Source organism: Mesoplodon densirostris, chromosome 4, assembly GCF_025265405.1.
Source record: "Mesoplodon densirostris isolate mMesDen1 chromosome 4, mMesDen1 primary haplotype, whole genome shotgun sequence".
NCBI lineage: Eukaryota > Metazoa > Chordata > Mammalia > Artiodactyla > Ziphiidae > Mesoplodon > Mesoplodon densirostris.
In genome coordinates, this window is record NC_082664.1 from 42,781,433 (window position 1) to 42,890,130 (window position 108,698).

Consider the following 108,698-nt stretch of genomic DNA (forward strand, 5'->3'; position numbering starts at 1 on the left):
TGAGGCTGCTTATTTTTTTAATTTAATTTTTAAGCTCAAAACTATTAACTTACATTACCATTCTCCCCAGGGCCAGCATCAGGAGTGTGAGACCAGGTACAGGAAGTGTACCCCCACCTGAAAATACAACTCCTCAGTGATGTGTCAGTGCTGGAGATTCATTTCTTTAAGCTCTGGTGACTTTCTCAGCCTTTCAGAGTCTCTGTGGAATTCAAAGTCTCCTCTAGAAGAAGCTTATCCAGGCACCTTAAAACATTACCAGTTGTGATCCGCTAACACCCTGGTAGGAACCTTGAAAGGGGGCTAAAGATGAACATGGAAAAAGGAAGAAGGGATTGAAAGAAGGAATTGTGGGTAGGAAAGACAAAAAGCTTACTTCTGAATTTTTCCCCTAGGGCGTTGTTTGATTGCAATAATGGGACCAAAGCCTCATGTTGTTTTATCTATTTTATAATTTTGTTTAACAAATACTTTCATAGCACTCGCTAGATGTTAGACACTATTCTATGCACTTTACAAATATTAGCTCATTTGTATCTCATAACCATCTTAAGAAGCAGGCATTTTTATTATCTCAGTTGGATAGATAAGGAAACACAGAGACTGAGGTGAGGGTACCAAGGGTCCTCACAAGCCAGTAAGTGGCAGATCTAGCTCCAAACTCCCCACTTTTAATTGTTCCACTCTGCTCATATACAAACTATGCATGTTTTCAGCTCTCTTTGAGAGCTTTGGTGGTAGGGGATGCGGACGAGGAGAGGTCAGGTTAATGGTAACAGCTAGCTCCCAGGATTCAGCTCCCAAGTGGAGAATATATAATAATGTCTACAGAGGACTCAGGAGACATAAATCTTGGAATTTGATTCTTTCCTTTGCTTTGTGTAACCTTCTGAGAGCTACAGCAACTCACTGCCTCTGTATTCATCTTTGAATGGAGATTTTGATGTTGATCAGATAAGAATTCTAATTTTCATATAAAAGAGAGGCTGAACTCCCCCAGGGGGCGGTTGGGCATTAGCATGATGGCCTGTGAAGGAAACTTTACTTTTTGCTCCTTTGAAAGCAGAGAATAGTCGGATGGTAGAAAAAAGTAGGGAACTCAAAGTATTTTGTGGAATCTGAAACTCTTCTCTGTGGCTGAGTATCATGGGAATTTTCTTGGCCTGTGCTATGAAGGTAGCATGACCCTCTCTCTATGAGGGATGTGAGTTATTCACTATTTCCAACCATACAATTGCTTCATTATGTCCACACCCACATTTTTCTGTTTACAGCCAAAGAAAAGGCCCATTGTTGTGCCAAATCAGCACCTGAAAACAAATGTATCATAATTCACCTAAAACGTCTTAGACTGTTCTGAGGAACAGTATATTTTATTTGAAACTGGAAAGCAATTTTCAATCATCCCTTATTTAAGAAAATGGTGTTAAATCTTTCTAGCGTATTAAAATACCTAGATCTTTAAAGGTATTCAATCTTTAAAGGTATTGCAAATAATCTTTCATTACCCTCAAAACTGTGTTTTCCTTTAAAATGTTATGTTTTTGTGTCTTCATAGTTTATCCACAGAAGCCTGGGTTTCTGGCCTTTGAGAGCTGCAGAGGCCTGAAGTGGCTGTAAGCCATTGTTCAGAGACCATTGCATTCCAAAGCCTCAGTGGAGAGCGATTTTGGTCCCTCAGGGGACATTTCCTTGGCTATAAACAGAAAACTGGCGGTGGGATGTTGTTACTGGCATCTAGCAGGTTGAAGCCAGAGATGCTGCTAAATATCCTACAATGCCCTGGACAGTTCCCTACAACAAAGAATTATCTGGTCTAAAATGTTGATAGTGCTGGGATGGAGAAACCCTGCAATAGAGATGTTCAAAACCTTATTTGTAGGACTTTTTACTTAGGCCCTTCATTTTATGCTGCTTGCCTTACAAACCTCCTTTATACATAACTAGTCAGTCCATCTTGGAGCTTACCAGCTCGCAAGGGTGCCCGGCAGGACTCCTTGATCACAGAGGATCAGAGAAGCTCTATTTCAGGGCTTAAGGTTCCAAGTCACACTAAAAGCAGTTCTGTAAGCTAGTCCAAGAACCTAACCCTCATTTATAATTTAGAACAAGTATTTGCTAAGTCCTAGTCTTAGAATAAACTTTTAAAATGTACCTGTTTGAAAACTGGGTGCTGCCTTGATGGTATTTCTTGGTTCAGGTCACTGGGAAAACAGTGGTGTATGCATTGTTCAACTTCATGCTCTTTAGCTCCTGGAGTTACTAAAGAATAAGTCACTACTAGTAAGATCTCTGTCTGAAGAGGACGAAGTATCACGGGGTGGGGTAAGATGATGGGCTTTGGAGCCAGTGTCATTGCTTTCGGATGTGTGGTCTTCGCGGCTCTAATCCTCAGTATACTCATCTGAAGATACCAATTTTTACAGACTTGTTTGAATGATATGAAATGATTTAACCAAATCATGTGCTCCAGTACCTGGCACATAATAGATGTTCACTTAATGCTAATTTTCTTCTCCCCACCTATTTTTCTTAAGGAGAACTCTTCCTTTCCTCTCCTGGCTCATAAAAAATGAAACATCCACCATTTTGCAAGCAAGGGGAAGGGAGTTTCCATCCTTTCTTCCATCTGTTGAATTCTTCTCCAGGGAAGGGGGAAAGACTCATCTGATTGGCGAGATTTGAGGAAAGCATATATAGTAGAGCCCCATGAGTTCACATGGAGCTTTTGTACAAATGAGACAAAGGTCCCTCTCTGGATGGACACAGCCCTTTAAACACAGGGCTTGACAAGCAAATGGTATTTTTATTCAACACAGACTCAAACTGGTGTGCCCAGCTTGGCTAGCAGAGTGTGAGCTGGATTTCAGCCCCCTCTTGCCCCTCAGCTGGCACCACATGCAGAGAACAACTTACACTAAAACATGCATTCTCAGGACTTCCCTGGTGGCGCAGTGGTTAAGAACCCGCCTGCCAATGCAGAGGACACAGTTTCGAGCCCTGGTCTGGAGAGATCCCACATGCCGCGGAGCAACTAAGCCCGTGTGCCACAACTACTGAGCCTGCGAGCCACAACTACTAAGCCCGTGCACCTAGAGTCCATGCTCAGCAACAAGAGAAGCCACCACAACGAGAAGCCCACACACCACAAAGAAGAGTAGCCCTCACTTGCTCCAACTAGAGAAAGCCCACATGAAGCAACAAAGACCCAACACAGCCAAAAATAAAAACTTAAAAAAGAGCATTCTCATTTTTATAACCGGCTTCCCTGCAAAAAGCACACATTTCCCTCTGCCCTTGATTCTGTGGGTAAGCACACCTGGGTCAAGGCCCATGGACGAGCTTCCAGAGGCAGGCCTCTCTCTACTCTACATGTGATAGGCACAAGGCAGGTGGCCACTTCCCCTGTGGGATAATGGCTGCTCAGCAGACCTTGTCTGACTTCCAGGGCCTAGAAATCTAAACTTCAGGGGAGAAATAGGAAGCCTGATCCTGGCTTGTGGGTTCCGATGTCATACTTCATCTGATTCCTAACTCTGTTGCTCCATAAAGGAAAGAGGTGAGAGTACCATTATGGAAACTCCAAGAACATATTTATTAATCCTTACCTCTATTCATTTATTCCACAAGTGTTTTTCAGTATCCTCATGTGGCAAGCACGATGTTAGAACTTGCAGATAAAATTCTGAACAAGACAATCTCTGCTCTAAAAGTACAGCCCAGTGGGAAAGAGAAACAAGTCACAACAGGGTATAACCAGTTCTCTAATAGACATATCTGCAGGGTGCCTTGGGAACATGGGACCAGATTGAGAACTTAACTCAGCCTGAGAGGACCAGGGAAATCTAGGTTCTTCCCAGGAGAGGAACATCTACTGAGTTGTGAAGGCAGAGGAGTTTTTCTTGTTTTGTTTTGTTCTGTTTTTTGCGGTACGTGGGCCTCTCACTGTTGTGGCCTCTCCCATTGCGGAGCACAGGCTCCAGACGCACAGGCTCAGCGGCCATGGCTTACGGGGCCAGCCGCTCCGCGGCACGTGGGATCCTCCCGGACCGGGCCACAAACCCGCGTCCCCTGCATCGGCAGGCAGACTCTCAACCACTGCGCCACCAGGGAAGCCCGGCAGAGGAGTTTTTTAGACACATGGAGGTAAGCAGGAGGATGGCATCTAGGGTGATGTTGAGGTGTCTGGCTGGGACAACTAGGTGAATAATGGTGGCAGTAATTAGGAAAGAGGATGTAAAGGGAGAAGAATCTTAGACATGTTGCTTAGAATTGATGACCTGTGTGTCACCTGGAGTTGTCTACTAACCAGGTAACTATAAGAATTTGGAGGAAAGGGAAAAGAGAACACCAGTTTTGTTGAAAACCTAATATATGCCAGATACTAAGTGATTTACATGCTTTATTTCATTGAACTTTCCTCAGACTCTGTGATTTATGTCTTATTATCTCCACCTTGCAGATAAGGAAAACAAGGTCTTTCTCAAAGCCCCACAATGGCAGAGCTGGAATTTGAATCCAGGTTGTTTATGCTAAAGCCCCTGATTCTTCCAGGATCCGGAAGAGATGATGGAGGTCAGGGTTGGAGAGTCTGGTTTGGGATTTTTAACCCAGAAATGATGGTTTATTCTGAATTTGCATTTATCTTATTATGGCTGCATCCAGGTGTTCTTGTCAGGACAATTTATGGCACATAGTGTAATTTACATTAGGTTTTCCTTTTTTTTTTCCTTGCAAGAACTATTCATGTAGTAGTGTCTTTTAATTACTATTTTTTTTCTTGTAAGTCTGAATTTGGGCTAGATATCAGTTGGTTTTCATGCTGTTACTATGTTGGATACAGCAGTTTGCTGGCTGACTCTCAACCAACAACAATTCTATCAAAGCATAACTTTTTCACAGCAGGAGAACCAGTCATTATAGTTGACCAAGCTTACAGCTTAAATTTTGTCTCAAGAAGATAAAAAGTTTATCTCATGAGCTAGAATTAGCATACACATTGTAAGAACTGCAGCTGGTGATGTCACAAAGAAAGCATTTACTTGAGTTTATTTTTGAGGTTGCCAAAGTAGGAAACCAGTACCCGTTTACTCTGATGAGAACTGGCCCTCCTTCTCTGCCTATCTGTCTCTGTCTCCCTGTCTCTCCCTGTTTCTTTCCCTCATCTCTACCTCTGTCTTTCTGCCTCTCTGACTCTTTCTCTTTGTTGTTAATACATTGGAATTCATTTTTTAAACTTGCAATTCTCAAAATTAGAAAAAGAAGCCTCCTCTTTTTTTTTAAATATCTTTATTGGAGTATAATTGTTTTACAATGGTGTGTTAGTTTCTGCTGTATAACAAAGTGAATCAGCTATACATATACATACATCCCCATATCTCCTCCCTCTTGCGTCTCCCTCCCACCCTCCCTGTCCCACCCCTCTAGGTGGACACAAAGCACCGACCTGATCTCCCTGTGCTAATATGGCTATTACTAGCTATCTATTTTACATTTGGTAGTGTATATATGTCCATGTTACTCTCTCACTTCGTCCCAGGGAAGCCTCCTTTTTGAGGAACATATTATTTGACCATACTAATAGGCATGGAGGAATATCCAGACAGCTCGAATGTCTTAGTTTCCATGCAGCTTTCACTGAAATTCAGGAAAAAAAAAATCAAAGATTCTATTTAGGGCTTCCCTGTTGGCGCAGTGGTTGAGAGTCCGCCTGCCGATGCAGGGGACACGGGTTCGTGCCCCGGTCTGGGAAGATCCCACATGCCGCGGAGCGGCTGGGCCTGTGAGCCATGGCCACTGAGCCTGCGCGTCTGGAGCCTGCGCTCTGCAACAGGAGAGGCCACAGCAGTGAGAGGCCACAGCAGTGAAAGGCCGCTTACCACACACACACAAAAAAGATTCTATTTAAATCACCTTGGACACAATTGAGTAGTGAACACAGATTATCCAGTAGAGGGCGGTGCTGATTTATTCATGGATGCCTTCCATAGAAGATGCAAAATTTAGTAATGAAAGCCCCTTACCCACTTCTGTTTACTTTAAAGGAACCCCCTGATAGACAATAAGTAGTTTTACCTGAGATCCTTTGAATTCAGCAAAAGTGCCTTTGTTAGAAAGAAGAAGTGTGGTCATCAGCTTTGGTCTCTGAACACCTAGGTTCTGGTGCTACCTCAGCCCAAGTACCGATGAAAAGGTACATTTCTGACTGCTAAGCCTAGACTAAGGTAATGTAGACTCCACGTTCCCCCACGACTCAAGTCCCGGCCCCCATCAGTGTCCCTTCATAGGCTCTGCTTGGGGACTTGTGCTGGGGAAATGATTCAGCATATCCGTGGTGCCTGCTGTCCTTAACTGGTCCACAGGCTGGTTTACAGCTCCCATGGAGAGAAGGGTTTGATGCTGATAGGATCTGGTAGACTTACACTAGCTTTGTGAGACTGAGCACAGAGAATAGTACATAAGGCATGGGGGAGGAAGGAGATGCTTTCCTTCCTTCTTCAGAAAAACGGGGACAGTCTTGCAACCTACAGATAGAAACCTTGGAAACAGAAGCTTGGACACCAAACTTGATGTTCTTGCAATGGTGGGTGGAAGCAGTGAGGTTTCCACAATTCATTCTGCAAAATCATTTAAGGACAAGTGGGAGCAGAGGCAAAAGATTAGTGCAGATGAGTTGTGGTTGTTGCTGACACTCTGCTTTGCAGGTCCATGTGAATCTCTTTTTTGGGGACACCCGACTATGGGTGAGAGACATCTTTTTTTTTGAATTAGTACTTCATCATATTTTTACAAATTGAGATATAATTGGCATATAACATTATATTAGTTTCAGGTGAATAACTTAATGATTTGACATTTGTATATATTGCAAAATGATCACCACAAAAGTCTAGTTAACATCCATCACTACAGTTACAGTATTTCTTCTTGTGATAAGAGCTTTAAAGATCTACTCTATAGCAACTTACAAATATACAATGCAGTACTACTAACTATAGTCACCATACTGTACATTGCATCTACATGACTTATTTATTTTATAAGTACTTTTGACTATCTTCACTCATTTCGTCCACCCCTACCCCCTGCCTCTGGCAACCTCCAATCTGTTCTCTATATCTATGAGTTTGTTTTTTGTTTCTTTTTATTTTACGTTGCACATGTAAGTGAGATCATGCACTATTTGTCTTTCTCTATCTGACTAATTTCACTTAGCATAATGTCGTTAATTTTCTTTCATCCATGTGGTTGCGAATGGCAGGATTTCCCTTTTTTCTATAGATGAATAATGATCCATTGTATTCCACTATATATATATTTCACATTTTCTTTACCTACTCATCCATTAGTGGACACTTAGATTGCTTCCATGTCTTGGCAATGCTTCAGTGAAAATGGTGGTGCCATTTCCACTAACTTATTCGAGTTAATGTGGTTATTTTTAACATCTTTATTGGAGTATAACTGCTTTACAATGTTGTGTTAGTTTCTGCTGTATAACAAAGTGAGTCAGCTATATATATATATACATATATCCTAATATCGCCTCCCTCTTGTGTCTCCCTCCTACCCTCCCTATCCCACCCCTCTAGGTGGTCACAAAGCACCAAGCTGATCTCCCTGTGCTATGTAGCTGCTTCCCACTATCTATTTTACATTTGGTAGTGTATATATGTCAATGCTACTCTCTCACTTTGTCCCAGCTTACCCTTCCCCCACCCAATGTCCTCAAGTCCATTCTCTACGTCTGTGTCTTAATTCCTGTCCTGCCGCTAGGTTCATCAGAACCAATTTTTTTTTTTAGATTCCACATACATGCATTAGCATACTGTATTTGTTTTTCACTTTCTGACTTACTTCACTCTGTATGACAGACTCTAGGTCCATCCACCTCACGGCAAATAGCTCAATTTCATTTCTTTTTATGACTGAGTAATATTCCATTGTATATATGTGCCACATCTTCTTTACCCATTCATCTGTCAATGGACACCTAGGTTGCTTCCATGTCCTGGCTATTGTAAATAGTGCTGCAATGAACATTGTGGTACGTGACTTTTTGAATTTTGGTTTTCTCAGGGTATAGGCCCAGCAGTGGGATTGCTGGGTCATATGGTAGTTCTATTTATAGTTTTTTAAGGAGCCTCCAGATTGTTCTCCATAGTGGCTGTATCAATTTACATTCCCACCAACAGTGCGAGAGAGTTCTCTATCTCCACACCCTCTCCAGCATTTATTGTTTGTAGATTTTTTAATGATGGCCATTCTGACTGGTGTGAGGTGATACCTCATTGTAGTTTTGATTTGCATTTCTCTAATGATTAGTGATGTTGAGTATCCTTTCATGTCTTTCTTGGCAACCTGTATATCTTCTTTGGAGAAATGTCTATTTAGGTCTTCCACCCATTTTTGGATTGGGTTGGGGTTTTTTTTGATATTGAGCTGCATGAGCTGCTTGTATATTTTGGAGATTAATCCTTTGTCTGTTGCTTTGTTTGCAAATATTTTCTCCCGCTCTGAGGGTTGTCTTTTCATCTTGTTTATGGTTTCCTTTGCTGTGCAAAAGCTTTTAATTTTCATTAGGTCCCAGTTGTTTATTTTTGTTTTTGTTTCCATTACTCTAGGAAGTGGGTCAAAAAGGATCTTGCTGTGATTTACGTCAAAGAGTGTTCTGCCTATGTTCTCCTCTAAGACTTTTATAGTGTCTGGCTTTACATATAGGTCTTTAATCCATTTTGAGTTTATTTTTGTGTATGGTGTTAGGGTGTGTTCTAATTTTATTCTTTTACATGTAGCTGTCCAGTTTTCCCAGCACCACTTATTGAAGAGGTTGTCTTTTCTCCATTGAATATTCTTGCCTCCTTTATCAAAGATAAGGTGACCATATGTGCTGGGTTTATCTCTGGGCTTTCTATCCTGTACCATTGATCTATCTTTCTGTTTTTGTGCCAGTACCATGCTGTCTTGATTATTATTGCTTTGTAGTATAGTCTGAAGTCAGGGAGCCTGATTCCTCCTGCTCTGTTTTTCTTTCTCAAGATTTGGCTTTGGCTGTTTGGGGTCTTTGTGTTTCCATACAAATTGTGAAATTATTTGTTCTGGTTGTGTGAAAAGTGCCATTGGTAGTTTGACAGGGATTGCATTGAATCTGCAGATTGTTTGGGTAGCATAGTCATTTTCACAATGTTGATTCTTCCAATCCAAGATTATAGTATATCTCTCCATCTGTTTGTATCATCTTTAATTCCTTTCATCAGTGTTTTATATTGTTCTGCATACAAGTCTTTTGTCTCCTTAGGTGGGTTTATTCCTACCTATTTTATTCTGTTTGTTGCAGTGGTAAATGGGAGTGTTTCCTCAATTTCTCTTTGAGATTTTTCATTATTACTGTATAAGAATTCAAGTGATTTCTGTGCATTAACTTTCTATCCTGCTACTTTACCAAATTCATTGATTAGCTCTGGTAGTTTTCTGGTAGCAGCTTTAGGATCCTCTATGTATAGTATCATGTCATCTGCAAACAGTGACAGCTCTACTTCTTCTTTTCTGATTTGGATTTCTTTTATTTCTTTTGCTTCTCTGATTGCTGTGGCTAAACCTTCCAAAACTATGTTGACTAATAGTGGTGAGAGTGGGATCCTTGTCTTGTTCCTGATTTTAGAGGAAATGGTTTCAGTTTTTCATCATTGAGAACCATGTTGGCTGTGGGTTTGTCATACATGGCCTTTATTATGTTGAGGTAAGTTCCCTCTCTGCCTTTTTTTTCTGGAGAGTTTTTATCATAAATAGGTGTTGAATTTTGTCGAAAGCTTTTTCTGCATCTATTGAGATGATCATATGGTTTTTCTCCTTCAATTTGTTAATATGGTTTATCACGTTGATTGATTTGTGTATACTGAAGAATCCTTGTATTCCAGAGATAAACCTCACTTGATCATGGTATGTGATCCTTTTAATGTGCTGTTGGATTCTGTTTGCTAGTATTTTGTTGAGGATTTTTGCATCTGTGTTCATCAGTGATATTAGCCTGTAGTTTTCTTTTTTTGTGACATCTTTGTCTGGTTTTGGTATCAGGGTGATGGTGGCCTTGTAGAATGAGTTTGGGAGTGTTCCTCCCTCTGTTTTTTTTTTTTTGAAGAGTTTGAGAAGGATAGGCGTTGGCTCTTTAAATGTTTGATAGAATTTGCCTGTGAAGCCATCTGGTCCTGGGCTTTTGTTTGTTGGAAGAGTTTTAATCACAGTTTCAATTTCAGTGCTTGTGATTGGTCTGTTTAAATTTTCTATTTATTTCTGGTTCAGTCTCAGAAAGTTATGCTCTTCTAAAAATTTGTCCATTTCTTCCAGGTTGTCCGTTTTATTGGCATAGAGTTTCTTGTAGTAATCTCTGATGATCCTTTGTATTTCTGTAGTGTCAGTGTTACTTCTCCTTTTTCATGTCTAATTCTGTTGATTTGAGTCTTCTCCCTTTTTTTCTTGATGAGTATGGCTAGTAGTTTATCAATCTTGTTTATTTTCTCAAAGAACCAGATTTCAGTTTTATTGATCTTTGCTATTGTTTCCTTCATTTCTTTTTCATTTATTTCTGATCTGATCTTTATGATTTCTTTCCTTCTGCTAACTGGGATTTTTTGTTCTTCTTTCTCTAATTGCTTTAGGTGTAAGGTTAGGTTGTTTATTTGAGATGTTTCTTGTTTCTTGAGGTAGGATTGTATTGTTATAAACTTCCCTCCTAGAACTGCTTTCACTGCATCCCATAGGTTTTGGGTCATCATGTTTTCATTGTCATTTGTTTCTAGGTATTTTTTTGATTTCCTCTTTGATTTCTTCAGTGATCTCTTTGTTATTTAGTAGTGTATTGTTTAGCCTCCATTTGTTCGTATTTTTTACAGTTTTTTTTCCTGTAATTGATATCTAGTCTCATAGCGTTGTGGTTGGAAAAGATATTTGTTATATTTCAATTTTCTTAAATTTACCAAGGCTTGACTTGTGACCCAAGATATGATCTATCATGGAGAATGTTCATGAGCACTTGAGAAGAGAGTGTATTCTGTCATTTTTGGATGGAATGTCGTATAAATATCAATTAAGTCCATCTTGTCTAATGTGTCATTAAAGCTTGTGTTTCCTTATTTATTTTCATTTTGGGTGATCTGTCCAATGGTGAAAGGGGGGTGTTAAAGTCCCCTACTATGATTGTGTTACTGTCGATTTCTTTTATGTTGGTTAGCATTTGCCTTATGTATTGAGGTGCTCCTATGTTGGGTGAATAAATATTTATAATTGTTATATCTTCTTCTTGGATTGATTCCCTTGATCATTATGTAGTGTTCTTCTTTGTTTCTTGTAATAGTCTTTATTTTAAAGTCTATTTTGTGTGATATAAGAATTGCTACTCCAGCTTTCTTCTGATTTCCATTTGATTGGAATATCTTTTTCCATTGCCTCACTTTCAGTCTGTATGTGTCCCTAGGTCTGAAGTGGGTCTCTTGTAGACAGCATATGTGCAGATCTTGTTTTTGTATCCGTTCAGCCAGTCCATGTCTTTTGGTTGGAACATTTAATCCATTTACATTTAAGGTAATTATCAATATGTATGTTCCTATTACCATTTTCTTAATTGTTTTGCGTTTGTTACTGTAGGGCTTTTCCTTCACTTGTGTTTCCTGCTTAGAGAAGTTCCTTTAGCATTTGTTGTAAAGCTGGTTTGGTGGTGCTGAATTCTCTTAACGTTTGCTTGTCTGTAAAAGTTTTAATTTCTCCGTTGAATCTGAATGAGATCCTTGCTGGGTAGAGTAATCTTGGTTGTAGGTTTTTCCCTTTCATCACTATAACTATGTCCTGCCACTCCCTTCTGGCTTGCAGAGTTTCTGCTGAAAGATCAGCTGTTAACCTTATGGGGATTCCCTTGTATGCTATTTGTTGCTTTTCCCTTGATGCTTTTAATATTTTTTTTCTTTGTATTTAATTTTTGATCATTTGATTAATATGTGTCTTGGTGTGTTTCTCCTTGGATGTATCCTGTATGGGACTTGACTGACTATTTCCTTTCCCATGTTAGGGAAGTTCTCAACTATAATCTCTTCAAATATTTTCTCAGACCCTTTATTTTCTCTTCTTCTTCTGGGACTCCTATAATTCGAATGTTGGTGCATTTAATGTTGCCCCTGAGATCTCTGAGACTGTCCTCAATTCTTTTCGTTCTTTTTTGTTTATTCTGCTCTGCAGTATTTATTCCACTATTTTATCTTCCAGGTCACTTATCCATTCTTTTGCATCAGTTATTCTGCTATTGATTCCTTCTAGAGAATTTTTAATTTCATTTATTGTGTTGTTTATCATTGTTTGTTTGCTCTTTATTTCTTCTAGTTCCTTTTTAAACATTTCTTGTATTTTCTCCATGCTATTTCCAAGATTCTGGATCATCTTTACTATCATTACTCTGAATTATTTTTCAGGTAGACTGCCTATTTCCTCTTCATTTGTTTGGTTTTGTGGGTTTTCACCTTGCTCCTTCATCTGCTGCATATTTCTCTGTCTTCTCCTTTTCTTTAACTAGTTTGTTTGTGGGTCTTCCTCTGTAGGCTGCAGATTTGTAGCTCCCATTGTTTTTGGTGTCTGCCCCCAGTGGGTAAGGTTGGCTCAGTGGCTTGTGTAGGCTTCCTGGTGGAGGGGACTGGTGCCTGTGTTCTGGTGGGTGGTGCTGGATCTTGTGTTTCTGGTGGGCAGTGTTGCACCAGTGCTGTGTTTTGGGGTGTCTGTGAACTTAGTATGATTTTAGGCAGCCTCTCTTGTAATGGGTGGGATTGTGTTCCTGTCTTGCTAGTTGTTTGGCATGGGGCGTCCAGCACTGGAGCTTGCTGGCCGTTGGGTGGATCTGCTCTTAGCACTGAGACAGTGATCTCTGGGAGAGCTCTTTTCTATTGATATTACGTGGGGCCGGGAGGTGTCTGGTGGTCCAATGTCCTGAACTCGGCTCTCCCGCCTCAGAAGCTCAGGCCTGACACCAGGCTGGAGCATCAAGGCCCTATCAGCCACATGGATACAGCATATTTCTGAAGCTGGAAAAATTCTGAGGGGCTGTGGTGGGTTCATTTTTCCTGGTTTGTCGTGGTGGTGGCAAGGAGATCACACACCAGGTGAGAAATTCTTTATTCAGGTGTTTGGCAGAATTTATGATTCAAATTTTCCACATGGCATGTTTCATTATAAAATACCTCAGGCTTTCAAAATATGCAATCTGTCAACATGAGACCACTGTGGATATGGGTTTGTAGTTTCAATAAAGTATTAAAGCATGCAGTGTGATACAGGCGAAGGCTGGGCACATCTCTGAAGTCAGAGCAACTGCTTTTCTGGAGAGGCACTGGGACTAGCCAGCTATCAGGATCCTTTCCAATTCACATGCTCCACTCAGTCAGAAGGCCCCTGCACAGCTTGCCTTCTCCAGAGGAGTGGAGCTTCAAGAACTCTGCTCACAGCACCTCCTCCTCCCTACTTCTACCCCCTTCCACACAGTCCATTCTAACTAGTGTCTTCGAGTTAATGTTTTCATTTCTTCAGATAAATACCTAGAAGTGGAACTGCTGGATCATATGGCAATTCGTTTTTGTTTTGTTTTTGTTTCTCCTTTTTAACTGAAGTATAGGTGATTTACAATGTTTCAGGTGTACGGCAAATTGATTCAGTTATACATATACACACATATATATATATATATTCTTTTTCAGATTCTTTTCCATTATAGGTTATTACAAGATATTGAATACAGCTCCCTGTGCTATACAGTAGGTCCTTGTTGTTTACCTATTTTATATATAGTAGTGTGTATCTGTTAATCTTAAATCCTTAACTTATGGCACCCCCTCTTTCCCCTTTGGTAACCATAAGTTAGTTTTCTACGTCTGTGAATCTATTTTTGTTTTATAAATAAGTTCATTTGTATCTTTTTTTTTTAGATTCCACATATAAGTGATATCATATGGTATTTGTCTTTCTCTTTCTGACTTACTTCACTTAGTATGATAATCTCTAGGTCCATCTATGTTGCTGTAAATGGCATCATGTCATTCTTTTTAATGGCTGAGTAATATTCCATTGTATATATATTGTATATACCACATTTTCTTTGTCCATTCATCTGTTGATAGACATTTAGCTTGCTTCCATGTCTTGGCTATTGTAAATAGTGCTTCTATGATCATAGGAATGCATGCATCTTTTCAAATTATAGTTTTGTCTGGGTATATGCCCAGGAGTGGAATTGCTGGATCACATGGCAACTCTATTTTTAGTTTTTTGAGGAAACTCCAAACTGTTCTCCATAATGGCTGCACCAATTTACATTTCTACCAACAGTGTAGGAAAAAACATCTCTCCACACTCTCTCTGGCATTTATTAGTTATAGACTTTTTAATGATGGCCATTTTGACTAGTGTAGAATTATTGTAGTTTTGATTTACATTTCTCTAATTAGCGATGATGAGCATCTTTTCATGTACCTATCGGCCATCTGTATGTCTTCTTTGGAGAAATATCTATTTAGGTCTCTGCCTATTTTTCAATTGTGTTTTTTTGTTTGTTTGTTATTGAATTGTATGAGCTGTTTTTATATTTTGGAAATTAAGCCCTTATTGGTCAGTAATTTAAAAACTCCCTACAAACAAAAGTCCAGGACCAGATGGCGTCACAGGTCAATTCAGCCAAACATACAAAGAACTTATACTGATCCTTCTCAACTCTTCCAAAAGACTGAAGAGGAAGGAACACTCCCAAAGAGATTCTATGAAGCCACCATCACCCTGATGCCAGAATCAGACAGAGACACTATCAAAAAAGAAAATTATAGGCCAATATCTTTGATGAATATAGATGCAAAAATTCCCAGTAAAATATTAGCAAACCAAATCCAACAACACATAAAAAAGATCATACACCACGACCAAGTTGGATTCATTCCAGGGTCACAAGGATGGTTCAACATACGCAAATCAATGTGATACACCACATCAGCAAAAGAAAAGACAAAAACCACATGATCATCCCAACAGATGCAGAAAAAACATTTGACAAAATCAATATCCATTCATGATAAAAACTTTTACCAAAGTGGTTATAGAGGGAACATATCTCAACATAATAAAAGCCACCTATGACAAACCCAGAGCCAATATAATACTCAGTGGTGAAGAGCTGAAAGCCTTTCAGCTAAAATCTGGAATAAGACAAGGATGCAGACTCTCACCACTTCTCTTCAACATAGTATTGAAAGTCCTAGCCACAGGAATCAGACAAGAAAAAGAAATAAAATGTATTCAAATTGGAAGGAAAGAGGTAAAATTGTCATTATATGCAGATGACATCATACTATATATAGAAAACCCTAAAGATTCCATACAAAAACTACTAGAACTGATAAATGAATTCAGCAAGGTAGCAGGATACAAGATTAACATACAGAAATTGGTTGCATTTCTTTACGCTAACCATGAAATATCAGAAAGGCAATGTAAACAAAAAAGTCCCTTTTAAAATCACAGCAAAAAAAATACTTAGGAATAAACCTCTCTTATAAGCTGAGAACTACAAAACATTGATAAGCAAATTGAAGATGATTCAAAGAAATGGAAAGATATCCCATGTTCTTTGATTGGAGGAATTAATATTGTTTAAATGGCCACACTACCCAAAGCAATCTACAGATTTAATGTGATCCCTATGAAATTGCCCATGACATTTTTTTACAGAACTTGAACAAATAATCCTAATATTTATATGGAACCATAAAGGACCCAGAATTGCCAAAGCAATCCTGAGGAAAAAGAACAAAGCGGGAGGCATAACCCTCCCAGATCACAGACAATACTACAAAGCTAAAGTAATTACAACAGCATGGTATTGGCACAAAAACAGACATACAGATCAATGGAACAGAATAGAGAGCCCAGAAATAAACCCACACACCTATGGACAATTAATCTTAAAGGAGGCAAGAATATACAATGGGGAAAAGACAGTCTCTTCAGTAAGTGGCATTGGGAAAGTTGGACAGCTGCATGTAAATCAATGAAGTTAGAACACACCTTCACACCACACACAAAAATAAACTCAAAATGGCTTAAAGTCAGGCTTCTGTGGTGGTGCAGTGGTTAAGAATCTGCCTGCCAATGCAGGGAACATGGGTTCAATCCCTGGTCCAGGAAGATCCCACATGCCGCGGAGCAACTAAGCCCATGCGCCACAACTACTGAGCCCACGTGCCACAACTACTGAAGCCCGCGTGCCTAGAGCCCCTGCTCCACAACAAGAGAAGCCACCACAATGAGAAGCCCACGCACCACAAGGAAGAGTAGCCCCTGCTTGCCGCAACTAGAGAAAGCCTGTGCATAGCAACGAAGACCCAACGCAGCCAAAAATTACAGCCACAACTGCTGAAGCCCGCGGGCTCTAGGCCCGCGGGCTTCAGCAGTTGTGGCTCACGGGCTCTAGAGCACAGGCTCAATAGTTGTGGCGCACGGGCTTAGTTGCTCCATGGCATGTGGGATCTTCCCGGACCAGGGCTCAAACCTGTGTCTCCTGCATTGGCAGGCGGATTCTTAAACACTGTGCCACCAGGGAAGCCCTAAAGTGAGTTTCTTATAGATAATATTTAATTGGGTCTTGTTTTTTGATCTACTCTGACAATCTGTGACTTTTAATTTTTGTTTTTAGACCACTGACATGCAAAGTGCTTATTGCTGTAATTGGACTAATATCCACCATATTTGTTATTGTTGCTCTATTTATTGCCTTTGTTCTTTGTTCCTAATTTTGTCTTCCACACTTTTTCTGCCTTTTGTGGTTTTTAACTGAGTATTTTATGAGTCTATTTTCTCTCTGTGATGGTTAATTTTATGTGGTAATTCGACTGGGCTAATGGGATGCCCAGATAGCTGACAAAACATTATTTCTGAGTGTGTCTGTAAGGGTGTTTCTGGGAGACTGCATTTGAATAAGTAGACTGAGTAAAGAAGATCACCCTCACCAATACAGGTGGGCATCATCCAATCTGTTGAAGGCCTGAATGGAACAAAAAAGCAGAGGAAGGGTGTATTTGCTCTCTGCTTGAGCTGGAAAAACCATCTTCTCCAGATCTCAGATATCAGCGCTTTTGGGCATTTGGACTTGGATGGGGACTTACACCACCGGCTCTTCTGGTTTTCAGGCCTCTGGCTAAGACTGAATTACACCACTGGCTTTCATGGTTCTCCAGCTGGCAGGTGGCAGATCCTGGGACTTCTCGGTCTCCATGATTGCATGAACCAATTCCCATAATAAATGTCCTCTTATACACACACACACACACACACACACACACACACACACACACATCTTATTGGCTCTGTTTCTCTGAAGAACTGCCTAATACGCTCTCCTGTATTAGTATATAAATTATATTTCTTTTTTGTTAACTTTTTAAAGTAGTTGCCCTAGAATTTGCAATATACATTTATAATTAATCCAAGTCTACTTTCAAATAACACTACTTTAGAGCAAGCACGTTATAACAAAATATTCCTACTTTAAAATGATGATAGATTCATAGGAAGTTGAAAAAATGAAACAGAGAGAGGTTATGTTTACCCTTTACCCCGTTTTCCCCATTATTGTTATGGGGAAATTTTGGGGGAATTTGGGGAATTTATGGGGAAATTATTATATGTTAAAATGGTAACATTCTATATAATTTCAGAACAATGATAGAGCCAGCAAATTGATACTGGCACAATCCACAGAACTTATTCAGATTTTGCCAGCTTTACGTGGGTGCACGTGCGTGCTCAGGCATGCATGTTTAATTCTACACAAGTTTACCACAAGTGTAGATTTGAGTAACCAGCACCACTGACTAAATGATTTACTGAGATATGTAAAAGGAAGTTTGAAATGAGGCATTCAATGAGAGAGACAGATGGAAACAGAGAGAGGGAACCATATGGTGAACTTTTCATGTTTAAGAGACTCAAGATAATCTTGAAATCAGCTAATCTAAAGAAATGCAATGATATGCAGAACAACATGTGGCCAGCAGTGCAGTGAGATGTTCCTACTGAGGAATCCCATGAGATTATCAAAGAGAAGGAAGCAACTTCTATAAGAGATGCAAGACCCTTCAGGTAAGACATTGTCTGCCTGCAGAATATCAGGATACTAAACAGTAACCCGAATGCTTGTACATGCAGTACGGCGCAGCAGATGCACAGGGTGTGGAGGAATCCTTCCCTTAAGCAGGGGATAGACCACGAAGCCTCTCTCCACCATGGCCAGGCTGCAGTATTTCTGGACAGGCACTGTGGGCATTTTGGGCCAGACAATTCTTTATTGGGTATGTCTTTACATGCTGCATAGATATTTAGCACACCTGGCCCTTGGCCACCAGGCACTATGAAAACAAAGCACATCCAACAGATTTCCAAAAGTATCCAGGGGTTGTAATCATGTCTGCAAGCAAAAGCCACAAACCCCTTCTTATTCTTGAGGGAGAATATTCTCTCTCCAGACTTCCTCAGTCTCTATTTCCACTCACAGGGTCTTTCTTTTTTCTTCTCCCAGACACTGACAATCTTGGAGGATCTGGATTTTCTAAGTTATTTTTAATATATGCTTTTATTATGGAAGGTGACAATTTTCTTATACACCACTGCTTACATCTTGGCTGATCTACTTTGATTGGTCCTGAGCCCATATATCAAAAGTGACCATTACTAAAAGGAGGGAAGGTGGGGTATCATTCTATCACAGCTGGAATTAAAAACTAACGTTACAGATTATACAAAAGGCCTTGCTTGGGACTTTATTCAAAGCATTTTAATGACACTAGGAGAAGTCTGAATTATTAAATTCTAGGAACTCTCATTCTAATATCAACTTGAGCTGAGAACTTCATGGAGGTTTAACTTTCAAAGAAAGGAGAATTTAATTCAATTTGGGGCTTACCATTTGTTATACTTACACTAAGTTAAATATTGTAGACTCTTCAAAAGAAACATTAGCTTTGCTACTTTATCTCAAGGAGCTTAAAGTTTCATTGAAGCAATAATATATTAACCTTAAACATAATTAGAGATATCAGACATAGTTCCAATCAGAAGTAATTGTAAAAAGAGGTAAGACTAGGGAGGAGGTGATATCGCTCCAGATAGCCAGAAAAAACTTTCTAGAGAAGGATGGGAGTGGGCAGGGGTTGGTGGAGGTTTGCAATGGGATTGGAAAGAGACAAAGAAGAGCCGTTTAAAGAAATTTAATTATTGCAAGCAACATTCTTCAAAACCTTTTGAAGATGAAAGAAAAGGAAGTTTCATAACTGGAAAATAAAACATTGAGGAAGGAAGCCGCTATCTCACTTTCATGATTGTTATAAAGTTATATTTGGCTTCTGCCAAAGAACAGCCTTCGATGTCAGAGCATACAAGGTATTGCAGGAGTTAGAATGGAAGCTCTGTTGCATCAATGCCTAGAACGTTATCCATCTGACTATATATTGTCATCAACTATGACCTCGTTTCTCTGCATGCTACCTGGGCCCCCATGAGGCTTGTGGATTGAAACACCTTTGCTTTTAAATGCTTATGAATAAGAAAGTTGCTGCTGTTGATGCTTGTCTAACATATGTAGGTGTTTAGGAGGAAGCAATTAAATGCTTTGAAGCATATTTCTAGTGGAAATTAATCAAGAATAGTATCTTAATGTTTTGTGAACTAGAGTGGTGTTTTGATTACTTTCTGTTTTCACTGTATTGTGAAATTTAGGATGTGAATCATGGCTTAGGTACGGGATGATTTAGCACCAAACTAGGATTTATTTGCCAAAATGGACACTTTTGATGAGAGTAAGTTTGTGTGTTTGTAGAATCATGTTGTAAGGTGCTGAAATATATTGGGTTGGCCAAAAAGTTCCTTCAGTTTTTAAGTAAAAATAAAAGACACATTTTTCATTTTCACCAGGAACTTTACTGAAAGACGTATTCACTCTTTTGTTCCACTACCTTCTGCCATTTACCAGGCAACTTCATAATTCCATCTTCCCAAAACTTTTTATCCCTCTGAGCAAAGAACTGTTCCAGGTGCCTTTTACAGTATTCCAGGGAATTGAAATTTTTTCCATTAGGAGAATTTCGTAAAGACTGAAATAAATGGAAATCCGAAGGTGTAATGTCTGGTGAATATGTTGGATGAATCAGAACTTCCTAGCCAAGCTCTAACAGTTTTTGTCTGGTCATCAAAGAAACATGCGGTCTTGCGTTATCCTGATGGAAGATTATGAGTTTTCTGTTGACTAATTCTGGACGCTTTTCATTGAATGCTGCTTTCAGTTGGTCTAACTGGGAGCAGTACTTGGTTGAATTAATCATTCGGTTTTCTGGAAGGCGCTCATAATAGTGGACTCCCTTCCAATCCCACCATATACACATCACTTTCTTTGGATAAAGACTGGCCTTTGGTGTGGTTGGTGGTGGTTAATTCAGCCTGCCCCATGATCTCTTCCATTCCACATTATTGTACAGTATCCACTTTTCATTGCCCATCACATTTTTTTTTAAAACGAACGTTGACATAACGTTTAAATAGAGAATTCCATGCAGAAATACGGACAAGAAGGTTTTTTTTACTTAACTTATGTGGAACCCAAATATCAAAGCGATGAATATAACCAAGCTGGTGCAAATGGTTTTCAATGCTTGATTTGGATATTTTGAGTATGTCGGCTACCTCCCACGTGCTATAATGTTGACTGTTCTCAATTAATGTCTTGATTTGATCGCTATCAACTTCAACTGCTCTACCCGACTGTGGAGCATCAACCAGCGAGAAATCTCCAGCACGAAACTTCGCAAACCACCTTTGACATGTTTGATCAGTCACAGCACCTTCTCCATACACTGCACAAATCTTTTTTTGCATTTCAGTTGCGTTTTTACCTTTCTTGAAATAATAAAGCATAATATGCTGAAAATGTTGTTTTCCTTCTGTCTTCAATATTAAAATGGCTACACAAAAATTCACCAATTTTGATAAGTTTTCTAAAAAATGCACACTGATATGACAGCTGTCACAATACAATCTAACAAAATTGTTTTGAATGAAGTTAAAGACAACTGAGCGCTGCTAGAGCCATCTTACAGAAAAAAACCAAACAAACCTTTTGGCCAACCCAATAGAATATGGTTTCAGTCTTTTTTCTCTAATTGTGAAAGGCCCCTGTCCTAATTGAGGGACCACTGCCTTGGCTCGTGGGGACTTAAGTGATGGCCACACTCATCAGTGCTGTCCTGACCTCATAAAAATATACTGAGACTTGAGGAAAGGAGAAGCCACTGCTCTTTCCAAATGGGAATGGCATAGGGTCTGAAGTGACAACGATTCTCTCCTGGTCTCTTGGCAATTGTTTAAGTTGCTCTGTTCACAGAGGAAATAATGTAGCTTATGTTTGAATACGTTTTTTTAAAAATTAGTGGAATGTTATATTTCAGTGGTTAAAATGTGGTCAGCTCATGAATGGACTGATTCAGGAGAGGCCAGATTTCCACTGCTCTGCCTCTTAGGCCCCACTGGCCTCAGAAGAGTCCCTTCATTTGTTCATCTGTCTTTCATTTGCTTTGAGCACTTTGGCTCCAAGTTTTAAGGTAAATTCTGTGCAAAATGGGAAGAGGCAACCCTAATGGACACTATTTATGAAAAGAATTTGCTGAGTATCTTCACCAGAGGCAGCAGATCTGAAGTTGGATTTTTCTCACTGGTAAATAGAACAAGTGAGGACATTTTCTATTGCAAAGATGTTAGTTATAATAGTTATTTTTTCTGATGATAGTAACTAAATCTTTAGACATATACTTGAATTCCAAAATGAATTATGCCTCTATTCAGGTAAAATAAAATTTCTGATGTGGAAATGTATACATTAATTTGTTGTTTTCATTTTCCAATGCAAGAACTGCTGGTGAGGTGAAATGACTGTGTGGTTTTATTATAGCTTGTGTACTAGTTAGGGTTCTCCAGAGAAACAGAACCAATAGGAGATACACACACACACACATATACCTATACCTATACATATACAGAGAGAGAGAGAGAGAGAGAAAGAGAGAGAGATGTATTTTAAGGAGCTGACTCACACAATTGTGGCGGCCAGCAAGTCTGAAATATGCAGAGCAGGCCTGCAGGCTGGAGACTCAGGGAAAAGCTGACATTGCAACCCAAGTTCAAAGGCAGTCTGGAGTCAGAATTCCCTCTTCTCTGGACCTCTGTCTTTTTTTAATCTAAGGCCTTTAACTGATTGGATGAGACCCACCCACATTATGGAGGCTAGTCTGCTTTACTCAAAGTCTACCGACTTAAATATTAATCATATCTAAAAAAAATACCTTCACAGCAACATCTAGACTAGTGTTTAACCAAAAACTGGGCACCATGGCCTAGCCAAGTCAACACATAAAATTAAGCATTATAGCTTGTTAATTAATAAATGTCCATAAGTTTACAACAAGTACATACCCTGGAATGAATGAGACATTCATACTGCACCAAATAATCAGATTAAAAGACAAAAACACAGGGATAGATTGGGAGTTTGGGACTGACATGTACACACTGCTATATTTAAAATAAAATGCTTTTCCGTTAAAAAAAAAAAAGAAAAGACATATTTTTGAGACTTAGATGTTCAGAGCTCACACAGACTCTTACTCACCAGCGATGGGCAGACCAAAGATCATAGTCTTTGGGCCAGTTTTTCCCAGCCCTGGGCCTGCTGTCCCAGCTCCCACTCCCATAATTGCCATCTGCAGACCTGTCCCCTTTCACACACACACCCCACCACCCCCCCAGCTGGAGTTTGTGATGGAGAATAGAGTGTGCCCATCCATGGGTATGGTCTGGCTTGGGACATTAAGTCTAACTCAACCATTTCATTTTACAGAAGGAGAAAAAGGCTCAGAGGAAACTCTTGAAAAGAATTTGTTCACTGTAGTAGTATTGAAACCGAGCAGGACCCTGCGGGGCCCTCCCAGGTACAAAAGCGCTTCCATGTACAAAAGCACTTCCATATTATCCCCTGTTTCTTGTTTGTAGAAAAGCTATAGTCTCTCAGGCCTCCCCTGAGTCACAAAAGAGCAGGCTCAAGCAGTTCATGATTAGGACAATGGAGTCACAGAATCTTTAGTTCCTCCCTGAAGAACATAGATAACAGTGTCTGATGTACATTCCTGAGTTGTTTTCCAAAATACTAAAACCACTACCATATGGAAAAAGCTAACTGCATGATGACTAGACTATAGCCATGACATAAGCTGCTCCATCTTACACAATTTCCAAGAACTGGCCTCAAGGAAATGGAGACAAATCGACCTGGAATTGAAGATTAACTGCACTTAAAACAATCAAGATGACACTGACCAGACCACCACATGACCAGTTTCAAGATGATTGTCGGAGCTGACTGTGCTGTTCTGCACACTCCTGAAACTTCCCCGTTTTTCCCTGTAAAACCCTTTCCCTCAACTGACAAGTGGGAAATGGTTTTGGGGTTGCTAGTCCACCATCTCCCTAGGTTGCTCGCTTCCTGAATAAAGCATCTTTCTATTTTCACCAACCCTTGTCTCTTGGAACACTGAGCAAGAGCAGCTGAACCTGAGATTGGTTCCAGCTCCAGCTGGTAACTATTTTTAAGCACCTTATTTGAAAAGTCATTTGTCATAAGGAAAATAAAACCCATATTGTAAAGGTGACAAGGCAATAAGGGTAACTCTTGAGCAATATTATTCCAAGTTGTGATCAGGATAAACTATCAGTCAGGGTCAAGGTTTAGCTAGGTAGGGCACATCTTCCTCCAGGAACCCAGAACAATATCACAACAATTTCTGATTCAACACAGTGTAAACATTCTTATGGCTTTCAGGTGTAAGGGAACTCTATAGGTGCAGAATATAGAGTTTATAAATAAAGCCCTCACCTTTCAGGTTGGAGTCTAAGAAATGATAATTATAATAGAAACGATAAAGAATAATAATAATTAATTCTAATAACTACAAAAGAAAGAATGAATATAATTACTGTGTATGAGCCACTGTGCTCCTCTTACGGGCATTTTTCTCATTTAAATTACATATTCTTGGGCTTCCCTGGTGGCGCAGTGGTTAAGAATCTGCCTGCCAATGCAGGGGACATGGGTTTGAGCCCTGGTCCGGGAAGATCCCACATGCGCGGAGCAACTAAGCCCGTGTGCCACAACTACTGAGCCTGCGCTCTAGAGCCCGCAAGCCACAACTACTGAGCCCACGTGCCACAACTACTGAAGCCTGCGCACCTAGAGCCCGTGGTCCTCAATAAGAGAAACCACCACAATGAGAAGCCGGCGCACCACAACGAAGAATAGACCCCGCTCACCGCAACTAGAGAAAAGCCCGCGCGCAGCAAAGAAGGCCCAACGCAGCCAAAGATAAATAAATTTGTTTTAAAAAAATTACATATTCTTTGTGGGTACAGATAAGGAAAAATTTTACTCAGGGTCACTGAGGGCTCAGTTACCCGGGCTCCAACTGAGTTGGCTCAAGTCCCCAGTCTGTGCTCCCAGCACTAGACTCAAGCTGCCCAACCTGCACTTTCTCATTCAGCAATGGGGCCAGGGTCATTTTTCAAGGTGCTTTCCAAATTTAGGTGGACACGGGGCCAGTCCTACTCAGCCACTGGGTTAATTCGGAGAGGGGGTGGGGGTGGCGTGGGGTGGAAACAAATTTACGGTTTGTTGGGTTCATCTAGTTAAAGAAAGAAGGGGGAGGAGGAGGTCGAATTCATAGGTTGGAATACTTGTGCTCTTTCTGAGCTTCGAAAACTATTTGCCCTCAAAACAACTGTAAAAGAATCGTTCTTGAGATTATAAATGCTGTGACTACCGTACCAACAGGAGTTTCGCCAAGTCCTTAAGTCATCCATGCCGTCTGTTCCTACTGCAACCCCTTATTAGGAGCACAAGCAGGCAAAACCTGCGCAGCGATCGTCGGGCGGGGCGCTGGGCGGGCATCGCCCACGCCCAGCGCGCGCAGCCGAGGGGCGGCTCCCGGCCGCCGGGGGGCCGGTCTGGGCGCACCTGGCCACTCCTCCCTTCTGCCGGCTCTCTGGGCGGGCCCGGGCCGAGGGCGGGCGCGGCGGCGGCGGAGGCGGTGCTGAGGCACGAGCGCTGCCGCGCGGCTTAGACTCGGGCGGTGGCTCTGTTGGTCGGTTGGTTTTCGTCCTGCGTAGCAGGGCGCGCGCGGCCGCGATGAGCTGGGACCTGCTGCTCTGGCTGCTGGCGCTGTGCGCGCTGCTCGCGCTCGTGGTGCAGCTGGTACGCTTCCTGCGGGCCGACGGCGACCTGACCCTGCTGTGGGCCGAGTGGCAGGGGCGACGCCCAGGTGAGGACCCGCAGCCGCCTTTCCGGAGTGGGAGGCCGGGCTCCGTGCGGTCCGATTTCCGCTGCCTTCGCGTCCCTCGCGAAGGGTGGCGTGGAGCTTCCGGGAAGCGAGGCTGCCTCTTTCCCCGGGGCTGCGGTTCGGGGAGGAAGGGGCCGGGGCCTTTTGTCTTCTGTCCTGGTCCATATAGACTTGCCTGGTTGCCAGCGTAAGAGAGCATTGTGGGGCGCCCACAAATCTCAGAATTCTCAACCCCGCTCCCAGGGATTCTGATGCAGCGTTGGAGGACAATACTTTGAGAAACAGTGCGTTCGTAAAGGAGACTCCTTTTGAGGCTACTTTGTGCAGTTGTTTATCTGCCATTTCTCACTCTACTCAGAGTAGCGAAATAAAATTTGAGGTAATCCAGAGTCACCCACATACCTGCTTACTCAATGGGATAAAAGTATAACCATAGAAAGAACTGGATTGGCGTTTTGCCTGGAGGAAGATCATTACTGGCATACTAAAAGGCGTTCTGCCTGTCTCACTTTTATCTTTGCACTGCTTAATATTTGATGGTCGTTTACTAAACGCATTCTATGTGCTAAGCACTGGGCTAGGCCCTTTTCACACATGACAGGTCACCTTTACAGTGACTCTTAAGCTTATTTTCCAGATAGGGAAACTAATGCTCAGAGAAATTCAATAGACTGCCCAGAGCTAGGCTTTGGATCTGTAAGGGCCAGGGGGGAAGTGGGATTTCCCTGGACCTAGTTTCCTGTATGAAACTATCCAAATCATGTGAGGAGGTTTGCTTGGAAGTGATAACTAGTATGCTTTAAAAGTGGAGCCAGGCATATACCCTGAGAAAACCATAATTCAAAAAGAGACATGTACCCCAGTGTTCGTTGCAGCACTATTTACAATAGCCAGGAGGACATGGAAGCAACCTAAATGTCCATTGACAGATGAATGGATAAAGAAGATGTGGCACATATATACAATGGAATGTTACTCAGCCATAAAAAGGAACGAAACTGAGTTATTTGTAATGAGGTGGATGGACCTAGAGTCTGTCATACAGAGTGAAGTAAGTCAGAAAGAGAAAAACAAATACTGTATGCTAACGCACATATATGGAATCTAAATAAAAGGTACTGATGAACTTAGTGGCAGGGCAGGAATAGAGATGCAGATATAGAGACGGGACTGGAGGACACGGGGTGGGGGGGGGGTTGGGAAGCTGGGACGAAGTGAGAGAGTAGCACTGACATATATCCCCTACCGAATGTAAAATAGGTAGCTAGTGGGAAGCTGCTGCATAGCACAGGGAGATCAGCTCAATGCTTTGTGACGACCTAGAGGGGTGGGATAAGTAGGGTGGGAGGGAGGCTCAAGAGGGAGAGGATATGGGGATATATGTATACCTATAGCTGATTCACTTTGTTGTACAGCAGAAACTAACACAACAGTGTAAAGCAATTATACTCCATTAAAACTGTTAAAAAAAAACACCAAAAACTGGAACCAGGGAGGGAAGAGGAGCCATATCACTTACACAGGGGTGAGAACTGGTTCTTGGGGACAGAAAAAAATCTTAGACGGTACAATGTTTTATGCCCCTCCAAAGCTCATCTCTACCCAACAAAATATTATTCCTTAGTATTTCATTTTTCTTCTTGGGTTTTTGGGGGTATAGCGTGTGTAGGGCTGACATTGAGTTCATGGAAAATACATAACACATGTGCAAGATCAGGGCTACAGAACTATGGTAAATAGATGGCTGTGATTGGTAGACTTTCTCTTATTCATTTGCTCCATCTCAACAGATGGAATGCATGTGCCTATTGGCTGCTTTGTGGATGTTTGTGCTTGATCCTCAGTGCTTTTGTTAAATTGGACTTTGAGAATTTCATAAAAATACCTTATATTTTATTATTCTATAAAAGTTATTCAACTGATAATGTCAAGTGCTGAAAAGGAAAAATGTTGACAATATCTAGCAGCTAGTTAAATGAAAAGTTATTTTAACATATCAAGTAAAAGTTAAAAGTTAAGGTGGCTAAAGGTAACTTTTAAGAAATTCATTTAGTTTTTTCAGTGTCTTACTTTTGCTGGAAAAGTATCAGTTTTGAAGGGTTTTTTAATACATTTAATTACTTTGCTATTATTATGTAGCTGTATAATTTGCCAATTTACATATGTAATATAATACATTACAATTGAAGTAAATACAAGTTATTTAGCAAAATAACTTCTGTAAGTTTACAGTTGTAAAGTTAAATGTTAATAGCTTTTAAATTTTAACTTAACTTTTAACTTAATTTTTAAATTTCACCATTCTTAAACCTGCATTGACTGAAGAGTAAACTTTATAGAACTCCTTTTATGTATAAAGCACAGATAGATATATGTAAATACATAAACAGATATACAGTATATCTGTGAAATTAAAATGTCTTGGAGGACTTATTAGGAAAAAATGACTAAAAAGACGTTTAGGGGCTGGGGGTGGGGGTGAGGTGATAATGAAAAAAAGTTAAAGGAACATGAAGATAGACTCAAGTTCCCCAAACAGCTCAGCCTGCAAAGATGGGCAGACTCTTTTAAGGTTAAAAAAAAATTATCCTCTTTTTCTTCTCTATAGGTTTATTACTTTTTATCACTTTAAAAAATAGACAATATACTCACATAAGGCAAATTTTAAAAATACAAAGGGATGTATGGTGACAAGTAAAGCTCTCTTCCACCCTTGTCTCCCAGCCACCCAGTATGCCTCTTTGGAGGCAACCACCATTTCCTGCCTTTTATGTATCCTTCTGGAGATAGTCTCTGCATTTCCAAGCATGTATCTCACATGGTGAAATTTAAGAGTGACTAATTTTAGGTATTGCATGTAGATCCAGAAAAATCCATGGCACCAGTCCAGAGTAGGAAAAGTCTCAACAGCAGCACATGTGAGGAAGACTCAGATTTTAGTTGGCAGTAACCTCGATGTGAGTCAACTGAAGTGCCAGAAAAGATTAGGCAATCCTGGGAGATGTTTAGTGTCTGATGGAACAAACTGCAAACAACAACAGATGTTTTCTGAATACCTGCTTGTGTTGGCCTCTGTGCTGGGCACTGGGGACACAGCAGTGACTGAGCCAGCCACTGCCTGGGCTCTCACGGAGCCTCCCTTCTGAGGGACAAGGGAAGCGATTTAGTCATGTCACCTTGCTCTGAACTGTCCAGACCCCATGGGAATCCTGTGTCCTTCTCTGGCCAGCTCCTTTCAGTAGGAACACTGACCAGCTGGAGCTTGTGCAGAGGGTGTGAGCAGAAGAGAGGAAATCGGATGCCATGTCATCTGAGGAAAGGTAGCAGAAATTGGAGGTGTTTAGCCTTAGAGAAGCAAGAGATGAAAGGACGTAGGGAGGACATAACAGCTGTCTTCAAATAAATGAGACACTGTCATGTGCAAAACAGGCTTGATTTATTCTTCCTGACACCACAAGGCAGAACTGCTGCCAACGGCTGGTGGAAGTTAAAGTTATCAGTATATGGAAGAATCCCTGAACCCCTTGAATGATTAGACTTGCCTTAAAAAGGAACCAGTGCCTCAGAGATAACTAGCTTACTCTTCCTGTGAGGAAATTAAATAGAGACTAGTCAACAGCCTGAGGGGAGAATTCTGAAACTGGGTTGGGGGTTGAACTCTAAGTGTCCTTCCAACTCCAAGAATCTGCTTTCAGAAGCTCTTTAGGAGAGGCCAGTTATGGATGCCAGATTCTGTTGAATTGTTAAACAAAAGTTGGTGCTGAATAAAAAAGTTTTCTTCTCCAGAGTGGGAGGAAGGGTGCCAGAACTGCAGGTGTACTAAGGTAAATGTGAGCCTGCGGGTTTTCATTGTTGCATTTAAATCATGTTTGCATATTGGTATACAAATGAAGAAATCTTTGTTAGTTCTGTGCTAGTTAGTAAATAGTTACAAACAAATTATATTCACCTTGGAGTCTTGTGTATTGCAGAACTTTGGAACAATGAGTAGTCAATGAATGACTATCTGAATATACATTCTGCTATTCCTGATAAAGTCCTTCAGGAAGGTTGCTCAGTTGAGCCTTGCCACAAAAGTACATCAGATGTGGGAGTTCCCTGGTGGTCTAGTGGTTAGGACTTGGAGCTTTCATTGCCGTGGCCCAGGTTAGGGAACTGAGATCCTTCAAGCTGCAGCCAAAAAAAGAAAAAAGAAAAAAGCACATCAGATGATAGGAAAGCATTGTAGCCCAGACACAGTATTTGGGATGTTTCTGTCCTTAGCTCAGATATTCACATGACACCTCTTTCCTGAGGACATTTTCTTGAATGGCTGAGACAGTTGGGTTCTAAGATATTGATCTTATTAAAACGTGGTCAGTGTAGGCTAGTGATCAGAGTGTGGGCTTTGGAGCTAGATATACCTGGACTCCTATCCTAGCTCTGCCAGGGTTCTTGGGTGTTTATTCAACAGCGATTAATGGAGTGCTTTCTCTATGCGAGTCTCTGTGCGATGCACTGAGGACACAGCAATGGATAAGGGAGTTAGGGTCCTATAGCCTTAAGGAAATTTACAGTCTAGTGCTGTAAACCTCAGTTTCCTTTTCTATAAAATTGAGAGAATTCTTGTTTCATAAGGTCCTTGTGAGGGTTTTAATAAGGTAATATTGTTTAAGCACATAGGAAGCAATGAAAAAATGTTAAGCCATTAAAGTTAGTAACCCCATTGCCCCTGGCTGGAGATATTATAACATGCAATGTGTTTTGCTGCCAAAAAGTCCATTTGTTAAACAATTCTAGCAACAATTACAGTTGACATTTTATTAAGCACTGAGTATGTGTCACACACTGCTCTGAGTGCTTTACATGTTTTAACTCATTTCTCTCAACAGTCCTATGAAGGAGGTTTTATTATTAATTCAGTTTTCCAGGTTTGGAAAATTAAGGCACCGAATTCTCACATGGGAGCATTTCATTGCTGTGTGTGACACAACTGGAATTTGAGCCCTGATAGTCTCCAGAGCTCGTACTGATTACCTGCCAGTTAGGTTTTAGAATTGTTTGACTAAAACAGTAAACTAGTTTCCTGATTTTAACTTTTCTGATCTAAAATCAGCAATGTGTATCTTAAATAAAACCTTGTTTGCTATTTTTGATAAATAACACATTTTAATAAACAAGGCACACAGGAACACTGCACTACAGGGACTCTCTACGAATTCAGATGGACGGTGGCTATTGTGTGCTTTAGGGCAAATAAGTTTTTCACTGGAGAGTAAACCACTCGTCATTGCTTTATTTTACATTTCTACAGTCTTTAACAAGATGATACTTGGGCAAGCAGAGTACATTTCATTGCTCATATGTATTTCTTCTTGGATGAACTACTAGATTCTTCTAAGATGAAAGCTCAGGCATTTGGGGGGCACTAGAAACCTTTAGTTGATAGGCATCAGATATGATTGACAAATGGGGAAAACATGACTTTAAAAATCCAGGGTGATTCTACCATACCCTAGAGTAGAACTTGGTATATTTAGATTTGCAAGAAATTAGAATAACAGAATTGAAAACTGGATGGGACTTTTAGTGATCATCTTATCTGAATCCCTCATTTATAAATAAGGAAAGTGAGAATGTGAGTCCAGATACTTTCTATTTACTTACCCTTACTTTTCTTGATCAAATATACAGATAAATAGAGCCTTAGAGTCAGACCATGGAGTTATACCTTGAAGTAAAGTCTGGAAAACTCACCAAGAGTCTAGAATACACAAAATAACATGTTAATAACTGTTACTAATACGATTTGTAGCACTAGGTAGGAAGTGTTTTCTTAGGATATTTAATTAAAAAAATTTTAAACCACTTTATTTAGGTATGATTATTATATAAGAAATTGTCCATATTTAATGTATATAACTGGGTGAGTTTGGGGATAAGTATACACCTGTGAGACCATCACCACAATCAAGGCTGTAAACATAGGATATTTAAATTTTTAAGCGCCACACATTATGTCTTCATATTCAGTGATATTGTTTAAAACTACTTTTTTCCTTTGGTTAATCTTTGATTTACGGATGTAACCCATAGCTTATTTTCTCCCCTCAATCCCCACTCCTTTTTCAATAGAATGGGAGCTGACTGATATGGTGGTGTGGGTGACTGGAGCATCAAGTGGGATTGGTGAAGAGCTGGCTTACCAGCTGTCCAAACTAGGAGTTTCTCTTGTGCTGTCATCCAGAAGAGTGCATGAGCTGGAAAGGGTGAAAAGAAGATGCCTTGGTAAGTAAATCTAAAATAGCAGCAGTGCTTCCTAGAAGTAAATCAGAACCCAAAGTCAAAATTTGGGAATTTTAGAGGGAAGAGGGGAATTCTCCTGGGCAGTAGACTCTGTTTCCAAATGCTCTACGTGCTTTGATCCAAGTCCTCTTTCTTTTGTCATCTCTTAGTCTGCTGGCCTGGCCTTTTTCTTCTCTTTTTCTGCCACATTTCTACTTTTTTTTTGACACTGGTTCTTAGCATTAGGGAGTGACCATCAATTCTCTCAAATGCTAGTGGATTTTTAGTGACCAAATAAATGTCTTATATTTTTGTCTTAGAGAAAGAACAGTTTGGTTCTTATGTATGATATACATGTATGTAACCAGAGAAATTTAATTGACATTTTGGTAAAACATCAGATATTAAAATCATATGAAATGGTATAAGATTTTTGTTACCAGGAAAAAACAGGAATAGAGTTAAATTTTTTTTTTTCGGGCACGCCACACATGTGGGATCTTAGTTCCCAGACCAGGGATCGTACCCATGCCCCTTTGCAGTGGAAGCATGGAGTCTTAACCACTGGACTACTAGGGAAGTCTCAGAATAGAATTAAGTTTGAAAAATGCAACTTGAGGTTGCATTTTTCATAATTTTTATTTTATTTTTATATTTATTAAATATATTTTATATATTTAAATATATTTCATATATTTTTCATATATATAGGACAACAATGTTTTTGTCTGTTTGGGTTTTGGTGTAGTTATGTTCACAGTGAAAGCAGCCTCAAGTAATAAAATTATTATTTCTCATGGGACATTTAGTATCTACACTGAAATAATTTTGAATTTTCCGGTAGACCATTTTTTTGGTCATTTACCTGTCATTCTTTAAAAATCTTTCTTTCACTTTGCTGATTGCTGATGGAACTAACCACCCAGAAACAGAGTTAGTTGCCAAGGCCACAAGCCCTCTTTCATGATATTGCTTTCAAAGGCTTCTTGTGTTTTTGAACTGGGCCACTTCTTATGGCAGTTGCTCCTCCTCTGTTGAGACTTGCACTGGCAGAAATGAACCATAACAGCATTTCTTAGCTGGAATAAGGCTGTTTCCTTTTATTTGTCAGATCATTAGTGCAAACTATTTCTTTTAAAAAACAGTTACTGTTTCACAATTTACTCCTTTGCCCATAAAGCCTTTACACCTCTTGTTTTCTCTACTTACTTGTTTTTCTTATTGAAACACAACCTTGTTGTATTTCAAGGTTAGAATTCAGGAAATTAGTTTCAGTTGCTCTTTTGATGAACAGAAATAGAAAGGGCCATTACAGCACAACTTGTTTCTTGGTTGTGAATTTCAGGACTGTATCCTTTTCCTAGTTTGCCTCCTGGAATCCTTAGCCTCTGGAAGGAAGCTTCTGTGTGTCATGTGACTGGAGGACTCAACTTCTTATTGATTTTCAGCATAAAATTTTTAAAAATATGTTTAAAAATCAAGTAGTGAACCTATCATATAACAGCTGTACAGATGTACCTCTGTACTTATAAAGAAATTGCTCTAAAATTTTTGCTTTTTTTAGTTTGTAGTATAATCTTGATTTCTTCTGGAGTCTGTTCCAATATTAGGCTGTATATATTCAAGCTGAAGAGAGGAATTCTACTTCCTGTGTACCCAGCTTTTTGTCCGATATGTTGCCATATCACCACCAGCCCTCTTCTTGGTCACTGAAGAGAACCTCATCCACAGGGCCACCCAGAAATGAGTTCATTGCCAAATGTGGTTGTAGGGTGGGTGTTAAATGTTAATGTAAATAGCACATGACTTCCACATTAATTTTTAAGTGTCTTTATTTAGAGAATGGCAATTTGAAAGGAAAAGATATACTCATTTTGCCCCTTGACCTGACTAACAGAAGTTCCCATGAAATGGCTACCAAAGCAGTTCTCCAGGAGTTTGGCAAAGTAAGTAGCATTTTGAGTGCATGAATCTTGCTTTGAAGTAGCTGCAAAAGAGATTCCCATCTATGGTGCTGTCATTCAAAGGGCTTTAGGCAAATGGGTTCATGCAGTGTGATGAAGGCCCATGAGTTGGGCCTCTTAATCTCTGAGTCTGTGGCTTTATGTAATTAGAACTTTTCCTCCCTTCACAAATACTAACTCCTCCATGTAGAACAAAAGAAGCTAAAAATCCACTGTGCCTATTATTTTTGTGACATATTATTTTCCATAAAAAGTCACTTAAGTTGAGAATTTAGATCCATAGGTGAATTCTGATTTTCCTTTTATCTTTTTTATTGTTGACTTCTGGAAATATACCATCCTGTTCCATTGATTCATCAAGTTAACAATATAACCAGCCATCCCTGGGAATTGCAACAATACATTTACAGGTCATCTCTAAAGTGCCCCTTTTCTGATTTTCTTTAATTAGATTGACATTCTGGTCAACAATGGTGGAGTATCCCAGCGTTCTTTGTGTGTGGACACCAGCCTGGACGTCTACAAGGAGCTAATAGAGGTTAACTACTTAGGGACGGTGTCCTTGACAAAGTGTGTTCTGCCTCACATGATTGAGAGGAAGCAAGGAAAAATTGTTACTGTGACTAGCCTCCTGGGTGTTATATCTGCACCCCTTTCTGCTGGATATTGTGCCAGCAAACATGCTCTTCAGGTAAGGCTGCCAAAACTCAACTCGGATAGAACTGACCTGAATGTGTATATGGGACATACGGCCTTCACTGCAAGAGATCATCGGAACTGGGTAGTGATGTATGGAGACAGAGAGAGACCCAAGGAGATCTCGGGTAGAAGACTTACCCAGATGATGCTAAAAAAGACTTCAGCCTTACATGCCTCTTCCTAATTTAGCAAACATGTCTTGAACACCTACACTGTGTCATGCACTGCAACAGGTCCTGGAAGTATAAAGATGATAAGATATGATATCCTTGCCCATGAAAACTGTATAGTCTAGTTGACATGTCACCCTTTACCTTATCCTCATTTATAACACATCTTCATGGAAAATTTGGGGTCTACCCCTTGTTTCTTCTACACACATTTCAGGATGTACTTGTCCTCATTTCCTTGACTTCTTTTTCCTTCCCCATTGTTGTTGGTGTTTATTTTACCTGAATTTCTAAATATACATGCATGTCAGACGTAGGAACTGCCCACTGAATGATGAGCCCTGTGTTCATATCCCTACTGGGACTAGCCTTGACTCTGTTTACTCTGATTTCATTGGAAGAAGAAAATCTAGTTAAGGCAGAGTCTCAGAGAAAGCTTAATTTGGCTTGCATAATTTATGAGATGTGAATATTAGAAACGAATGAATTTTTAATGCTGGCTTAAGAGTGGATAAGAAATGTTACTAAACTATAACATGGAGCAAACTAAATCATAAGGCCAATAGGAGGAGACTGATTAAGAAAGACAAATGATTTATAATTAATGCTGTTGAAGGTCAGTTTAAGTAGAATGTTTCACTGTTGGAATAATGAGATGCAATAGTTGAATGGTCATCAGTTTCATGAAAATTTGAAGCTTTGGTTCCTTAGGATCCTCTTTCTGCTGTGAAGAGCAGACAGTTGCAGAGTGATGAAATGAAATACGGGAGTGATGATTTCCTCATATTTGGTAGTGGGGTATCAGTTACTTCCTGCAGAGCAGTTGGGCAAGTCTAAGGCAGGCAGATGAGGGAAGCTGGCCATTCCATCTGTTTCGCACTTAGTATCTCATAAGACATGCAAGATGCTTTCAGTCAAACACAATATGAGTTGTCTGGCCTGCCCTCCAAGACTCACTGTTTTATTATTGGATTTGATCATCTGATACCATGTGGCAGGTTGAGACTCTGGTTATACCAGTAGCTGAACACTGAGACCAGGAGGCTCTTTTTTTTTTTTTTTTTTTTTTTGCGGTACGCGGGCCTCTCACTGTTGTGGCCTCTCCCGTTGCGGCTCAGCGGCCATGGCTCACGGGCCCAGCCGCTCCGCAGCATGTGGTATCTTCCCGGACTGGGGCACGAACCCATGTCACCTGCATCGGCAGGCGGACTCTCAACCACTGTGCCACCAGGGAAGCCCCAGGAGGCTCTTTTTGAAGAGCACATTTCCTTCCCCGATACCCAGCAAGCTAGAGAGTGAACTTATTTGTCATTCAGAAGTTCACACACTATACTAGATGTGATTGCAAACAAGGAGAGGTTTTCGTGTCTGGTGTATTGGCTTTCATGGTGTCCTCTCCCCTCTTTTGCTTAGAGTGGCAGAAGGTTAAGGATGCAGGAGTTCATTCATGAAGGCTTTTTTCCTGTCCATCTGAGTCAGGCACTGTATTAGTCTCTGACAGCGTGAACCCTCAAAGACCCTGTGTTTGTTAGGCATCAGCATTAAAGGCTGGTAACTGTTTGATGTTATTGGATCATAAATGAATGTACCCTGGGTTAGCTGCTTATTTAGGCTTTTCAATTAATTCAGTTTATCACAATGTAGTCTTGGAATATTTCCTGATTTAGAGAGGAGGTGAAGGGATATAGATGTTTACTCCCTATTTGGTTTAGAAATGGGCAGTATCTTTTAAGTCTAGAGGGTCCAGCTTGTTTTTACAAAAGCCATTGAGTAAGCAATCATACTACATTTTTAACTAGCCGTGTACTCTCTTACTACCCCCAAAATATAAATCTTTGCTGAAACTAATTATCTATTCAAATAGTAATTGAAAAGGTTGAACTGTTCCTCTGTGATAGTTTCGGTTTAGTACTAATCCCCGCTTGTTCCCCCTTGCCCCAACATCTGCACTTTAGGCCACTTTGAGGGAGGAAAAGAAACCCAGCCTCAGTGATGCTCAGTGGAGAACATGCAACCCTTGTGGAGTGGGGAGCTGGCGGCGACTGGGTGGGAGGGTGTATCAGACCCTCCAGGGGTAGTCTCTCACTTATCCAGTGCTAAATCACTGGTGGCACGAGCTGCCACTGCCAATGCGGGGATGAACCATTCATACCTGGGAAGAGCTGAGAATGCCTCTTCTAGATTGCTTTCAGACTTACATTTAAAAATGCCTCATCTTGCGTAATTACATTTCCTATCCTTTACTCAGGCATTTCAGAACATTTTCTGCTGCTGTTGTCCTTCATAAAAAGTTGAAGAAAAGTAATTCAGTGCTATTAGTGAACATGAGATATGTGACTATATTTAATTTTACTTGTTTTTTTTTTTTTTTTTGCCTTTTAGGGATATTTTAATACCCTCCGAATTGAACTTGCTACATACCCAGGTATAACAGTTTCTAACATTTGCCCAGGACCTGTGCAATCAAATATTGTGAAGAATGCCCTAACTGAAGAAGTCACAAAGGTAAAAATTTCTAGTTGGGGAATAATTTGAATGCTTTAGTAGTTATACACTGGCATCATATCACTATGCCTCAGGGTTTTCATGTTGGAATTGCTTATGAACTATTTACAGAACTTAACTCAGCATTAGGAAAATGGTTAAGGTTAGCTGATAGGGCTTTGGCATCCAGTTTTAATAAAAGCTAAAGAAATTACTAAGATACTGCTTATAAGTAATCCACTATTATGTGCACTATCAGTATTTTAAAAACCCAGTTTTAATCAATTCACAAATTATAGCAACGTTGAAAGGTTCTGTGTGGCTGAATTTTAGTACATTAAATCTTACTGGGATTTTAAAAAGGGATTATGGTGAAGGAGCTTAGAAAAAAGCTTGTTGAGTTGTACTAATTTTAGGTTAGCCTCACCCAGGCCTGTGCTTCCCTCAGCTCATATACACATAAGTGATCTATCAAATGAATGGTGAATGTCTCATGAAGAATCCAGTATCACTCACTAATACAAAAATCTCTCTAAAGGCCATGAAATTTTCCTTCTTCTCCACTAATATTTCAATTGAGATATAAATGTATATATGCTTCTATGTAAATGTTTACAGTTTACATTTTCACATTTTCTGTGGAGGCACTATGGTAAAATAGAATAAGCACTCTATTGTAGGAATCAAGGGACTAGGAATATAGAACTGGCTACTACTAAATGATCTGTGTGAGCACAGATAAGTTACTGCCTTTCTGGGCCTCAGTTTATTTGTACAATGGTAATGGGTTAACTAGAGTAGCAGTACCAGATTTGTTCAATACCAAGAAACTGCTTTTATCTTCTTCCTCCATTTCATCCCCATGGACTCCATATTTTATAGAATTTCACTTGCTAAATGTATGTATTGATAATTTGTTTAAAATTTTTTACTATTAAAGTGACATGGAATTATCATTAAGTACTTTAAGATGGTACAATTCTAATTAAAAGCAGAGAACCTTTATCTTGTAGTTAGCGTGCACAACCTTATCTGGTTAAGTGTATGAATTCCATTAGGCTTTTTGAAATATTACAAATAGCTTATAGGCACCCATTAGTACCTGTCGGGACTCGTAAGGGGCATGAGGCCACATTAAAGGAGTCACTCAACTAGATGTCTTCTGGGTCCTTTCTAGCCTAAAAGTTCTGTGAGATAACTTGGATAAATACACATCCCTAATTTTTCAAAATTTTCTTAGACTACAGGCAGCGATGCAGATCAGTCCCACAAGATGGCAGCCAGTCGTTGTGTGCAGCTGATGTTAATCAGCATGGCCAATGATTTGAAGGAAGTTTGGATTGCGGATCAGCCTTTTTTGTTAATGGCATATTTGTGGCAGTATATGCCAACCTGGGCCTGGTGGATAACTGACAAATTAGGAAAGAAAAGGATTGAGAACTTTAAGAATGGTGTGGTAAGACCAATTTATACATTTCTGAATACATATCAATCTTGTAGGAAAGTAAGACATCTTCTAGTGCTTGAAAACTTTTCTTACTAACTTTCCACCAACCTCATGATATAAATACAAAAGGTATAAAAAGTTTTCCATTCCCCCATGCCTATCTGTTGGTTTACTATAAATTACTACTGGTCTTGGAGAAAGTTTTCTACAAGGTAAAATCAAATCAAGGATTGCCATTTTTTCTTCTATCCTTACTGTTTGGCTAGTGTATGGGCCAAAATGCATTTTCTCTACCATGTGTCCCCACAAACTCCAACCATCCTACAAGTCTACAAGTGTCACCTCCTTGGGTTGATACCTGGCCTCCCCTCCCATTTCTCCCCAGGACTTGGTGTACCTCAGCCCTGTGCCTACCTCCGTCAAAGCACTTCCACACTATTAAAAGAGATTCACTCTTACATGTAGTGCTGGTTCCTTTGACTTTGTTCCAGAAGCACTTTGCACATCTGAGATGTGTCTAGGAAAATACGCTGATCGCTCATTCTTTCAGCACTCATTCTTCCAGAAAAGTAAGGAATGTTATAAACTATTTCTGAGAAAATTGTGACCATCAAAAGAGTTTAATGTATAAACAGCACAGGATATGTAATGAGTTAAGCTAAAAATTATAGATCATATAGATATGATTATGCAAAGAAGCATTATTTCTGTGGATGGTTTTTACTGTTAAAGTATTTCTTTCAGTGATTACTACCTTCTTTTAGAAATGTTAGCAAGGATTGTATATAAGGAGAATTATAAAATGGGATCATACCATTTGTATCATTATATAACCTACCACTATTTAAGCAATCACAAATTGTTAGACATTTGTTCCAGCTTTTTGCAGGACAGTGAAAATGAATTAGTGAAAAAAGCAAAAAAACAAAAGAAAACAAAATACTTAAAGAGACTTAAAGGTTATAAAACTTTCAATATGCACTAACATGTCTAGAGCTTGAAAAATCATGAAGGGGGCTATTCATTTTCTACTAACCAGTTTGCTTTGGGCCAAAACATTTATAAGTGTTTTGGTAACATTAAGTCCCAACACTGGGACTTGGTAGTGTGGGATGGTTCCAAAGGTAGAGCTTCATCAAATATTACATCTGAGTTTGAAATTTAGAGGACAGCAGATATAGTGGCATTGTGCCCAGTGATGGATAAGAGTTGAGAGGGAAAGGCCACCTTACTAAAGAGGTAACACAGCATCCTGGTTAAGAGCATGGAGCCTGGTGCCGGTCTACCTAGGTTGAAATCCCAGCTCTACCCCATACTCGTCCCATGACCCCAGGCAAGTAACTTCTCTTTCAGTCTCCCCATCTACAAAATGGAGATTACTGATGATAATAGCACCTAGTCATAGGATTGTTATGGGGAGTAAATGATTTAGTATGTGGAAAGCTCTTAAAATATACCGTGGAGTGTTATGATTATTAAGTATTAGCTGTTAATGCTTTTGTTTTGACGGCAGGAGGATATTCAGCAAACAGATAGTAAAGATCAAAGAGTTAAATAATATGGCAGAGAGAGAATGCATTATAGAAATAATTGTTTCAGAGGGCAAAGGACTAGGGGCTAGAGTTTCAGTCCCACTGTAGCAGCTGTTCTTTCAGGAATGTCCATAAGGATTTTTTTTTGTTTACAGAATACCTAACTGTAAGATATAAACATCACTCAATAAATCTAGGCACTTCATTACATCTCACATTTGCTAAAAATGATGACCTCTCTCTTCCTACCGACATCTTTAAAATATTGCTTATTACGTGGTCTTACTGCTTTATCACTTTATGATAAACTGGGTATCCTTTCATTTCCCAGAACCATTTCTGAGATATACCTTATTCTTTACACAAAACCCTAGAAACTTTTAAAAGTTGTTCCTCTTTTTTTTTACTTAATTCTCTCCTCCTTGCTCCTTTCCGCCCCACGGTTATTTTGTATTGTATATATCCATCTCCTTATTGAAATTTGTTTATAAGCATCTAAGTTAAGAGATGCCAGTATTATCCCAAACTAAATGTACTTGTTGATAATACTTGAATTTGTTTCTGTCATTTAAGCTAGGAACATTATGTCTGGAACTTTGTTTTGATGAATCGTTATTAATTTTAGGCATAAAGAATTGCATTGAATTTTGTGTTATAATTAATTTTTGTCTTACTTAGTGCAAATTCTTGAAAGCGGTAAATGGATATCTTCCCAAATGAAATGTTAACTCTTAGAGACTGAGTTGCCTTGTTTTACTCTTTAAGCAATGTACTCAAAGTCCACAAAAGATTTTGAAGTTGTCTGTCAATTATTTTAATTCTAAAGATACTGTTCTTTGTATTTATTAAGGCAAGTCAGTGTAGGTGTGACATGCTGATCCAGAAGAGTAATAATAGAAATTTCAGCATTTATGAAATGGCATAGTCAGATGCTAACAAATGACAGGGAAATAACTATGCTAAGCCCATTAGAGATATTTTTGTGTAGATCTAGAATTTTGGCTATGATTTTTATTCTGATTTAAGAATTTGCCCAGGTTTTATAAGGATTCTCAACAGTGAATCATAATGATATAGCTCCTCAAAACAGAAGGAATTAATTGTAAAAAACAAGGGTAGAAGAGACTGATTCATGTTTCTGTCATTCTGTTATAGGATGCAGATTCCTCTTATTTTAAAATCTGGAAGACAAAATATCAGTGAAGGAGTACTTGCATTTTTCAAGCCAATGGAAAGAGAAACGGAAAACATGACAACAGCAATTTTCTTATGCACTGAAGACTTTGTGATTTTACTTCTTAATAGATACAACTTTCCTTTCAACGTGTAATAAATAAGATTGCCAGGAGTCTTGCAATAAGGGTATTAATACATACTACATTCCTGGATTAAAGAGCATTTTAACATACTCTAGCATGTATGCTTAAAATCTAGGTGAGCAGAATGCCAACCAAAGAATTACAGTAATCCATTTAGCATAAATGCATGGAATATTACATGAAGCAGAGTGCTGGGGAATGGGCAGATATAAAGAAGTGTCTGAAATGGCCTGCCTCCAAGGTGCTTACACTCTTGGAAGAGTTGACAGGTACAAATGACTGGAATTTGAAGCCGTTGGTAGGACTCATAGCAGCCATAATTGATTAAAAATCTATTATATGTCATTTGCTGTACTGAGGTGCTTTGTAATTAGTTAATTCACTTATTTCTCATAACAGCCCTCTAAGATAGGTGGTATTATCCACCTTAATAGATGAAGAAAGACATGCCCAAAGCAAGTAGGTGTTACTTTCCCAAGGTCACAGAGCTCATAAGGGGTAAAGCCTGGGTTAAACTCAGCTCAGGAAGATTCCATTGGCAACTTCTTATTTTAGTTATTATCATTAATTTTACTTTAATCTTTAGCACCTTATAGTAGAAAACATGAATAGGCCATAATAGAAGGGAGAAGAACAGGGGAAGAAAAACATGGTTCTTATGTATAAGCAGTTCACAGTTTACCTATGGACAAGGTAACACCCATAAAATAACTGGAACAGTTGGTGGAGAAGTTGGAGACCACCCTGGTGGCTACCTTTGGGAAATGGGGAAGGTGTAAATGGTGGAGTGACACCATGAGGTACAGCAAGTAAAAGCAATGGAATAAATGCATACATGGCAAGATGGATATATCCTAGAAGCACGGTGATAAGTGAAGAAAGTAAATGATGACTATAACAATCCTGTTTACATATACTTTAATTTATGTGCACAGAAGATAGTGCTCATTTTGTCCACAGGGGATCCCAGATAATGGAATTACTAAACACAGGCTTGAAAATTAGGTTTGGTATATTTAAAGATATAAAACACAAGATTGAGAATTTCAGCAGCAACCTAAGTGTCCATTGATGAATAAAGAAGATGTTGTGTATATATATACAATGTAATATTACTCAGCCATTAAAAAAAGAAATCTTGCCACTTGATACAACATGGATGGATCTAGAGGGTATTATGCTAAGTGAAATATGTCAAAGAAAAATACATGATCTCACTAATATGTGTAATTTAAAAAAAGAAAACAAAAAACAGACACACAGCCACAGAGAAAACATGGGTGATTATTGTGGGGTGGGGGCAAAATAGGTGAAGGGGATTAAGAGGAAAAAGCCTCCAGTTATAAACCCCTGTGGGTTTGTTCCTATTATCTGTTGTTTCTCTTGGATTTTGCTCATGTTGTCTTATCTCCTCAGGTGCTTTATTTTAGATTGTCCAACATAAATATGAAAAATTATAAAAATAACTTAAAAGGTCCAGAGAAGATGTACATTTGCTCTGGGTAGTAGCTAGGTACACTACAAATCCAGGGTCACCTTAATCCAGTTTTAGGGATTGAAAAGATTGAAAATGCATCTATTTTTTTTGTTCACCCTCCTTCTTTGGAGAGCCGTGGGCTCCATTTTTTAACCCTCTAACTTAGTAGCAAGTCTGCCAAAAGTGCTAGTTATCTTCTCAGCCACCTCTTCCTTAATTGGCAAATGTTCCTAGAAGAAAAGCAGCTCAAATGCTGAGCTCAGGCCTCTTAAGTTTCATTTTGCCTTGGATCTTGGTTGGTGATATAATTCTTCACTGTCTTCTTGGTTCTCTGATACCTTTAAACAGACTTAAAAATATTATTTTGCCCAGCTTTCCTAATTCTCTGTGAGATGTCTCATGTGAATTACCTAGGCAGTACTAAGGTAGAAGTCAGAAAAGCTGGTATTAGGGCAAGTTCAATCAGGTCAGATATTTTGAATATATGAGATGGAGATAAATAGTTACATATACAGGTTCAGTGCTAAGGAGAGAGGTTGAGTACATGTATTTGAACATCATCGACTTACTGATGATATTTTAGGTCTTGGGAGTGAATGAGATTGTCTGTGGTGAAATGTAGAGTAAGAAGAGGGGGCCTGAACCAGTTGTTAAGAAATTCCAAAATTTAGACGTCAGGTAGAAAAGGAAAAGCAGCAAAGGTGACTGAGAAGGAGTAGTCAGGGAGACAGGAAGAAAATGAAGATAATGTAGTGTCAGGGAAGCCCAAAAGAAAAAAATTCAAGGAGTTGTCAAATGTGTCAAATGCTACTTAGAGGACAAATAAGACGAGAATATAAAAGTAACTATAGTTTACCCTCGAATAGTGCTGGGGTTTTAATCTGCATATAATTTAGAGTGGGCCCTCTGTATCCGTGGTTTCTCCTTATCTGTGGATTCAATCGATTTTGTATCGTAGTATTCACTACTGAAAAAATCCATGTACAAGTGGACCTGCACAGTTCAAACCCACGTTGTTCAAGGGTCAGCAGTAGTTGGTTTGACAGTATGAAAGTAAATAATGACTTTAATAAAAACTTTCTTTATTTGGGGGGATAGTAGAGATGGAATCCAGACTGGGATGTTTTGACAAATGGATGAAGATGAGGAAACTTGGCCATGAAAAGAAATGGAGGGACATGGCGGCAGTTTGAAAAAAATTCATGGAAAAGGGAAAGCATGGCTTGGCACTATTATAATACTGAAAATCTTTAAACAACTTAAAATGCCCGTTATTTGGGGGACAGTCTAATAATTTGTCATATCAATGTTATACAGTCATTAAAACTGATAACTAGTGTTTTTAATGATATGAGAAAATTTCCCTAGGTGACAAAAAAGATATATATATAATTTTCCAGCTAATAAATCTGTTACAGAAATCATAAGCCTGAGATCTGAACTCAGATGTAACACCAAACCCTACCTTATCAACTGTACTATATTGCTTCCCCCAAAATGACTTAACACACGAATCTCATGAATTCATTAATTGAAATTAGTCCAAAAAGCTATCCTTTAACACTGCTGTATTGAACTGTTCCACTTAATAAAGGAGTAATAGTAATAAAAACCTAATTGGTACATTGCAAATAATTTCAATCATTACTAAAGAGAATGTATTACTGTACTACCTACTCAGGAGGCTACTACAGATTAAATAACGGGTACTATAGATGGAAATAAATAAGGTGTAGAGGAAATTCATGTCCCAAATGATGCAGATTCATTGTTCATCCTCCTTATAAGTACCTATAAAAAGTTCTAAGCAGCAAAACAGTGAAAATATAAAAGCCTGATCACATTATGAAAAATTTTCTCCGATCTCTTTCTGCCTTTAGTTCAAACACCTTAAGACACTAGTAACTGGTAGTCCTACCAGATAAGTCGTTCTTCCAAAGCAGTATATTCAGTTGAAAAGAAATGCATAAGGAGCCAGATCTACAGAATGGCCTCTAACAGTCATAATCAGATTACCTTAATGTTGCTGATCCTGTGAGTATTCACATGATGAATGGGATGACCTTTTCCTTTCAAACATATCAAAAGGATACTTGGGAAAAAAGAAGATTTTTTTTGGAAGAGATTTTATTGAAAATTTTTAAGGTTTCTGAATTGAAGTATATGAAAAGAAAATGAATGGATTATATGGAAACAGACCCTGTTAAATATTAAAATAAAATAGCACAAAGTTTCAAAATACTATAAAATTTAATATTTCAAATAAATATATATACATTATGTAACCTTCAGTAGGATCCATTATCTTGACTTAAAAACACTGATATGTGTATCTTTTAAGCATGTAAAAATTACATAGTTGTTGACTTCTCTAAGGCAAGTCACTTATCACACATTTAAGAAAGCATTAAAAAATTCATTATATAGTCTTACACAAATGTTTTATATTTACCAAGGCCAACCACACGCAATAGGGCACAAATACTGGCCAACTAACTTTAACTTCTATGTTAGACATAAAGTTGTTGTTTTAAACCACTAAGATACCTAAGAGAATCAACTTTATAGAGCTTAGCTTTTCTTAGGCATCTGACCTGTGGGAGGAGAGAGAGAAGTCCAGTGAAGTTATGAGGAATCATATTAATTTTCTAGACCTCTCATTTGCTCACAATACAAGTTAAAATGGGCTCTAAAACAAATGTATATGGAGAGGTTTTGAAGAATAAATTGGATATCCCAGGGGAGGATCAGCCGCTTGTACTGTAAGGTTTCTTAAAAGTAGTGCATGAGCTTGTATACTATAACGTTCCTCATCATCATTGGTGGCATAAAGCAATTCCCATGAAAGATTGGCCCACTGACCTCTAACAGCTTCAGCATTTAACTTCCCAACTTGGATCAATAATTCTTGAAGGGTAAGTACTCTCCCAGTGTAAACTCCCTGTAAAGAATAAACGAGGTGGGAGGGAAAGCAAAAGAAAAGAGATTATATTCAGGCCTTTATTTATAAAATGAGAGAAAAATTCCATTGTAGTTAGGCAAACTTAAACAGAAAGTAGTGTATCAAAATGTACACGAGTTGCTTGTCTTCAGAATCAAGAATCACATCTATCTGATTGCTCTCCAGATAAGTGCAAGAGAAAAAACTTCCTGATAGCCACTGCACTCACTTCTCTTTACTTTCCTCTCTATTCCCTCATCCCATCTGGCCTCAGCAATGCATAAGTCATAAATAATAGTGAACGATCATCCAGTAGGCTCTTTTCAAAAGCAGCTTTATTGAGATATAGTTCACATTCCATATAATTTACTGATGTGAAATGTATATAATTCAATGACTTTTTAGTATGTTCAGATACATACAACTATCTCCACAATTGTAGAATATTTTCATGACCTCAAAAAGAAACCTTGTACTCTTTAGCTATTATCCTGCGATCCCTTAATTTCCCCAGTCATTAGCAACCACTAATGTATTTTCTAATCTAATGTATTGATTTGCCTCGTCTTGGAAATTTTACATGAATGGAATCGTGTGGTTTTTCGTGACTGGCTTCTTTAATTCAGCATGTTTTCAAGGTTGATTCATGTTGTAGCATGTATCAAGTAATTCACTCCTTTTTATGGCCAAATAATATTCCATAGAATGAATATACCACGATTTGTTTATTCATTCATCAACTGATGGACATTGGGTGTGTCCATCTTTCAGCAGTTATGAATAATGCTGCTACATTTGAATTTTCATGTGGATTTATGTTTTCATTTATCTTGGGTATACAGGAGCGGAATTACTGGATCATATGGTAACTCTATGTCTAGTTGAGAAAATGCCAGAATGTTTTCCGAAGTGGTAGTACCATTTTACATTTCTGCCAGCACTGTATCAGAGTTCCAATTTCTCCATATCCTCACCAACGCTTATTATCTAACTTTTTGATTTCAGACATCCTACTATGAAGTGATGTCATTGTGGGTTTTTTTTTGGTTTTTGGGGGTTTTTTTGCGGTACGCGGGCCTCTCTGTTGTGGCCTCTCCTGTTGCGGAACACAGGCTCCGGACGCGCAGGCTCAGTGGCCATGGCTCACAGGCCTAGCCGCTCCGTGGCATGTGGGATCCTCTGGGACCGGGGCACGAACCCATGTCCCCTGCATTGGCAGGCGGACTCTCAACCACTGCGCCACCAGGGAATCCCTCATTGTGGTTTTGACTTGCATTTTGCTGATGATGAATGATGTTGAGCATCTTTTCATGTGTTTATTGTTCCACTTGTACATTTCCTTTGAAGAAATGTCTATACAATCCTTTGTTATTTTTAAATTGGGTTAAGTTATGCTATTTATGGTCTAGCCCTCTAGTATATTTTTCATTTAGTTCTTTTTTATAATTTCTATCTCTATTGATATTCTTTCCCTATTTGATGTGAGATTGTCATCATACCTTCCTTTACCTCCCTTTTTAAATTGAAATACAATTGACATATTAGTTTCAGGTGTACAACATGATTCAATATTTGGATATATTGTGAAATAATCACAATAAGTCTAATTAACATCCATCACTTCTTGAGATGAGAACTTTAATGATCTACTCTCTTAGCAATATAACAATATACAATCAATATTATTAACCACACTGTGCATTGCATCCCCAGGTCTTATTTATTTTGTAACTGGAAGTTTGTACCTTTACCAATTGCACCCACTCCCACCCTCTGGCAACCACCAATCTGTTCTCTGTGTCTGTGAGTTTGGTTTTTTTCTTTTTAATTTTTTAGATTCCACATATAAGTGAGATCAAATGATATTTATCTTTGACTTATTTCACTTAGCATAATACCCTTAAGGTTTATCCATTTTGTCACAAATGGCAAGATTTCCTTTTTTATGGATGAATAATATTCCTCTCTCTCTCTGTGTGTGTGTGTGTGTGTGTGTGTGTGTATTTTCTTTATCCACACATCCGTAGGTATACAGGTTATTTCCATGACTTGGCTGTTAAAAATAACGCTGCATTGAGCATGGGGGTGCAGGTATGGTTCTGAATTAGTGTTTTCATTTCCTTTGAATAAACATTCAAAATTGAAATGGCTGTATCATACGGTAGTTCTGTTTTTAATTTTCTGAGGAACATCCATATTGTTTTCCAGAGTGGCTGCATTAATTTACATTCCCACCAAAGAAGGATTCCCTTTTCTCCACATCTTAGCCAACACTTGTTATTTCCTATCTTTTTGATAAGAGCCATTCTAACAGGTTATGAGGTGATAGTGGTTTTGATTTGCATTTCCCTGATGGTTAGTGATGTTGAGAACCTTTTCATATCCTTGTTGGCAAACTGTATATCTTCTTTGGAAAAATTCATATTCAGTCTACTCAGATCCCCTGCCCATTTTAAAATCAGATTTTTTTTTTGCTATTGAGTTATATGAGTTCTTTATATATTTTAAAACATAATAACCCCTTATTAGATATATGTTTTACAAATATTTCTCCCACTTTGTAGATTGTCTTTTCATTTTGTTGATGATTTCCTTTGCTGTGCTGAATGAAGATTTTTTTTTTTTTTTTTTTTCTTTTTGCGGTATGTGGGCCTCTCACTGTTGTGGCCTCTCCCGTTGCGGAGCACAGGCTCCGGATGCGCAGGCCCAGCGGCCATGGCTCACGGGCCCAGCCGCTCCGCGGCATATGGGATCCTCCCAGACCGGGGCACGAACCCGTATCCCCTGCATCGGCAGGCGGACTCTCAACCACTGCGCCACCAGGGAGGCCCTGAATGAAGATTTTTATTTTTTAATTTAATTTTTTTATTTTGCTGAGCCACACAGCATGTAAGATCTTAGTTCCCCAACCAAGGATCAAACCTGTGCCCCTGCAGTGGAAATGCAGAATCTTAACCACTGGACTGCCAGGGAAATCCCTGAATGAAGCTTTTTAGTTTGAAGTAATCCCACTTGTTTATTTTTGCTTTTGTTGTCAAATCCAAAAAAATCATTACCAAGACCGATGTCAAGGAGCTACCACCTATGTTTTCCTCTAGGAGTTTTATAGTTTCAGGTCTTACATTTAAGTCTTTAATCCATTTTGAGTTAGCGTTTGTGTATAGTATTAAGACAGTGGCCCAGTTTTCATAACACCATTTATTGAAGAGACCATCTTTTCCCCCATTGCATATTATTGGCTCTTTTGTCATATATTAATTGACCATATATATGTGGGTTTATTTCTGGGCTCTCTATTCTATTCCATTGACCTATGTGTCTGTTTTTATGCCAATACCATACTGTTTTGATTACTATGGCTTTGTAATATAGTTTGAAATCAGGAAGCATGATGCCTCCAGTTTTGCTCTTTCTCAAGATTGCTTTGACTATTTGGGATCTTCTGTGGATCCATACAAAGTTTAGGATTGTTTGTTATATTTCTGTGAAAAATGCCATTGGGATTTTGACAGGGATTGCACTGCATCTGTAGACTGCTTTGGGTAGTATGGACATCTTAACAATGTTAATTCTTCCAACCCATGAGCATGGAATATCTTTCCATTTATTTGTGTCTTCAGTTTCTTTCATCGATGCCTTATAGTTTTTAGTGTCTTTCACATTCTTTCAAAAATTTACTCCTAGGTCTTCCTAACTTGCCTTTCTGATAGTTCATTATTAGTGTGTAGAAATGCAACATATTTCTGTATATTGTTTGTATACTGCAACTTTACCAAATTCATGGATGCATTCTAGTAGTTTTTTGGTGGTGTCATTAGGATTTTCTATGTATACTATCACATCATCTGCAAACAGTGAGTTTTACTTCTATCTTTCCAATTTCGATTCCTTTAATTTCTTTCTCTTCTCTGGTTGCTGTGGCTAGGACTTTCAATACTATGTTGAATAAAAGTGGTGAGAGTGGAAATCCTTGTCATGTTCCTTATCTTAGAGGAAATACTTTCAGCTCTTCAGCACTGAGTATGATGTTAGCTCTAGGCTTCTCATATATGGCCTTTATTATGTTGAGGTATGTTCCCTTTATACCCACTCTGTTAAAGAGTTTTTATCATAAATGGATGTTGAATTTTGTCAAAAGCTTTTTCTGCATCTATTGAGATGATCATATGATTTTTTAAAAAACTGAAGGTATAGTTGATTTACAATGTTGTGTAAGTTTCAGGTGTTCAGCAAAGTGATTCAGTTATACATATTCATAAATACATATATATAATATATTCTTTTTCAGATTCTTTTCCATTATAGGTTATTACAAGATATTGAATATAGTTCCCTGTGTGATATAGTAGGTCCTTGTTGTTTATCTATTTTACATATAGTAGTGTGTGTCTGTTAATCCCAAACTCCTAATTTATCCCTCCTCTCCTTTCCTCTTTGGTAAAAATAAGTTTGTTTTCTATGTCTGTGAGTCTATTTCTGTTTTGTAAGTAAGTTCATTTGTATTATTATTTTATATTCCACATATAAGTGATATGATACTTGTCTTTCTCTGACTTACTTCACTTAGTATGATAATCTCTAGGTCCAAACATATTGCTGCAAATGGCATTATTTCATTCTTTTTATGGTTAAGTAATATTCCACTGTGTGTATATATGTATGTATGTATATGTATGTATGTGTGTATGTATATATATGTGTGTGTGTAAATTGGGTTGGCCAGAAAGTTCGTTGGGGTTTTCCCATAACATCTTACAGAAAAACCTGAACAAACTTTTTGGCCAACCCAATATATACTACATCTTCTTTATCCATTCATCTGTCGATGGATATTTAGGTTGCTTCCATGTCTTGGCTATTATAATAGTGCTGTTATGAACACTGGGGTGTATGCACCTTTTTGAATTAGAGTTTTTGTATTTTCCAGATATATGCCCAGGAGTGGGATTGCTGGATCATATGGTAACTCTAGTTTTAGTTTATTAAGGAATTTCTATATTGTTCTCCATAGTAGCTGCACCAGTTTACATTCCCACCAATAGTGTAGGAGGGTTCCATTTTCTCCACACCCTGTCCAGCATTTATTGTTTGTAGACTTTTTGATGATGACCATTTTGACTGGTGTGAGGTGATATCTCACTGTAGTTTTGATTTGCATTTTTCTAAAAATTAGCAGTGTTGAGCATCCTTTCATGTGCCAGTTGGCCACCTGTATGTCTTCTTTGGAGAAATGTCTATTTAGGTCTTCTGCCCATTTTTTGATTGGGTTGTTTGGTTTTTTGATATTGAGCTGTATGAGTTTGCATATTTTGGAAATTAATCCCTTGTTGGTCTCATTGTTTTGCAAACATTTTCTCCCAAACCATAGGTTGCCTTTTAGTTTTGTTTATGGTTTTCTTAGCGTGAAAAAACTTTTAAGTTTAACTAGGTCCCATTTGTTTATCTTCCTTTCATTTCCATTGTTCTAGGAGACAGATCCAAAAAATTTGTTGCGATTTATCTCAAAGTGTTCTGCCTATGTTTTCCTCTAGGAGTTTTATAGTATCTGGTCTTAAATTTAGGTCTTTAATCCATTTTGAGTTTATTTTTGTATACAGTGTTAGAGAATTTCTAATTTCATTCTTTTATATGCAGTTGTCCAGCTTTCCCAGCACCACTTATTGAAGAGAATATCTTTTCTCCATTGTATATTCTTGCCTACTTTGTCGAAGATTAATTGACTATAAGTGTATGGACTTATTTCTGAGCTTTCTATCCTATTCCATTGATCTATGTGTCTGTTTTTGTGCCAGTACCATACTATTTTGATTACTGAAGCTTTATAGTATAGTCTGAAGTCAGGGAGCATAATTCCTCCAGCTCGTTCTTCTTTCTCAAGATTGTTTTGGCTATTCAGGGTCTTCTGTGTTTCTCCATACAAATTTTAAAATTATTTGTTCTAGGTCTGTGAAAAATGCCATTGTTAATTTGATAGAGATTACACTGAATCTGTAGATTGCCTTGGTTAATACAGTTATTTTAACAATACCGATTCTTCCAATCCAAGAACATGGTATATCTTTCCATCTGTGTTGTCTTCAATTTCTTCCATCAGCATCATACAGTTTTCAGAGTACAGGTCTTTTGCCTCCTTAGGTAGCTTTATTCCTAGGTATTTTATTCTTTTTGATGCAATGGTAAATGGGATTGTTCCCTAAATTTTTCTTTCTGATATTTGGTTTTTTTGTGTACAGAAATGCAACAGATTTCTGTATATTAATTTTATATCCTGCAACTTTACCAAATTCACTAATGAGCTCTAGTAGTTTTCTGGTGGCGTCTTTAGGGTTTTCTATGTAATGTATCATGTTATCAGCAAACAGTGATAGATTTACTTCTTCCTTTCCAATGTGGATTCTTTTTCTTCTCTGGTTGCTGTGGCTAGGACTTTGAAACTATGTTGAATGAAAGTGGAAAGAGTGGGCATTGTCTTGCCTGAAAGTCCTTGTCTTGTTCCTGATCTTAGAGGAAATGCTTTCAGCTTTGCACCACTAAGTATGATGTTAGCTGTGGGTTTGTCATATATGGCCTTTATTATGCCAGATAATAAAAGACCCCAAATAGTCAAAACAATCTTGAGAAGAAACAAAGCTGCAGGTATCACACTCTCTGAATTCAAAATATATTACAAAGCTACAGTAATCAAAAGTATGGTACTGGCAAAAAAATGTACATAGACCAATGGAACAGAACAGAGAGCCCAGAAACGAACCCACACATATGTGGGTGATTAATCTATGACAAAGGGGACAAAAACATACAGCGGGAAAAAGACAGCCTCTTCAATAAATGGTGTTGGGAAAACTGGACAGCTACATACAAATGAATGAAACTGGAGTATTCTCTCATATCATAGACAAATTCAAAATGGATTAAAGACTTAAATGTAAGACCTGAAACTATAAAACCTCTAGAAGAAAACACAGGCAGTAAGTTATTTTACATGAGACTTAGCAATACATATTTTTGATATGTCTCCTCAGGTAAAGGAAACAAAAGCAAAAATAAACAAATGGGACTACATCAAACTAAAAAGCTTTTGCACAGTGAAGGAAACTATAAACTAAACGAAAAGGCCACTTACTGAATGGCAGAAGATATTTGCAAATAATATACCTGATAAGGCATGAATGTCCAAAATATACAAAGAACTCATACAACTCAACATCAAACAAAGAAACAACCCAATTTAAAAATGGGCAGAGGACTTGAATAGACATTTTTCCAAAGAAGACGTATAGATGGCCTAAAGGCACATGAAAAGATGATCAACATCACTGATCATCAGAGCAAGGCAAATCAAAACCACAATGAGATATCACCTCACACCTGTCAGAATGGCTATTATCAAAAAAACAACAAATAACAGTGTTGGTGAGGATGTGGAGAAAAAGGAACCCTCACGCACTGTTGGTGGGAATGTAAATTGGTGCAGCCACCATGAAAAACAGTAAGGAGATTCCTCAAAAAATTAAAAATAGACCTACCATATGATCCAGCAATTCTGCTCCTGGGTATTTATCTAATTAAAAGAAATATAGGACTTCCTTGGTGGCACAGTGGTTAAGAATCCACCTGCCAATGCAGGGGACACGGGTTCAAGCCCTGGTCTGGGAAGATCCCACATGCCATGGAGCAACTAAGCCCATGGGCCACAACTACTGAGCCCGAGTGCCACAACTACTGAAGTCTGCATGCCTAGAGCCCATACTCTGCAACAAAGAGAAACCCCCTCAATGAGAAGCCCGCACACCGCAACAAAGAGTATCCCTCGCCCCCTGCAACTAGAGAAAGCCTGTGCACAGCAACAAAGAACCAATGCAGCCAAAAATAAAAAATAAATTTAAAAAAAAAAGAAAAGAAATATGTGCACCCCTATGTTCATTGCAGCATTATTTATAATAGCCAAGACATGGAAGCAACTTAAGTGCCCATCAATAGATGAATGAACAAAGAAGATGTGGCATATATACAATGGAATATTAATCAGCCATAAAAAAGAATGAAATCTTGCCATTTGTGACAACATGGATGGACCTAGAGGCTATTATGCTAAATGCAATAAGTCAGACAGAAAAAAGACAAATATGATTTTGTTTATATTTGGAATCTAAAAAACAAATGAATAAACATTAAAAAAACAAACAGAAACAGAGTTATAGACATAGGAAACAAACAAGTGGTTGCCGGAGGGGAGGGAGAAGGGGAAGGGGATGGAGAGAGGAAAGAAATAGGTGCAGGAGATTAAGAGGTACAAACTTCCAGTTACAAAAAAATTTTATTCCTGGGCTTCCCTGGTGGCGCAGTGGTTGAGAGTCCGCCTGCCGATGCAGGGGATACGGGTTCGTGCCCCGGTCTGGGAGGATCCCACATGCCGCGGAGAGGCTGGGCCTGTGAGCCATGGCCGCTGGGCCTGTGCGTCCGGAGCCTGTGCTCCGCAATGGGGGAGGCCACAACAGTGAGAGGCCCGCGTACCGCAAAAAAAAAAAAAAAAAAAAAAAAAAAAAAAAAAAAAAAAAAAAAAATTTTATTCCTAGGTATTTTATTCTTTTGATGCAATTGTAAATGGACTGTTGTCTTAATTTCTCTTTCTGATTGTTATTATAGAGTATAGGGTTTTCTATATATAATATCACATCATCTGCAAATAGTACCAGTTTTACTTCTTCCTCTCCAATTTGGATGCCTTTTATTTCTTTTTCTTAACTAAAGTGCTCTGGCTAGGACTTCCAATACTATGTTGAATACAAGTGGTGAGAGTGGGCAACCTTGTCATTTTCCTGATCTTAGAGGAAATACCTTCAGCTCTTCACCACTAAGTATGATGTTAGCTGTGGGCTTCTCATATATGGCCCTTATTATGTTGAGGTAGGTTCACTCTATGACCACTTTGTTTCCCACTTTGTTTAGTTCTTTAATCATAATTTCCTTCAGTCCTTTGAACATATATATAAAATGGTTACTTTGATATCTTTGTTAAACCTGACATGTCATTGATCTCACAGGCCATTTCTGTCATGTCCCCCCTCCCACCACCCTACACATGGGTCAGACTTTCTTGTGATTTTTTTGTTTCTTTTCATATCGCCTAATTTTTGTTGAAAACTGGACATTTTAGATAACACTGCAGCAATTCTGGGTACTGATCCTCTCTACCCCACACCCCAGGGCTTGTTATTATTATTTGCATATTTGTTTAGTGAATGGCTGGATGACTTTAGTGAAGTTAATCCTACCTCCCCTTCAATTGTGAAGTCTTTGATATTGCTCCTCAGGGAGTGCAGCCTTGTGAGTGCCCACAGTTATGATGGGATGGCAGTGGTTTTGGCAAGGTTCTCTTTGTTAAATGCTCACACCCAGCTGGTTGCTCTACATTTTCAACAATGACCTGGGACCTAAATTGCTCCAGAGTGATCCAATTAAATTTGGGCTCCTTTGAAAGAACAGTTTTGGAGGTCAGTGTTTGAGATTTGTTTTGACCCCAGGAGGGCTCTTCTCCGCTGTTTCTTTCCCTGGTTCCCTGTGTTAATCTACCTGGCCTGCAGTTCAGCTGAGACCTCTAGTGATTTTACCAATTGCCTCTAGTAACTTTCACCACCACCTCCACTGTTTTTTGAGGAACATCTTAAGCTTCAGTGTGTCCACACTATATGCAAATGAAGTCACTTCCTTTGGTAAGAGATCTAGAGCTTTTTTTTTTTAATGGTCTGCTTCTCCCAGTGGGCAGAATCTCTGAGCCAGAGCGCTGGAACTGGGGTGTAAGACAATGGCGCACTTCTGAGTAACACCTATGCTTCAGGACATGTGTTTGGTAGAGGAGGAGCAGTAAACTCAGGTCTTCTTGGCTTGCCTCTCCCACTGTGGAACATCCACAGACAAGGGGGATCAGGCCCCGCTATTGTCAGTGGCACCAGGCCCAGGTAAAGCCTCCATCCAACAAGTTGGGGGTGGTCAGAAGGGAGTTCCAACTTCTTGATTACACATGCCCAGAACCAAGCCTCACAATAGGCAGGTGGGAGTAAGATAAGCAATGCTGAAGTCCTTCCTCTTCTGGGAAAACAGTCCTCCAACTGGGAGCTGAGGGGAGAGGGAGCCCTGTGTTCTTGGCCATACCAGTCTGAGTGGAGTTTCTGTCTTGCTGAGCTGGGAGGCAATGGGTCTTGGTTCAAATAATGTAGTCTCTAACTGTTCTTAGGTTTTAGAAGATTTTCTTTAATAAATGTTTATTTGCTGTATGCCCTTAGGACCATTTCTAAGACTTTAAATGGTTGTTTTTTAAAAATAACTTTCATCATTTTCCTTGGGAAGCACATGTGCAGTAACACCACATGTGGAACCCACAATAAGCTCATAACACTGAATCTTTCATATTGTGCACACTCAATGACATTTTAAATGCAATGAGAACAAGTACTAAATCTTAAAAAAGGCATTCCTTATTTAGAGTCTCTGAATTTTCACAAGTCAGACTTGATTACAAATTACAAATTAATTTTTCTTCTAGGATTCAAGTCCAAAGTAATAATTCATACACTTGAATTTGCCATATAAATACAACCCATTTAGTCAAATATGCTATAGCAAATTACATTTACTTGACTATCTTATAGCTCAGTTACTGCATAATAGCTACACAACATTCTTTATTGGCTCCTATTAGCTTTGCAAAAGTAAATAATCAGTCATTCTAGGACTGGATTATGTTGGCCATAAAGTCATGATTACAAATACCTTAATACTATAATTAATATATTTATACCTAGAATGTTATCTCTATCACTTAGGTTAAATACTTTATAACTGATTTCTATTCTTTAAGGTTAATATACAAAAATGTTTAAGAACACATTTTTAACCTTACCATATTAGGATCATACCCCAGAGAAAACAAGTATGGTTTTTCTTGTAAAATTGCTTCCTTCCACTTTTCATCAGATACCAAACCAATGTACCAGTCACTTTCATATTCTTCAAGGCAGTTAGTCAGCTCTTTAAAGTCTTCTATTGGACCTAAACTCGCTTTATCAATCATTAGTTTCAGAGTATACCTAAAAATGGAGAAACAAAGAATTTTAGAATTTTTAAAATCAACTTTATAGATGAAATAGATTTTTAAAGACACTGAACTGAAATCATACATATTTCAGAAAAAAAGATCTGGGAGAAATGATAAGAGTTAAAGCAAAACAATCCAGTAAGTCATACAAAAAATAGGTTCTCCACATAAACAAAAAGAAAGTACAAATTTAAGTGTGCTCCCGATATAATCAGAGTACCTACCAAGCATTTTTCATTTTTTGGAAAGTGATTATTTTTTAAAATTAGAAATGAAAGAGCATCTCCTTGTAAGTTATAAAAAAATCAACATTTTTTGGCCAACGTTACAACTTGTATGTAATCAAAATGAATTACCTGAAAGCTTTTAGGGCTAGTTGGAACAGTTCTGGCTTTTCTGTGAGCCAATCCAAGGCAAGAGACCAAGGGAAAACACCACTGTAGACTCTCAATATATGACCAGGACTAGGAATCGTATTGTCTACTCCAAACAAACTAAAATAACAAGTCATTACTGCATGAACATAAAAGTCTTTTAAAACTCTGTCCTTTGCAATTTCTTCCACTACATTTGAGGCATTTTCTTCTGAATGAAAACATTCCAACTGCCTTAAAACAAAGTGGTACCAGTCTTCTGGAAATAATGAGCTCATCTCCTTCACTTTGGAATTAGGCAAACAATTAGATATCCACTCTTCGGGTAAGCTTAACAAGTGAGAATGAGAACAACTGAACTCCATGAGAGGGATGTATGCCACGGCTTCTTGTTTTCCTTTGTCAGTAGCAGGGTATCCCAATGCAACTGCTTGGTAAAGACTATTTTCAGTAACTGTGCCTGTAGAATGTTTACCAACCCTCTGTGATTCCACTGATCCTGGAATAGGCAAATTTATACCTGGCAAAACTTTCAACTGATCTTTTTCTTCTTTTCCTTTTTTGATAGTTGGCTCTTCACCAAAAACATCATCAGACCAGTCATCCAAATTTTCTGAATTTAAACTACCTGTGTCTTCTGGGGATTCAGTTTGTGGTGAAGTATTCAAAGGAGGCAGGATTATTAGAGATGCTTTCCCTTTATTTTCAGTTTTGTGAACATTTTCCTGCATGTTGGATCTTCTGGAACAGTACTGAAGAAGTATCCACACAAGTACTTTAACAAGGTCACCTTTAAATTCTTTTAAGTTGTCATGGGAATCAATTATGCCAGACAGGACATTCCTGGCATCAGAATAGAGTTTCACAGGCAAAACAGTACAGGGTGTCAAGACATTTCCGAAGTGTTCATTAATGGAACATACTCTTGCATATTCTTCTTGCTCAAAGGCACCTTCAAAAACTTCGTCAACTCTTCGAGCTTCAGCAGTATGACAGGATGTCTCTTGCAATTCTAACCCCTAAAGAGGAAATAAGAAAATACTTGAGTTTATGATCACTTATTACACAGAGAAAAGTAACTAGTTTTGTAAATGCTCATGGATTGGATTCTCAAAATAAAAATATGTTAAAGGCAAAAAATGTCTTTAACCCAAGAGCTACACCTTAATTCAAACTTAATGACACTTAATACATTTGATGTTGGATACAGATATGAAAAATAATGCTATATTTTTAAAGAAATTTTAGAAATTCCACTGGAAATTGGCAAAACAATTTTAATGAGTATGACCATAATTTTAAGACTGTACGTCAAGGTTGAATCACACTTGTTAAAAACTTTTTAAAATTATACAAATTTGGGGGGGGAGCAAAATTGGAACTACACAATATGCACATTAGCTTTGTATCCTTTCCATCCTACTTTATATGAGAGCAGTATTCTACTATATGGATATGCCATAATTTATCTAACCATTTCTTTGTTCCAGTTTAAAAAATTATAATAACATAATAATAATACAGATTTATGTATTTGATTATTATCTATCTCCTCCAACTACAATATAAACTCCACAGAGCAGCTCTCTTTTGGTTACTACTGTATCCTCAGTGCCTAAACTAGTACTTGGCACACAGTGAGGGATACAACAAATATATGCTGGAAGAATGAATATTATGAATACATCCTTATATAAATTTTAAACCCATTTTGATTACTTCGCTAGAAGGAATCACTTGAAGAGGATACATCAGGTCACTGTTTACTATTACTATTATTATTATTTTTGCTCATTTATTTATACATCTTTACAAAACTACCAGTGATTTTAATAAAAGGCAATGCTGTTAGGTTGTATTATGATCCAGGGAAAGAACATGGAATGTGACATCAGAATCTGCTTTTAAATCATGGCTCTGCCTGATGCTAGTACACAATCGTAAGTAGGTCACTTACCCCCTGAGATTCCTTTTGCTTCTCTTTCAAAGAAAAATAACCCTGGCACATAGGGTTGTGAAGAGTAAAGCAAGTAATGAAAGTGCCTTGTCATATTTAAAGTGTTATATAAATGTTAGTAGATGGTATAGCTAAGCAAGCTTGTGTCCGGAAAAATGAAAAAGAAAGAAAAAAAGACTGCCACCAAAAAGTATATATATTTCATGGAGCACAAAAGATCAATAAAAGGACCCACATTATTAGGTATTATAAAACTGTACCATTAAAAAAAGAGAACTAAATTAAGCAATGAAAATGTCCTCCATATTCTGCATGATTTTTCGCCTTTTCCTACTTGTACATGTTAGACTAGAGCAGTAGTTCTCAAACTTTAGGTGAGTCAGATACACTGGAAGGCTTGTTAAAACACAGACTGCTGGGCACTCCCCCAGAGTTTCTGATTTAGTAGGTCTGGGGTGAGGCCTAAGAATTTCCATTTCTAAAAAGTTCCCAGGACATGTTAAAATTACTAATCTGGAGAACTGCATTTTGAGAACCACTGGACTAAAGGAACAGCTTTTTAGTCACCAGCAATTTTATCCAATCTGCATTAAGACAAAAAAAATTCATTTATTCACTACTCATTCAACAAATATTTATTAACGGCCTACTAGGTGCCAGGCACTATTCCAGGGGCTCAGGATATATTCTCCAAATAAAAACAGAGATCCTTGCTCTTGCAACATTTATATTAGAGAGTGGAGGAACACAGGTAATCCACAATAAAATTAATAAGTAAGTTACATAGTTTGCTAGAAGGTATAAGTGTTATGAAAACAGAGAAAAAGTAAAGCAAGCAAGGAGGATTGGAAGTGCAGGCAGGAATGGGAGTGGGTATTCAATTTTAAATAGGATGCCCACAGTAGACCCCATTGGGAAGGTGACATTTGAGCAAAGCCTTAAAGGTGGTGATGGAGTTAGCTGTGTGGCTGTCTGAGGAAGAGTGTTTCAGGCAGAGGGAACAGCCAGTATGCTGGAGTAGGGTGAGATGGTTAAAGGAGTAGATGAGACCAAATAGGGAGCCTGACCCTTTAGGGCCTTGGCTTCTACTCTGAACGAAGGAAGATATTCACTGTAGGATTTTGAGTAGGGAAGTGACATGATCTGACTTAGATTTTAAAGATCATTCTGGTTGATAATAGGCTGTAGGGGGCCAGAGGCAGAAGCGGAGAGACCAATTAGGAAGTGATTGCAGCTATCCAGGAAAGAAATGAAGGTGCCTGAAAGGTAGGGTGGTGAGAAGTGTTGGGATACAGGATATGACTTAAAGGCAGAGCCAACAGGATTTCTTGTTGGATTGGATGTGCGGTATAGAAGTAAACAAGGAGTCATATATCACTGGACTAAAGCCCAAATGTTTTTGATCTGAGCCACTAGAAGGATGGAGTTGTCAGCAAGGACTGGGGCAGTCTGATATTAACAGGTCAAGGAAAGAGAAGGAACCATCAAAGGAGACTGTCAAGGATTAATCCGTGAAACAAGTGAAGAGATGAACTCTGTCAAATTCTGCTTACAGGTCAAGAACGGGTCTGAGAATCAATCCTTGGATTTAGCAATGCCACAGCCACTGGAGACCTTGACAACAGCGGTTTTTACTAGAGTAATAGGTAATAGGGTCAAAAACCTAGAGTAAGTTGAAGAGAAAAATGGAAGAAATGAAATTGGAGATGTGATTATAAGTGACTCTAATAAGGCATTTTGCTCTGAAAGGAGAAAAACAGAGTATTAGCAGGTAAGGGCAGTGGGGTCAAAAAAAGGTTTTTATATTAAGTTGAGAATGCTTATATGATATAGGAGTGAAGAAAATATTACTGAGTCACCTTTTTGGGATGCTCAACTAGATAGGGATAAAAAGAAAAAGACTGGATAAAAAAGGGACAAGTGTATTTTGTTACTATGCTCTATCATACAGTCAACACTAGTCTGTCTATCACTATGTACATATTGAAATACACTTTAACAATCCTAAGTGTTTTCACAAGTAAAAAAATACTCTCCCAAAGTGAGCTATTAATTCTTTGATGTGTGCATAACAAAATTTTTACACATGTATTAGAGAGGTTTCAAATGCACATTGACCTTAATGTTAATACAGCAATAAGTATAGCCACATTCTAGAATCATTATCCATATTAAACGATCCTGAAAACGGCCCAAGTAATGAGACCCAGGTAAGAGGAGACCTAAAACAAATTAGAAAAAAAAAAGTAAGTAATTGTTAAAGCTTGTTTTATTTTGCCACGTGAATCTTTAAAATTAATAACACACTTGGAACTAATTAATAATTATTAATAATAATTCTTTCTACCCTCTTTTTAGGTCAAGAATACAAACAACTATCCATTGCATATCAGGAGGCATTAAATTAAGCTCTTTACAGGAACAGTTGGAAGAGAAAATCTACAGGTGATAATTTATAAGAATTAAGAATATATTTTCCAGAAAAACTACAAATTAGAACCTGTTATGTAAAACCCTAAATACATATTAAATATATTAGGAAAATATATTAAATATATAAAAGCCAACTTCACATTAATGATTTAAAACATTCTGGACATTTTTATATACATGCCTATAAAAGTGTTTTGTGGTGTTAAAAACTTACATAAAATGCTATCTACCACACTGTACAAATACCCTTAAAACTCAGTTTTTCTCTCAACATTGTCTCTGAGACATTATATATTGACTACAAAGCTCCTTCACTGTAACTATACTGAGAATTCATTGTATGAATATGGCTGAATTTAAATATTCATTTCCCTGACAACAAACATTTCAGATGTTTTCCAATTTTTCACTATTATAAATAATGCTGTATAAATTATCTTTGTACAAGTCTGCTTGTACAATGTATTACGTAGAAAGAGTTAACATAGCAGAAATAACTGCTGTCTGTTGAAAGGCCTGCTTACAAAGTTGGCCCTTGGCTGGAAACTGGGAACTTGTATTTCAAAGGAGCTCTCACCACCCTAACCAATAAACAGTCTCACATTGTGCCTAAACTGTCTGTGCAAAGAATACAGTTTATACTGAGCACTTGCTTTCCTTCTGTGAGTCTGAAATTTTGGTATTTGGTAGGCACCGGGTGCCTACATGACCAGCCCTCAATATAAGCCTTAGGCATTGAGTCTCAAATAAGCTTCCCCAGTAGTCAACATATCACACATACTGTCACAAGGCGCTGGGGAATTAAGCACGTTCTGTGTAACTCCACTGGGAGAGGATACCTGGAAGCTCTCACCCAGTCTCTCACCCCATGTGACTTTTCCTTTGCTGTATTTGTTCTGCATCCTTTTGCTATACTAAATCTTAGCTATGAGCACAACTATATGCTGTCCTATGTGTCCTCCTAGAAAATCATGAAATTTGGGAATGGTCTTGGGGACCCTCAAGATACACGTGCAAGAGTTTCTCTAGAATTGCAATCACTGGATCATGGAATCTAAAACTGGAATCCCTAGGCCATGGGATATGTACATCTTCACTACAGACTATTAAGTTTACTCTTCAAGGTAGCTGTATGAATTTACACATTCCCTTTCAACAGGGTTTGAGAGTTCCTGTTCCCCACTCCCTAGCCAATACTTGTTAATGTCAGAGTTTTTTTACATTTTTGCCAATCAGATGTGTGTGAAATGTTACCTCACTGTTTTCTGTTTTTCCCCCAGGAAATACTTTACAACACACTTACTGGTTGAATATAACTGACTTAATAATAACGTATAATTTCTACCTTATTACTAAGGTATTTATTATTTCAGATGTGAGTTTAACCTTACAGGCATTTTAAAAAGTGGCACTGCACTATATAATAAAAATTAATTGGAACTCTATGAAAGTACTAAAAGTGTAGAGTATTTCCTATAAGAAAGGAAAATGATTATTCATAAAAAATTTTTATTACAAAAATAAAATTTTTCCTAAATTATCTCACATAATAGATAATAAGAAAAGTTCAACCCAAATAAACATTTCATTAAAATTCTAATTTTAAATTGCTACTCTCTGCTAGGGGAGTCAGTCTGCTAGGAAGTCACTGGACATACCTAAAACAAGTTCAGGGGCTAAAGCATACAGTAGGAGACAACACACTATTGTCATCGGCCTGTACTTTATCTAAAACCAACCCTGAGAAGTACAATATAGCTGAATTTACAGTTAGTTATGATGAAATTATAAAATTATCACAAAATTATAATTATAATATTAGCTCATTCTCATCAAAAATCTTGCTAATATTCGTATAGCACTTCATTTTGGGAGGTTACCGATCACTGACCAAAGCTTCTTTTTTTTTTTTTTTTGCAGTACACGGGACTCTCACTGTTGTGGCCTCTCCCATTGCAGAGCACAGGCTCCAGATGCGCAGGCTCAGCGGCCATGGCTCACGGGCCCAGCCACTCCGCAGCATGTGGGATCTTCCCGGACCGGGGCACGAACCCGTGTCCCCTGTATCGGCAGGCAGACTCTCAACCACTGCGCCACCAGGGAAGCCCCTGACCAAAGCTTTTATGTTACCTTACCCTGTAACCTTGTCAGACAAGTTGCTAGACATTAACTAATAAAATAAAGCAAACTCCTTTAAGCTCTTCAATCTGATATTTATATAATGCTAGTTTTCACTCTTTATGGGCCTAAGCTGTTACATCTACTTGACATGAACTCATTAAAATTCATGAAAATTTTGGGATAAGGTGTTTTCATGTTTCATGGGGGGACTATAACTTGATTTTAGTCAAGAAAATGTTTTTTAAAAATTGTCAAATCACCTAAATGAAATTTTCACTTGGTATTTTTATAACTTTATTTCCCTCAAAATAAGGAGTAGGAGATATACTCCTTCATATTTAGTCTTTCTGCCTGCACATCAAAGTATTAGAATCTGTATAACAGTTGGATCAAAAGACTGTTTTTCTGTGTGTTCATTTTTTTGTATTTTAAATACATTTGTGAGGATTTCTTAAGCACAACCCATTTACTTACCTAAACTTCCGGCTGCCATTGCAGACTGAAGGGCAGTGTTCAAACTCGGGACCATCTGGTAGTAGTACACTGTATCTGCACATACACAGGCTGTGGTACCCACAACTCCAGGCCAACTCTGAACAGGTCGAGGAAACCCCACCAAGAACAAAGGAAGGGTAAAGAGGGGGAGTAAGGGAGAAGAGAGTAGTGTAGAAAAAACTATGAAGACCAGCACGAATGGAGAGAAGACAATGTTGAGTACACATAAAGTGGTGGTTGATTTTCTACGTTTTTTCTCTGTCCATGATGCCAAGAGTACGGTCACAGCAAACTGCAATTTAGAGATGAATTGAATCAGACGATCACGCATGATACCAACCTGCAGAGACATAAAAATGAAGTTTTTATTCTTAAATATCTTTCATAAATTTTCAAGATCATATAAGAAAAACAGTATAATTTTATTACTCCAATATTTTTGAGGAAATAGCCCTTATATGAGATCCTTTGTTATAATTTTCTCCAATCTCACAATTAATAAATGAGACTACATTTTTAGTTTCTGCTCTCTTAAAAAAAATGTAGTACTAAAGAGAACAGAGTGCTATGTGTATCTTAAGGTTGATTAAGCTTTGCATTACATGCTTGTTAAGTCATAAGAACTAGCACTAGTAAACAGTTAAGCAACTATCCTTAATTTATCCTTATTTTAGAGAATATTTTACAGATTAAGAAACAGACATCATGCCATAAGACAAACCTCAATAGACTGAAATCATACTAAGTGTATTCATACAAATCATGAAAAGTATGTCCTTCAATCAAAACTGAATTAAATCAACAATAGAAAGAAATCTGGAAATTAGAAGACAAATTCCTAAATAACCAACAGGTCAAAGAAGAAATCACAAGATAAACAAGAAAACATTTTCAGATGAATGAAACACACACCAAAACTTGTGATACAGCAAACCCAGTCCTCAGAGGGAAATTTATAGCTACAAATGAAAGAGCAGAAAGATCTTAAACCAATAACCTAATCTTCCACCTTAGGAAACTAGAAAACAAAGAGCAACTAAATCTCAAGTAAGCAGAGGTAAGGAAATAATAAAGATTGGAGTGGAAATTAATAAAACAGAGAATAGAAAAATAATAGAGAAAAATCAATGAAACCAAAAGCTGTTTTCATTTTTTGGTTGTTTTTTTTTTTCGGTACGCGGGCCTCTCACTGTTGTGGCCTCTCCTGTTGCAGAGCACAGGCTCCGGACGCGCAGGGTCAGCGCCCATGGCTCACGGGCCCAGCCGCTCCGCGGCATGTGGGATCTTCCCAGACCGGGGCACGAACCCATGTCCCCTGCATCAGCAGGCAGACTCTCAAACACTGTGCCACCAGGGAAGCCCGAAAAGCTGTTTTTTTGAGATCAGCAAAACTGACAAACCTTTAGCTAGACTAACCAAGAAAAATACATAGAAGACTCAAATTACTAAAATCAGGAAGGAAAGAGATAATATTGCCAGCAATCTTACAGAACAAAATAAAAAGAATTATAAGAGAATATTATGAACAATGGTATGCCAATAAATTAGATCACTTAGATGAAACAGACAACTTCCTAGAAAAAGACATAAATTACTGAAACCAACTCAAGAAGAAATAGAAAATCTGAATATACCTATAACAAGTAGAGAAACTGAATTAACAATTTAAAAGCTACCCAAAGAGAAAAGCAGAGGCCCAGATGGCTTCCATACTACAAAACACTACATAGTACAGAATATTTTAAGATACATACTGAATACTACAAACATTCAAGATTATTGATATGAAATTCCCAACTCATTCTATGAGGTCACTACTATTCTGATATCTAAACAAAAGATAAGAAAAGAAAGCCACAAATATATACATCAGACAAAAATTCTCAACAAAACACTAGCCAACTGAATCCTGCAACATAAAGACAAGACTATACACCAAGACTGAGTGAGATTTATTACAGGAATGCAAGATTGGTTTAACAACTGAAAATCAATATATTACACCATGTTAGTAGATTAAAGAACCAAAACCACATGACTATTTCAATAGACACAGAAGAGGCAAAATCCAACACCCTCCAGGATAAAAAAGTTTAACTAGGAATAGAAGGGAACTAAAAGCAGGAATGGTAAAAGACAGACATCAACTTAATGGAGAAAGACTGAATGCTTTCCTCATAAGATGTCCACTCTTACCTCTTCTATTCAACATTATACTGGAGGTTCTAGCCAGGGCAAGTAGGTAAGAAAAAGAAATGAAAGACATTTAGATTGGAAAGGAAGAAGTAAAACTATCTTTACTATATCTAATTTGCAGATGACATGATCTCATATACAGAATATCCTAAGAAATCCACTAAAAACCTATTAGAAACAAAAAATATTTCAGTGAGGTTTCAGGATATAAAATTAACATTAACTAATCAATTGCAGTTTATACTTGAGCAATAAACAACCCAAAAAATTAACTAAGAAAACAATCTACTTATCATCAAAAAGAATAAAATACTTAGGAATAATATTTAATAAAACTGTAAAACTTGTACACTGAAAACTACAAAACAATGTTGAAATAAAGAAGATATAAATAAACATGAAGACATGTCATATAGATGAATGGGAAGAATTAATATTTTTAAGACAGCAACGAAGCTGAATCTAGCCTCTGTATCCCGACACTGAATTGAATCTCGGAGACAAGAGTTTTGGGTGAAGTAGAAAAGAATAGTTTTATTGCTTTGCCAGGCAAAGGGGGCCACAACGGGTTAATGTTCTCAAAACTTTGTGTCTCAAACCCGGGGGTGGGGGTGGTGGAGGTGGGGTGAGGAGTTTTATAGTCAAGGGGAGCAGGGTTGCTGGTAATGATCAGGGTGCCTTGCTGCATTCCTTCAATCCAAAGATTATCTAGCATCAGGTGATGATGGGCAAACTGTGACCTACTCTGGAATGAAGAGTGCTTCATCAAGTAGTTAACACCTTCCATTTGGTGGGGGTTTTAGTTCTGCAGAAGAGCTCAAAGATATTGTTATGTGTATCCCTTGAGGGGAACCAGGACCCTGCTCCTAAGGCTGCACTATTGTTTCTTGACTGCTCCTCACTTGTCTCTCCATCCTCTCCCTTTCCTGATTAGCAACTGTTTGAACCTGCCCTTTGGAACTCAGGGAAGGGGACACAGAAAGGCTTTTGTGCCCAGGAGCCCCACAGGGTCCTGCTCGGTTTCAGCAATATTCCCCAAATTTTATCTACAGATCTAAGGCAATCCCTATCAAAGTCTCAGATGCCTTTTTGATAAACTTGAAAAGCCAAAACCAATATTTCTATGGTAACACAAAGGTACAAGAATAGTCTAAACAATCTTGAAAAAGAACAACAAAGTCATAACATTCACACTTCCCAATTTTAAAACCTACTACAAAGCTACTGTAATCAAGACAGTGTAGTACTGGCATAAGGATAGACATATAGATGAATGGAAAAAAGAATAAGAGCCCAGAAATAAACCCTTACATTTGTTTGATTTCTGGCAGGGCGCCAAGAAAAGTCATTAAGGGAAGAATAGCTTTTTCAATAAATTATGATGAAACCATTGTACATCCATATACAAAAGAATGGATTTGGAATCCTACCTCATAACATATACAAAAATTAACTCCGAGTAGATCATAGACCCAAATGTAAGAGCTAAAACTATAAAACTCTTAGAAGAAAACATAGCAAATCTTTACGATCTTGAATAGGCAGTGTTTATTAGATATGACACCAAAAATACAAGCAACAAAAGAAAAAAATAGATTGAATTTCATCAAAATTAAAACTTTTTTGCTTCAAGGGACATTATCAAGAAAGCTAAAGACAACCTACAGAATGGGAGGAAATTTTTGCTTGTCATATATTTGTCAAGGAACTTGTATCCAGAATATATAAAGAACTCTTAAACTTAACAATAAGAAGTCAAATAGCCCAGGTAAAAATGGGCAAAGAATCTGAAAGACATTTCCCCAAAAACATACACATAGGGCCAATAAACATACGTAAAGATGAATCATTAGTATTCAGAGAAATGCAGTATCAAAATCATGAAAAGACCCATGAAAATGCTATAATGAAAAAGTCAGACTACAACTGTTGGTGAGAATGTAGAGCAATTAGAATCCTCACACACTGCTGGTGAGAATGTAAAATGGTGCAATCACTTTGGAAAAATGTTTGGCAATACCTTGAAGTGTTAAGACATAAAGTTCGTGCATAACTGAAATTCCAGTCCTAGGTAAACATACCTGACAGAAATGAACTCACATGTCCATATAAAAACTTGTACTTGAATGTTCATAGCAGCATTATTCATAATAGTAAAAAAGTGGCGACAACCTAAATATCTATCATTTAATGAATGAATCAACTAAATGTGATATATCCATAAAATGGAATATTTTTCAGCAATAAAAAAGAATAAAATACTGATATATGCTACAACATGGATGAATCTTGAAAACATGTGAGAGAAAGAAGCCAGATGCAAAAGACAACATACTGTATAATCATATTCGTGTGAAATGTCCAGAATTGGCAAATCCTTAGAGACAGAAAGTAGATTAATTGTTGCTGGGGCTGGAGTAGGGAGTAGATGAGATGGAGAGCAGAATGGAAATGACTGTTAAATGTGTATGAGGTTTATTTTTGGGATGTTGAAAATATTCTAAAATTAGATTGTGGTGATGGCTGCAAAGTTCTGAATATACACTGCAGAACTTTACACTTTAAGTGAATGATTTTATGGTATATGAAATACATCTCATTAAAGCTGTTAAAAATGTATTTACCAGTAAGAGTCTGATTCCTGTATCCAGGTTTCGGTTCCACCATATGTCTGTATTGGAGATCAACAAGTGCACTGATGATACAATGACTGTCTCCAATAAAGCATTTTCTGTATTCTGCCATACCTGCAGTACACAAATTTACCACTTTATTAGGCAGAATTTGATAATCTAAGTAAACTGTTAGAGTAAATAAAATCATAATTAAATTTGGGAATAGGAAAATACTATTAAGTGCATATTAGCATTACCATTCTAAAAGCTCTTGTGAATCCAATGGAGACAGACACAGAATGGAGTCCTTGTAAGGAACTGTCCAATGAAAGAAATGCTATCATAGTAAAAGGTGACACTAAGGCAAACAAAAAAAGACAAATTTAATGAAGGCAAAATAACCCCTTCTACCATATTTTATTTTGGCCTATGAGTATTTTTATAAGCACATTTAAGCAATGAGCTAAAAAAACCAATATATAAACCAAAACATAAAAGAATAAACACTTGTATGCAGTATAACATTATACAAATACAAGAATTCCATAATATTTTTGTACACTTCCTAGATAAAATACAAGTTTATTAATATTTGTCTTCCTACCTAGATTTATCAAAATCCGTCTGACAACACCAATCTTCATGAGCTTTGTTTGCTTCTCTAGGAATAAAGTCACAGTCTGCGCATGTTTTGGATAGATAGGGTTCCGGAAAATTCCAAATATATAGACACTTTGAATTTCTTTAAGTATCCATAGTATTATAAATAATATCATCAAAATATAGCCAACAATAGCCTGGGGACTGTTTTTGGAAATCTGTGAGAAACCAGCAAAGTGATGCAACAAACCAGTTTCTAAGAGAGCCAAGACTAATACAATGCTGTAGAAAAGGTATTCCTTCCAAGTAAACTGTTTTTCCAAACCATTGGGTAAAGCCTTAGATTTGGTTCCAACTCTGTGTCTGGTCACACTGTGTTTGAAGCCAAAAACCATCTCACTTAGGTTAAGACTCAGTAAGAATCCAAGTCCAGTCATGAAAAGAACCACACCAACAGTGCTGGGAATGAAATATGATGTTACAGCTGTTCCAGTAGAAATGATGAACATTATTAACAACCTGCAGAGGGGAAAAAAAAGATCTGCTTGAAAAGAAAAAATGTTCTTTGAGAATGAATTACATATCACTATAATATTTAAAATAATTACCGTAGGTGGGTTGACATAGATGAGCCTCCAAGGCCAAACTCTAAAACCTGCTCCATTGCCCATAAGAAAAGTGCATCAGGTGGGGGTAGGGTCCCGAGTGCCCACAGAAAGGGTAAAAATATAAACAAGATGTGTAAAATCTGATTCATTTGTTCTAGAACTGGTATATTTACCATAAACCTACAATAAAAAGAAAATATTTAAATCATACAAAACAATAAATAGAAGATCTTTAAAGGAAAAACAAAACACATACACCTCCCTCTATAAGCCACCTCTGCCCTGAAACAAAAGAATATTTACAGGAAGGTCCCAATCCCAAATTGCAAAAGATCAAAAACATAAATTGTGACCCCTGTTCTTCCTCTATACCAGCAAGTACTCAATTGTATACAAGTGTAGTACAGGGCGAAAATATTTCTCCCTTAAATCTTTAAACTACATTGGCTGCAATTCCACCAATGATTCTATAGAGTTAAAAAATTTTAAATTTAAAATTGCAAGCAACCCTGGAAAAGCCAAAGCCTTCCTGCTGTTCATATCTTAGCAGCCAGCAAAGAGAGTAAGCTCTTCTCTTTTTCCTACTCTCTCCTGTACTGTCTTGCTCCCAGGTCCTGGAATTTGAAATCAATATATTTAAAATCAGAGGTCAGCAACATTAGGTTATGAACATGTCTCTGTGGGTTAGCTTGGGAATTTAACAAACATATAATATTGTTTCTATTTTGTATAAACAGTGGTATGGATTTGAGAACACAAACTTGTACAACACAGTCTCATAAAGTAGTGAAGGCTTCTATCTTTTTTTTTTTTTTTTTTTTTTGCGGTATGCGGGCCTCTCACCGCTGTGGCCTCCCCCGTTGCGGAGCACAGGCTCCGGACGCGCAGGCTCCGGATGCGCAGGCTCAGCGGCCATGGCTCACGGGCCCAGCCACTCCGCGGCATATGGGATCCTCCCAGACTGGGGCACGAACCCGTATCCCCTGCATCGGCAGGCGGACTCTCAACCACTTGCAAGGCTTCTATCTTAAGTGGAGAAACTGGTTTTTGGTACAGCACTTACCAGTTATACCTAACATTATCAAATTGTTTCAAATAATTTAACAAAAACTTTAAAGCACAGAGGAATAAACATTATCAATATGTTACTAAGTTTTTGGAATAAGGTTAGCCAAACACCTTGCCTGGAAACCAACAACGCTGTAGTACTTATGGAGTTCCAAAGACAACTTTCAAAAGAGAAAACTAAATCTCAAAACTTATAGCATAATAATTGTACTTGAATATCTGAGCTGCTAGGAATCAAAGTCAAGGAGAAAGGCAACTAATATTTATACACTTAAGTGTATGTTAATAGCCAAGAAGCAAATGCATAGCAACTCTGATTATAATAATGGTATAATGTGCTTCCTTACACAGATATCAGGACGATGCCAGCTAATGCACTCTGCTTCATAATGTATGTCCTTCAAATTTTTATAAGCAGAGAGAATTAACGAACACAAGGTTAACAATGTGATGCTAAATTAGAGGATACTTTCTGTAGTGTAGTTTTAAAATAAAATTCATTTCATTCTGAGAAGAAAACACTCCAGTAACAAAAAAGAAAATCAAACCATACACAATAAACCATAGGAAGGTCAAGGAAAACATGTAGATTTGTACAGTTTTTTTTTTAAAGACAACACTTCTCTTGCTAACATATTCAAGGAAAGGATAATTTGTGTAAAAATATGTATACTTAGGAAATGTTACCCAAGTTCTATTTTACCCCCCCAATCTCTTTTTGTTCTTAAAATAAACAAGCAATAGTACAGAAAAGTGTTTATACACAAGGAGAGCACAATATAAGAATACATAATTGAAATAACCAAACATTGTGATTACTTTCCTAAGTGTATGACTCAGGATGATCAAACAGATGATTACTGTGGTTCTTTTATAACAGAAAAATGTTTAAATCCTAAAATTTCTGATAACGTAACAGTAATTTTCTAGAGCAAAAAAATCTAAGCCCGCAAGAAAAAACTGTTTTTCTAATAACCATAAAAAGATTTCAAATTCTGTACACTAAGATTCACACACCCAGAAAAAGATGTTCCTAATATGTAGTGGCTAAGATGATATAAACATGCATCATTCATTCAAACAGTTCCTGAGAATCTATGAATTAAGCACTGAAGGTTTCACACTTGTCTTTGATAAAAATGCATAGAAAAAGTCATTTAAAATTATTAATATACAACTGTACTAGGTAGACTAAAGAATGCAGGAAGAGAAAAGATCACTCAGAAACTCTTCACTGAGCGACAGTCCAGCCACACCCCTGGTGTTCCCTTCAGAACATGCTTTCTCATTTTTTGCAATATGGATAGACTGAAAATTTCCCATATCTTCAAGTTCTGGTTCCATTTTGTTTAGCAATTGCTTCTTCAATTCATCTCTCTCCTTTTATATTTTACTATAAGCAGTCAGGAGAAATCAAGCTGTTCATTCAACACTTTGCTTAGAAATCTCCTCGGCTATATATCCAAATTTATCACTCTCAAGTTCTACCTTTCACAAAATATTAGAAAATGATTCAGCTAAGTTCTTTGCCACTTTATAACTAGGATTGCCCTCTCCTCCAGTTTCCAATAACATGCTCTCACTGCTGTCTTGAGACTTCACCAGAATTACCTTTAATGTCCACATTTCTAGCACACACTTCAAAACTCTTCCAGCCTCTACCCATTACCCAGTTCCAAAGCTGCTTCTACACTTTTAGGTATTTGTTAAGGGAGCACCCATCTTCTTGGTATCAAAATCTTAGCCAGCTCATAATGAAATACCATAGTCAGGTGACTTAAACAACAGAAATTTATTTCTCACAGACCTGGAGTCTGGAAGTCTGAGATTAGAGTGCCACCATGATCAGGGTATGGTGAAAACTCTCTTTCTGGCTTGAAGACAGCTGCCTTCTCATTTCATCTTCATATGTTGGAGGGAGAAATCAGGCTCTTTAGTGTGTCTTCCTATAAGGGTACTAATCCCATCATACCAGGGCCCCACCCTCATTATCCTAATTAGCTCCCAAAGACCCCATCTCCAAATATCACCATGTTGGGGGTTAAGGATTTAATATATGAATGGGGGTGGTACAAACACTCAGTCCATAAAGTGGTGCCTGTACATTTCTACCTGTGATAGAGAAAGCTGCAATCTATAGGAACAGAGAAAGAAATGTCAGATTTAGAAAAGGCAAGCAAAAGAAGTCATCGAATAATTTTGTTTAAAATTGCTATTTTCTATTTTTCTTCCATAGCAAATTGATTTAAAAAAATCAATATTCTATATAATTACTATAACAAAATTGAGTAAGTTATTCTATTCATCTTAAATCCACTCAATCTGTGCATTAACATTTATGTGTATAAATTCTCTATTTTCCCTTCACAGGAAAGTTCCATCTCATTTCACAGGTTTCACCCAGGCTATCTTACAGATTCATAGCTCCTTATTTAAAGTAAAACACAGGACTGAAATTTTGCTTATTTATCTTATCTTATAAAGGGTTTTCTTTTTACTCTTCAACAAGATTTAATTACTGCTTTAGGATGAATGTTTAACAAAGATTAGTCCTGGGGCTTCCCTGGTGGCGCAGTTGTTGAGAGTCCGCCTGCCGATGCAGGGGACACGGGTTCGTGCCCCGGTCCGGGAAAATCCCACATGCTGCGCAGCGGCTGTGCCCGTGAGCCATGGCCACTGACCCTGCACGTCTGGAGCCTGTGCTCCGCAATGGGAGAGGCCACAGCGGTGAGAGGCCAGCGTACGGCAAAAAAAAAAAAAAAAAAAAGATTAGTCCTATGAGATTATTCATCAAAACAACCTATCACCCAATGGTTTGGTGACTTTTAATTCATAGATTCTTTTCTTTTAATACTAAGGAGAATGCTCTTACTATGTATGCTTAAAAATAAAGTTATAAAGTATTTGATAACTTATTACCTGTGTGCAAGATCTACAGAAACAAAGAAAAAAATATAAAGAGGTCTCATAAGAGGAGTGATTTCATAAGTATCCTGGGTTTGGAAAGTTGCAGTCTCTGTAGCTGTGTTTACAATTAATGAATATTCTCCTATACACAATGTCATCCATCCAAAGAAAAATAATAGAACAGTGCCTCCTGCACTGCCATACAGCAGGGTTATTCTATTCGGAAGCAAATACCATGTTCCAAGACCACACACTAAACCAGCAAGAACAGAATGAAAAACGGTATTGGCTGTATGTTTTTTGCCAGGAATTAGAAATTTGATGGTCTCAGCACCAGCACAACTTGTAAATTCATGCTCATCTTCCTCTGCTAAGATATCTGTGGTCAGCATTCTTTCCACTGTCACCGATCTGCTTCTGGCGTATAAACTTGTGAATTGGATGACAAATGCAGTGAAAAGCATTAGTCCACCTGAAAGTGCTGCTGTATAATAGTCTTCCAGGATGCCTAACTGGTACAAAAGTGTTCCTATTCCACCCAAAACCCATGGCATCAAAAAAAGGATAATCTGATTAACATATATGTAAGGAGGGGCACAATAGCCTAACTTGAGTCGAGGGCCTCCAAGAACAGTCTGTGGAAAGCGCTTCAGAAAGAAGTCCTGTTTGTAATCATTCAGCAGAGGCACATCTGGACTCATCCTTCTCACTCAGGATTATTCTGAAAGTCACATCCTTTTCTGTAACACAGCGGTCTCTAAGAAAAAGAAAAAAATCACTATTTGAAAATATCATACTTAAAACATGAGGGAGAAAAATCCCATATTTCCATTAGTTAGTTCCTTAGTGCAGGATTTGTAACTTCACTTCTCTAGCTCCTTCCCATTGCCTGACACATACTTGGCACAAAACAAACAGTTGCTAAGTACTTTTTTTTTAATTTGGAAAAAAGTCATATTCACTATTAATTTATCTGGAACTTAGATAAACTTGGAATTTCTTAAGTAACCCACATTTTCAGATTTTGAGGTCAAAGGAAAGTTCAAAAGCCAGTACTCTCAACTCAAATCTGCTAGTGGTTTAACCGATCATTTCCCTGAGTGCTTCTGTTGTTTGTTTCTTAACTTTTCTATTACAAGGGTGAGCAAAATTTTTCTATAAAGGGTCAAATAGTAAATATTTTTCTGTTACAATGACTCAGCCCAGCTGTTGTTGCAGAAAAGCAGCCATAGATAAGTGGATATTAGTAGCTGTCTCCCAATATAACTTTACAGTATTTATATACAAACAGGCTATGGGCCAGATTGGCCTGTGGGCCATAGTTTGCCAACCCCTGCTCTATAAAATAAGGATATTCTCTATAATTCCTTTGACTTGAAATGGAAATAGAAGTGGAAAATAGAAATACTAAGTGTTAGTCACATCACTTAACAATTATAGTAAACTTAGGCTTTTCTGATAATTCAAAAAGTCAAACCCTGCTAAAATAGTAGCATTTCAATAAAAAGCCACTGGCAGCTCAACATGCAGTAGGAAGGACAATGAACTGGAAACCAAAAGACTCCAAGAGTCAGATGATATGCTTATTATTAAGCATATTATTACTATGTTACCACATGCAAACCACTTCCTGACTCAATTTTTAGTCTCTCTTTCTCTTGTCAGTTTCCAAAATCTACCAGAACTAGCAAAACATGAAATAATAAAAGGACCCATATATGCTTTAGTCTAGATTATTTTCATTTAAGGGCCATAAAAAACTAAGGATCAAATAATATGGATTTTGTTCTCTTCAACTTTCCCTTTTCCTGTTTCTGAAAAACAGTTACCTGTTAACAAGATCAGCTAGTGAAGCATTACCTCAGGGGTCATATACTAAGTTAGAAATGAAAAATTAAGTTTAAAGCCATCTTCATAAAGACAGACATATAGACCAAAAGAATAGAATAAAGCATCCAGAAATAAACCCTCACATATACAGTCAAATATTTGACAAGGGTGCCAAGACCATTCAATGAGGAAAGAATAGTCTGCAAAAAATGGTGCTGGAAAAACTGGGTGTCCACATGCAAAAGGATGAAGTTAGATCCTTACCTAACACCATATACAAAAGGTAACTCAAAATGGATCAAGAGCTTTAAAGTATAAGACCTAAAACAACAACACTCTTAAAAGAAAACATAGGACAAAGCTTCTGATATTGGATTTGGCAATGACTTCTTGGGTATGACACCAAAGGTACAGGTAACAAAAGAAAGAGACAAAATGGACTTCACAAAACTTAAATCATGTGCATCAAAAGACACTATCAACAGAGTGAAAAGACAATTAACAGAATGGGAGAAAAAAATAAGTTATGAATATCCAGGATATATAAAGACCTCCTAAAACTCAACAACAGAAACACAAACAATCTAATTCAAAAACTGGCAAAGAACTTGAACAGACATTTCTCTAAAGAAGATACACAAATGGCAATAAGTACATGAAAAGATGCTCAACATCCTAATCATTAGGGAAATGCAAATCAAAATACAATGAGATAACACTTCATGTTCATCAGGATAGCTACTATCAAAAAAAAAAAAAAAAAAAACCCAGAAAGTAAGTGTTGCCGAGGATGTGGAAAAATTGGAACCCTGTGCACTGTTGGTAGGAAGGTAAAATGGTACAGTTGCTGTGGAAAACAGTATGGTAGTTCCTCAAAACATTAAAAATTGAATTACCATATGATCTAAGAATTCCACTTCTTGATATATACTACAAAGAATTGAAAGCAGGGTCTCAAAGAAATAATTTGTATACTCACGTTTACAGCAGCATTATTCACAATAATTAAAAGGTGGAAGCAAACCAAGTGTTCATCAAAGGATGAATAAATAAGCAAAATTTAGTGTATACATACAATGGAATATTATTCACCCTTAAAAAGGAAGGAAATCTTGCAAATTGCTATATCATAGGTGAAACTTTAGGACATTATGCATAGTGAAATAAGCCAGTCACAATAAGACAAATACTACAGAAATCTACAAGGTACTTAGAGTAGTCAAAATCACAGACAGAAAGCAGAACAGTGGTTGCCATGAGCTGAGGGGAGAGGAGAATGGGTCGTTACTGTTTAATTGGTATAGAGTTTTACAAGATGAAAAGAATCACGGGGAGAGACAGTGATGATGCCTGCACAACAATGTGAATGCACTGAGTATCACTGAACTGTACACTTAGAAATATGGTCAAGATGGTAAATTTTATGCTCTGTGTATTTTACCACACACAAAAAATTTAAAGCCATCTTAAAGTAACCTTTCTTCCTGTCAGTTTAAGAGTCTTTCTGCAAGTCACTTCTACCCAACCAACATCAGCCATGGAGGGAGCTTTTGGGTATCACAAAAGGTTTTTTGGTCATCACTAAGAATTACTACCTTAGAGCACCTCTTGCTATACTTTTGGGAAATTCTTTATACTGTAAACATTTATCGTCTTATATCTTCCAGCTACTAGCCTTAGTTCTATATAGAAAGTCATAGCTTTTACTCACATGACAGCCCTGCAAGTACTCACAAAACAACAGAACCACAGGGCCAGATGGAACCTTAATGGTTGATGGCTTAATCTCAGAAAATGAAAAGATTGCCTCCCTCCCCTCTGAATGAGCATATCTCCTGTACCGATGTCAGTGATGTCAGTGTATTGTACTGATATGCTTGTTCAGTACAAGCCATAGGTAAGTAAGGACATGCCCCTATGAGTGTGAGTAAAGATTCTGATTTCAATTATCTATGGATGATGCTATCAGACAGGAAATCGAGCTTGGATGGATGTACCTGAAATTTCCCCAGGGAGTTAGGTAAAAGCTGGCCCCTCCTTCTCCACTGAGGCAAGTGAGGAACAAGGTGAGATGGCTCACTGGGAAAGGAAGCCAGAAATTGAAGATATCTTATAAACTAGATTATCTAGCTGCATGTTACTACCCATATTCATTAACCTTTTAGTACTTCAGAGTCTTTTGTAAATTTAGTTTAAATGTTCTTATCCATTTGATGGAATACTCTGTGATGATATTCCAGACAGTGGAATACTCTCAAGATCTACTGTTGATTTGGAAACATGGAAAGATGCCCACAATATATTGCAAAGTACAATAAACACACTGACGATCCCGTTTGTATTAGAAAAAAAAAGTACACACACTTGTCTGTATACATGGTTATTCGGTGTGTATAAGTGTAAAAAATTTCAGAAGTCACACTCACTAGGCTGTGTTTGTGTGTATTTTACATATAACATTTTGACACCTCTTTAAAATACCAAATATCCTCTAGAACTCTCAACCCATGCCCTGCAAACACATCCCGTGGCCTTCTGGGTGCCTATGTTCATACCCTTTCCTTTGCCCAGGATGTCTTCTCCTTCCATCCATAATTACTAATCTTAGTCAACTGTCAAGATTCAGTCTAATCCTTTCTGAAAATTTTGCAGAGCACTTAGACCAAACTATGCCTCTCTCCTATCTGTGTATCAAAAACATTGCTTGTTCATAGTACTCATCTTGTAACATGTATCAACAGAGGGCATTTCTTGTATTGTTCACCTCTTTACATGTTATCTTTTCAAATGTTTTTCTTTTCTCTACTATTAAGTTATCTGTGGGTAAGGGCCAAATCTTGAGATACTTCTGATTCTCCATAATATTTAGTAAAATACTGTACCTTGGCACAGAAAGGCATGTATTTATTACATTACTGGCATAGCTTAAGTAAGATGATTAAAGTTGGAGAACATTAAATATTGTTGTTAAAAGGGAAGTTGGATGTTATTTACTGTTTTTGAAAACTTCTTCCGGCATATCCTGCCCCATTCAAAACAGTAAACACATAAACTCTTTATTCCCAGTTTTTAAATGTTTGGAAAGTATCTTCATCTATTTTTCTTATGGACTAAATAATGGCGTCTAATGATAGTACTATTGGCTCAGAGAAGATTTTGCCTAGAGCAGTATAGGATCCCAGTAATACTGGAGCAGGATGGGCCTGAGGGAGAAACATGGCTAGGTTTCTCCCATGGAGAAGGAAATGGCTAGAGGATTTTAACATGTCAGAAGTCCAATTTTAATTTGCTCCTTGTCTTATGCTACACTTTAATCTCCTTCATTACCAGGAAGGAGCAGCTAGTTCTTACTGGGAGAGAAAAACAGGAAGAACGGCAGACACAAGAGGCAAAATAAGGCAGGAGCGATAATAAAGTGAGGGCAGACGAAAAAGTATGAAGGGTGTAAGTTCCCTCAAGAAGCCTTAGGAGAATGGTGGAGGACACTGGGATGGCCATTTATTTTAATGGAATATAAAAAGAAAGGCTGAAGGATACAGGATTGTTTGCCCTACAGAATGTGTTTTGAAAAGGTGTCGGTGGTCAAAGAAGTTTGAGAAATTATACACCAGACTGTAATCTTGAAGAGTCACAATGGATATCAGCAGACTAAAGACTCTGAGACATCTTCAAGTTAAAAAAAATACCACTGCAAATCTGCTTAAAATATGTCATTTGAGTTTTCCAAACTTATTTGTCCTTGGAACCCATTTTTCCCTTGATATCTAATCATAGATTATGTGTGCAGTGTTTTATGGAAACTGCTTTCAGAAATATCAGCCTGGGCTTCAATCACAACTTTAAAGATTTAGGTAGGTGAAGGAGAGTTAAAAAGATATACCAGTTAAGGAGGAATGTCATGAACAAAGGTACACAAGAAAAAAAATTATGGAAATTTGATAGGTAGCAAGTACATCAGGTTGTTTTTTCTAGTATTTTAAGGATAAAAGAGGATTACATGACAGATACTGTAAATTCGTTTAGGCAAAAATTATGATAAATTGGTACTGTTTGACTTAAACTTTAATTACAGATCCTGGAATACTTCAAAAATATTTTCTTTGTATGAAATGACAGTTATATTTCTATAGAGAGATCTTCTAAGTCCTAATCTGGATTAGTAGCATGAAAAAATAAAATCAGAATTAAAACTAACTCCCTAAATGAGAATTTGGCATATGCTCTGAAAGACTGTTAAAGACAACAGATTGATGCATTTATATGGCTGCTACCTCCAACATGTTAAAATGAAAAATGGCTCAAGGCTTAGAGAAAAAAATTTTTAAGCTGTGAAAAGAGAAGTTAAGGGATAAAGGGTGGCATCACAATAATCATTTAGGCCATATGCTTTCTTCATATGCTACTCTGAAAGCAGGCCAACAAAATAGCCATAGAAATGTTACTTTTTTTGGAATTTGAGCCACATTTCTTACCCATTATCCAAAAGGGTAGGAAACAGAGATCAATTTAGCAATGACCTAGAAAGGAGTACCTAGTTACCAAAACTTTAACTCAGTAATCATGCAATATATCAGCCTGAAAATCCCTTAAAACAAAGAAAGAGATAACAAAAAAGTGGCAGTTTTGGGGGATTATACTGAATTTATAGTACTCTAAATTTGGCAAAAAGAATTCCTAGAAATAGAAGTTTTAGCAATTGCCTGATTTTGGTTAGCAAAGGTTACTTTGTTTTTTTTTTAATCTAGCATATTGTTTTTATTGTTGGTTGACTTCATTCATTGAGTCCACACATTTATTTTCTGTTCTATTACACTAGATTTTTTTTTTTATGGCAAGGACACTTAACATATGATCTACCCTCTTAAATTTTCAATCGTACAATACAGTATTGTTAACTAGCAACACAATGTTGTACAGTAGATCTCTAGAATTTATTTATCTTGTATAACTAAAACTTGTTAAACAGCAACTCTCCATTTATTCCTCCCCCAAGTGCCTGGCACATCATTCTACTCCCTGTTTCTAGGACTTGGATGATTTTAGATACCCCATATAAGTGGACTCATGCAGTATTTGTCCTTCTATGATTGTCTTATTTCATTTACCATGTCTTCAAGGCTCATCCATGTTGTCACATATGGCAGGATTTCTTTCCTTTTCAGGGCTTACTAATACTCCATTATATATATATACTACATTTTCTTTATCCATTCATCAGCTGATGGACACTTCGTTTGTTTCCACTTTTTGGCTATTATGAATAATGCTTCAGTAAACATGAAAGTGCAAATATGTTAAAAGACCTTGCTTTCAATTCTTTTGGATAAATACCCAGAAGCAGAATTGCTGGATCACAGGGCAGTTCTAATTTTAATATTTTGAGGATTCCCCATACTGTTTTCAGTAGTACTGTGTTACTTCTGTGTGATGTGCCATTTTGTATTCCCACCAACAGTGGGAAGCTTCCAATTTCTCCACATCCTCCCCAACACTTGTTATCTTTTGTTTTTTTATAACAGCTATCCTAACAGGTGTAAGATGATATTGAATCCACACATATTTACTGAGCACTTCTGCACTGTACCTCAACTATAGTTTTGTTGTACTTTCAGGAAACTTATTATGTTTTAATATACTTGTCAAATTTTACTAAATCTGGAAAGATATGAAACAACTTAATTTCTCAGTTACTCTGGATAGAAATCATCTGTCATCACCAGAACACATATGTGTACTTTTTAGATAGCCAAGTACTAACTGTTGAGGGTACTAACAGGAATCTACAGATGCAAAGACAGTTATCCCTGTAATTATGAAAATACTCTATGGGATCTGAACCAAATGCTATGCCATGGATGAACAGCTAGATTCTTGAAGAGTCTTTTGAAAGACATTTGGTGCTTAAAGATGAAAAATACATTTCGTGTTTTAGTTTATCAGTTATGTAGTAAGCACACTCCTCCCTTACCAGTAAAAGGAAAATCTACCCAAGCACCTAAAAAGAACAAGGACCTTAACATCTCTTTGGCTATACAAAATGGTAATTTTTCAAATTCCAGATTTTGAAGGGTCTTTCAATTTAAGAGTTTTCTGTAAATTCACAGGAATTGGTATGTAGGGAAAACTGACTGGATGGGAGGGGTGATTAGATAGCTCAAAGGATCTATTTATTGCAGATTATGTATTGGCAATGCTTCCCAGGTGGAATGATGAGTTGTTGGTTCTATGATTCACACTTCCCAAATGTATAACACTAGAACATGAACTGATAGCATTCCATTACTTACAGAAAACTAAGATGGTAGGAAACAGCCAAAGGTCACATCAAAGCAGCATAAATGTGCAGCACTGCCAGTAATACTTCTGCTCCTATCCCAATCTACCCTTCCCACACCTCACACATCTTAGCCATTATAAATTCAAATGGATTAATAAGCTCTTCCTTCAAAATCAAGTACCAGGCAAATGAAGTCTACCACTCACATGAATTACCAGAAATAAATCAATATATTTTACAGAAAGTAAAACTGAGAACCAGTGATATTAAGTGACTGAACCAACACATAACGTCAGTTGGAGGAAGACAGAGTTTTTCAATCACACCAAGCTACTGACATATGAAAGGGAAGTTTCTTTTGTGAATTAAGAAATAGAAGGACAAATTTGGAAAAAGGGTTTTCAGAGGAAGGTGGACCTAAGAGAAATATACAAATGTCAAATAGAAAACTTTTGTTAACTAAGCCAGCATGGCCATGGCAGGTAGGACTGCTTGATAAGACATAAACAAACACAAGGGGGGAAAGTGTCTAAAAGAAAAGGTTCTCACCATGAAGAAAGTGAAAACAACTCACAGAATGGGAGAAAATTATTGCAAAAAATATATATGTTAAGGGACTTATATCTAGAATATAGAAAAATCTCTTACAACTTAATAATGAAAAAACAAATAATTTAAAAATGGGCAAAGGATCTGAATTCCTCCAAAGATAATATACCAATGGCCAGTATAAGCACACAAAATGATGCTCAACAACATTACTCATTGGGGAAATGCAAATCAAAACCACAATGAGATATCACTTCAAATCCACTTGACTGGCCATCAGAAAGACGGACAATAACAAGTACTGCCGAGGTTATGGAGAAATCAGAACCGTCAAGTGATAAATGTAAAATAGTGCAGCTGCTTTGTAAACAGTATGGCAGTTCCTCAAAAGGCTAAACATAGAGTTACCATATGACTTAACAATTTCATTCCTAGGTACTTACCCAAGAGAAGTCTACACAAAAATTTGTACATTAACATTCATAGTAGAAATATTATTAATAGCCAAAAAATGGAAACAACATAAACGGCCATCAACAGATGAAATAAAATGTAATATATCCATACAATAGAATAGTAATAGACTATAAATGACAATGAAGTACTGATGCATGCCACAACATGAATGAACCCTGAAAACAGAACGCTAAGTAGAAGAAGCTAATCACAAAAGGCCACATATTGTATAATTCCATTTATATGAATTGTCCAGGACCAGCAAATCTATAAAGACAGAAAACAGATTAGAGTATGCCTGGGCTGGTGGATATAGTGAGGACTGGGGGCAGGGAGAGTGACTGCTAAAGGGTACAGTGCTTCTTTTGGGAGTGATGAAAATGTTTTAAAATTGAATTGTATGGAATGTGAATTTTTTTCTCAATAAAGTTCTTATAAAAGAAAAAGAAACAGAAAAGATCCTCAACGTGGTATTTTCTGTGGCAGTTAATAACTAGCAGGCATCTCTTTAAGTAGGAAATTTTAAAGCAATGGTCAGGTGCCCAAACAGTTAAATTACTAAAATGGCAACATCTGAACTGGCTTTGGATGCTATGATAACGGTTTGGAAATTTGGCATAGGTGGTAGTAGACACCCAATAATATAAGGGATGGTCTTTGCCCTAAATGAAGGAATGAGCTAACAAAGGAAAAATCCACCTAATATTATACAGCTGAATAAGAGAGAAAATTAATTCAGAGGCCTGATAAATGACTTCTGATGGAGTAGACTTCATCGAAGTAAATGTTGGTCCTTGATAAACAGCGGGCTGTGGAGAGAGGATGCAGATCAGTGGGGAAAGGGTTGTTCCTGTTCAGGGGTCCATGATTTGACCATTATGGGGCAAAAGGGGAGATAAAGAGAGAATGAACACAGTAGTAAGGGGCATAGTGTGTAAACTTTATTGGGATAACAAAGTCATCCCTAAACTAAGACTGAAACGGCCATTTTCCATTTCGCAAGTGTCTCTTAGAAATAAAATGTTAAAACTCAACAGGCTAACGCTGCCTTACGAAAGAAAATTAAAATCACACCAGATTGATGCCTCTAGCGACTGAGTTCATCTCACGTCTTAAAAAATGCAATAATCACTCTGCACAGGCTTGGAAATTAAGGCTACCAAGAAGTTCCCAGGTGGGTGTCGGGGATCTAACGTACCTCGAGTCACCTGAAGGAAGGGGCGATGCGAAGGCATCCCGGGGACTGCGTTTTTGCAGGTAAACCAGTATAGGGCGCTCCCGCCGGGAGGCTGCCTGCGGTCCGAACGCGGAGGCAGAAGAGCTGTGACGGCCGGGGTAACCAGCTTACCGCGGTGGCGTCGCGACCCGCTCCCCGTTTCCATGGCTAACGTCAACTCCAGCGGGCGCCACCCGGCGCGGAACGGAGCTCGCGTGCTCAGGGGAGGGCCGGGCGCTCGGCTCGCCCCGCCCCTCAGCCTGAGGTCGCGTCTGGGCGTCCAGCCTCCGGCCCGCCAGGCGAGGCCGAGCGCAGGGAGAGGCGCGCTTCGTCCGCTCCCAGGCCCGGGCCAACGCTCGGCTGGCCGAAAACCTTGGGAGTCGCTTGGGTTCCGGCCTCGCCTTGGGCCCAGACGCGGCGCCAGGGTTCGCAGCCTCAGCCCTGAACTTTCACCCGCGTCGCGCCCTTACGCAAGAGCGTCGTTGCCCTGATGACGTGACGTTCCTCTGGGGTAGTGCTATCTGGTGGATAGAGGCGCGGCCGCCATTTTTAGAGCGTGAGGTGCCCAGTGTTCTGACTGACGAGTCCGGGCCGTGGTGCGACTCCAACCGCTCAGGGTCCTGCGACGTACATTAACCACAGCCGCACTTTGGCCGTCACCACCCAACACACCGACGGTAATAAATGCTTTTAAGTGATACTTCATACATATACGTGTTCGCTGTCGCCCCTTCATTGAATTTTTCCCCCCATTATTGGATTTGTGACTGTATTTTAAATACTAGGAACCAAAATACCAATAAGTGAAACATGCCACTAAAGTATCTGTTTATTAATAAAATAAGGCAGAGTTACCGTGTTCCATCAAAAACAAAAAAAAACTGGCAGACGATTATTAGTGGTATTAATTTCAGGGCCGGGAATCTTTACAGGGTGCCCGCGAAGTCCCCAGTTTTGCTAGTTTAAAAATTAAACACATGCCCATCACCCACTGCCTCCATTTTCCACCAAGTTTCATTGCTTCTCCAAGTTCTGGACACCTTCCAAGTTGCCAGTTGGGAGCCCAGGAGGCGGCCCCTGAGATCTTTAAATTGGTCTCTAACGATTTAGAGGTGCGAGTACCGGAACGTTGAAGCCAATTTGTCGGTATCAAGGTACCCGAGTTTTCCCACGTGATTGATAACCTAGCAGTTCTGCATACACGAGACTTCTGATTGGCTTGAGGACCGTCTTTAGATAAGGATCTCCTTATCTAAAAACTATGAATGCGCCCTTTTTTGTTTCTTTTGTGGCTTTACTGAAAATGATGGCTTAGTTCTTAAGCACTTAGGTTTTCAGGCCATAATGGGGAAAACCTTTTGGTATTAATTAAAAGAAAGCCAAGGCTTATTAAAAAAAAGAAGATATAAATCTATCTAGAGGAAAAATGTAGTTTGTTGAAAGCATATGGAAGAAAACCCTGGGTGCCATCCATGACAATGAGGTATATACATACTTGCTTTCGAGGATACAATTTGCAGATAGGACTTTTCCTAGTTTGGTGTGAAGAGGAAGTGTGCATTTGGTCCATCCCTAATGTTTTCCAGTCTTTTGGGGAACCTCAGTCATCATGGGTCACGGTACCACATTAAACATCTCTGAAGCATCAGCTACCGCTAGGAAGTCAGTATAGAGTGGTTAAGAGTAGAAGCTCTGGGGTCTGGAAGCCTGAGTTAGAACTACTGGGGCCTGGGCAGGCCACCCCAAAATATCCCTCAGTGGCACATTGATTATTTTGAATTAAAGTTATTTAAGGAATGGCGGATGCAAGAGGGTCCTTTGAACCTCCTCTCAGTCTCCCTGAAACCAAGGAGCTCCTATGTGAAATTTACCCTCCCTGTACCCTCCCTGTATTCTACATTTTTAAAAAAGTTGAAATCACAAGATTGGAAGAGAATGCCAAGATTTGGATATTAGTGGCTGCAAAGAAAAGCATCAGGAGAGAAGACGAAAGGGACTATAAAATGATTGATTTCTTACATGGCTTGTTGAAATTTATCTCATTGTTTTTATATCACAGATTGTGATATGCACGTAAATGTATACAAATGCCAAGTGAATGGGCATGTGATGGGTAGAAATTTTAGTATGTCCCAGCATATTCACAGGCACGTGAGTTGGGTGACATTGAGTTATGAGGATATTAAAGACAGGGAGTGACCACTTGTTAATTGTGAAGTTTCATACTGAAACATCCTTTATTATAGAAAATATCTCATACCACACAGACATTCATAAGTAGAACAAATAATGTATAATATAATCATAGATTTGCCATTAATTGGTTTTAAGCTTTGTTATAAAAGACAATATATTTTAAATTACAGTTCTGAAAATCTTACCGTAATTCCTGTAGGGTGAAAGGATAGAGTTTCTCAGGTTTTGATTTTGATGAAGAATTTTGAATTTTATTGTGTAGCTTTTAAATTTAATTATTTCACATCAGTAACTTCATAGATTACATTTTTAATTCTAGAGGTGTTTCAATTAATATTATTTTAGAAAGTTATCACCACTGGAACTTACTTTACATAGTCATTTAAAAAGGAACACAGAATTATTAGTAGCCTGGAAATCACTAAATTGCAGTATTTAAAAGGCTAAAGTTTCATTTTTTAAAGTTATGTTACATTTTGTAAAAGTTTGTGAATATAACTTCACTGAAAGATCAAATTTTAAGCGTAACCAAACTCTATAAATATCCCCAGGCATATTTACAATTTCACTCTTTACAAAAATTAAGTTACGTGCAGATCTGAATTAATAACAATGATTCCCTTTTATTTTGGCATATATAAATAAGAGTTGACTCTGCAGATTTCATAGTCTTTATCCCCAGTGTCCTGTATTAAGTTTGGAACATCAGTTAACCTCTTCTGTTGACAGTGTTACCAAGAAAAAGATGTCTTATTATTAGTAACATTAATTTCTAAAGCTAGAACTGAAGTTAGTAACCTCAAATAGGTGTCCTTTTCCTGGCATTTGCCTGCTAACTTCTTTGTTTATAAGTGTACCAATTGTTTAGAATTGTGTGAACATTATTTTCACTTTCCTATAGAATGAATATATAAGGAAATGCAGTAAACAGTTTGCCTGATAAAATTTCTGTTTGAAGTTGCAATTAAATAAGAATGTGGCGGTGGGGGAGAGTTAGGTGTAATTTGCCTAAAGGTTGAAGAAAGCTTATGTACCCTCTCATAATGTTTCCAGACTCATGATACTATTGCTGTTGAATGGGAAAGTCCACACTGGTTAGAATTATTTCCTAGAGCTTGCATTGTGATGCCCTCTTCATGTTAATATATTTAAAAGCATGAAAATTGGAGGTTACTCACAGATAAATAATTTAGGGGATATGAAACCACATTTGGCAAATAAAATTATACAAAAAATATAAATAACAACAACAATATCAGCAATAACCAGCTTTGGTGGGATGGCAGTTTAGAGGTACGTTTTGAAACTTAGCTTGGCTCTATCTAGCAAAATTTTAAATGCAATTCTCTTTGACAGAGAAATTTTATCTCTAGAAACATGCCTTACAGATATCTTCCTTTACAGATATCTCACCTAAGTAGGTAGCAATATTTGTACAAAGATGTACTTAAAACATTTGCAATAGCAAAATGCAAAACGTTCTTAAATAGGGAACAGTTTTAAATAAATTAATTTAAAAAGGATGTACACCTACATGTACTGCTATGCAAGCATGTCCAACTTATATTAGGTATGAAATTTTTAAATTACACTACAGTTTGTATAGTATGATCTTATGTAAAAACTAGATGTATGCATGAGCATGGTTTGTATAAACTTATCTTTAATGGGCACATAGGAAACTATGATAGAATTCAACCTCTGAAGAGGTTAACTGAGGAGGGTTTTTTTGTTTTTGTTTTTTTTGCGGTACGTGGACCTCTGACTGTTGTGGCCTCTCGCGTTGCGGAGCACAGGATCCGGACGCGCAGGCTCAGTGGCCATGGCTCACGGGCCTAGCCGCTCTGCGGCATGTGGGATCTTCCCAGACCGGGGCACGAACCCGTGTCCCCTGCATCGGCAGGCGGACTCTCAACCACTGCGCCACCAGGGAAGCCCATCTGGGGTTTTATAGGAAGGGGACTTCTACTTTTTACCTTTACTCTTATGCTGGTAATATATTTTTAGCAATCAATATGTATTGCTTTTATAATTTTTAACTTGTAAAATAGCCAACAAACAAAAATAAATTGACAATCAAAAACACCCCCCTACTCTTCCCCAAATTCCACCAAGCTGCTGTATAACCAGAAAACTGGCACAGTGGATTTTTGTTTTTATAATAATACTTGTAATCCAGAAAATAATTTGAAAATATAGTTGCTAGTTTCTATGAATAAATGATTACAGTATTGACGCTTTCATAGGGAGAAAAATGCTATTTTTTAGTGTTATATTACAGTTAGAAGTTACACTAAGTCATTTGGTATACTGGTAAATTTTGAGCTCTGATCATCAGAGACTGCTTAAAATCTTGACCACTTCAGAGTTACATCGATAGGAATCCTTAAAATTAGTTCATTTTATGCTAAATGAGAACATTTACTGAATTTATGTATACATTCTCAAAATTATTAGGGTTTCTTTCTAATGTTGGGTATAAAATCCTAATTTTAGTATATATGTAAAATATACACAGATTAGTGTATTCATACAGATATATACATAAAATATACATATCAAAAGTATTTGTTATATATAACATGTAAATAAAATACATGGTAATCATGTTTTATTGAACCAGCAATGACTAGGTATTAATGGAAAAAATTTTCATACATGGTTTGTGTTTAGCAATATGATTTTAAAGCACAACAATTTTTAATAAAATTTATGCCAGTAATTTTTTAAAAATTTGCCAGAGGTGCTTTTTAGGCTCTTGGTTTAAATGAAAATCAGTGTATAGAAATGAATATCGGAACAATCATTAATCCTACTGCATTAAAAAATTCTGTCTATAAATTTCAAGCCAAAGGGCTTCCCTGGTAGCGCAGTGGTTGAGAGTCCTCCTGCCGATGCAGGGGACACGGGTTCGTGCCCCGGTCCGGGAAGATCCCACATGCCGCGGAGCGGCTGGGCCCGTGAGCCATGGCTGCTGGGCCTGCGCGTCCGGAGCCTGTGCTCCGCAATGGGAGAGGCCGCAACAGTGAGAGGCCCGTGTACCGCAAAAAAAAAAAAAAAAATTCAAGCCAATAACAGATTCATGTTTTTACATAGAAATTTTCCTCCTAAAAGACTTTGTAATTAGTGGAAAATGTATATACCAGTAAAGAGCAACGTGCAAGAAAGAGATGCATTTACTTGTAGAAATAACCATATGTTAAGAAACAATGAATCATTTTTGTTTGTGGTTTTTATATAAAACTTGTCTGTGGATTCTTTTTTCCCTGTGAATTTTTTCCCTTATAACTTTTTCTCCTGGCAACAATAATGAATAAAATTTTAGAGATAAGCTTTATTTTAAGGGCATAAGGGCATATATGCCCTTCCTAACACATGCAATACCAAACAAATACTCATACTCTCTACTGAAAAAATCAAATGAAACTTTCCCACCGCCCCCCCAAAATGGCCCAGTTAGAGTAGAGTCGTACACTCTGAATTCTACAATCCAGTATCCGTGGGCAACTTGTTCCTGTATCATTGATATGCCCAAATGTACATTGGGCTAGAACATTGGGCTATGAAAACCTAAAACTTACATTTACTCTATAAAAAGACTTCCTTTGTTCATCTATGTCTCTTTCCCCCACTATACATTTTCTTTAAAACTATAATACATCATAAAAATATGAACTTGAATATGATGTGGATTCTTCCAGAAATAAAATGTATTCCTTTTTCTCCTGATTCTCCTGATGCACATAGTGAATAGTGTTTGCCTTATTAGACAATGAACAGTCTTTAAGAACAATGAGGAGGGCACTGAGCTGTTTTTCCCCTCCTTTCGATTATAACCCCAACATCCCATCCATTACTGCCTCCTCCCAAAGAGAATGACTCCTTCTATTCAGAAATAAAAGCAGCTCTACCTGATGACATTCTGAAATACTTTGCCCTCTTTTCTTTTCATAACCTCCATTTACTAGACCGGTATTTTCCTCTCTCCTTATCAAAGCATGAACTCAATAACTGCTTTCTTCCTCCATGTTGGATAAATGGATGTGGGAACTTTATTCCAGATTAAAATAGTGGAAAATTAAGAAAACAGTGCTCTTAGTGTGAAGGGCAAGGCCAATGATTTTCATAGAGCTATAGAAAGCATATTTAATCAGAAATAATGAGATCTGAATTATAATTCACTCTCTGCAAGAAACTCAATAATTGGACATTGAACAAGTCAAACTCTCTGGACTTCACTTTCCTCCTTTTAAGAGATTGGGCTACATCTCATAAATTTCCATTTAATTCTGTATTTCTGCTTTTGTATTATTTTTGTGTTAAACATCTCATGGTATGGGTGGAAATAAAGACAGGCTATAACATTTTTGTGTGTGCAGATTTTTTAAGGTGTATGAGTTTTCTAAATAACAATCCTTTAACAAAAGATTGAGCCTTATTTATTGTCAGGCAGACCTAAACAAACATGATTATCATTGGAAAGCTAAACTCTGCTAACTTCAGTATTGACCACTTTTTCCTGGGACAGTGATTTCTGTCAATGTTAACATCGGGTAATGTGTCACCTTAATCAGAATTCGTTAAGTGCCAACAGTTTACTTTCTGAGGAATTTCTGTTTAAGGTCAATTAAATAAAAATGTCAAAGCCAGTGGTGTTAAGATTTTTGCCACATAAGAATCAAATTATTTTATGTTTATCCTCTTTGATTAAAAGTCGTGGTCAAAAGATGTTGAAACCCTCAAAGGTGATTTCGAAGATAGAGAAGTACTGGAGCTACCCAGGCAGCAACCAGGAACAGGAAAAATGTACTAAATGCTTCATTCTTTCTCTAGGCTGCATTGCAAATTACATTTAATATTTCAGGCTTGTTGCATTTAAAATAAAGCCTCCAGCTAAGCAATTTTCAAGACAGTCAAAAGATATTGCTTAAAATTTTCCTTTTGCTATAGAAATGAAAAGAGTGATTGTCTATGTTGATTAGCTTGAAGATTGCTTTGGGAAGAATTTGACAGTTCTAGTAACATTCCCATTATAATTTACAATCTATGAAGAAGACTTGAATACTACATTAAACGTCAGGATAGTTTAAAGCTTCCTTTTTATCTGATAATTTTATTCTACTACTTTAACATAAAGAGGGGATCTCTGTAATGTGTATTTTTAATGCATATATACTTTATTTGTATCATGATTCTTTAAAATTATTCTCAATTAGATCAAATAGAAAATAAATATATAGCATAATAAATATACCAGAATATTAATTGTTACCTACTATGTACAGATCCTTTTTTTGTGCTAGTCAGTTTGGCAGATACAAAGATGAAAAGAAACATTTAATGTCAAAGGACTCAACAGTTTAATCAATAGAAAATTCATAAGAAAAAAGAACAAAGAAAACATAGAGCCAGTTACACTTCAGTTATGATAAGTAGAGTATGGCTGATACTATTTCATTTGCTTATACATAAATGCTAAATAGGAGCTGTATCTACCTAATACCATAAACTATGCAAGTTAGGAATGTGGTCCCACAGTAATATTTTATGTTTAGAAAGAAAGGTTATAATTGAGTAGAATTATATTACACTTGGAAATGTATAGGAAAATGTTTAAATACCAAGAAGACCTACATATTGGAAATGTGTAGGAAAACGTTTAAATGCTAAGAAGACCTACATATTTTCAGTTTTTTATGGACCTCCTGATTTGAAGGCCAAATTTTTAACTGTGTTAAAATAAATAGTTTAAACCAGTCCAAAATGCACTGGTTCTCTTAAATTAGCAAACGAAATAAGATTCAATGATAGTTAGGATTCAGTTAAATGGCATTCTCATTTATTCATTCATGAATTCTATTAATAAACATGTGTGTTTGCTAGGTGATAAGCAATCTGTTAGAGAATTAGTGGTACGAAGAAGGATAACGGTACCTCCCATCACAACTCCTTCTGGTGAGAGTGCTGGGGTAATACAAATCTATATGATTCCTTTGTTAAAAAAAAATTAGTGATATTCACCAAAACTCTATAAAAAAGTGCATATCTTTTAGCTGATTAATACCTTCCTATGGAAAGTATTCAACAGAAGAAAAAGGATTTATACGTGTATGTGTTTATTGCATTTTTTTTTTTTTTGCTGTACACGGGCCTCTCACTGTTGTGGCCTCTCCCGTTGCGGAGCACAGGCTCCAGACGCACAGGCTCAGCAGCCATGGCTCACGGGCCCAGCAGCTCCGCGGCATGTGGGATCTTCCCGGACCGGGGCATGAACCCATGTCCCCCACATCGGCAGGCAGCCTCTCAACCACTGTGCCACCAGGGAAGCCCTATTGCATATTTTTAATGGTGTAAAAGTGGAAGCAATTTGAATGTTCAAAGGTATGATTAAGAAAATATTTCCCTTTAGTTGAATATAATTCAAATATTAAAATGATAATTATGTTGGCTTTCTAATATCATGGAAAATGCTTAGATTTATAATGTGGAAAAACCCAAAAATTATATAAAGTATAATTCTGTAAAAATATACAAGTGAGAAAGCATTTAGATTTTAGAAAATGATAGTTGTATTAGCATGGTGGTGTTTTAGACAATCATTTCAGTGTTTGTTTTGGAAGCACTGTATGTTATTTAAAAATAATTAATTTTTTTTATGTTTAAAAGTATTCCCAAGCTGGAACCCTCATGCACTGCTGATGGGAATATGAAATGGTGCAGCTGCTGTGGAAAATGATATGGTGGTTCCTCAAAAAAATTAAACTTGGAATTTGATTCAGAAATTCTAGTTCTGGGTATATAGCAAAAGAATTGAAAACAGGGACTTGAACAGATATTTTTACACCAATGTTCATAGCAGCATTATTCACAATAGCCAAAAGGGGGAAACAAACTTTGTCTGTCGACAGGTGAATGGATAAGCAAAATATGGTATATACTTACAATGGAATATTATTACAATGGAATATCAGTTTTGCAAGGTGAAAAGAGGTCTAGAGATAGATGGCTATGCAACAGTGTAAGTGTACTTAATGCCACTGGACTGGACAATTAAAGATGGTTCAGATGGTAAATTTTATGTATTTTTTACCACAATTAAAAAATTAAAAAGTTAAAATGGTAAATTTTATGTTCTGTATTTTACTACAATAGTCCCAGAGTTATGGATGGATTTCTAGATATGTATCAGAAGTTGTAAAAAGGGCTAGCTAATAGATTTAAGAGTACAAGACAATGAAAAAATGAAATGCATAAAGCAGTTGGAAAAAGAATTTTAAAAATGAACATCCCCAAATTCTGTTCTCTGTTATGCTCAAATTAATATTCTGGTATCTGTCCTACTAGCGCATGTATGTTGGTAGTTTAAAGAAATGTAATTGTGGGCTTCCCTGGTGGCGCAGTGGTTGAGAGTCCGCCTGCCGATGCAGGGGACGCAGGTTCGTGCCCCGGTCCAGGAAGATCCCACATACCGCGAAGCGGCTGGGCCCGTGAGCCATGGCCGCTGAGCCTGCGCGTCCGGAGCCTGTGCTTCGCAATGGGAGAGGCCACAACAGTGAGAGGCCCGTGTACCACAAAAAAAAAAAAGAAATGTAATTGTGAGACCAAAATGAGCTTTTAATGCTCAGTCACAATTTTAGAGGTGAAAGAGATGCTTGCATTAAGAGGTGAGAGGGCTTCCCTGGTGACGCAGTGGTTGAGAGTCCACCTGCCGATGCAGGGGATACGGGTTCGTGCCCCGGTCCGGGAAGATCCCACATGCCGCGGAGCGGCTGGGCCCGTGAGCCATGGCCTCTGAGCCTGCGCGTCTGGAGCCTGTGCTGCGCAACGGGAGAGGCCACAACAGTGAGAGGCCCACGTACCAAAAAAAAAAAAAAAGAAAGAAAAAAAAAAGGTGAGAAACCAGGGGTCCAGAGAAGTTAAGCTTATATTGATAGGTAATGACAGAAATGACTAGAATGGATCCCTTCACTTTTGTTTTTTCATTTTTATTTATTTTTTTTAATGTTTATCGGAGTATAATTGCTTTACAATGGTGTGTTAGTTTCTGCTTTATAACAGAGTGAATCAGCTATACATATACATATACCCCATATGTCCTCCCATATTTTTTTTTAAATTTTGAAATTTTATTTTATTTTTTTATACAGCAGGTCCTTATTAGTCATCAATTCCATACACATCAGTGTATACATGTCAATCCCAATCACCCAATTTATCATACCGCCACCACCCCCGCCACTTTCCCCCCTTGGTGTCCATACATTTCTTCTCTACATCTGTGTCTCAATTTCTGCCCTGCAAACAGGTTCATCAATAACATTTTTCTAGGTTCCACATATATGCGTTAATATACGATATTTGTTTTTCTCTTTCTGACTTACTTCACTCTGTGACAGTCTCTAGATCCATCCACGTCTCAACAAATGACCCAATTTCATTCCTTTTATGGCTGAGTAATATTCCATTGTATATATGTACCACATCTTCTTTATCCATTTGTTTGTCGATGGGCATTTAGGTTGCTTCCATGACCTGGCTATTGTAAATAGTGCTGCAATGAACATTGGGGTGCATGTGTCTTTTTGAATTATGGTTTTCTCTGGGTGTATGCCCAGTAGTGGGATTGCTGGATCATATGGTAATTCTATTTTTAGTTTTTTAAGGAACCTCGGTACTGTTCTCCATAGTGGCTGTTTCAATTTACATTCCCACCAACAGTGGAAGAGGGTTCCCTTTTCTCCACACCCTCTCCAGCATTTGTTGTTTGTACATTTTCTGATGATGCCCATTCTAACTGGTGTGAGGTGATATCTCATTGTAGTTTTGATTTGCATTTCTCTAATAATTTGTGATGTTGAGCAGCTTTTCATGTGCTTCATGGCCATCTGTATGTCTTCTTTGGAGAAATGTCTATTTAGGTCTTCTGCCCATTTTTGGATTGGGTTGTTTGTTTTTCTAATATTGAGCTGCACGAGCTGTTTATATATTTTGGAGATTAATCCTTTGTCTGTTGATTCGTTTGCAAATATTTTCTCCCATTCTGAGGGTTGTCTTTTCGTCTTGTTTATGGTTTCCTTTGCTGTGCAAAAGCTTTGAAGGTTCATTAGGTCCCATTTGTTTATTTCTGTTTTTATTTACATTACTCTAGGAGGTGGGTCCAAAAGGATCTTGCTGTGATTTATGTCATAGAGTCTTCTGCCTATGTTTTCCTCTAAGAGTTTTATAGTGTCCAGTCTTACATTTAGCTCTCGAATCCATTTTGAGTTTATTTTTGTGTATGGTGTTAGGGAGTGTTCTAATTTCATTCTTTTACATGTAGCTGTCCAGTTTTCCCAGCACCACTTATTGAAGAGACTGTCTTTTCTCCATTGTATATCCTTGCCTCCTTTGTCATAGATTAGTTGAACATAGGCGCGTGGGTTTATCTCTGGGCTTTCTATCTTGTTCCATTGATCTATGTTTCTGTTTTTGCTCTGGTATCATATTGTCTTGATTACTGCAGCTTTGAAGTATAGTCTGAAGTCAGGGAGTCTGATTCCTCCAGCTCTGTTTTTTTTCCCTCAAGATGGCTTTGGCTATTTGGGGTCTTTTCTGTCTCCATACAAATTTTAAGATTTTTGTTCTAGTTCTGTAAAAAAATGCCAGTGGTAATTTGATAGGGATTTCATTGAATCTGTAGATTGCTTTGGGTAGTATAGTCATTTTCACAATATTGATTCTTCCAATCCAAGAACGTGGTATATCTCTCCATCTGTTGGATCATCTTTAATTTCTTTCATCAGTGTCTTATAGTTTTCTGCATGCAGGTTTTTTTCTCCCTAGGTAGGTTTATTGTTGGTATTTTTTTCTTTTTGTTGCAGTGGTAAATGGGAGAGTTTCCTTAATTTCTCTTTCAGATTTTTCATCATTAGTGTTTTGGAATGCAAGAGATTTCTGTGCATTAATTTTGTATCCTGCTACTTTACCAAATTCATTGATTAGCTCTAGTAGTTTCCTGGTGGCATTTTTAGGATTCTTTATGTATAGTATCATGTCATCTGCAAACAGTGACAGTTTTACTTCTTCTTTTCCAATTTGTATTCCTTTTATTTCTTTTTCTTCTCTGATTTTCCTTTTATTTCTTTTTCTTCTCTAGGACTTCCAAAACTATGTTGAATAATAGTGGTGAGAGTGGACATCCTTGTCTTGTTCCTGATTTTAGAGGAAATGGTTTCAGTTTTTCACCATTGAGAATGATGTTGGCTGTGGGTTTGTCATATATGGCCTTTATTATGTTGAGGTAGGTTCCCTCTATGCCCACTTTCTGGAGAGTTTTTATCATAAATGGGTGTTGAATTTTGTCAGAAGCTTTTTCTGTATCTATTGAGATGATCATATGGTTTTTATTCTTCAATTTGTTAATATGGTGTATCACATTGATGGATTTATGTATATTGAAGAATCCTTGCATCCCTCAGATAAATACCACTTGATCATGGTGTATGATCCTTTTAATGTGATGTTGGATTCTGTTTGCAGGTATTTTGTTGAGGATATTTGCATCTATATTCATCAGTGATGTTGGTCTGTAATTTTCTTTTTTTGTAGTATCTTTGCCTGGTTTTGGTATCAGGGTGATGTTGGCCTCATAGGATGAATTTGGGAGTGTTCCTTCCTCTGCAATTTTTTGGAAGAGTTTGGGAAGGATGGGTGTTAGCTCTTCTCTGAATGTTTGTTAGAATTCACCTGTGAAGCCATCTGGTCCTGGACTTCTGTTTGTTGGAAGATTTTTAATCACAGTTTCAATTTTCTTACTTGTGATTGGTCTGTTCATATTTTCTATTTCTTCCTGGTTCAGTCTTGGAAGGTTATACCTTTCTAAGAATTTGTCCATTTCTTCCAGGTTGTCCATTTTACTGGCATAGAGTTGCTTGTACTAGTCTCTTAGGATGCTTTGTATTTCTGCGGTGTCTGTTGTAACTTCTCCTTTTTCATTTCTAATTTTATTGATTTGAGTCCTCTCCCTCTTTTTCTTGATGAGTCTGGCTAATGGTTTATCAGTTTTGTTTATCTTCTCAAAGAACCAGCTTTTAGTTTTATTGATCTTTGCTATTGTTTCCTTTGTTTCTATTTCATTTATTTTGCTCTGATCTTTATGATTTCTTTCCTTCTGCTAACTTTGGGTTTTGTTTGTTCTTTTTCTAGTTCCTTTAGGTGTAAGGTTAGATTGTTTATTTGAGATTTTTCTTGTTTCTTGAGGTAGGCTTGTATAGCTATAAACTTCCCTCTTAGAACTGCTTTTGTTGCATCCCATAGGTTTTGGAGCATCGTGTTTTCATTGTCATTTCTCTCTAGTTATTTTTTGATTTCCTCTTTGATTTCTTCAGTGATCTCTTTGTTATTTAGTAACGTATTGTTTAGCCTCCATGTGTTTGTGTTTTTTATGTTTTTTTCCCCTGCAATGCATTTCTAATCTCATAGTGATGTGGTCAGAAAAGATGCTTGATATGATTTCAATTTTCTTATGTTTACTGAGGCTTGATTTGTGACCCAAGATGTAATCTATCCTGGAGAATGTTCCATGCACACTTGAGAAGAAAGTGTAATCTGCTGGTTTTGGATTGAATGTCCTGTAAATATCAATTAAATCTATCTGGTCTATTGTGTCATTTAAAGCTTCTGTTTCCTTATTTATTTTCATTTTGGATGATCTGTCCATTGGTGTAACTGAGGTATTAAAGTCCCCCACTATTATTGTGTTACTGTTGATTTCCCCTTTTATAGCTGTTAGCAGTTGCCTTATGTATTGTGGTTCTCCTATATTGGGTGCATATATATTTATAACTGTTATATCTTCTTCTTGGATTGATCCCTTGATCATTATGTAGTGTCCTTCCTTGTCTCTTGTAACATTCTTTATTTTACAGTCTATTTTATCTGATATGAGTATTGCTACTCCAGCTTTCTTTTGATTTTCATTTGCATGGAATATCTTTTTCCATCCCCTCACTTTCAGTGTGTTTGTGTCCCTAGGTCTGAAGTGGGTCTCTTGTAGACAGCATATATATGGGTCTTGTTTTTGTAACCATTCAGCAAGCCCATGTCTTTTGGTTGGAGCATGTAATCCATTCACGTTTAAGGTAATTATCGGTATGTTTGTTCCTATAACCATTTTCTTAATTGTTTTGTGTTTGTTTTTGTAGGTCCTTTTCTTCTCTTGTGTTTCCCACTTAGAGAAGTTCCTTTAGCATTTGTTGTAGAGTTGGTTTGGTGGTGCTGAATTCTCTTACCTTTTTTTTTTTTTTTTTTTTTCCTGCAGTACACAGACCTCTCACTGTTGTGACCTCTTCCATTGCAGAGCACAGGCTCTGGACAGGCAGGCTCAGCGGCCATGGCTCACGGACCCAGCCACTCTGCGGCATGTGGGATCTTCCAGGACCGGGGCACGAACCCGTGTCTGCTGCATCGGCAGGCAGACTCTCAACCACTGCACCACCAGGGAAGCCCAATTCTCTTAGCTTTTGCTTGTCTGTAAAGCTTTAGATTTCTCCGTAGAATCTGAATGAGATCCTTGCCAGGTGGAGTAATCTTGGTTGTAGGTTCTTCCCTTTCATCACTTTAAATATATCATGCCACTCCCTTCTGGCTTGTAGAGTTTCTGCTGAGAAATCAGCTGTTAACCTTATGGGAGTTCCCTTGTATGTTATTTGTCATTTTTCCCTTGCTGCTTTCAATAATTTTTCTTTGTCTTTAATTTTTGCCCATTTGATTACTATGTGTCTCGGTGTGTTTCTCCTTGAGTTTATCCTGTATGGGACTCTCTGCCTTTCTGGACTTGGGTGGCTATTTCCTTTCCCATGTTAGGGAAGTTTTCCACTGTAATCTCTTCAAATATTTTCTCAGGTCCTTTCTCTCTCTCTTCTCCTTCTGGGACCCCTATAACGTGAATGTTGTTGCATTTAATGTTGTCCCAGAGGTCTCTTAGGCTGTCTTCATTTATTTTCATTCTTTTTTCTTTATTCTGTTCTGCAGCAGTGAATTCCACCATTCTGTCTTCCAGGTCACATATTGGTTCTTCTGCATCAGTTATTCTGCTATTGATTCCTTCTAGTGTAGTTTTCATTTCAGTTATTGTATTGTTCATCTTTGTTTGTTCTTTAATTCTTCTAGCTCTTTGTTAAACATTTCTTGCATCTTCTCAATCTCTGCCTCCATTCTTTTTCCGAGGTCCTATATCATCTTCACTATCATTATTCTGAATTCTTTTTCTGGAAGGTTGTCTCTCTCCACTTCATTTAGTTGTTTTTCTGGCATTTTATCTTGTTCCTTCATCTCGTACATACATTGCTCTCTGCCTTTTCATCTCATCTATCTTTCTGTGAATGTGGTTTTTGTTCCACAGGCTGCAGGATTGTCGTTCTTGCTTCTGCTGTCTTCCCTCTGGTGGATGAGGCTATCTAAGAGGCTTGTGCAATTTTCCTGATGGGAGGGACTGGTGGTGGGTAGAGCTGACTGTTGCTCTGATGGGCAGAGCTCAGTAAAACTGTAATCCGCTTGACTGCTGATGGGTGGGGCTGGGTTCCCTCCCTGTTGGTTGTTTGGCCTGAGGCAACCCAACACTGGAGCCGGCCTGGGCTCTTTTATGGGGCTAATGGTGGACTCTGGGAGGGCTCTCGCCAAGAAGTACTTCCCAGAACTTCTGCTACCATTGTCCCCTCGGTGAGCCACAGCCACCCCCCGCCTCTGCAGGAGACCCTCCAATACTAGCAGGTAGGTCTGGTTCAGTCTCCCCTGGGGTCACTGCTCCTTTCCTGGGTCCCAATGCGCACTCTAGTTTGTGTGTGCCCTCCTAGAGTGGAGTCTCTGTTTCCCCCAGTCCTGTCAAAGTCCTGCAATGAAATCCCGCTAGACTTCAAATTCTGATTCTCTGGGAATTCCTCCTCCCGTTGCCGGACCCCCATTTTGGGAAGCCTGACATGGGGCTCAGAACCTTCACTCCAGTGGGTGCACTTCTGTGGTATAAGTGTTCTCCAGTCTGTGAGTCACCCACCCACCAGTTATGGGATTTGATTTTACTGTGATTGCTCCCCTCCTACCGTCTCATTGTGGCTTCTCCTTTGTCTTTGGATGTAGGGTATCTTTTTCAGTGAGTTCCTGTGTCTTCCTGTCGATGATTGTGCAGCAGCTAGTTGTGATTCTGGTGTTCTCACAAGAGGGAGTGAGAGCACGTCCTTCTACTCCGCCATCTTGGTTCCTCTCCCTTCACTTTTATTACAATGTTATTTAAGCTTTATACCACATCAAGCAGGCCAGATTCTTATCTTTTTAAAAAGTTAATCTTATGAAACATTCAATTTTTTATTTTCTACTAGGAAATTCTTACATCAAACATGAATTTCCTATGGTATAGCTTAAATCTGTGCCTTTTACTTCTGCTTTTGACTTTTTCAAGCAATTGTTAACTTCACACCTTTTGTTTTCCCAAGCCATAGTTCCTCTGATGCTAAGAGAAGATGCATTTTCATTAGTTTTAAAACTATCTTATGAACTTTTTTTTTAGTGCTTCATATTTTATGAACTGATGGCCAAATATCCTTCCTACCCCCACTGTAGGAAGTGAGGGAATTGTATTTTTTCAAATTACTCTTTACTTGTAGGACTCAAAATAGAGACAATATTATCTCCTAGATCTTATGTATTATACTAAGTCAGAACACTTTTGTTTGCAAATGACAGTAATTGAACCCCCCAGAAGGATTTATTGGCTCATGTAATTGAGAAGTCCAAGTGTAGATCCTAAGGAAAGACTGCATCCAGAGATTCAAATACCACTGTCAGGACTCTCTCCATCTCTTGGTTTGCATTATTTTATCTTTCAAATAGATTCTCTCCTAGTGGCAGGCACATACCTCCAGAGGCTTCAGACTCACATCCTCCCAGTAAAGCAGTTACAGTAGAGGAAATAAAGAACTCTCTCCCAGTGTCCGTATCTCAATTTCAAGTCCTATGTGCCTACCCGTATGATCAGCAGCCCCAACAGTAACTCTTATGTTCAAGGAGGAGTTTCCCAAACGAATCTGAAGAGAGGGATGGGTGGGAATTATCTGGGCTGACAAAAAGAGCAACTCTCGTAGTCTACTATACCCACTTTATAGATGTGAAGCAACTTAAAACATTTTTTAGATAAACATCAATGTTCCTGTTCAACTCCATTAAGATATTTCAAATTATTTAATGTATTGCATATTTGTCTCTTTTTGGGTGCTCACTGTTTGAATCCCATTCCTTTGCCACTGTGGGAGCCACTGTGGGAGCCTTAGTGGAAAGGCAGGCCACGTCTCCCACCATGGAAGTTCAAAAATACAGATGTTTTTTAAAAACTCTCATAAAGTTTTGGGAAGCAACCTACGTTTGGCCATCTTCCTGGAGCTTTCAATGTAAAACTTGAGAAGTAAAGAAGCAGGAATAGTTAGAATTCATTCTGATGGCAGCAGGACCATTCAGGGCCCAGCAGCACCCATGTAGCAGCAAGGTATTGGCACTCTAATTGAGTTGATCCATGTCATAAGCAGTGTTATGCTGTCTTCTGATCACCCATCTTCCCTTGGTAATTACTCATTCTACAAGCCTGGTTTTCCAGTCTTCCTGGTGATTGTAGAAGCTATTCAATATCATATGAATTCCTTTTCTATTTACATCAACCAGAGTAATTTTCTTTTCCTTGCAACTAAAGGCAATGACTAGTACAATCTGCCAAATTTTAGCCAAATAATTTTGAAGTATAATTATTTTCTCTAAGGTTCTAATCATTTAGAACCTTAGAGAATTTAAGTATGATTTCTTTTTTCATCTTAATGTATTTAATAGCCCCAAATTCTAGAGTTTATTCTTCTGTGCCTCCCCCTTATACTGATACTAAAGACTTTGCAGTGACCTTCTAATATAACTCATTCAGAACCAGTTGCTGCCTTCATTTTACATCTTCCATATTATACTCTTTCTTAAGATCTACATTTCTTATTTGCTGTCTTTCTCACTTATCACTGAGTTGTATTTGTCTGCTAAAATTTTAATATAAAAGTTCTTCACATCTCTTTTGTGATAATGTTCCTGTATCAGTTAGGAATGGGTTGAGCTTCATGTAACAGAGAAATCATAGCAACAGTGGTTTAACAACATATAATTTATTTCTCTGCCATATAGAGTAAGTCTGGATTTAGGTGTTCCAGGGTCAGTATGGCAGTTCCGTGGGCTGGTGGGTCCATCCATTTTATTATGCCATCATCCTTAGGGTATTTTCCCTCCTGATCCAACTAGAGCTCCTCCATCATATTCTACACCACAGGACGAAGGAAAGGGACATTGTTTTCCTTTTCCTTTTTAAGGAGACTTCCAGAAAGTTTCCATACAGCACTAGCCCATGTATGTCATTGGCCAAAATAAATGACCACACTTAGCTTCAAGGGAAGCACTGTGCCTAGCTAATCAGAGTTCTTTTACTAAAGGAGAATGATGAACAGATGCTGGGAGGTAACTAGTTGTCTCCTCCACAATTCCACTTCTTTTCGCTATGTCACTAAGTAACTTCTCATCTTTCTAGCTAAGACATAGTTTGCTTTTTGTTCTGGGATGACTTTGTACATTTTTAGTTCAATTAATTAGTAAAAACTTGGAACAAAAGGCCAAAATAGTGCTTCTTTTGTAATAAAAAAAAGTTTTTTGGACATTATAAAGTTTTTATTATATAATTATACTTATTCCAATTGCTTGAATAGAGTGGTTAAATTTCTGTACCAGAAATTCCTATTAGTTCGATTTTTTTCAAACTATGATGGCTTCATTATGAGTTAAGTTCTCATAAAAGGAAGGCATGTTTTAAAATAAACTACATTACTTGTTGGTTCTGATATGAAAATAAAATACAGAAGATCCCCAAGACCTTCCTGGATCCCCAGTTTCATGAAGACTGTGTGAAATACAGTGGTAATAGGGCTTACTGTTAGTTTTGCTCCTACACATAAGCATCAGTAAAATGACAATTTGAGTCAGGAACATTGTCGAAAATTTACATTTCAAATTCCTAATTCTTTTTTTAAAGAAATAATTTTGAACATATAGTAAAGCTGAAAAAATAGTGCACTTCCGTTCACCCAGCTTCCCCTAATGTTAGCATTTTACATAACATTTTACGTAACAGAACGATGATTGAAACCAAGCAGTCAACAATAATAAATACTCTTAACTAACCTGCAGACTTTGTCAGCTTTCCCCAGCTTTCCCCACTAATATCCTTTTTCTCGTCCAAGACCCAATCCAGAACCCACATATTACACTTAGTCATGTCTCCTTAGTTTCCTCCAATCTGTGACTGTTCTCCAGTTTTCATCATTCAGTACCCTTCACCTTTTTGAAGAGTTATTGACCACTTATATGTAGAATGTCCGTTAGTTTGGGTTTTTCTGATATTTTCTCACGATCAGGTTGTGTATTTTTGGCAAGAATATCACAGAAATGCTATTGTACCCTTAGTGCATCATATCAGGATATTAACATTGGTGATGGTTATGGTGACATTATTATGAATTATTATTATGATTATTGGTGATGTTAACTTTGATCACTTAAAGTGGTGTTTACCAGGTTTTTCCACTATAAAGGTACTATTTTTCTATTTGTAATTAAAAGGTATCATGTGGAGAAATTCTTAGACACTGCTCAAGTATCTTCTTTATACTGCCATCTACTAATTTAGGAATCCATAGATGATTTTTACCTGCAATAATTATTACTGTGGTGTTTGCATAGTCATCAGTATTCTTTACTCATTTCAGTGTGTTTTTTTTTTCCCACACCACCAAGCAATTCTCTCAGGAGACACTGACTAGGTATACTATCAATACAAATTTAATTCAATTCTGACACTCTCTATCTGGAGATAGTATCAGATCCCACAGGGTAAGGACTCAGTCTCACAAGACTGGCCCCACTTTAGACACCAGTTGCAAGTTCAGGTTGTTACCTGTGCTTCTGACCAACTGGCTATAAATTGGAGGCTCCCACAACCCTCTCATCAGGATTAATTTGCTAGAGTGGCTCACAGAACTCAGAGAAACATTTATGTTTACCAGTTTATTATGAAAGATATTATAAAGGATACAGATGAAGAGGTACATGGAGTGGGGTCCAGAAGGGTCCTAAGCACAGGAGCTTCTGTCCCCATGGAACTGGGTGGCATCACCCTCCCACCACATGGTTGTGTTTACTAACCTGTAAGCTTGTCAAACTCTCATTGTTCAAGAGTTCTTGTAGGGCCTCCCTGGTGGCGCAAGTGGTTGAGAGTCCGCCTGCCGATGCAGGGGATACGGGTTCGTGCCCCGGTCTGGGAGGATCCCATATGCCGCGGAGCGGCTGGGCCCGTGAGCCATGGCCGCTGAGCCTGCGCGTCCGGAGCCTGTGCTCCGCAACGGGGGAGGCCACAACAGTGAGAGGCCTGCATACCGCAAAAAAAAAAAAAAAAAAAAAAAAGAGTTCTTGTAGATCTTTAATCTCCAACCCCCAACCACCTTCCTCTTCCCAGAGGTTGGGGGTGGGGTTGAAAGTTCCAACTCTAATTACATGGTCTTTCTGGTGACCCTCTCCTAGGTTACCACCCTACGTTATCCCATTAGTATAAACTATCTAGGACCCCACTCTTAAGTAATCTCATTAGTATACACTCAGGCGTGCTCTAAATGGGCTCCTATGAATGACAAAGGAACTCCTACCACTCAGGAAATTCCAAGGGTTTTAGGAGCTTTATGCCAGGAACCAGAGAGAAAGACCAAATATATTTCTTATTAAACCACAGTCTGTTGAATGCAGGAGAAAATTACTCTGATTAGGAACAAAGATCTGTATATGTGAACCTGATTGGAAATTCTTCTCATCAGTAGGTTGAAGCAATGACTGAAAGATAAAGGTATCTTTCACTTTGTGAAAGATATAGGAAAAAATGTGTGCAAATGTTAAATTGTGGCATTTTCTACTTCAGCTGAGAAAAACAGATAGATGATTCAGTTATCTCTATTTGGGGGGTCAGTATGATTCTTGATGGGATCCAGGAACTTCTATGTTGACTCTTGGTTCTAATCTCACCTTTCTCTTTGTGCAGAATAAAACTTCTTGGCCTGTAGCTATGTAAGAAACAAGGAATTAGAACTCCCTAGATTTTCAGCCAGCCTATACATATATATTTATATCTTCTTTATCCATTCATTTTTTGATGGGCACTTAGGTTGCTTCCACATATTAGCTATTATAAATAATGCTGCTATGAACTTTGGGGTGCATATATCTTTTCAAATTAGTATTTTGGTTTTCTTGAGATATATACCCAGCAGTGGAATTGCTGGACCATATGGTGATTCTACTTTTAGTTTTTTGAGGAACGTCCATACTGTTTTCCATAGTGGCTACACCAATTTGCAATCCCATCAACAGTTTACTAGGATTCCATTTTCTCCATGTCCTCACCAACATTTTTTATTTGTAGACTTTTTCATAGCCATTTTGACAGGTGTGAGGTGATATCTTATTGTGGTTTTGATTTGCATTTCTCTGATGATTAGCAATGTTGATTGAGCATTTTTACATGTGTCTTTTGGCCATCTGTATGTCTTCTTTGGAAAAATGTCTATCCAGGTCTTTGGCCCATTTTTTAATTATGTTGTTCATTTTTTTATAATGAGCTTTATGAGTTGTTTGTATATTTTGGGTATTAACCCCTTATCGGTCATATCACTTGCAAATACTTTCTCTCATTCCATAGGTTGTCTTTTTGTTTTGTTGATTGTTTCCTTTGCTGTGCAAGAGCTTTTAAGTTTAATTAAGTCCCATTTATTTTTACTTTTCTTTTGCCTTAGGAAACAGATTCAAAAAAATATTGCTATGATTTATGTTAGAGTGTTCCACCTATGTTCTCTTCTAGGAGTTTTATGGTTTCAGGTCTTTCATTTAGGTCTATAATCTATTTTGAGTTTTTTTGTTATTTTTTTATATGATATGAGGAAATGTCCTAATCTCATTGTTTTACATGTAGCTGTCCAGTTTTCCCAGCACCACTTATTGAAGAGATGGTCTTTTCTCCATTGTGTATTCTTACCTCCATTGTATAGTTGTTGTAGATTAATTGACCATAAGTGTGTGGGTTTATTTCTGGGCTCTCTGTTCTGTTCCATTGATCTGTGTGTCTGTTTTTATGCCAGTACTGTGCTGTTTTACTTTTTTTTTTTTTTAGTGATCTCTGGACCTCATTTTCTTTCTTTCTTTTTTTTTTAAATTAGTTAATTAAATTTTGGCTGTGTTGGGTCTTCGTTGCTGTGTATGGGCTTTCTCTAGTTGCAGCGAGCGGGGGCTATTCCTCACTGCAGTGTGCGGGCTTCTCATTGTGGTGGCTTCTCTTTGTTGCAGAGCATGGGCTCTAGGCACGCAGGCTTCAGTAGTTGTGGCACGCAGGCTCAGTCATTGTGGCTCGCAGGCTCTAGAGTGCAGGCTCAATAGTTGTGGTACACGGGCTTAGTTTCTCTGTGGCATTTGGGATCTTCCTGGACCAGGGCTCGAACCTGTGTCCCCTGCATTGGCAGGTGGATTCTTAACCACTGCGCCACCAGGGAAGTTCCTACCATGCTGTTTTGATTACTGTAGCTTTGTAGTATAGTCTGGTCATTTGAGGATTTGATAAGAGACTGTACGTAGCTCATTTTTCTTACATCTTTTATAAATGTGAAAGGATAATAAAAGTATGATGTCATAAAATAGAAGTGATCCAGTATGTAGTAGGACAACTTTTTGATTTATATCATTCTTTTTGTTAGTTGTGTACCCTCTATTCTCTGCTATAATATTATTCATGTGCTTACTTCTTTAATACATAGGCCATTCAGCTACAGTAAGCTCAATCATATATCCAAATGTATAAGTGGATTTATATCAGAGGAATAGCATCAATTTAAAAAAACTTATAAGCCCATAAGTTTTAAATGTTTTTACATAATCTTATACTTTCATTTAAACTAGTGAGTAGATTGATTTTATTATTATCATTTTTTTTTTCGGTATGCAGGCCTCTCACTGATGTGGCCTCTCCCGTTGCGGAGCACAGGCTCCAGACGCGCAGGCTCAGCGGCCATGGCTCACAGGCCCAGCCACTCCGCGGCATGTGGGATCCTCCCAGACCGGGGCACGAACCCATGTCCCCTGCATCGGCAGGCGGACTCTCAACCACTGCGCCACCAGGGAAGCCCGATTTTATTATTTTTTAAAAATAAATTTTGTTCTTTCCCCCACAAACATCATGAAAAGACTCATAAACATAATGAATAAAATTTAAAAATTCAGTGAAAATAAAACAGTATGTAAATGTCAATAATTGATCTCAAGACAAAATAACTTAAACAGTTATGATCCAGTAAGGGAATTCAAGCTTCTTTATAACCAAATATGAATAACATTACTCTGCTTACCAATATTCTGCTTTGTTTTCATTTGATTTTCCCCATCTAGGCTCACAATTGTATTCTTTATTGATTTTTGAATATAATTGAAAATAATTGATCAAAAATATGCAGGATTGAATAGTAGAAACAAATACCTCACTTTTTAAAGTTGCTTTTGAGTTTCAAGAGAAAAGTGTTTCCTAAACCAAAACTAATTTCTTTCATGTTTGTTTCTTCCATGGAAATAATACTCTTTAAAAGTAAGTTTGGGGGGTCTTCCCTGGTGGTGCAGTGGTTGAGAGTCCGCCTGCCGATGCAGGGGACACAGGTTCATGCCCCGGTCTGGGAGGATCCCGCATGCCACAGAGTGGCTGGGCCCGTGAGCCATGGCCACCAAGCCTGCGTGTCTGGAGCCTGTGCTCTGCAACGGGAGAGGCCACAACAGTGAGAGGCCCGCATACCACAAAAAAAAAAAAAAAAAAAAAGTAAGTTTGGGGCTTCCCTGGTAGCGCAGTGG

The 108,698-nt window shown here is 38.0% G+C and overlaps 2 protein-coding genes across 2 annotated transcripts; one reads left to right on the forward strand and one right to left on the reverse strand.

Annotated features, from left to right (window-relative positions):
• The first annotated feature begins 25,187 nt into the window (after positions 1 to 25,187).
• DHRS7 (dehydrogenase/reductase 7) lies at positions 25,188 to 41,663 on the forward strand. The gene is made up of 7 exons (XM_060096110.1): positions 25,188 to 25,421; positions 31,554 to 31,706; positions 33,543 to 33,649; positions 34,119 to 34,358; positions 36,919 to 37,041; positions 38,261 to 38,476; positions 41,155 to 41,663. The coding sequence occupies exons 1-7, from the start codon at positions 25,289 to 25,291 to the stop codon at positions 41,200 to 41,202; spliced, it is 1,020 nt and encodes a 339-aa protein (XP_059952093.1). The 5' UTR covers positions 25,188 to 25,288; the 3' UTR covers positions 41,203 to 41,663.
• Positions 41,664 to 45,070: 3,407 nt separating this feature from the next.
• Positions 45,071 to 84,957, reverse strand: PCNX4 (pecanex 4). Its single transcript, XM_060096113.1, has 11 exons — positions 84,516 to 84,957; positions 74,218 to 74,962; positions 70,231 to 70,410; positions 69,627 to 70,141; positions 69,280 to 69,380; positions 69,032 to 69,154; positions 64,191 to 64,551; positions 61,281 to 61,384; positions 57,188 to 58,224; positions 56,637 to 56,823; positions 45,071 to 45,736 (listed from the first exon to the last, which is right to left on the reverse strand). The coding sequence occupies exons 2-11, from the start codon at positions 74,904 to 74,906 to the stop codon at positions 45,485 to 45,487; spliced, it is 3,549 nt and encodes a 1,182-aa protein (XP_059952096.1). The 5' UTR covers positions 74,907 to 74,962; positions 84,516 to 84,957; the 3' UTR covers positions 45,071 to 45,484.
• Between the last annotated feature and the right edge of the window lie 23,741 nt (positions 84,958 to 108,698).

Bases quoted from the DNA above. Each gene is read 5' to 3' on its own strand.
- PCNX4 (XM_060096113.1), bottom strand. From the start codon at position 74,906: ATGAGTCCAGATGTGCCTCTGCTGAATGATTACAAACAGGACTTCTTT. The intron at 70,411-74,217 runs GTAATAAGTTAT...TTTTTATTGTAG, and splicing joins TCTGTAGATCTTGCACACAG to GTTTATGGTAAATATACCAG. The intron at 45,737-56,636 runs GTAAGGTTAAAA...TATTCTTTACAG, and splicing joins TGGGGTATGATCCTAATATG to GGAGTTTACACTGGGAGAGT.
- DHRS7 (XM_060096110.1), top strand. From the start codon at position 25,289: ATGAGCTGGGACCTGCTGCTCTGGCTGCTGGCGCTGTGCGCGCTGCTC. The intron at 34,359-36,918 runs GTAAGGCTGCCA...TTTGCCTTTTAG, and splicing joins CCAGCAAACATGCTCTTCAG to GGATATTTTAATACCCTCCG. The intron at 37,042-38,260 runs GTAAAAATTTCT...AAATTTTCTTAG, and splicing joins TAACTGAAGAAGTCACAAAG to ACTACAGGCAGCGATGCAGA.